The sequence below is a fragment of the Carcharodon carcharias genome, chromosome 16 (genome assembly GCF_017639515.1).
Source record: "Carcharodon carcharias isolate sCarCar2 chromosome 16, sCarCar2.pri, whole genome shotgun sequence".
Classification (NCBI taxonomy): Eukaryota; Metazoa; Chordata; class Chondrichthyes; order Lamniformes; family Lamnidae; genus Carcharodon; species Carcharodon carcharias.
This window is the reverse complement of record NC_054482.1, coordinates 59807582-59943836: the sequence shown is the minus strand read 5'-3', so window position 1 is coordinate 59943836 and position 136255 is coordinate 59807582. Positions and strand designations below refer to the sequence as shown.

The window sequence follows — 136255 nt, the reverse complement described above, 5'->3', positions numbered from 1 at the left end:
ACCCAGATTTGCAGTTCGCAGGGAACAAAGCAGCTGTTCATTAAACATACACTTGCCCACAGACTTTCTATGGGGTTTTTAATACTCTTTGTAATCAGAAATCCAATTCATTGCAGTGCCCTCTACAAGGGATCTGGTGCCTATGTGAACAGGACACGTTTCACCAAGCAGAGTGAAGAATCCTTAGAGGCACAGAGCCAGAATCTGGAAGTATAAGTTAGAATAGTTAGTTCAATGCCAAATCATGTATAGGAATCAAAATAAAGAAAGGGGGAGAAATATGTGATTAAAGGGAGAGAGAGAGAAAAAAAGTTGAATATGTAGCTATTTTAATTTTTTGGAAATATCCAAAAATAATTCAAATCCGAAGGAATGAAACTCTACACATAAAAGTTAATTTTCAGGGCCAGAGAGATTATTTATTAACAATTAAGAGTTTTCATGTCATTGAAAATTTATTTACACTGGAATAAACAAGCCAAAACTTTTCTGGCAGGTTAGTGAGTATCTATCGTATAAGTACCACAATTTCATGCCTTTCAATGTGTTTCAATGGTCAGTTAGCAAGACATCCATGTAATAAGATTCTGGAGGACCGGGGTAACTTGGACAGTAGCCTCCTGATTTTTGTATATGCTGCACATGTACAGTCACTGCAAGTTATTTTATTCATTTGTGGGATGTAGACATCGGTAACAAGGCCAGCATTATTATCCATCCCTAACTGCCCTTGAGAGGGTTGAGGTGAGGGGCCTTCATGAACTGCTACAGTCCATGTGGAGTTGGTACCCGCAAAGTACTATTAAATAGGAAATTTCAGGATTTTGGCCTAGTGACAGTGAAGAAACTTGATATATTTCTAAGTCATGATGGTGTGTGACTTGGAGAGGAAGTTAGGTGGGGATGCTTCCATGTGCCTGATGCCTTTGTAGAAGTTGCAGACTTGGAAGCTGCTGCTGATGAAGCCTTGGGATTGATGCAGTGCATCTTGTAGATGGTACACTCTGCAGCCATGGTGCACCATGGTGGAGGATTTCAATGTTTAAGGTGGTGGATGGGATGCTAGATAAGTGGGTTGCTGTGTCCTGGATGATGTCAAGCTTGTTGGCTTTTGTTGGAGCTGCACTCATCCAGCCAAGTGGGGACTATTCCATTACACTCGTGACAGGTGCCTGTGGAAAGGCTTTGGGGAGTCAGAAGGTGAGTCACTTGGCACATGAAAACCAGTCTCTGATCTGCTCTTGTAGCTAAAGTATTTATGTGGCTAGGCCAGTTAGCTTTCAGTTTAATGCTGACCCTAAAAATGCTGGTGCTGATGGTGAGGGATTTTACAACAGCAATGCCATTAAATATCAAGCGGAAGTAATTAGATTCTTTTTTGGTGGAGGTAGCCATTGCTTCTTAACCAGAATACTAATTGTTAAACTTTATTATTAGAAACTAGCACTTTTCTTTATTAGATTCTTATATTTATAGAAGAGTACAATGTGAAAACTTAGAAATAGGGCACAGTGCAGAAAATATGTCAAGCTAGTGAAACCATGGGGAAATTATATCTAATTTTTTAAAAAGAAAGCTTACTTGCAGCAAAACCTGAGACCTTGAGGCTGTCTGTGGAAATTTCTTTTGCATGTAAAACCACAGGATTGGAGGTGTCTAAGCCCCTCTAGGCGTAAGAGACAGTCAAACAAAAATGGATGTGAAAAATATGCAATGGTGTGATGCTCACATGAAAGATACCTGGTTGGTCAATAATCGCATGCTCAAACATAGGGTTAAAGGTGGTTGGGGTGAGGGAGTGGTTAATTGAAAAAGAGCCAGAACAAAAGATGGTCTCTCTCATGGTGCAGAAAAGTAGAAATGAGAAAACAAAACGAGAGGCAAGGGAGAGGGAGAGACAGAGAGGATTGAAGGCCAAAAGACCAAAAGTTGCAAGAGAAGCCAATGTGCACTCACCATCCGGTCATAATATGGTGAGTATAAAGCTTGTGGTAGACTGTAAATTATAGCCTGAGTTTATTGCTATAATTTACCTTAAAGCTTAATAAACTTGTCCTGACTTTATCTCATTAAAGTAGTCTCATGACTGAATCTTTTGCCAGTCCATTCCCATCAACGATTAGGGTTTCAAAACACCCCCCAAAACCAACATACCAGTGTTTGTATAGTGTTTAGAAGAGCGAAGGGTGACTTGATTGATTAAGATCCTGAACGGTATTGGCAAGGTGGACATGGAAAGGATGTTTTCTCTTGTGGGTGTGTCCAGTTTTAAAATTAGGAATCGCTTTTTTAGATCAGAGATGAGGAGAATTTTTTTTTCTCAGAGGGTTGTGCGACTTTGGAACTCTGCCTTAGCAGGCAGTGGAGGTGGGGTCATTAATATTTTTAAAGAGGGGGTAGGTAGATTCTTGTTAGGCAAAGGAATCAAAAGTTAATGGGATACATAGAAATATGGAATTCGAAACACAAACAAATCGGCCATGATGTTATTGAATGGCGGAGCAGGCTTGAAGGGCCAAATGGCCTACTTCTGCTCCTATTTCATATGTTCGTATATAGCTGTAAGCTGTACAGCTTGGCTAGGGACATGGCTAATTCTGCAGCACAACTCTTCAGAGGACAGCCAGAATGCTGTCAGCGACTATAGCCTTTTCTATATCTAATGCTCATAACTGTCTCTTGATATCATGTGGAATGAATCAAATGGGTTGTAGGCTGGCATCTGTGAGGGTGGGAAGCTCAGGAGGAGGCCAACATGGATCATCCACTTAGCACTTACAGCTGAAGATGGTTGCAAATGCTTCAGTCTCATCTTTTGCACTCACTGCAGATGAAGATGTTCATGGACCCTCCTCCTCCCAGTAGTTGTTTAATTGTTCACCACCATTCACAATTGGATCTGGCAGGACTGCAGAATTTTGGTCTGATCTGTTGATTGTAGGATTGTCTGTTGAGTTTTGCTTCTGCTCCTTAGCATACATGTTTTCCTGTAGCTTCTCCAAGCTGACGTGCATTTTAGATCTACCTAGTGCTGCTGTTGGCATGCTCTCCTACATACCTAATTAAAGCAGAGTTGGCTTCTTGGTTTGGCAATAATGGCAGAGTGAGGGATATGCTACACCATGAGCTTACAGGTTATGTTAGTATACAATTCTGCTGCTGCTGATGGCCCACATTGTCTCATGGATGCCCAGTTTTGAGGTGCTAGATTTGCTCTGAACTTTTCCCATTCAGCATAGTGTAATGCTACACAACACGATAGAGGGTGTCCTCAGTGTGAAGACAGGACCTTGTTTCCAGAAGGACTGTGTGGTATTCTCCACTAACAGGATGCATCTGTGTGAGGTAGATTAGTGAGGATGAGGTTAGGAAGATTTTTCTCTCACATTGCTTTTCTCATCACTTTCCTCAGGCCAGCTATGAATTTCATGACCATTTCAAAGGGCAGATAAGAGCGTACTACTTTGCTGTGGGTCTGCAGTGATGTACAGGTCAGACTGTGTAAGCTCAACAAATGTTTTTTCCTAAAGGACACCAGTGAACCAGTTGGGCTTTAACAACATCTCAGTAGTTTCATTACCAACATTACTGATACTAATGTTTTATTCCAAATTTAGTTAATTAAATTTAATTTGCCAGCTGCCATGGCAGGACCATTCATCCAAATGTTTGGATTACTGGTCCAGTAACATAAGCACTTATGCTCCCTGCTAAGGATGACAGGTCGCTTGATATATCCTTCCTTTAGAACCAGGTTGGACCTTGAAAGATCTGGTGATGTTGCCCTTGACATGGTTAACCAATGGAACAAGCACTTCCATGAAATGCATATTCTAGCCTTGATAAGCATTGATGCATAGAGTCACTTGATGACAATGTACAGGAAATCTCTCCCAAAGAAGACCGGGAGCAAAGGCTGAAGTGCTAACCCAGGACTATCCAGAAGCAATGAATTCATTATCCAGGCTACCTTGACAATAAAAGTAATAAAAATCTACATCTTCTGGTTATATGATACTGAGCTGTGATAAAATCAGGAGTGACATCTCCTATCCTTGCCCAGACTCCAACATCAAGCTTCCTCTTTCAGAAAAAGAGGTATTGTAGTTTTTACTGAATATGATGGAACAGAATAACTCTACATCTTTGTTGCTGGTCTCTGAATTGATCAGGCATTTGAATCAAATTAAGTCTGTCATTCACCATCCACTCAGGTGCTAAAGGAAGCAAACCTGACGTCCTCTATGAGTTGAAATCTAGAAACTAGATTGAATGGGAAGATTGAGTCAAGCAACTGAAAATGTATTCCCAGGTTATTCAAAAAGTTTACAAGACAATCATTCGAATGCTACAATGAGTCATGGAAAGAATATATGTTAAAAAGTTTATTTCTAATTGTTAATAACTGAGGCATCTTCATTACCTGAGCAAATTGAGGAGAAATCATTATTGAGACACAGCTCAAGTGCTGTCCAAAGAGTTAACAGATAGCCCAGTTCTATCAGAGGCAATAAAGCATCTCTAACAAAGGAGAGAATAATAACTTCAGATATGATGGCCAAGTTGAACTGAAAAATGAAAAATCAATGATAATGCTGACCTTTAGTGCCTATTATGGTTCACCTGTGTTCTAACAGATGCTGATACTACCCAGAGCAGATAGGGAATATGAGCAGAGTCAGTTTGAACAGTAAACACACCATCAAGTGAACTGATAATGGAATAGGGGAGGCCTGGAGAGGTGGGAGGTGGTGGTGGTGTTGGGGGGGGGGGGGGGGCGTGTGCCAGGTGGTGGCAGGGAACAGAGTGAGACCAGGATTTGCATTGATGGAAATTTCATTAGTATGGGAATTCAGTGGTGAGTTGGGGTAAATAACGGGTAAAAGCAAAATACTATGGATGCTGGAAATCTGAAATAAAAGCAGAAAATGCTGGAAAAACTTAGCAGGACTGGCAGCATCTGTGGAGAGAGAAAGAATGGGTCCATTAACTCTTTCCGTCCTTTTACTCTTCAGTTGAAACTTACATTTAAATTTAAGAAACAATTGTGAATTGCTGGTTCATAGGTAACGGATGATGATTAGTCACCAGCTGGGTGCTAAGTAATCTACTGTGTATTTGACCTGACTAAATAACTAAAACTGTTTTTAATTGAATATAAAAGGACTTATTAATTAGAACATTGGTTTTAATGATGAGCACACCATACAGTGAGTAGGAAGAAAGTGGGAACAGTATCATTATTCCTAACCATCTCCCTTGGCATTCAATGGCTTTACCATCACTGTCAAAATCCCAGAGATCACCAATAGCAAGAAAACAAAGTGGATCAGTCACATAAATTCTGTAGCTATGAGAGCAGGTCAAAGGTTTGATATTCTGTAGCAACTGGCATATCTCCTGACTTTCTAAAACCTCTCTAATACCTACAAGGCTCAAGTTAGGCATGTGACAGTTTACTTGCCTGGATGCATGTATCTGCAGCAAGATATGAGGGAGGAGTGAGAGTGGAAATTGCAGAGCCACTGGTTACAATATTTCATTCCTCTTTAGACTGAGGGGCAGTCCTGGAGGACTAGGGATTGCAAACGTTACACACCCTTGCTCAAAAAAAAGCCTGATGGTTAGCCCAGCAACTACAGTCCAGTCAGTTTAACTTCAGTGGTGGGGAAACTTCTAGAAACAATAATTCGGGACAAAATTAATAGTCACATGGATAAATGCAGTATAATTAAGGAAAGTAAGCAGGGGAAATCATGTTTAACTAACTTTCTGGGGTTTTTTGAAGAGGTAGCAGAGAAGGTTGATGAGGGCAATGCTGTTGCTGTGGTGCATATGGACTTCCAAAAGGTGTTTCAAAAGACTTGTGAGCAAAGTTATAGCTCATGGAATAAAAGTGACTGTAGCAACAGAGAGTATTGGTTAATGGATGCCCTTTGTGCTGGAGGAAGGCTTGTAGTGGAGTACACCAAAGGTCAGTGTTGGGATCCTTGCTTTTCCTGATATATATTAATTACCTAGACCTTGGTGTACAGGGCACAATTTCAAAGTCTGCGGATGATACAAAACTTGGAAATATTGTGAACTGTGAGGAGGGTAGTGTAGAACTTCAAAGCGACATAGGCAATTTGTGGAATGGGCGGGCATGTGGCAGATGAAATTCAATACAGAGAAGTGATTCATTTCGTGGGAAGAACATGGAGGGACAATATAAAATAAAGGGTACAACTCTAAAGGGGATGCACGTATACCACATGGACTGCAGTGGCTCAAGAAGACAGCTCACCACCACCTTCTCAAGGGCAAATAGAGATGGGAAATAAATGCTGGCCTAGCCAGCGATGCCCACATCCCATGAATGAATATAAAGAAAAAGGAGCAGAGGGATCTGGGTATATATGTGCGTAAACCATTGAAGGTGCCAAGACAGGTTGAGACAGCAGTTAATAAAGCATACAGTATCTTGGGCTTTATTAATAGGGGCATAGAGTACAGGAGCAGTGTTGAACTTATATAAGTCACTAGGTTGGCCTCAGCTAGAGTATTGCATCCGGTCCTGGGTGTCGCACTTTAGGAAGGATGTGAAGGTATTAGAGATCATACAGAAAAGATTCATGAGTTCCAGGATGGGGAACTTCAGTTATGAAGACAGATTGGAGTAGTTAGGACTGTTTTCCTTTGAAGAAAGGTGGAGAGTAAATTTAATAGAAGCATTCAAAATCATGAGGGGTCTAGACAAAGTAGATAGGGAGAAACTGTTCACACTCATGAAAGGATCAAGAATGAGAGGGCACAGATTTAAAGTGATTATAGTGAAAGAAGCAATAATGATATGTGGCCAAACTTTTTTAGGCAGTGCGTGGTTAGGGTTTGGAATGCACTCCCTGAGACTGCGATGGAGGTAGGTTCAACAGAAGCATTCAAAAGGGAATTAGACTGTTATTTGAAAAGGAAGAATGTGCAGGTTTACATGGAAAAGGCAGGGGATTGGTACTAGGTGAGTTGCTCTTTCAGGGTGCTGGTGCAGACATGATGGCCTCCTTCTGTGCCATAACAATTCTGTGATTCTGTGAGAAACTTGAGATCATCCATTTGATTGACATCACACCCACTGGCTTAAATATTTACCAGTGGCATACCATGGATGGAGTGTGAACTATCTACAGAATGCACTGCAACAACTTGCCAAATCTTCAGCAGTACCTCAAACCTGTGATCCCAATCACCTAGGGTGACAAGGATAGTAGGTACTTGGGAACACCGTCCCCTCCAAGTCATACACCATCCTGGCTTGGACATATATTGCCATTCCTTTATTATTGCTTGGTCAAGATCCTAGAATCCCTTGTTTTATTACTTTGGAAAAACTTCATTCATTTAAATTATTCTGTAAATCAAATTTATTTCTTTTCATTTCTGTGCAATTATTAAGTTTAATTATTTTGTTCCAGCTTCAATGTAATTTGGAAATAAAAATGTTATCTATTTTGTTGGATTGAACAGCACTGTGGGATGAACCATATGTAACCTTTGCTGTGAAGTATTGCAGTAAAATGTGAAGCTGATCACCTTCAAACACACATTCTGTTGATCCTTTATGTCTGCAAAATTAAGCCTGAAGACTTTATACATCTGAGGTTACTAGAGGGTTTCGGTGAGGACCAATGATGTTTGCCTAGATTCTTAGTGAGACATCTTGCACTTCTGGTACAGTGCCCTGAACAATATGCTATTGGCATTAAAGTTCCACTGATCTTCACTGGTCATGAATTGGGAATTAGCAAAAATGAAAAGAATTGCTCTATATTCTGGGGCTGATCTTTGTTAACTTAATTAGCAAGTGTGTTATGACCACAATCAATGTTATTTCAGAGCAAGCCAAATCCAAGAGGAAGACTTGTCTTACTGATCATAACTTTTGTTTTGTATTTTGAAAAGAAGGGGGAAACTACTGATCCCAGAAGCACAGAATCACAGTAACGCTTTTAGGATTTTAAAATTAAAAGATTTATTAACAAGAAGGAAAAAAACACATAAGTATAAAATTACACAGTTGAAATAGTCTTACAAAACATTCTGCAAAAAAAAAGCCCACTTGGCCAGAACACACAAGTAAACTACTTGACAACAGCTCGATTATAGATTTTTCACCATAAAAATCCAGTAATATTAACCAAGGCAAAAACTGCTGCTACTTTAATAAAGGCCAGAATCTTCTGTTCAGCATGCGGGGGCAGGCCCTGCACCCCGACGCGTAAAATGACGCACGGTGCCGTCCGACATCACCGCATGTCATTCTGATCTTCCATTCGGCAGGTGTGCACCAGAGTCGGCTGCACACCTGCCAAATTGTCAAAGGCCTATTAAGGCTGTTAATAATTTAATTAAAGTAATTGACAGGACTGCCCATCCGGTTGTAGGCAGGCAAAAAGCCCAGGCGGCCTTTACATTTTTCATGGAACCTCATCCACAGGCGGGATGAGGTTTCATAAAGCGTTTATTAATTAAATAAAATGTCTTATGAAAATTCATAAACATGTCCCAGCTCATGTGATAATGTGACATGATGGGAAATGTCTGAGTAATTTTATTTTTTCCAATGTTTTATTATTAAATTCATCTCCCTGAGGCAGCTCTATGCCTCAGGGAGATTTCTGCACGCATGCGCAAAGGAGTGCAGGCCCCGACTCTCTCTCCTCCGCCCCCCACCCGCACAGGTAGCGCTGAGTGCTTCCAGGTGCGTGTCACACTGGATGGGCCTTAATTGGCCTGCCGAAGTAAAATGGCGGCATACAGCTGATTGCGGGCACCCGCACCCGCCAGTGCCCACTCCCGACCGGCTCACCCAACGGGGAGAAAATTCACCCCAAAGTATATCTCACAACTTCTCACTCTCTTCCACTCTGCTATGGAAATCCAAAGGACGTTCAGAGACGGAAACAAAAAATGCTGGAAAATCTCAGCAGGTCTGACAGCATCTGTGGAGAGAAAGACAGAGTTAACATTTCGAGTCCATATGACTCTTCTTCAGATCCTTTTGCCTTTATTTAAGTTCAGAAACAGACTGCTTTCTGAAAACAAAGACTTTTCTGGCTTGAAACTGAATGGCTGCTTCAAATTCACAATTTTTCTCAGCACAGAGCTGGTCTCAGGACATCTCCCCTTTTTTTTGAAAAATATATTTTATTCATAAAATATCTGGAAGAACATTCCAAACCATTTCAAAAGCACCATCACATAAGTACAATCAGATTCAACTTTTACACATGGATCACAAGGTGCATCAATACAATCAATGAAAATTACAATCATTTCAATATGGTCAATGCAGACAATCAGACAATGGTATTCGAGTTATCAATATACATCATGTTGCACTCTGAGGTGCTTCAATACAATTATAATACAATTAGTATTCAATGCACACATTCATTTTGAGCTGTACAGCCCGAGGGGCTCTCAACAGTTCCCAGCCCCTCGCTGCTCTGTCAGGACATCTCCCTCACACAGCCAACACAACTCAACTAAACATCTTTCTTTAAATTTTTTCCCCTTTCATCCTAGACTCCATTGTCCTAAGCACATCTTTGAACTCAACATTTCTAAAATATAAAAATATTTCATGTCTTCCTGTTGCCTCCACTTTCAGGTCAAATAAAATTTAATAACCTTCCCTTGTTTACTTTTGAAACCTTTATAAACTCCCTTTGAAATTTAGTAGCTGAAAAGTCAAGTCCTTATCTATTATCTCATGCAAATTTTAAAACCCAACCTATTTCCAACTTTATAATAGCCTCTAATTACAAATGCACGCATCTAGCACCTTTATGTTTAATCTCTCAAATCCTACGGACAAGCTGCCTTTACTAACCTTCCCCCTAATTTAATTAATCATGGACACACACACACAGCCTTCTTTACAGAATACCACTATTATCCCAAAAATATTGAAATGATAACATCCATCTTCACAGTTGGCAATACTAATTTCTGGCATGTAATAGTGATCTACCTTATTTTTCCACACCTTGGAATCTTGTGCTTTCCTCTTCAGCTGCTCGTAGGAACCTCTCATTTTCAAGCTCAAATTATCTAACCTGATCATTCTCTTTTTACCTCTTGGCCTACATCACTCTATAATCTTCCATCAACCTCATTCAGCAAGTTCTCTTTAGGAAATGGTCAATCCAACCTTGTTGGCTTTTCTTGATGACATTCACTATCGATATTTCCTCCTCCACCATCTTGAGAACTTCTTCATTGCTTTTCTGTTCTCTCCAATTGCCTTGCTGCATCCTTCTCCAGAACCACGTTTCACAACTTTCTAGTCTTTGGATGTTTGCTTTCCACAAGGTTCATGTTTCAGTCCCGTACCACAAGGCACTCCAAATTATAGTTTTCATATTTCTTTTCTATTTCTCCTCATTCTTATGTTGAGCAATTCTTTATGCTGGGAGAATGAACTTTGCCATTGCTATTCTAGTTTTCATTTCTATACGGCAGTAAACAACTTCTGACAAAATGCTTCCCAGGTACTCAAATTGTAATACCTGTTCCAATTGATCATTTATTTTGAGCTCTGCTTTCCCAACATTATTTCTTCCAATCTTTATAACTTTCATCTTTTTTACATTAATTTTCATTCCATAATCTTTCAGCACCACATTTATTCTATTCATTGGTATCTGTAGATCTTCTGCTGTCCTAGCCACTGGCTTGGTCATCTGCAAATCTCACTTATTTCACCAATTGACCTCCTATTTTGACAGCTTTCTGTACTTCATCTAGTGCTTCTTTTATCATGGTTTACACAGAAATATTAAAAGAGCAATGGTGATAGTGGTCAGCCTTGTATTACCCTATGCCTGATTACCCCAGGTTTAATTTCACCAAATACTGATTGTAGGAGTCTATCCCCTGTATAGAGCTACAATCATTCCTCTATCTCTCCAGGCAACTCTGATTGCCGCCAGCACTTTGAATGGCTTTTACCAGCTCACCCAGTTGAAGGTTTCTTCATAATCCACAAAAAAGTGTACACTTCTTGCTGGTATTCTATGCTTCTTTTGTTTAACATTCTCATTACTGGTATAGCATCTCTCATTCCACAACCCTTCCTAAAACTGAATTATCACAGCCAATATAATGGCTTGCATTGGCTTCCAATTTATTTCCTAGGATCTTTGCCATTCCCTTGAATGCATATGTAATCAAAGTTAAGCTGCAATGCTCTTCACATTTTGTGGTACTTGTGTTCTTCTCCAATTGGACCACTAAGCTCCTCAAAAAGTCTTCCAGCCATTCTCCCTTGGTGTAAACCTTTTTACACAAATTAATTAATTCTCTTGTTGCCTTCTCCCTGAGTCATTTTATCATTTCTGCAGGGATTCCATTATAGGCAAAGGTCCCACACTCAATGTTATGAGCAATGGCCAACAGCACAACTAGCAAGTTTTCAGTGTTGATGGTGGAAGAGCTTGAACCTCAAAGCACAACAGCTGCTTGTAGGTGGAGGGTCCATTGGGAAGAGGGCTGGTGTTTCCTTGAAACACATACTCCAAGGGGAGATGGTGGTATACTGGTAATGTCACTGAATTACTAATCTAGAGACCCAGACTAATGCACCAGGGATATGCCACCAGGTGGAATTTAAGTTCAATTAATAAATCTGGAATATAAAGCTAGTCTCAGTAATGGTGACCATGACAACTATCATTGATTGTTGTAAAAACCCATTTGGTTCACTAATATCCTTTAGGGAAAGAAATCTGCTATCCTTACCTGGTCTGGCCTACATGTGATGCCAGACCCACAGAACTGTGGTTGTCCCTTAACTGCTCTCTAGGGATGGGCAACAAATGCTGGCTTTGCCAGTGACACCACATCCTGTGAAAGAATAAGGGGAAAAAAACATAGGAAGACAATGGGGAAGCACCCCACACATTCTTTTCCCCAGTCATATTGTTCATGTTTCACATAGCGGATATAAGACAGGACATAACTGGAACCAACAAAATGCTTGGTGTCACATCCGGTAGAGGAGGAAGTAAGGCCTCAGAATATACGGAGCAGGAGTGGGCTACTTGGCCCTTCGAGCTTGCTCCACCATTCAATGAGATCATGACTGATCTGATTATAACCTCAACCCCACACTCCTGCCTACACCTGATAACCTTTCACCACCTTGTTACTCATGAATCTATCTAGCTCTGCCTTAAAAGTATTGAAAAACTCTGCTTCCACTGCTTTTTGAGGCAGAGAGTTCCAAAGGCTCTCAACGCTCCAAGAGAAAAAATTTCTTCTCATCTCTGCTTTAAATGAGCAACCACTTATTTTTAAACAGTGACTCCTAGTTCTAGATTCTCCCTTAAGAGGAAATGTCTTCTCCACATCCACTCTGTCAAGACCACTCAGGATCTTAAAGGTTTTGATCAAGTTGTACCTTACTCTTCTAAATTCCAATGGACAAAGCCTGACCTGTCCAACCTTTTCTCACAAGACAACCCATTCCTGGTATTAGTCTAGTAAGCCTTCTCTGAACTGCTCCTAATGCAATTGCATCTTTCCTTAAATAAGGAGACCAATACTGTACACAATACTCCACATGTGGTCTCACCACTGCCCTGTCCAGCTAAAGCATAACCTCCCTACTTTTATATTCAATTGCCGTCACGATAAATGATAATATTCTACTAGCTTTCCCTACTTATTTGCTGTACCTGAATACTAGCCCTTAGTGATTCATGCACTAGGACACCCAGAACCCTGAATCTCAGAGCTCTGCAATCTCTCATCATTTAGATAATATGCTTCTTTTTTATTCTTCCTGTCAAAATGGACAATTTCACATTTGTCAACATTATACTCCATTTTTTATTATTTATTCACAGGATGTGGGTTTTGCTGGCCGGGCCAGCGTTTATTGCCCATCCCCAGTTGCCCTTGAGAAGGCGGTGGTGAGCTGCCTCCTTGAACTGCTACAGTCCCTGTGCTGTTAGGGAGGGAGTTCCAGGATTTTGACCCAGTGACAGTGAAGGAAGGGCGATATATTTTCAAGTCAGTATGATGAGTGACTTGGAGGGGAATGTCCAGGTGGTTAGTGTTCCCATCTATTTGCTGTCCTTGTCCTTCTAGATGGTAGTTATCATGGGTTTGGAAGATGCTGTCTAAGGAGGCTTGGTGAATTCCTGTGGTGCATCTTGTAGATGGTACACACTGTTGCTATTGTGCATCTGTGATGGAGAGAGTGAATGCTTGTGGATGTGGTGCCAATAAAGCAGGCTGCTTTGTCCTGGATGGTGTCAAGCTTCTTGAGTGTTGTGGGAGCTGCACTCATCCAGGCAAGTGGAGCACATTCCATCACACTCCTGACTTGTGCCTTGTAAATGGTGGACAGGCTTTGGAAGTCAGGAGGTGAGTTACTTCCCACAGGATTCCCAGCCTCTGACATGCTCTTGTAGCCACAATACTTATATGGCTAGCCACAATTCATAAAAAGCTGGTCACAATTCTGATATGGCTGGTCAATGGAACCCCCAGGATGTTGATAGTGGGGAATTCAGTGATGGTAATGCCATTGAATGTCAAGGGGCGATGGTTAGATTCTCTCTTGTTGGAGATGGTCAATGCCTGGCACTTGTGTGGTGCAAATGTTACATGCCACTTGTAAGCACAAGCCTGGATATTGTCCAGGTCTTGCTACATTTGGACATAGACTGCTTCAGTATCTGAGAAGTTGTGAATGGTGCTGAACATTGTGCAATCATCAGTCAACATCCCCACTTCTGACCTTATGATGGAAGGAAGGTCATTGATGAAGCAACTGAAGACGGTTGGGCCAAGGACACTACTTTGAGGAACTTCTGCAGTGATGTCCTGGAGTAGGGGTGACTGATCTCCGACAACCACAACCATCTTCCCTTGTGCAAGGTGTGATTCCAACCACGCAGGGCTTTCCTCTGATTCCCATTTTTCTAGGGCTCCTTGATGCCACACTCTGTCAAATGCAGCCTTGATGTCAAGGGCAATAACTCTCACCTCACCTCTTGAGTTCACCTCTTTTGTCCATGTTTGAACCAAAGTTGTAATGAGGTCAGGAGTTGAGTGGCCTTGGCGGAACCCAAACTGAGCTTCAGTGAGCAGGTTATTACTAATAAGTGCCGCTTCATAGCACTGTTGATGACCCCTTCCATCACTTTACTGATGGTCAAGAGTAGACTGATGGGTCAAGTAATTACCTGGTTTGGATTTCTCCTTTTTGTGTACAGGACAAACCTGGGCAATTTTCCACATTGCTGGGTAGATACAGGGTAGGTACAATTGGACAGTTTTAATGAAGATCTGTGATGCTCACCTAGGTTCTCAGTGAGACATGTTGCATTTCTAGTACAAAGTACTGAGTAATATGCTATTGGCATGAGGTCTCCACTGGCTTTGTCAATGGATGGTATGTTGCCTCCCTGGTGCCAGGGTCCGGGATGTCACGGAGCAGCTGCAGGATATTCTGGGGAGGGAAGGTAAGCAGCCAGTGGTCATGGTAGACATTGGTACCAACGACATAGGTAAACTAAAGGATGAGGACCTGCAAGCTCAGTTCAGAGAGTTAGGAGATAAATTATAATACAGCACCTCAATACAGGAGCTGTGCCCCAAGTTCTGGAACACAAGTCTTCAGTACTGTTGCCGGAATATTGTCAAGGCCCATTGCTTTTGCAGTATCCAGTGCCTTCTGCCATTTCTTGATATCACATGGAGTGAATTGAATTGGCTGAAGACTGGCATCTGTAATGCAGGGATGGATCATCCACTCAGCACTTCTGGCTAAAGATTGTTGTGAATGCTTCAGCCTTATCTTTTGCACTGATTTGCTGGGCACCCATCATTGAGGATGGGGATATTTGTGGAGCCTCCTCCTCCAGTGAGTTGTCTAACTGTCCACCACCATTCATGACTGGATGTGGCAGGACTGCAGAGCTTAGAACTGATCCGTTGGTTATGGAATCGCTTAGCCCTGTCAATCGCTTGCTGCTTATGCTGTTTGGCATGCAAGTAGTCCTGTGTTATAGCTTCATCAGATTGACACCTCATTTTTAGGTATGTCTGGTGCTTCTCCTAACATGCCCTCCTGCAGTCTTCATTAAAACAGGGTTGATCCGCTGGCTGGATGATAATGGTAGAGTGGGAGATATACCGTGAGGTTACAGATTGTGGTTGAGTACAATTCTGCTGCTGATGATGACCAAGCTTAATGCCATTCAATTCCATTAAATATGTGATTTATAGTACTACAATAGTCTAACCACCAGCTCAACTGAAGGTTCTAAACTGATCAAAGCTTTGCTCTGGCTGTTTACAGCGTCATGTAAACCCCTTATTAGATTACTTATGAAATAATGGACATCTGGAATATCTTACCAAGATGTAATGAGCATCAATTCCTTACAGAGATTACAGATTACCAAGTTTTATCCCCTACTTTTAGTTAAGAGATACCAGGGGAGGATGGAGAGGTGAGCCTAGAGATGAAAATACTTGATCTGGTTAATAAATAAATTCTAGATGACACAATGTGTAATGTTAGTATTTAGCACTGTGCACAGTGCTATTCATTGAATGAGTCACATGGAGTTAAATAGCAATGTTTGCATCAAATTGGTTAGGTCACAAAGATACGAAGTTTTTAATGCTGACATCAGTCTAAATTAAACAATGAGCTAAGAAGAGAGACTGACCAGGAAAGAAAGAGTTGGTGGGTAAAGCATTGCAGAGAATTGGAAGAACTACAGCAAAAAGGAAGAACAGACACTGTCATGAGAAAATAAATTGACTGGAGGATGGAGCAGTGAGCAAATGCAAAAAGGAATTGATAGTCGAGATGATATGCTGCTTATAGAAACTGAGGAAGTAAAGAATTGATGGAAAGAGTACGTTGAAGACCTGTATGACAAAGGTGGTAGGCCAACAGAACTAGAACCATAGAAGGAGGAAGATATTTCCCAGGATGAGTTAGGACCTGATCTTCTGGATTGTGAAATATTTAGAGGTATTTTTGACATATAACATTGTTGTAGTATAGCTGGTCATCTTAAATCACACATTCTTGTTGATCCTTAAATCTGTAAAACTGAAATTCAAATAATTTATACATTCAAGGTTATTGGACGGTTTTAATGAAGATCTGTGATGCTCACCTAGGTTCTCAGTGAGACATGTTGCATTTCTAGTACAAAGTACTGAGTAATATGCTATTGGCATGAGGTCTCCACTGGCCTTGTCAATAGTTAGGGGCACAGACAGACGCTTCTGTGGCCGCAAACATGAATCATGGATGGTATGTTGCCTCCCTGGTGCCAGGGTCCGGGATGTCACGGAGCGGCTGCAGGATATTCTGGGGAGGGAAGGTAAGCAGCCAGTGGTCTGGTAGACATTGGTACCAACGACATAGGTAAACTAAAGGATGAGGACCTGCAAGCTCAGTTCAGGGAGTTAGGAGATAAATTAAAATACAGCACCTCATATGTAGTAATCTCAGGATTACTCCCAGTTCCACGTGCTAGCGAGAGCAGGAACAAGAGGATGGACCAAATGAACACATGGCTGGACAGATGGTGTAGCCGGGAGGGATTCAAATTCTTGAGGCACTGGGACCGGTTCTGGGGAAGGTCGGACCTGTACAAACCAGACGGGCTGCACCCAGGCAGAGCTGGGACTAGTGTCCTTGTGGGGGCTTTCGCTAGTTCTGTTGGGGAGTATTTAAACTAGTACGGCAGGGGGATGGGATCCCAGAAGTAGGATCACATAGGTCAGATTCAGATCAGAAAAATGGAGGTAGAACAATAGCTAGGGACGTTGTGATAGACATGGAATTACAGGAGAAGCAAAGTTTAAAAAGTGTCCAGCAAGGGAAATTGAGGGGGTTAAACTGTTTATACTTCAATGCAAGAAATATTACAAACAAGGTAGATGAGTTAAGGGCACAGGTAGACACATGGCAGCAGGATGTCATTGCTATAACAGAGACCTGGCTAAAGGAGGGACAAAACTGGCAGCTAAATATCCCTGGTTATAGAGTCTTCAGACACAATCGAGTAGGAGCTAAAAAAGGAGGATGGGTAGCACTAATGGTTAAAGAATCAATTCCAGTTGTGAGAAGGGATGATATACTAAATGGGTCAACAAATGAGGCGTTATGGATTAAGCTGAGAAAAAAAAAGGGGGCAGTCACACTACTAGGAGTATACTACAGACCCCCAAAAAGTGAAAGGGAGATAGAGGAACAAATATGTAGACAAATTTATGCTTGTAAGAACAAGAGAGCAATAATAGTAGGAGACTTCAACTATCCTAATATCAACTGGGATTCAAACAATATAAGGGGCACTGAGGGAGAAAAATTCATGCAGTGTGTCCAGGAAAATATTTTCAACTAATTAGTGACAAACCCAACGAGAGGAGATGCAATTCGAGACCTAGTCTTGGGGAACGAAGAATGGCAAGTGGGTGAAGTAACAGCTGGCAACCGTATCGGGGACAGTGATCACAATTCAGTTAGATTTAGCATTACCATGGAAAAGGACAGAGATAAGGCAGGAGTAAAAGTCTTGAACTGGGGGAAGGCAATTTTTGCAGAAATGAGAAGGGACTTGGCTGAGGTGGACTGGACAGCACTGCTGGAGGATAAAACAGTGGAAAACCAGTGGGAAGCACGAAAAAGTGAGATCCTAATTGCACAAAGTAGACATGTCCCCTACAAAAATAAGAGTGATACTACCAAATCTAGACCTCCCTGGTTGTCGAGGAATACAGCGGAAAGTCAAACAGAAAAAGAAAGCGTACGATAGGCACAAAGAACTAAGCACTGCAGATAGCCTACACGAGTATAGGAAGTGCAGGGATGAAGTAAAAAAGGAAATAAGGAAATCAAAAAGAGGGCATGAAAAAAGATTAGCAAGTAAAGTTAAAGATAACCCAAAGATGTTTTACTAATACATTAATGCTAAAAGGTTGGTTAAGAAAAAGTGGGACCTATCAGAGATGAAGATGGAAACTTGTGTGTAGATGGAGAAGCTGTGGGAAGGGTTTGGAATGAATATTTTGTCTCCGTGTTTACAAAAAAAAGGGAGGATGTAGATATACTAGTCCAGGAGGAACACTGTGAGATATTGGATGGGATAGTCATAGAGAGAGAGGAAGTACTCGAAGGGTTGAAATCCTTGAAAGTTGATGAGTCACCAGGGCTAGATGCATTGTTTCTGAGGCTGCTGAAGGAAGTCAGGGAGGAGATAGCAGATGCTCTGAGGATGATTTTCCAGTCTTCACTAGATACAGGGGAGGTACTGGAGGACTGGAGAAATGCAAACGTAGTTCCATTGTTTAAGAAGGGATCAAAGGAAATGTCAGACAATTATAGGCCAGTTAGTCTTACATTGGTGGTGAGCAAATTAGTAGAATCAATCCTGAGAGATAGGATTAACTGTCATGTGGAAGGGCATGGACTAGTCAGGGATGGTCAGCATGGATTTGTTAAAGGACGGTCTTGCCTCACAAGTTTGACTGAATTCTTTGAGCAAGTGACAAGAAGGGTTGATGTAGATAGTGCAGTGGATGTTGTGTAGATGGATTTTAGCAAGGCATTTGACAAGGTCCCACATGGCAGATTGGTCAGGAAAGTAAAAGCTCATGGGATTCAGGGTAATGTGGCAAACTGGATAAAAGGTTGGCTTTTTAACTGGAAACAAAGGGTAATGGTCGATGGATGCCCTTGCGAATGGAAAGTTGTCTCAAGTGGTGTTCCACAGGGCTCGGTGTTGGGACCCTTGCTGTTTGTGTTATATATTAATGATTTGGACGTGAACGTGGGGGGCACGATTGGGAAATTTACAGATGACACAAAGATTGGCCGAGTAGTGGATAGTGTAGAGGATAGCCATAATCTCCAAAATGATATAGATGGGTTGGTGGGCGGTAAAGTGGCAGATGGATTTTAACATAAAGAAGTGTGAGGTCATACATTTAGGGAGGTCAAACAGTTACAGGGATTACACAATAAATGGGAATATGCTAAGAGGGATAGATGAAGTGAGAAATCTTGGTGTACAAGTACACAGGTCCCTGAAGGCAGCAGTTCAAGTAGACAAGGTTGTAAAGAAAGCATATGGAATGCTCTCCTTCATTGGTAGAGGTATAGAATATAAAAGTAAGGATTGGAATTGTATAAAACACCGGTGAGGCCACAATGAGAGTATTGTGTGCAGTTCTGGTCACCACATTACAGGAAGGATGTAATAGCTCTGGAGAGAGTGCAGCAGAGGTTTACAAGAATGTTGCCAGGGTTAGAAAAGTATATCTACGAGGAGAGATTGGATAGGTTGGGTTTATTTTTCTTAGAACAAAGAAGGCTGAGAGGTGACTTGATTGAGGTGTACAAAATTATGAGAAGGAATAGATAGAGTGGACAGGATAAAATTGTTTCCCTTGGTGGAGAATTCTAGAACCAGTGGACATAGATTCAAGATAAGTGGCAGAAGGTATGGGGGGACATGAGGAAGAACTTTTTTACGCAGAGGGTAGTGGGTGTCTGGAATTTGCTACCTAAGTTGGTGGTAGAGGCAGAAACTCTAAACTCTTTTACAAAGTACCTGGATCTGCACCTTAAGTGCTGTAAGCTGCAGGGCTATGGGCCGGGTGCAGGAAGGTGGGATTAGAAAGGGCGCCTGGGTGTCCTTGGGTTGGCATGGACAAGATGGGCCGAATGGCCTCCTTCTGTGCTGTAACTTTTCTATGGTTCTAAGTGCATGTGGGGGAAAGAGTAAAAAGAAAAGTAATTGCACCAAATTCTGGGACTGTTGTTTGTCAAATTTATTGGCACTTTGCAATCCTAATCCTTGATATATGTTTGCACAGATTACAGATTGCCAGGTTTTATCCTCTATTGTTAGCTAAGAGATACCAGATGAGCCTAGAAATGGCAAGACTAAATCTGGCTAATAAATAAATTCTAGACCACATGATGTGCAATGTCGGTATTTAGCATTGTGCATAGCACTATTCGTTGATTGAGTCATATGGAGAGAAATAGTAATGTTTGCATCAAATTGGCTAGGTGACTAAGGGCAGAATTTTCCATTTTGGAGAACAAATCTGGTGGCAGGTGGGAAAGTCAGTATGATTCCAGCTGAGCAGCCGGGAAGGTGAACACGCGCAATCTTCTGTTTTTTAGCTCATTAATTATACATCAGCAAGGAGCTTGGCGAATCTTGTAGCAGGGCAGGCAGGAAGTCACCCATCCTGTCGTTACCTCTTGGGGTTGAAGGTTCTGGCGTCATTTTTAAAATGGTACTCAGGCAGCATTCACTCAATGAAGACACTATGCTTCCAGAGTCCTTGTGGCCATAGGTCATACTGGAAAATTTGCCAGATATGAGCAACCATATCCCGGGACATATGAGGGCAGGTCTGGCATTGCCTTTCGTTCATAGCAAGAAAGGATCTTGCATCAGAAGATGTCGAATCCACATGGGTGGAGGTAAGAAGTCACAAGTAGGAGAAGACACTGGTGGGAGTAGTCTATAGGCCCCCTGACAGTAGAGCAGAGAATAAATCAGGAGATAATGAAGGCATGTAAAAAAGGCATCACATTAATCATGGGTGACTTTAATCTTCATGTAGATTGGGAAAATCAGATTGGCAGAGGTAGACACAAGCAAGAATTCATAGAGTGTATTCAAAAGTTTCTTAAAGCAACATGTTGTGAATCCAACCAGGGATCAGGCTATTTTGGATCTGGTAATGTATAATGAGGCAGATTTAATAATCTCAGAGTAAAGGATCCCCTAGGAAACAGTGACCACAATATGGTAGAATTTAGCTTTCAGTCTGAGAGTGAGAAACTTGCTAAATTTAAATAAGGTTAATTACAATTGAACAAGGGCAGAGTAGGCTGGAGTGGACTGGGAAAGCAGTTTAGCAGAAAAGACGGTTGATGAACAATGGCAAATGTTTAAGAAAATAGCTCATGACTCTCAACAAAGATATATATCCCAGTGAGGAAGAAGGATTCAAGGAAGGGGATAAATTAACAACTCTTGAATACACTCTATGAATTCTTGCTCGTGTCTACCTCTGCCAATTTAATTTTCCCAATCTACATGAAGATTAAAGTCACCCATGATTAGTGTGCTGCCTTTTTTACATGCCTTCATTTTCTCCTGATTTATTCTCTGTCCTACTGTCAGGGGGCCTATAGACTACTCTCACCAGTGTCTTCTCCCCCTTATTAACCAAGGAAGTTAAAGACACTATCAAAATGAAAGAAAAAACATATAATGTGGCAAAGATTAGTGGTAAGCCAGACGATTGGGAAAGTTTTAAAAACCAATAAAAGTTGACCAAAAAAATAATAGAGGGAGAAAATAAACTTTGAGAGTAAACTAGCAAGTAATATAAAAACAGACAATAAGAGCTTCTTTAAATATATAAAAAGGAAGAGAGAGGCCAAAGTGAACATAGGCTCCTTAGAGAATGAGGCTGGGGAAATAATAATGGGGAATAAATACTTTGCTTCAGTCTTCACGGTAGAAGGTCACTGGTACACCACTGAAGTACATCTTGTGACACTCAGGGTGTGATGTTAATGATAACTGAGGATGTTCAAATCTTTATTTTATAGCAATTTCCTGTGCTGCTGAGGGAGATTCATATCATGGTCTTTCACCCTTTGACAACAAAAAATTGCAACTGTGTTCCTCAGAGACAGCATCGTTTCTGAAATGAGGGTCTCATCATTTCTTGAAGGCTTCAGAGAACATCAGCTTCTTCTCATCTCACGTCACTCAAGGAACAACTCATAGTTTACAAAGGAAGGTAGCTGGCATGAGAAACAGACATGTCTGAGGAATTAAGTTTTCCTATATTTTTGCTGGGAAGCTGAATAAAAATTGTTCAGTAGCTTTCCATTGTGAATTGAGGGGAATATTGTCAAAGGTTACTGGTGCACTGCTGAAGTACATTTTGTGACACTCAGGGTGTGATGTTAATGATAACTAAGGATGTTCATAGCTTTATTTATAACAATTCCCTGTGCTGCTGATGTAAAAAGTACCTGGATTTCTTGTTTGCATTTAGCAGATCACCACAATGAGATCTTACTTTTAGCACTGAATAGCAAAAGCACTTTTGTTCCTTTTACAGCATATTGGATTTAAAAATGGTAAATGGGAATTTTGCCCATTCTGAATTGAAGTCTCATTTTATGATGTAATCTGAACACTTTGCATTTTTTCTATCCATAATCTACCTCCCACTACTGTTCATAAAATGAGCAATTGATTCCCTTTGAATACTTCAACTGACTTAACATATGCCTTAAGTAATTTGAGAACACTAGGGACTATAATTTCCCCTGTAAGCAAAGTTAAATTATTTTTTCCTAAACTGTGATTATTGCAGTCTAGAAAATATATTGTTCTTTTTAAACTTAAAATATACCCCAAAGTGTGCAGATGCAATTCCTTAAATTTTCATGGCTTCTTTAACTTAGTTTTTAATCTAAATAGTTTATACTTTGATTTCCCTCTTGTATTGCTTGATTATTTTCCCAGTGAACATTAATTTAGATTCTGAACCTCCAGTTTTGATGCTTTCTTTGTGACTCTTGTCTACTTCTTCCTTGCAGGAATCAGTCTTGGTACGCTTATTGCTTATAATGATTCTTAATTTTTCTTGTTAGGCTCTAATTCCCAACAGTGACTTGTGCTGTTTCCAGTTTTCATTAGGCTTGCTGTCTTCCGTTTGTTTCTCACAATTTAAGTTTGTTCTTCCAAGTGAGTTAATTTGCCTTTTTTGTTTCACTACAGTCATACAATGCAATTGTCTGATTCCTCACTGGGAACAGACATTATCAAAATGCTTTTCTAACCTGCTCTTCCATAGGTTCAGGGGTATTAGTTTGAAGGAGAATGATTGGTTACTATTCAATTATGGCACAGCCTGATACTGTCCAAATCTAAGATCCATACACATGACTTTCCAGCATGACAGAAGTGAGAACTCTGGTCAATTTATTTCCTCCCCAATGAGCCCAGAGCACCACAGCCATGGAACTGCCCCTCCTACCACCACCAAGCGGTTAGCCCAGGCTGAACTGGCCACCTCTGCAAGATGAGACCTAGCTATAGGATGGGCTGCGCGTTTACCAATAGGAGAACTTGGTCCAATTTCTTGTGTTAGACATGCATCATGTATAAATAACACAAGTATTTTAACTCATCATTTTAAAATAAGGATAAGAAAGTGGTAATCCTACAAAATTTCACCTTTTTTTCTACTGATCATAAATTTTCTGTATTGAATTCTGTACCTACACAGCAACAGAATAAGTACTGCTTATCAAAGCAAAAAGAAAACTAGTAACACACAGGTGAGAAACAAATAATGAAAGCCAAACAGATTGATATATTAAATACTGACTGATTTTATTTTGTTCAGTAAATTTCTTATCGAATACATAAAACAGACATTGTTAGAACTGCCAGACTCTTGCATTACAATAAATGAAAGCATTAAAACAAGAAATATTAAAAGCTGATTATCACAACATGGTCTATGATTTATTTTTTCCCAATACCATTTCTTGTGTAGTTTTGAGAAGAGTGTGATAGTCGATGCCACAGTGCTTTCAACATCTGACAGGTTTAATCTATAGTAAGAACTCGATAGTACAATTAAAACTGATTTGATTGCAATAAATGAAGTTGATCTATTTTCATTTTGAAGCAGTTCGACAAGTTTGTTGACTGAAACTACTGTCAGGTGACAATTTACAGGAAAATAATTTGCTGAGTACTGTGGCGTTTTTAATTCACAACTTTAAACGACAAAGTTAAAACTTTCATAACAAAAAATATGAGCAAGGAAAGTGGCTTATAATTATACACACATGTATATTACACCATTAGCAATGCTTACATGCAATTTCTAAAGATTACTTTAAAGGCAATCTTTTGTCACAAAGGATGAAAGTAGTACAGGATTTAGGATATAATTAGGCGTGATGTTTGCCGATTCACTATCAGCTCATTTTGTGCTACTGTCATATTCATTTCGGCCCCATACCTAATTAAACGCATGGTGTACTCAGTAGCTTCCAGCTGCCAAAGAAAGCATAGGTGTTGGCCTTTATAGTTTAACTGTACCTAAACAATCTTATGCTCTTCTATTAGCAGAGGAGTTGAATTAATACTTTGCTTCAGTCTTCATGGTAGAAGATACTAATAGCATTCCAAAAATACTAAATAATCAAGGGGCAAAAATGGGGGAGGAAATAAATACAATAACTATAACTAGATAAAAAGTACTAGGGAAACTAATGGGGCTAAAGGCTGATAAGTCCCCTGGACCTGTTGGGTTACATCCTAGGATATTAAAGGAAGTAGTTACAGAGATACTGGATGTACTGGTAGTAATCTTCCAAGAATCCTTAAATTCTGGAATCGTCCCAGAGGATTGGAGAATGACCAAAGTAACACCCTTATTCAAAAAGGGAAGGAGTCAAAAAGCTGGTAACTATAGGCCAGTTCGCTTAACATCTGTTACTGGGTGCCGTGCGTGGAAAATATGGTGGGACCCACTTCATGACAGCATGAAGGCAGGTCACGATCTTCTGCTCAGCCCACCGACTGCCAGCTGCATTTCCCGCTATCGGTCGACGGGGAGCTAATTGTAATACATTAGCATATAATTAAAAGGTCATCTCAACAGGCTTTTAGAACCCCACCATATCGTCCATCCACATCAGCGGGAAATGATGCCGATGTGTTTCATAACAGCACTTAGCGGCCTTCACTTTGGAGGAACTGAGGTGAGTGAGTAGCAGTGGTCCCCATAGCTCACCTCTTGTTTACAGGTCTCAGCAGTGCTGGGAGTGGGGGTGAACTGATGAGGTGACTGCTGAGGGGTGGGGGATGTCTGGAGGCAAGTGCTGGTCAGACTCGGAGGCGATGGCTGAGGGGTGGGGAGTGTCTGGGGGCAAGTATTGGCCAGCCCTGCAGGTGACGGCTGAGGGGGGTGGGGGTCAAGTGCTGCCCTGGTGCTGCTTCCTGCGCATAGCTATTCCAGAAGGGGAGCAAGGTAAATGAGGGAAATGAATCCTGTATAAACTGACCATGCCTCAACAACTAAGACAGCACAGTGATATGATTGGGGTCAGGCTCCTAGCCTGCCTGCCCATGCAAGCATCGTGGAGGCACTAAAGGGTCACCAAGCGCTCCATACCATACCGCTCCCCGCACCCCCACCCTGCCACCCCAAAGCTCAGGTACAGACTTGGATTCTGCCACTACTTTATTGGACCGGGGAGCAGTTGGACTATACACGTTGCACAATCTCCTCAACAACACTGGTCATGTATCAGTCACTGCTGGAGGTGCTCACAGCCCCTTGCAATCTTAGCTTCCTGATTTGGTCCACTGACCCCCATGTCGCAGGATAACAGGGCGGCCATGCAGTGCCCTCATCTCTGGTCATCCGAGGGGTGACCAACAATCTCCAGGAAGCATTAAGGGATGGTCACACAGAGCCAGGAAAGGTGCTAAGTACAGCCACGATAACCACGTCTCTCTCTCTCTTTCATGCTGTAGGAGGAACACATCAGGATCATGGATCCTGGTGACATAGCTGTACGCCTGAGGGCCTACAGAAGAAGACGGAGGAGAGAGCAACTGAAGCACCTGGCCACGCAAAGGCAGCAGCAGCAACCTCATGAAGAAGGGGCAGCAGGGGCTCCCACACACACTGCCCAGGAGCGACAGTGAGCCATGGCTGGTTGGCGCCTAGTGACATCCAGGGTCTACAGACACTGCCTGCCCCCTGCAGATGACTGACGTGTTGCCAACGACTGGCATGTCTAGGGACCTGGTGGCTCACATCTGCCACTTACTGCAGGACTTGGTGCCAAGGGAACATGGAGGGCATCTACTGCCTGTGGCTGTGAAAGTGCCAGTGGCTCCTTTCAGGGCTCCACAGGTGACCTCTGTGGGATTTCACAATCCGCCACCCACAAATGCATCCATGAGGTCAGGGATGCCATCTTCTCCATGGCACACAACTTTGTGCATTTCGCCCAGGACCGGGACAGCCAGGATGCAAGGGCCATTGGATTCGCCCTGATCTCGGGATTCTCACAAGTGCAGGGTGTGATTGACTACACTCATGTGGTGCTCAGGTCTCCATCACTACATTCAGTGTACTTCATGAACTGCAAGGGCTTCCACTCACTGACTGTACAGCTGGTATGCGACCACCAGAAACACACCCTGCAGGTATGCGCACAATTTCCAGGGGTGTGCATGATGCCTACATTCTGAGTCGCTCATAGATCCCTGCAGTTTTCTAGGGTCTGCAGAGGGTGCAGGGTTGGCTCCTTGGGGACAAGGGGCTGTAACTAATGACACCCAAGCACCAGCCTCAGACAGAGCGGCACTATAATGAGGTTCATGCAGCAGCTCGCAACCTGGTGGAGCAGGCCATCGGGATGCTGAAGATGTGGTTCCGGTGCCTGGACCGGTCTGGTGGAGCCCTGCAATATAGTCCGTAGAGGGTGACGTGCATCGTCCTCATCTGCTGCACCCTTTACAACCTGGTGCTGCAACGGGGCGAGGAGCTGGCTGAGGAGGAGATGGAAGAGCTGCACATCTCCTCCGATGAGGAGGATGCTGATTGGGATGAGGGTGAGGGGGTCCTCGGTGGTGACGATGAGGGGGATGAGGCTCTCGCACTGGCTAGACGAGGCAGGTGTACTTCAGAAGCCCTCATAGCTGTCAGATTTGTGGAGATTGATGACGACATGCAGTGAGGTGTTCCCATAGATCCTCACATTGCAGTCGTGAACATTTGACTCCAGTCTGGCTTATCTCACGCCAATACCCTCTGAGAGAATGCTCCTGTCATGGAGATGCAGTGGAGGCCCTAATAGTCGCTCGATTGCAGGAAGATGATGACAACATGCACTCCAGAGATCTTCACATGGCCTCTGAGAATGAATGACTCCTGTCTGGCTTGCGCTCCATGATCGGGGCCATCTCAGAGACACAGTCATGAAACTTTAGATGTATCTGATGTTGCATCTGCCTGCAGCAACCCAGCCCTTCGGGAGCTGGTGCACAGCATCACTGTCACATATGCTGGTGTGATGGGGGCCAGCCCCACCTTAAAGGTGCTGAGAGCACATAGAGTATAAGAGAACTCTGTAGCGCCTGCCCACTACATTCTGGCAGCAATGACCAGCACCGCCAAGGTGCAGACATCAGTAATGTTTCCAGGGAGTGTGAGGCTGGACCATCACTGTGGTTTGAAGGCCGCACAGGGAAGAGGCCTTGGACTGAGACACCTGCCTTTTATCTTGTGCAGGAAGGTTTCATATCTGAGTAACAAGAACACTGCTCATCAGAACAAGGAGCCATAGGCAGGGAGGCATTCTTGGGAGTTTATTGACAATAGTGAACACCTGTGCCCAGGCTGTGCAAATAATTCTCCTTAACTTGGTTGACTCCAAAAGAGTTAATTCTTCTTAACTGTCCTAACCTTGCTGCTACATCTTGGTGCTCCCCGGACAGCCACAGCAGAGGTGGGGGCAGCCTGACTGTCACGGCCTGTCTGTGATGACTTTGGTGTGTGTCCTCTGGAGGGCTGAGACTTGGAGGGCCCCGGCCTGCTTTCGGGGTCCTGCTGTGTGGCAGTGGCACCCTCGGCCTGTGAAGCTGGATCTGCGGAGGTCACAGGAAGAGGGGAGTCAGATTGGCCGGTCACTCCCAGAGTCACCTGGGTGGATGGCTCCAGAGCATGCACCTGCTGATCCTCCTCCCTATGGGTGCCCGAGGGCCCCTGGCTGACTCCATGAGCAGAAGGGACAGCTGGAGTGAGATCGAGCTGCCCAGCACCCCTCTCGCGTACACACTGTTGAAGGCCAACTATGGCATCAGCGATGGAGTTAAGCCTGCGCAGCAGTGACGTCCTGGACCAAAGACTTCATGGTGGCTGCCATTCTACTTGTGTTGACCTCAGTGCGTTGCAATGCTGATGCTATCACCTCACCCTGAAGATGGACGGACTGCTCCACTGTGCCTTGCAATCTGAGGAGTGCAGCAGCCATCCCTTCCTGATGTTCCCGAGCTTGCCTTTGCACCTCCAGCAACTCTGCCATGACCAAGTCCAGAGGCTCGTCATCTGACTTGGGCTCAGCAACGTTCTGGCCCCTAGCAGTCCTCCGAGTGCCAGGGACCTGGAAAGTCCCTGGTTCTGCCTGCTGTGGATTAGAAATGCGACGTGCTCACCAAATTGTGGTCCTGAGGCTACTCTAAAGCGAGGTCCCACTGAGGTGTGTGTCTGCGCTGATGGAGAGTGTGGGTGAGCACTATGACGAGATTTCAGGGAGCATGCCTTCAGATTCCTCTTGGGGGGTTTCTTCTGAGCTTGCTTGGAGGCTCTGGGTCATGCACTACATTTGCTGCTTCCCAGATATGCCTGCAAAAGCAAGGGGAGATCATTAGTGCATGGCAGTGCCCTGTGAAAGAGGACACATCGCTCGCGGCATGGTTATCTGATGGATGTTGCATTGCTGGATCCTCACTTGTTACAGCAGTACCGACCTCACCGTCAGCACAGGACCGGTCCCGGTCATCACTGGCCAGCTGGATGGGTCTGTTTTCAAATTCTGTGAAATTCCGGCATCCCCCACCTGTCTGCGACCTCTCCCTCCTGTTGTGAGCCAGTTTTCCTGCATGGATAGAGATGGCGAAGGTGTATCAGGATGCCTGCCGAGTCAGATGATAAGTATGCCTGGCCTCTGCAGGTGGTGAGTGGTCTCACGGATGGGATGAGGACAATGATGATGTGTGTGAAAGAGTGAATGGTGATGTCCCTTGCCCTAGCAGTGAGTGAGGGCCCTGTGGGTGTGTGATGGGTTTGTGAGTGAGAGAGTTAGGAGTGATGAAAAGAGTGACTTACCCTGGCGGAACAGAGATCATTCATCCTTTTGCAGCACTTGGTGGCTGTCCTATTCTGAAGAGCATTGGCACCGACCGCCGCTGCCAATGCCTCCCAAGCCTGGGTGGTGACATTGCTACTCATCCTGCGGCCAGAGCGGTAGTAGAGCATATCCTGGTGGGCCTCCATGGCATCTAGCAGTCGCTCGAGAGACCCATTGTTGAAGCGGGCGGCTGTAGTCTTTTTGCCTTTGTAGGCCATGTCTCCAGGCAGCAGTGGTGAGCTGGTGGCGATGAGCGCTTTGCTGGCGGCTGCCTTTTAAAGATGGCGGTCGGCATGATGAGAGCCCGCTCGTCATGGAAATGGCATGTTTTGTGGGAGTGAATATATAATGAGGCAGGCTCAGGAAGATACGGCGTGAGAACCCGCCGACGGACTCCATTTTACCTGTCCACCTGCACTTAATGCAATTCTGGGAAAATTCAACCCAGAGAGTTGGGATAAGGGGGCATTTTCAGGATGGCAACCTGTAAATAGTGGAGTGCCACAGGGATCAGTGCTGTGGCCTCAATTACTTACAATATATATTAATGACTTAGATGAGGGCAGTGAATGTACTATCGCCAAGTTTGCAGATGTCTTCCCACCTATTTTTGTGTCAAGTGGTGAGGATGACACAAACAGTCTACAGAGGGATATAGACAGGTTAAGTGAGTGGGCAAAAATTTGGCAGATGGAATATAATGTGGGAAAATGTGAGGTTATGTACTTTGGCAGGAAGAATAGAGGAGCTGAATATTATTTAAATGGAGAAAGATTGCAGAAGGCTGAAGCACAGGGGGATTTGGGAGTCCTTATGAATCCTAAAAAGCCAACATACAAGTTAAACAGGAATAAGGAAGATAAATGGAATGTTGGCCTTTATTTCAAAGGAATGGAGTATAAAAATAGGGAAGTCTTGCTAAAGCTATACAAGGCACTAGTTAGACCACACCTAGAATAGTGTGAACAATTTTGGTCCCCTTATCTAAGGAAAGATATACTGATGTCAGAAGCAGTCCAGAGAAAGTTCACCAGGTTGATCCCGGGTATGGGGGGATTTCTCTATGGGGAGAGGTTGAGTAGGTTGGGCCTGTATTTATTGGAGTTTAGAAGAAAGAGAGGCGATCTTGTTGAAACATATAAGATTCTTAGGGGCTTGACAGGGTAGATGCTGAGAGGTTGTTTCCCCTTGTGGGACAGTCAAGGACCAGAGGGCATAATCTCAGAGTAACAGGGTGCCCATTTAAAACCGAGATGAGGAGGAATTTCTTTTCTCAAAGGATAGTCAATCAGTAGAGTTTTTTTATGACAGAGAGCTGTAGAGGCTGGGTTCTTAAGTATATTCGAGTCTGAGATAGACAGATTTTTAATCAGTAAGGGAATCAAGGGTTATGGGGAAAAGGCAGGAAAGTGGAGCTGAAGATTATCAGATCAGCCAGGATTTCATTGAATGGTGGAGCAGACTTGATGGGCCGAATGGCCTACTTCTGCTCCTACGGCTTACCGTCTTATGTCTAGATAAGAGCACTGCTGGTGATTCACCCACAGTCAGGCCAATACTTGCTATTGCAGTGATCCACGTTTGCTGGCCTCTTGACCTGGAAGAGGCCACGCTGCCTCCTGCTGCTCAGGCCCTTGCTCTTCATGACCCTGTGCCAACTGGTGAAAGGCCTTCCTTCTCCTCATCTGGACGGGAGCCATTATTGAGGTAGTGTTGCCTATAATCTGCATCATTGATGCCTCAGTGGGTGTGTGAATGAATTGAAGTGAAGTGAAACATTAAGTGACCATGTCCTTTACCTCCATCTCAATGCAGCAGGCAAGTGCTAATCCCTTTACCTGGCCTCCATCAAGACGTGGCATCCCCACCCCACCCCTTCTAGGTAAAAGGACATCCTGGAGGACCAAAAATGGGTGTTTCTGCTGTTCATACATGAATGTATGTGGTGACATTCCTCTTTGACTAGGATGATGAGAGCCTTATGCAAGAAGCCTCATGTGGATACTTTTCTGCTTGGCTCCACTACCCCTCGAAACTCTATGGAGAGGCCATTGCCTTGGAAGCATAGAAAGACTAACCGCGTGATCCCTTGTCAGCCATGAAGATAAAGGTTTGGAGCTGCGAATTGTTTGCCCTCCACCAGCCGTGTCCTTTGGTGGCATTCCACGTTCCTCCCTCCCTGCCTCTGACTGCAGCCAATGACAAATCGCACAGAATGAACGGCAGCTCCACACCTTGCTAGGATCTTGATGTTATGAGACCTATGAGTTGGGAACAAAGTTGCTGCAATGCAGGCATCAGCATAGAGAGGTGAATGCGAGTGAGCATCTTTGACATCTAATTGCTTCATAATTATTAGGGTGGCCCTTTAGTCTACCACTTGTGCTGACCTCGAACCCACCCAAAAAGACCCTCCTCCCACCTCAAGTGATCTCACTGATTGACTAACAACGTGGTCAAGGCCAGTTTGGAAAAATGGTGTGTATCACCTTTCAAACTCACTCCACGACTTCTACCCACCCCCTGTCACCCACCAGCTTCCCCTATCTCCATAGACCCACCTAATATCACCATCCCTCTCCCTCTGTTACTCTGGACCCTATCATGATCTGCCTCCACATGCCTTTCCTCTTCTCAGAGCCGACACCCATTACTATGCCCACCCTGACCCCACTTCCTCCGGTTATCCAAGCTACCTATCCTGTTCCCCTCCATGGCCCACCTGATGAGACCTTTACCTATCTGACTCTCACCCTGAATCTGCCACCCTACCCCATATCACTCCCCACTCCGACTGTGACTGTTCCCTCCTATCACCAGTACCGAGCTCTCTTCACAGGACCCGATCATCAAAACCACTGACCCTGCCTTCTGAGATACTACTACCCACCATCCCTCTCCCAGGCACTCTTTCCTCTACCCCTACTTTCCCCAGACTCTTTCCCTCCTTTTTCCTTGCCACCCCACCCCACCCCCCCCACCCCACCCCCAACCGACCTGCCTTTCAACCTTCGTCTGCCTCTCTTGTCTAGCCTTGGCGCAGGGTTTGCTAATGGCACTTGAGTGAATTTATGCAAGGTCCCCAAGAAGAGGAAAGCAACATCAAATGATCTCAAAGTCATGCAAGAGTTGAAGCTTACCAGGTACATGCCACTTACATAGTCGTAAAATTGAACATTCTAAATTCTCGCTGGTGGGAAATTAATTTGGAGGGCGAACTTACTTCTGGCAAGGTGGCCTTTTAATGAACATGCTTGAGATGCTAATGAGGCAAATGGGGATCCTGACATTATTTGTTGGGAAGGTCAACACTCTTGAAAGTCAGGAGAACAAAATTCCAACTGTTTATCCCACTGTCAGGAAACAGATTTTTTGACTCGCACCAAATTTTGTGCCCCTGCCCGCCACAATTCCCGATGCTGGGGGGAGCAGAAAATTCCACCGTATGATACAAAGTCATTGATACTTACATTAGAATCTAAACAATGAGCTAAGGAGACCACTGACCAGGTAAGATATTAGTGTTGGTAGGTACTGCAGTGCAAAGAATTGGAAGAACTACAACAAAAAGGAAGAACAATATTCTCATGAGAAAGTAAAGAAGTTGGCTGGAGGATGCAACAGTGAATAATTGAATTGAATGATAGCTTGAAATTAGTCCATGCTGCAGAACTAATCTTCTTGATTGGTCATTAATACTCTTGTAAGTAAATTCTGTTAGTAAAATGGTATATAAGATCATGCTTCTTCCATTCCTAAATTTGAAGGCTCCAAGGAAGCATTAGAAAGTTTTCAAGATGGTTGTTTAACACAGAAAATTAAAAACCATAAAAGATGTTTCAAACCATTCTGAAAAAAGAGAAATTAAGAGGAAAATTCATATGAATAAGAAATGTTAAGAAGTGTTTCCACTTAGGGTGTTATTACTGATCTGCGTGCAAATTGTCCTCAAAATTGCTCTAGTTTCCATAATTGACATTTTTTCTTCAAGTTTCTGGTCAACCTCTTTATATATTACCAAATATAAAATCTGCCACGGATCAGTGCAATTGGCGGTATTTTAGAAAACAGTTTTTTAAAAATACTTCCATTAAAAAGAATTACTTTTATGTTAAAGAGTATAACCTCGTGCAGCTTTATTAATACAACTGAAATGGGGTATTCACAAAAAATAAACATTTTTAATCAGTGTAAGTCAACCATCTGTCAGTAATCCAATTTTAAATAGCTCAAAATGACTAAGCAACTATATAGTCTTTTACTAATTATATTGGTGCACAGCAGTCTGTTTCCAAGGAAATTAAAAAATAATATTCAAAAACTTTTAAAATGTGCCTTAAAAACAGCTTAATTAAGAGTCTTCTTGAAGGCCAGGAAGAGTGCAATAAGCAGAAACTCACCATGGTAATTAATTTGATCTGCTGTGGTCAGTTTTGTGGGCAAGGCCAACTTTTAGAGTGATCTGTTTTTAGAATAGCATTTGAAATTCCTCATTTTTACGAAGAATATTGTAAATCCCGTGGCAAATTACTCTTGCTCTGAGCACATGAGGGAAAAAGGAAAGGCATTCATACTTATAGCTCCCTGGATGGCTCAAGCTATGGAGATTAAAATGAAACAGAAAAAGCAGGCTTATGACAAATGTAAGCTCCGTAATGCAGTAGAGAAACATGCTGAATGCAGAAAGTACAGAGATCTAAAAAGTGGGGTAAGAGTATCAAAAAGAGAGCATGAGACTAGATTAGTGACTAATAAAGTATTTTTAATAAACATATAGATAATTAAGGAAAGGGTGGGGTTGATAAGGAATGTAATGGAGAGCTAGAGGAACTAAATAAATAATTTGCAATTGACTGCACAAGAAAAGAGGATGCTACCAATGTAGCAATGAAGGAGGAGGCAGTATCAATATTTGATAGGATAAAAATATATAAAAAAGAAATATTTGAGAGTGTACCTACACAAGTCATTGAAGACGGCAGGACAGGTTGAGAAGGCTGTTTTGAAAAAATGGAAACATACATGATTCGTGGCTTTGAGCAGAGGGTTAGAGCACAAAGGCAAGAAAATAATGCTAAGCCTTGATAAAATACTCGTTAGGCTCCAGCCGGAGTAGTGTTCAACACTGGGCACCAGAACTTTATGGAGGATGTCAAGGCCTTCATGTGTGGAAGGATAACAAGGTAAAGGAATACACACAATATATAGGATACTGAGAAGTGTAGAGGAGCCGAGGGACCTTGCAGTGCATGTCCATAGATCCCTGAAGACAGCTGGACAGATAGAGAAGCTGGTCTAGAAGGCATTCAAAATAATTGCCTTTATTGGCCGAGGTATAGAATATGGAGCAAAGAGGTTATGCTGGAAACGTATAAAACACCAGCTGGACTACTGCATACAATTTTGCTTACTGCACTATAGGAAAGATGTGATTACGATAGTGTACAGAGGAAATTTATGAAGATGTTGCCTGGACTGGAGAATTTTGGTTATGAGGAAAGATTCGACAGGCTAAGACTGTTTTCTTTGGAACTGAAGAGGCTGAGAGGGGATCTAATTTAAGTGTATAAAAATATCAGGAGCCTAGATAGAGTAGATAAGAAGGCGTTACTCCCTGTGGTTGAGGGGTCCATAACTAGGGGATAGGTTTAGGGGGATTTGAAGGGAGATGTTTTCACCCAGAAGGCAGTGGGGGTCTGGTACTCACTGCCTGAAATGGTCTCATAATATTTGAAAGATAATTGGCTATATGCTTGAAGTACTGTAATCTACAGGGCTACCGACCAAGAGCTGAAAAGTGAGATTAGCTTGATGGCTCCTTGTCAATTGATGCAGACATGATGGGCCGAATGACCTTGTTCCATGCTATAAATCTCTATGATTCTGCAAAAGAGATTTACTATGGTGATACCAGGGACGAGGGACTCCCATTATGTAGAGAGACTGGAAAAGCTGAGATTGTTCCACTTAAGAGGAGATTTGATAGGCATGTTCAAAATGATGATCAGTTTTGATAGAGTAAATAAAGGGAAACAGTTTCTGGTGGGAGAAGGGTCAGTAACCAGAGGACAGAGAAATAATGTGATTGGGGAAGGAACCAGAGGCAAAGTCAGGAAGTTTTTTTTTAAAATGCAAAGTTGCTGTGAACTGGGATACACTACCTGAATGGACGGTTGAAGCAGATCAAATTGTAGCTTTCACAATATATAAACAACTGGCGGGAAAAAAAATCAAAGGGAGAAGGAGCAGGGGTGTGGGATTAATTGGATAGCTCTAACAGAGAGGCGGCACAGTTATGCTGCGATGAATTACTGCCTCCTGTTCTGTATCATGCTATAATGTATAAATTAATAATTATAGGATAGGCAGATCTTTCCTTTGAACATTAATGTAGAAACCTGCCCAAACACAGACCTTGAATTTTAATATGTTGGGCCGGAACTTCATCACAGTGGCAATCAGCATCGGATTGCCACTCCATGCCCTGTTTCTTACTGATTTTTTTTTCCCGGCCTATCACGCCCATCCTCCTGACTCAGGCAGTGCAGTGTGTCCCTGGGGCCTAGTGTTAAATTGTAGGAGAGTCAAAGTGAAGTACATGCCCCCTTTTTTTAATGGCACCAGCTGCCATAAACCATGTAAGTTTAAAGATCCATTGAAATTTAAAGGTCCTTGACAGGCCAGGGAGAAGGTAAGTGTCTAAGGTAAGTGGATAGCATTTGAGGGGGGGGAAATCAAAGGTCAGTGAGGGAAATTGGAAGACAGAGGGCACTGGAGGTCGCTGAGGGCGGGGAGGTGGTGTTTGGACCTTAGGGGCGCTGGGACGATCGGGCCTTGGTTGGGGGGGATTGGTCGAGCCTCGGGCAGGCGGGGAGGGGGTGTCAGTGAGAATTGGGCCCACTGGAAGGGGGGACTAGTCCCGTGTGTGTGGGGTAATCCCGTGGAGGGAGTTGTCAGGCGAGTGGGCGGAGTCCCCTATGGTGTCAGGGTAGTTGGGGGGGTCCTGTGGAGTGGTGGGAGAAAATCCTTGGGGGGGTTGGAGGTGTGGGAGGAGTCCTTGGGGATCGGTGTGGGTCTGTACAATGGTTATCCAGAAGTTAACTTTTTCTGGGTAACTATTGGTGTAACCCAGGTCAGAACCATCTGAAGTTTGAGATTTAAATCGTATTTTTTGATGGTTCCCAATGCATGGCAATTGCCAAGGGGAAGTTTGCACTTCTGGGCAATTGCCGTGAAAACTTTTCCTGGGAATCTCCAAAGGCGACTCCCCAGCGCATCTTTGGGTTACTCCTCCCAATCTGACATATGGGGAGCTCAGAAGCTCCCAATGCTTTCTTTAAAGGGAAATTTACCTTGCAGATTATTTCCCATGAGCAGGGCTGTTCCTAGGGGAGGTTTGGAGCCCGGAGCAAATCGCACTGTGTGGGCCCCCCCGTAACATTTTTATACAGGTGAAATCTGTATACAATGAATGTCAAGAGCAGCTGCAGCTAAATATTGACAGTGTCCAGCTGCAAAATTACAATGTAGTTATATTATACTGCTTTTGTATAATTATAATGAAGTTCATATAATGAAAAACAAACCTCACCGATCACGATCAGTGTCATGCAGCCTACATTCTGAAATCCATCTTCCTAGACTTCCTTGCAGCAAACTCTGCTATCAGAGCGTGGTAATCCCGGTTAGATGCTACTTCCTTCCTTCTCGATGCACAGAATTGACAGTCCACCCAGCCTATCCTGAGACATAGTTGTCCTCAGGTAGTTCTTTATCATTTCTAATCTGGAAAAACTTCCCTCCCCTGAAGCCACAGTGACTGGGATTTTCAGCAAAATCCTATACTCTATTGCTGTATTTTGGAAGGAACTTTCAAGTGTTTTAAGAAACTGAAGTGTTTGAAGTGCAGTGCTTGTTCTTTCAGCTTCATAGTACCCGAAGCTCTGAGAAAACATCTGCACTGTCAATAATGTGAGATTCTTCATCAGCTAATGCGATGCCCAATTCCTTGCACTGCTTTCTCATGTCATCTTATGTCATTTCTGAGTTTTTTCACATCATGCAGACAACCGGCAAACATTTGCATTTGTTCAAATCGTGTGGTCAGTGATACGAATCTGATCCACAATGACCAGAAAGTAATTGTTTCCAAATACTTTCTTGGGTGAATTCTCCAGATCCTCCTCACCTCTCTTTCATTTCATACATTCTCTGAATTTAGGTTTAACGTCTATTTCAGCTGCTATTTCTGTTGCAGTGTTCTTGGCTGAGGTGAATCCAAGTTTTCTGGTATTTCCACAGAAAGTCAATGAGTCCTTTAATGTGTGCGAAAGCCAAGCTGCATTTCCATGGATTGAAGTGTCTTGCTCACAGTGAATGTGATATCTTACCACACAACCATTGCAAACAGAACTTCAAAACTTTGGAGTTCATAGTTGACCAAGGAGTCAGCCTCACTTTTAACTTTTGAATCATTGCCTTCTTTAGCAACTTTAAGCAAGATGTTCCTGATATCACTTGTCCGGAAATGGATTGCTTTTACACTCTCTACTTGACACTACCTCTAGTGTCTAACAACGGCTTTGGAGTTAGAGAGGGAGCATTCACTCTCAATATTTGCCATCTATTAGTTGAAGCCACAAGTAGATTGTAAATTCGCTGTACAACTCCAAAAATTGTCATGGCTTTAGAACTACATTTACCATATCTCCAATACCAGATTTAAGTTGTGGAAGCCGCATAGAGTGAAAAAAGCTCGGCAGTTGAGTTGAAAGATGCACGTCAGTACGCCTCATTTCTGGCCTTTCATATTTTCCCCATTGTTGCATCTCTGCCCCATACATTCAGGCCAAATCCATCCAGCGCATCTTTGAGAGAATCTGACAGCCCTGACCACTTTTGTCTTGAAGAAAGTCAATAAAATTCTCCATCACCTTCACTTCTTCAGAAGTCATGTTAACATAATAAAGCATAAGGGACATCTGCTCTTGGTGACTCAGATCAGGAGTAGTCAAGAATAACTGCAAAGTATTTTAAATGAGGTCCAAGATAATGGTCATGGATTTCTTCATTTTTGACATGTCAGACATGTTCTTGCATCATTGGATCGAATTTAGCTATCATTTCAATTAATCCCAGCAAGTTGCCTTTGTCAAGTTTCATAAAGCCTTGAATTTGATCCATGAAATGCTGAGTTATGCTCAGCTAGATATTGGACAATTCTGTAATACATGTCAATGTTTCTTCTCCTTATTTATTTCTCTTTGCAATGAAGACAGTGGATGAATACGCACAGAGAAACTTGGCTTTATTTCAATCCATTTTGTTATGATTTGAATATGTTCACAGGATAATTCGTGAGATCACAATGTCGTTAAGATGCTTCCAGTCATTGCAGCCTTCCTTTATTAATTTGCGTGCTGTTTTTGAGCCTTACAATTTGCAGCAGAAGCACAAAACTGCATCAGTTTTCTGAGTACACCAGCCAAGTTCTTTCAACCCTTTCTCCATTTAGCATTCTTCATGTGTATAAGTCTTCTGAAAAGTTTTGATTCTCATTATTCTTTGGAAAGACATAGTCACTACCAGTTATATTCACAGGCTCTCTAGCCACTAAAATGTCTATCATCTTGTCAAAAAAAATCTGGCCAATTTGCTGGATCATACCTCTTCAGTGGAAATAGTGTTGGAAGTATTGGCTATTTCATCAGCCTGTGTACATTTTGCACTAATGCCCTCTTCCTCAGCCATGGTACATTCGCTGGAGTCCATAAATACAGGATAAATATGACAGCAACTTTTGGATTCCATGTATGCAGTTAAATGTGGAAATCCAGAGGTTTTTTTTAATCAGAAATTCACTGCTCCTCCAAGGGTGTACTGTTGCAGTCCTTAGGTTAGACTCAGCACTGAAATCACTGTAATGATGTGAACTTTTACACACTAATCATGCACAAAAAATGGCTGTAAACATTGAGGCTAGTGCATTCAGAAGTGATTTTTTAAAATGGTGTAATAAGTAATAATTATTCCTGAACAAACTCAAGTGCAAAAGGTAATTTTAAACGTGTGTAGTCTCATTCCCTCAGAAGAAAACTAATGTTCCTTTTTTTATTTGTTTATGGGATGTAGGAGTTGCTGGCTAGACTAGCATTTGTTGCCCATCCCCAACTGCCCTTGAGAAGGTGGTAATATGCTACCTTCTTAAACACCCGCAGTGTTGTTAGGAAGAGAGTTCCAGGATTTTGATCCAGTGACAGTGAAGGAATAGCGACATAGTTCCAAGTCAGGATGGAGTGTGACTTGGAGGGGAACTTACAGGCGGTGGTGTTCACATGCATCTGCTGGCCTTGTCCCTCTAGATGGTAAAGGTTGCTTGTTCGGAAGATACTGTTGAAGGAGATTTGGTGAGTTGCTGCAGTGCATCTTCTAGATGGTACATATTACTACTTTGCATCAGTAAACTTTAAAAATAAAATTAAAAAATTGTTATGTCTCTGGTTCCCCTAAGTTAGAAATAATCACACTTCAGGTTCAAAATGCTGGAGCTTCCAATATATTTCTTGCTGCTCCTTATGTGGCTGGTGGGCTGATACATTGCTATAGGGCACATGAGTGCAGTGCAGCAGCAAAATGTGGCAGTACCCCAGACGTATATTCTCGTAACAATTAGTTCCTATTTCTTTACGAATAATATAACAATTTTGTTCTGTTTTTCTAATCTCTCTCTCTCCCTTCATCCCTTATACATAGCTTGATTTTTACTTTGCTTCCTGTAAATGATTCAAATGGTGCTTATAGTTCCTGTTTCTCACCTCCTGGTTTAGTCAGTGTGTCTCAGTGAGATTGGTTGAAACACTTCCCTGCGTTTGCAGTTGGCAGATGGCACAGATCCCATCTCACAACTGGATCAGACAAGCTCCTGGAGAACAGCTAAAGCCGTTCCTTCGCCGCTGAGAGGAAATTCCAGGCCATCGTTATTGCTTTTTATGTTTTTAAAATATAGTCTCACCTCACTTTCCATCTCAACACCAACAACCCAGTGTGAATATGTCCTCCATTGGAAGCACTATTAAACATTGTTTGTGTAAAACGCGGGTTTCGTCACCTAATTTGGTTTCCTCTTATCTCAAACGGTGTGGGTTTTTTTGCGTTAATTATTATATAATAGTCAGCATTTCTACACACATTACTTCATCCTACCACAAACCAAGATCCGGCCCGTACAAACGCGTAGCTGCCCTGGTTACCATGGTTACAGCACCACGCGACAATCGGGAATTGAAGAAAGATCGCGATAAAACTGAAAGCCGCGCAAAGTCTCGCGAGATTTGAACGTGGGGGGGGGTGGTTGAGAGAAGAAAAATGGCGGTTTCATCAGAAGTATAGATCGAAGAGTTTTCGAACTGGACAGTGGCGCTGGCGATCGGCGGTGTTCACTCTTTATATCTGCCCGTATTTTTTTTACAGTTGTGCTTGGTATCATTTTTCTTTTTCCAGAGTTAGTTTACCCAGTGCCTCCTGCCTTCCCGCAGGCTCTCCTCGGTGCCGCCCCCACCCCTCCAGGCCGCTGTCTTATTCCTATGTTACCGCAGCCTCCGAGCCCCGCGTTTGACTCCTCTACATGTCGTTGTGTGGCTGTCGCAGCGCAACAGCAGCTGAAAGTGCTCTCGTTAACCTCCGAGTCTGTGCGAGGTCCGCGGCAGCTGTACTGCCGCCGTCCCCTTTACTGTTTCCCTCGTCGTCATGACAGGAGAGAAGGCGGAAAGGATTTCCAACGGCCGCTCGGTGCGTAGGGATCATCGGCTGTTCAAAGAGGAGGCTGAGGCTGAACAGGACGACGAAGCGGCTAGGACTAAAAACCGGGCTAAACTCTTTGCGAACCACAAACTGATCAAGAGCCCGGTTTTCACCACGGAGGCGTCCGCGACCAGAGGCGAGGATTTCCCAGTCCACGAGTGCGTCTTTAAAGGCGATATCCGTAGATTGTCGTCATCGATAAGGACCCACAACATAGCTCAAAAAGATCTCCACGGTGAGTTTGTTGAGCGTTATACAACTTCTGGGAGTATGTTACCCCAAGTAACAATTGCAAATCAAAGTTGAATGCATACGCACTCTTGCTTATTATGAAATGTATGTTTTTTTAACTAATTAAGTTGGGCAATATATTTGATAGTGAAATGTATATGTTTCCAGTTTTTATCATTTATTATGCCCGGTTTTCAACTTTAAATTTTCAGATATAAAAGTGACCAAATATAATATACACCACTGTTGGGGAAAAGTACGGAATCTGTTTAATTACTTGGTTTAGAGATTTGCTCAAACCGACTTTTTGGGGAATTTGGGGTAATAGCTATAGTTTTCAGACTCAGTGAAAATACTTCTTTCAGTCCGGTTTAGTTTTGAATAGATAGATCAATTAATTAATGGTGCGCTGTGGAAGCTAAGCCCGTTTGAGTTAATTAAAGTTTAAAGGAGAGAATTGTTCTAGTTTTGAACACATTTAGCAGTTGTACAGACGATTCGTGCTACTTTTATGTATATTTACAATACAAAGAGCAATTGTAAGGACCTCCTAGTTGACATTGCAGTGCAACCTGAAATATTTGTGATGCTTTGGCTGAGACCCATTGAAACAGATTATGACTCTGGAAAACTTCACTCAGCTAAAATCATAGAATCTTGTTGATGTGGAATGATGCTGTGTCTGTGCTGGCTCTTTGCAAGATCTTTCCAATTAGATCCAATCCACAAATGTTTCAATATGGGCATGCAGATTTTCATTTCAAGTATTTATCTGGTTTTGCTTTTGAAAGCTCTTTTTGATATTGCTCCCACCTTTTCAGGCTGTGCATTCTTGCTGATAACATACTAAATATATTTTTAAAAAAGTCATTGCCCTGTTCCTTTTGCCAATTACCTTAAATGTGTCCCCTGGTTATTGATGCTTGAGCCATTGGAAGCAGTTTATTTACTGTATTAAAACTGTTGATGATTTTGAACACCCCTATTAAATCTCCCCTGTCCCTTTCTGTTTTAAGAACCGCAACCCTGACTTTCCACATATCTGAAGTCTGTCATCCTAGTAAATCTCCTGTACATCCTCTAAGGCCTTGACTTTCTTCTAAAGGGTGGTGTCAGAACGACGCAATGTTACAAAGGCCCGGACTTTCGTCAGCGATGAACAAATAGCATCAGCATTTACACTTGCCCACAGACTTTCCCTGAGCTTGGACTGAAAATTGAGTTTATCAGACAGTCAAAACACAGTTCCTTCTACAGGGGAACTGGCATCTTTTGTAAGGAGGGAAAGCAACAGGGTATTTCCTTAATATAAAAACAGAAAATGTTGGAAATACTCAGTAGGTCATGGCAGCATTCATGGAGAGAAACAATTAATGTTTCAGGTCACAGAGCTAAAACATTGCCTTTGTTTCTCTCCAAAAGTACTGCCGTAACCTGCTGAATCTTTCCAGCATTTTCTGTTTTAATTTCAGATTTCCAACATCTGCAGTATATTGGTTAAGGAAACACCTCAATCAAAAAGCAATCAGATTGAAGAGTTCTTACACTTCTGGGCTGCGTGTTTCAGTAAGTGAGAACAAGTATTTCAATGCCAAATCATGTGCAATAAAGAGAGGAAAAGAAAGATGGGATTGAAGGAGAGAAAAATAAAGGTCAGAAAGACAAAAAACAATTTTTTTACATTTAAATTTTCAACAATATTAAAAATATGAAGGTTTATGTCTCCAAACTTTAAAAAAATAATTTTCAGTGCTATTGATGTTGTTTGGCAGTAACTAAATCCTATGTGTCACTAAAAATTCATTTACACTTGAATGGACAAGCCCATTTTTCTGGTGTGTTTAGTGACATGTAAGTACCCTAACTTCACACCCACCCTTGTATTTCAATCCTGTGTCTCATGGCTAGGTACCTGTATATCAAAGCATATGAAGGAGCAAGGAAACTCTGATAGCAACATTACAATTTCCATATTTAGCAGCATATGTGTGAATGGTGTCCAATTTACTCAATAACCATGATGGCCTCAGTGCTATTTCTACTGTAAAATGTATTGTATTTACATAATTATATGTTGTAAACACAGAAACATGTCTTGGGGCCTAACCATTGATTTATAAAAGTTTAACATAAGTTCCTTGATTTTGTACTCTTGAGTCAATTCCATATGCTTTTAAACAGCCTGCTCAACTTGTTCTACCAGGCTCATACACCCCAAGTCTCTGTTCTGCATTTAAATTTGCACCAGTTATTTTACATTGTCTTTATTCACATTTTGGCAGAAAATATATGTCTCAAAGATTTTAGAATGGTAATCAAGAAAATGGCACTGTGCAAAAAATGTGCTGTGTAGTTAGAGTAAAATTACTGTTTTTTTTAGCAACCTTTTACAGTATTCTTAATCACTTAAATTTTCTTGACACTTTAAGACCTCCTGATTCTGTTTTTGTAACTAGATATAGGAAAATGGTGGAGGATTGGTTGCCCAGATAATAAAGTAGTGAAATATTTATATATGTTAATTTCAGTAAACTTTTATTCCCTCACTTCTTGGCCTCTTCCAAATAAGTAGGTACCCCTGTCTTTGCTGCTCCTTCCACATCTATCAGTCCTCCTGCTTCTGCCTTATCTGTGCCTTCACCCTTCTTGCATCCTTCTTTCTGTCCACTGTTCTCTTTCTTGCCCTCTAATCTCTACTGTACACCAGCCTTTCACTCCTTTCCTTCCACAACCATGTTCTCCCACTTACTTCTCTCTCACATCTGCAAAGGTCGATAGCCCATATTCTTTACATCATATGAGCTGCAAGGTAGAAATATGCCCAGCTGTCTAGTATGGATTTTAAGGTTTCCTTCCTTTTTCCAAAAGGTTTTGAAAAAAAGTGCTTTGAATTCTTAAAACTTTTATTTCAGGCAAGCAATGAAATTTTAGGTGTACTTCCTGAAGAACAGAACCAATCTATGTGTATACAAATAGAGGCAGTAGTAGGAATATCACCTGTTGCCATTCTTTTTTGTGTTAGAATCATAGAAAAGTTACAGCACAGAAGGAGGCCATTCGGCCCATCTCGTCCATGCCAGCCCGAGGACACCCAGGTGCCCTTCCTAATCCCACCTTCCTGCACCCGGCCCATTGCCCTGCAGCTTACAGCACTTTAAGGTGCAGATCCAAGTACTTTTTAAAAGAGTTTAGAGTTTCTGCCTCTACCACCAACTTGGGCAGCAAATTCTAGACACCCACTACCCTCTGCGTAAAAAAAGTTCTTCCTCATGTCACCCCTACACCTTCTGCCACTTATCTTGAATCTATATCCCCTGGTTCTAGAATTCTCCACCAAGGGAAACAACTTTATCCTGTCCACTCTATTCCCCTCATAATTTTGTACACCTTAATCAAGTCACCTCTCAGCCTTCTTTGTTCTAAGGAAAATAACCCCAACCTATCCAATCTCTCCTCGTAGCTACACTTTTCTAACCCTGGCAACATTCTTGTAAACCTCCCCTGCAATCTCTCCAGAACTATTATGTCCTTCCTGTACTGTGGTGACCAGAACTGCACACAATACTCCAGTTGTGGTCTCACCAGTGTTTTATACAATTCCAACATTATATCCTTACTTTTATATTCTATACCTCTACCAGTGAAGGAGAGCATTCCATATGCCTTCTTTACAACCTTGTCTAATTGAACTGCTGCCTTCAGGGACCTGTGTACTTGTATGCTAAGATCTCTCACTTCATCTATCCCTTTTAGCATATTCCCATTTATTGTGTAATCCCTTTAACTGTTTGACCTCCCTAAATGTATGACCTCACACTTCTCTATGTTAAAATCCATCTGCCACTTTACCGCCCACTCCCCCAACCCATCTATATCGTTTTGGAGATTATGGCTATCCTCTACACTATCCACTACTCGGCCAATCTTTGTGTCATCTGCAAATTTCCCAGTCATACCCCCCACATTCACGTCCAAATCGTTAATATATAACACAAACAGCAAGGATTCCAACACCGAGCCCTGTGGCACACTTGAGACAACTTTCCATTCGCAAGGGCATCCATCGACCATTACGCTTTATTTTCTGTTACAAAGCCAACCTTTTATCCAGTTTGCCACATTACTCTGAATCCCATGGGCTTTTATATTCCTGATCAATCTGCCATGCGAGACCTTGTCAAATGCCTTGCTAAAATCCATGTACACAACATCCACTGCGCTACCTTCATCAACCCTTCTTGTTATTTCCTCAAAGAATTCAGTCAAACTTGTGAGGCAAGACCTTCCTTTAACAAATCCATGCTGACCATCCCTGAATAGTCCATGCCTTTCCACATGATAGTTAATCCTATTTCTCAGGATTGATTCTATTAATTTGCTCCCCACCGATGTAAGACTAACTGGCCTATAATTGTTTGACATTTCCTTTGATCCCTTTTTAAACAATGGAACTACGTTTGCATTTCTCCAGTCTTCTGGTACCTTCTCTGTATCTAGTGAGGACTGGAAAATCATCCTCAGAGCATCTGCTATCTCCTCCCTGACTTCTTTCAGCAGCTTTGGAAACCATCCATTTGGCTCTGGTGACTCATGAACCTTCAAGGATTTCAACCCTTCGAGTACTTCCTCTCTCTTTATGACTATCCCATTCAATATCTCGCAGTATTCCACCTGGACTACTATATCTACAACCTGTCTTTCCTTTGTAAACACAGAGACAAAATATTCATTCCAAACCCTTCCCACAGCCTCTGCACAAGTTTCCAACTTCATCTCTGATAGGTCCCACTTTTTCTTAACTAACCTTTTAGCATTAATGTATTGGTAAAACATCTTTGGGTTATCTTTAACTTTACTTGCTAATCATTTTTCATGCCCTTTCTTTGATTTCCTTATTTCCTTTTTTACTTTGTCCCTGCACTTCCTATATTTGTGTAGGCTATCTGCAGTGCTTAGTTCTTTGTGCCTATCATATGCTTTCTTTTTTCTGTATGACCTTCCCCTGTATTCCTCTAAACAACCAGGGAGGTCTAGATTTGGCAGTACCACTCTTATTTTTGTAGGCGACATGTCTACTTTGTACAATTAGGATCTCGCTTTTTAGTTTTCCAGTGTTTTATCCTCCAGCAGTGCTGTCCAGTCCACCTCAGCCAAGTCCCTTCTCATTTCTGCAAAATTTGCCTTACCCCAGTTCAAGACTTTTACTCCTGCCTTATCTCTGTCCTTTTCCATGGTAATGCTAAATTTAACTGAATTGTGATCACTGTCCCCGATATGGTTGCCAACTGTTACTTCACCCACTTCTTCGTTCCCCAAGACTAGTCTAGAATTGCATTTCCTCTCATTGAGTTTGTCACTAATTAGTTGAAAATATTTTCCTGGACACACTGCATGAATTTTTCTCCCTCAGTGCCCCTTATATTGTTTGAATCCCAGTTGATATTAGGATAGTTGAAATCTCCTACTATTATTGTTCTCTTGTTCTTACAAGCATAAATTTGTCTACATATTTGTTCTTCTATCTCCCCTTCACTATTTGGGGGTCTGTAGTATACTCCTAGTAGTGTGACTGCCCCTTTTTTTTATTTCTTATCTCAATCCATAACGCCTCATTTGTTGACCCATTTAGTACATCATCCCTTCTCACAACTGGAATTAATTCTTTAACCATTAGTGCTACCCTCGCTCCTTTTTTATCTCCTATTCTACCGTGTCTGAAGACTCTATAACCAGGGATATTAAGCTGCCAGTTTTGTCCCTCTTTAGCCAGGTCTCTGTTATAGCAATGACATCCTGCTGCCATATGTCTTCCTGTGCCCTTAACTCATCTACTTTGTTTGTAATACTCCTTACATTGAAGTATAAACACTTTAACCCCGTCAATTTCCCTTGCTGGACACTTTTTAAACTTTGCTTCTCCTGTAACTCAATGTCTATCACAACGTCCCTAGCTATTGTTCTACCTCCATTTTTCTGATCCGAATCTGACCTATCTGATCCTACTCCTGGGATCCCATCCCCCTGCCACACTAGTTTAAATACTCCCCAACAGAACTAGCGAAAGCCTCCACAAGGACACCGGTCCCATCTCTACCTGGATGCAGCCTGTCCGGTTTGTACAGGTCCAACCTTCCCTAGAACTGGTCCCAGTGCTTCAAGAAGTTGAATCCCTCCCAGCTACACCATCTTCCAGCCACGTGTTCATTTGGTCTATCCTCTTATTCCTGCTCTCGCTAGCACGTGGAACTCAGAGTAATCCTGAGATTACTACATTTGAGGTCCTGCATTTTAATTTATCTCCTTACTTCCTGTATTGAGCTTGCAGGTCCTCACCCCTTCTGTACCAATGACATAGGTAAACTATGTGTATCCCAACCACTGGCTGTTTGCCTTCCTTCCCCAGAATGTCCTGCAGCTGCTCCGTGACATCCTGGACCCTGACACCAGGAAGTTAACATACCACCATGATTCACGTTTACAGCCACAGAAGCGTCTTGTCTGTGCCCCTAACTGGTGAATCCCCTATTACTATAGCCCTGCCACTTGGTTTCTTCCCACCCCTCTGAGCAGCAGAGCCACCCATGGTGCCGTGAACTTGGCTGTTGCTGCTTTCCCCTGAGAGTCCATCCCTCCAACAGTATCCAAAGTGGTATATCTGTTAGAGAGTGGGATGACCACAGGGGACTCCTGCATTACCTTCCTGAGTTTTTTACTGTTCCTGATGGTCACCCATTCCTTTCTGCCTGTGTAATCGTCACCTGCGGTGTGACCACCTTGCTAAACGTGCTATCTACGACTTGCTCAGCATCGCGGATGCTCTACAATGAGTCCACCAGCAGCTCCAGCTCCGAAATCCGGTTAACTAGAAGGTGCATTTGGACACACCTTCCACACACATGGTCACCAGAGATGCTGGAAGCATTCCTCATTTCCCACATCCTGCAGGAGGAACATATCACTCATCTGAGTTCTCCTGCCATGATGTCCCTCTCGATTAAACTAGTTACTCCCTTAAAAAATGCACTAGCTCTGGGCCTTATTTATGTTAGCTCAGAACCTTGTTTCTTGACTAATTATACTTCTATGCTTTTTTAGCTCCCACCTCAGTATTAAGCAATGAATTACTTTAATATATTGAAAAAAACGCAGGTCTGGTGCACTCCTGAAGGTACTGCCTCTCCCTCTCTCTCTTTCTTTTTTGGTTTGAGGAGGAGGGAAGGATGGAAACACTACAATGTAGTGTTTGGGGCTATTCCGTTCTTTGACAGTGGGTCCTCCCCGATCCCATTCTGAGTTGTGGTGACTGTGCTGAATTCTCCCAGAATGCTTCTGTCACTTCTCACTACTGCCCTCTGATGGTTAGAGGAAAAAAAACTCTTAAACAATGATTGCTTATAGATGATTTTTTTATAGTTGCACAGAACATCACCTGAACCAGTTTTTAAGACTTAATGTTATGTTAGATATAAATTTTAAATATAAATATAGTAAAATTATTTTAACTACATAGCATTTTCCCTGTGCAGCACCGTTTTCTTGATTACATTTCTAAAATACCATAAGACATACAATTTGGTGGAAAATATGAATAGAGACAATGTAAAATAAATCGTGAAATTTTAAAGGGGGTGCAGTATAGAGACCTGGGGTATATGAACCTGGTGGAACAAGTTGAGAAGGCAGTTTTGAAAGTATATGGAATTGACTCGAGTACAAAAGCGAGAAAATAAGTTTGTAACTGTAAAAACAAACTGGAGGTCATTTTTGTTTATGGAAATTTTATATTTATCAAAAACTGTATTAGCCTGCCTGCTCATTAATAGTGGGTTTTGGCCCATGGCATGATTGCACATTGGGAAACTGCATACCTCCAGTCCCTGATTTTCTGTCAATTAATTTTTAACAAGTGGAGAATTTGCACAAGTGCTTGAAGGTAGGAACATAAAAATAAAAACTGCCTGATTATGATGAGAAGTGCTGATAGGGTATATGATATGCAGAAACACAAGACTATGCATCACATTCTCTAACTGCCCCCAGATCTTCACCTTCCTACACAGTGCCCCTATGCCCCAGAATCTTTGGACCTGCCTTTGTTTAAGAGCCTGCCTCATCAGTGTTCCTGAAAACTTGAGCCCACCTTGAAATACATTTAGACCTCATCTCAGTGCTGCTAAGCCCATGTCCCTGATGGGTTTTCTTTATTCATTCATGTGGTGTGGGTGATGCTGACAAGGGCAGTATATATTGCCCATCCCTAATTGTCCTTGACAAAGTGGTGATGAACCGCTGCCTTGAACTGATGTAGTCTGTGTGGGGAGCGTGCTGTTAGGAGGGAGTTCCAGCATTTTGATCTGGCCATAATGAAGAAATTACAATATGTTTCCAAGTCAGGATGGTTTGTGACTTAGAGGTGATAGTGCTTCCATGTGCCAGCTGCCCTTGTTCTTCTAGATGGTAGAGATCGCAGGTTTGGGAGGCACTGTTGGTGAGTTACTGCAATGCATCTTGGAGGTGGTGCACACCATAGCCACGATGTACTGCTAGTGGAGGCAATGAATGTTTAAGGTGGTGGATAGGGTGTTGATCAAACAGGCTGCTATGTCCTGGATGATGACAAGCTTTTTGAGTGTTGTTGCATCCATACAGATAATTGGAGAGTATTCATTACACTCTTGTAGACCTAGATGCTGCAAAGGCTTTGGGGAGTCAGGAGGTGGTTCACAGCAGCAGAATATCCCAGCTTCTGACCTGCTCTAGTAGCTGCAACGTTTGTAGGTGGCCCATTCAATTTTTTTGGTCAATGGTGACCTGCCCAGGATGTTTGATTTGACGTTGGTAATTGAATGTCATGGGGAGATGGTTAGTCACTCTCCATTTGGAGGTAGTCATTACATGGCAGTTGCATGGCATGGATGTTATTTGCCACTTATCAGTTGAAGCTTGAATGTTGTCCATGTCTTGTATGTGAACAAGGACTGCTTTGTTATTTGAAGAGTTAAGGAATGGACCTGAACACTTGAGTACTACTTTGTATAACACTCTAGTTCTTAAACCTCTGGTTCACCTCAATAACTACATGCAATAAATACCAATCTATTTATAAATGGAAATAGCAATTTTATGTTAGCTACCATTATCATTCATATACCTTGTCCTTAATCACAATTTTTACTTTGCTTTCATATTTTTTATTTTCCATTTTCTTGTTTAGTTATTGTATGCATTTTTAAATTGCTCTTGCTTCTCTTATCCATAGAACCCATAGCACACTTTGGCACACTTGCTGTGTTCAAAGTCGGAATGTATTTAACCTGCACCTTATTTCAATAATTCCCACTGCTGGACAAACACTTGATGTTTTCTCAGTCAATAAGACTGGGCTAGATCACCATACATTTCATAAAAATTATCCCATTTTCAGTGCAGCACTTTTATTCCTTTTTTTAAAAATCTATTTTGAATGTGAATCTACATGGGTAATTGTTGCTACTTCTCAAGTCTTGCTTTGCTTCAGGTTCAGGTTAACAAATTAGCCAGAATTAGATTTAATACTGCACTCTCTTTCTTGGATGTGCAACACCCTGATTAAGGAAGCAGACTTGGTTGCAACCTGGAAGCCTGTTCTTGATTTGACCACAGACATTTTTTCTTAGTTTTTCTTATCATGGAATAGTTAAAATCTAATTGTGTTATAACTCTGTTAACACTTTAAATCTTAATTGTTTGGAATCCTAATCCTGAATTTATTTTGAGCTATCTTGCCCATACCTCACCTAAAATACAGCAACCTGTTCCAGTATTAGAATTGATCCCTCTAATTTTTAGGCAGTTTTTGTCTGAGAACTATCAATTTGAAAACACTTTCTATAAAAATTTCATTCTAAATATATAGATTCCTCTTTTTATATTTTTAGTCCTGCTACTATTACTACAGCTTGCATTTATGCATTTATTTTTGGGAAATAAAAGTGTCCCAAGGCACTTTGCCAGAAGTGAAAGTTTAGGAGAGTTGATTGAAGGCTGGGTTAAAAGTAATGCTTTTTCTTCAAAGGAAGAGAGAGGGAGCGGTGAGAAAAATTGCAGAGTGCAGAGACAGTTGAAAATTCCAGCACCACCATTGGAGGAGAAGAAGGGTGGAATATCCCATGGGCCAGAGCTGGAAAACAGAGAGAGTGTAAAACTGGAGGAGGTTAGAGAGAGGGTGAATCAAGGCCATGAATGAATTTGAAGATGAGGATTTTTAAACTATTAGTGGCCTGTGGGGTTGGGAATAATGGATGAACCAAACTTAATGCAATTATTTGTATGCACTGCACTTTGGTTAATTTGAAGTTTATGAAACATGGATGAAGGAAAGGCAGAAAGAGCATTGAAGTAGTTGAGTCTGGAGGTAGCAAAAGCATGGGTAGAACGGCTATTGTTGGAACAGTGTTGTGGAGCTTAAAAATAAGCTACCATGCTGTAGATGTAATGAGTTTTGAGGTCCATCTCCGGTTCAAAGAGGAGCCTCAAGGTTGCACAGTTTTGTTGAACCAGACTGAAAGATCAGGGAGAGAAATGAAATTCATGCTGAGAATTTGGTGACCAGTAGAAACTAGGACTTCAATCTTGCCCATGTTAAACTGAAGAAAGTTGGGATTCATCTAGGACTTTGTTTCCTCATCCAAGCTGTTTTGGTATTGAGAGAGAGAACTGGGCACTGTTGGCGTACATGCAGATCCTGAGCCAATAAATGATGTCACTGAGGAGCAACATGAAGTTGTGAAAAAGCAGTGGGCCAAGAGAGGTGCATAAACTCCTGAGGTGATGGAGGGGAGGGAGCAGATAAGCCATTGCGAGAGATGTTCTGGCAATATTCAGAAATGTAATGGAACCAAGCAGTGTCAACCCCATGGTACTAAGGAGGAGGAAGACATTAGCTCAGGGCTTGGGAGGATGATAAACAAGAAGTTTGAATGCAAAGAGCAAGGGACGGAACAGATTGTGGTTTTTCAATGAGTAGGGATAGAGCCAAGGTATGATATGGTGATTACTTTTTCGTAAAACTGCTGCTGTAGAAATTTGGTCTGTTTAATGGCATGTTGCCATCAGTTAAATTAACAAAAGTGCTGCCTTTTTCCAAAGGAGAATAAACAATAAACTTCAAATTTTAATTCAAAACAAAAGGAAGCTAATCAAATCAAAGTGTTGATGCCATGCACTCCAGTCAATTTTGTGCCCACTGGTTGTGGAAGGGCTTGAGACATCAACTGCTCCCCCTCTATTGAAACTTGGGCTTAGATGGAGCCACGAAGAGAGACAGACAGATGGTGGACCCATTAGTCCCTTCAGTTGCACACTCTGTAAACCGGTTAATGGTACCTTTGCCAGGCTCGAGTTGTCTTGCAAGGAGGTCCTCTGAATTACTTGTCTGCACAAGCTGACCAGAAATCACGAACATGAGACTGAAATGTTTCATGTAAAAGAGACTAAAAATAAATTAGGAATGATTCAGACATAATTGAGTGTTTTGGTTTAGTAAATTTTACTGATGCAAGGAGTATAAATAACACTGTTGATTGAAATTGAATACATCTCAGTTTCTACTTTTTTTTTAGGAAACACACCGTTACACCTCGCTGTGATGCTGGGACACAAAGGTGAGTACTTTTTTCTGACATCTCTAAAAATTGCTTTTAGTACTATATTCTGATTATTCATCTCTGCTAATTCATTGTAGAACATTTATCTGAACACTGGACTTCTACAAACCTAAAATGCTGCTTAATGTATCATTGTCAAATTGATCACTCAAAACATTGCATACCAAGAGAATTTTTAAATCAAAAAATTGTTGTTAGACTAAGATTAATTTTTTACTCCTAACGGAATTAAACTTTTGAGGTGAGTTATACAGAAGTAAAATGGCTGTGTTTTGACTCTTGTGGAATGTGATTCTTTGGTCTGATTTCTCTCCACATTGTATTTAATCAGAAATGAAATTGGATGCTAAGTACAACACTGCCTCACCTAGGGTTTAATCTTGAGTTATGCATAGTATATATACAGTGTACGTTATTACAACTCAGCCAGCTTACATGGGTAATGTTTTTGAGGGCCTTGCTTTCAACTAAAACAGTTCCGCTTGGCAATGCCTAACATGGCTCTCCAAAAGAATCCACAAGGTAATGAGAGAAGTGGTGCCCACATCAACTGTTTACTTAGCCTGTCTCTCTCTTTCTGTGTTTAACCCACTCCCCCATATTCCAGGAGAGGTAGCAGTGACGTCAGTTGGGCCGACGGTCTCAATGCTGCTCAGGGGCCAGGGAAGGAAAGGGAAGAGCTATGTGGTTGGAAAATATCACTTTGACAGCTTCCAGCCCTTGACCTAGACCTTGGTGTAGGAGGATTGCCTTGAGTTGGCATTTGTAATGGTCAGATTGGCAGGGCCTGAGCCTCCCCTCCCCACTCCAGGAAGACTAAGGGTGATGACTCAGGAACGAGACCCAGTTGTTCATGTATTTAAAGTTCACTTTTGAATTTGGTCTTTGAACCCTGTTTCCATATGCACTATTTATTACTCTGCTCTGATCTGTCATATTCTCTGCCCCCCCCCCAACCAAAATTCAAAATAGATTTATATTCTTCCTGCCTTAATTGACAAGGAGAACTGGTGGAAATATGGTAAGTGTAATTTTTCTGATAAATTAAGATTTTTGATGCAATTGCAGAGATGATACTTTGTATTTGAAATTTTTGGGCTTTGATCCCTGAAAAGATGGGGTTGATGTTTACATGAAATATATGGAGAAGATTTTTTTTTTAGGCCAAAATATGGGTTGACTTTTGCACTAGTAAATTTGTAGACATTCTGTCCAGAGACACTGAGGCAAGAAATGTTTTGTTCCTCTAAATTGAGTCTTTTTCTTACTCATTGCAGCTATATAAATAGAACCGTTAGGTAAATAAACCTTTGCAAATAGTGGTCAGTTCTGAATTTTTAGGAGAAGTGGAAGAAAAGTCAATGCTATCTCCTTTGTGTTATCTAGCCATTCTGAGGTAAACAAACATGTGAAAAAGGCTTTCCTATGATAGTATACCTCAAAAAAAGCTTTTAATATTGATTTGCTTGCTTTGAAATTGTTTATTTGTATTCCAAAAGTGGTACTATAGACGATATTGTGAATATCTAGCTCATGTTTTTTTTAGTTTTAGGCATTAAAGTAGAAAATGAGATAAGTGTAACTAAAGCAGCTTGGAGTTTGTTACACTTAAGGTTGGGACCATGTTGCTTTAAGAGGTTAACAGCTAGAAAGATCAGGTCATAAAACAGCAGGTGGGCTTACTTAACTGGAGATGTGATGTCTGCACTGCATTGCAACACTAGTTTGGTTGTTAACTCACATTTGCTTTGTTAATTCTGAATGGTAGAGTATAAGATAGATATTGCAGATTTTATTTTCCTGACTTTGTATAGTAAAGTTTGTCTGTTTAGAATCGTGGAATCTTGTGACTTTATTCTCTTAGACAACGTTTGAAACCCCAGGTTCTACTTTAAACAATATGTTACTGGTTCTGCAACTGGATTGTAACAACTGTTATAGTGCTACATTGAGTACCATAGCTGTATTGCACTTAATGCTATAGCTCAAGCAAAGGCCAAGTTGTTATGCTGAAAATCAAATTGATGTATGCTGAGAGATTATACACACTAAACTTTGTAATCCAGTCCCAATTTTATGAAGTTACAGAACAGAATTCCTAGCTTCTTTCTGTGCTGCATGACTCATTTGGCCCATTTTGCCTCTGCTGGCCCTTTGAAAGAGCTTTCTAATCATACTCATTCCCTGTTCTTCCCCACGGCTTTGAATTCTTTTTTCACTTCAAATTTAACCAGTTCTCTTTTGAATGTTATTATTGAGTCTGTTTCATCACCCTTTCAGATACTATATTCTAAATGATAATTCACTGTGTAATATTTTTTCCTCCTCTCACCTCCAATTACCTTAACTCCATCTTCTGACCAGCAACCCTTCTGCCACTGGAAACAGTTTCTCATTCACTCCATCAAAACACTTCATGATTTTGAACACCTCTATAAAAGCTTTTGTCATAAGGGGAACAATCCCACTTTCTCTAGTCTCTCTATGTAACTGGAATCCCTCCCTCGTACCATTCTATTTAATCTCCTCAGGACGCCCTGTAAGGTCTTGACAGCAACTGGGACATAACCAATGTTTTACAAAAGTTTAGCATAACATCCTTGCTCTAAGCATCTGTTTATAAAGTGAGGGATACGCATGTTTTTTTAAGCAGCCTTCTCAACTTGTCCTCCCACCATCAAAGACTTGTATACGTATACCCTCAGGACTTGCTGTTCCTGCATCCCCTTTGAATATTGTAAAATTTAGTTTATATTGCTTCTTCTCACTCTCATAACTTTAAGCTTGTCTGCATTAAGATTTGATCTACCTTATGTCTGTCCATTTTATCCGTCTGTCTGTTTTCCTGAAGCCTGATATTATTCTCTCTCCTCACAATATTTCCAAGTTTGTGTTATCTGCGACCTTTGAAATTATGACAATTTTGCCCAAGTCCAGCTCTTTAATATATATCAAAAAGAGCAGTGGTCCCAACACAGACCACTGGGTTCACCACTGCATGCTTTCCTCCAGGGTGAAAAACAGCTGCTCAGTACTAGCCACTGCTTTCCATCCTTGAGCCAATTTCGTACCTATTATGTACTACTCAGTCAAACAATTTTTGAAAGTCCGTGTATACAACATCACCTGCGCTTCTGTTATCAGCTCTCCATTATTTCATCAAATTACTCAATCAAGTTAGTCAAACACAATTTGCCTTTAATAAGTCTTTGGCTTTTATTTTATATAACACATTTTTCTAAGTGCCAATTAATTTTGTCCCAGATTAGTATCTGTAAATACTTCCCTACCACTGATGATAGACTAATTAGCCTGCAGTTACTGAGTTTATCCTTTTTTGAATAGGGGTGTAACATTTGCAACCCTCCAGTCTTCTGGCACCACAACTGTAAGATTTTGGCCAAAGCCTATGATTTCCGCCTGTACCACCCTCCGCAACCTAAGATGGATTTGGGTGAGGTGACCGTTCTGCTTTGAGTGCTGCTAATCTTTCAAGTCCCTTTTTATCTGTTTTTATACTAAGTCATACATTCTGCTTTCATTTTAATATAATGCTTTGACAAAGCACTTTGAAAAGTAATAGTTTGTTGTAAGTTGGGAGTTTCTCCATCGTACAGGTCTAAATTTTGGGAGATGCAAAACTGAGGCGCTACAGCCTTTCCCTTGATGGAGGATGTGAATAAAGTATATGTGGGCAATTTACATTATAAATATGAACATAGAAATTTAAAATAGTAAAAGCAGACAGGAAATGTATACAGATGTAAATATTTCTAATGTACTATACAGATACATTATGCACAATGATTCCGTTCATTGCCCTTTGGGCATCACATTTCTGCGTGCAGATTTCTTGCAACTGTGTTTCAATTTTTGCATTTCTAAATGATAGTAGATGTAAATGAAAGTTAAGGAACACATTAAGAATAGCAAATGGCAAAGAAAACTATAATAGTGCAGCTTAGAGAATCAAAAATGGGCAATTGACAGCAGAAAACAAAATAGTGGCAAACAACATTTCTCAATGTAAAAAAAAAAAAATCCCTTTGGCTGCTTCCTTGGTTTCTGTTCAATTATTATATTGTAAACCTGATTTCAAATAGTAAAACTTTACAAGAAAGTGATGAAACTTACTAATGCACTGTTTTTCTCAAACGCCTCTGCTTATTTGATTAACCTGAGATTTTGAGTTTGTATATGTTGTTAGACTCATAATTGCTCACTGAAGAGAATCGAGCTAACAAGCTGCAGGTCGCAGCATGCACATGATTCCAGCATTTTCTCAAAAATTTGAATGATTATCTGCAAAATTGGCCTTTCACAGCATGCTTTTGGACATAAAAACAAAAAAACTGCAGATGCTGGAAATCCAAAACAAAAACAGAATTACCTGGAAAAACTCAGCAGGTCTGGCAGCATCGGCGGAGAAGAAAAGAGTTGACGTTTCGAGTCCTCATGACCCTTCGACAGAACTGTTGAAGGGTCATGAGGACTCGAAACGTCAACTCTTTCCTTCTCCGCCGATGCTGCCAGACCTGCTGAGTTTTTCCAGGTAATTCTGTTTTTGTTATGCTCTTGGACATGCTGTTTGTAAAGCATGTCCTTTGGTGGAAAGTAAGTCGGAATGAACATTTATTCTCCTCTTCCCCCAATGAAGCCATTTTAGGAACAGTGGAAGTAATCTGACTTGTGAAGATCAAGCAATTTATGAACGCTTCAGCTTTGTTTGCGATATTCCCGAGAGATGAGGTTTTACTATAAATATAAGTACTGTGTACAAATTATATAGCAAACATCATGTATGAAAAATTCAGCAATGCCTGATTTAAGTGTTTATATTTAATCTGTTTTAAATAGTTACAGCAGCTACCTTTTTTATTTCTATACCCCTTTTTTTTTATTTCTATACACCTTTTTTCACCACATTTCTATAGTTCTTTAGTTCTGATGAAGAGTTGTTCGGACTCGAAACATTAACTCTGTTCCTCTCCGCAGATGCTGTCAGACCTGCTGAGTTTTTCCAGCTGTTTTTGTTTCAGATTTCCAGCATCTGCAGTATTTTGCTTTTACCTTTTTTTTATTTGTTTATACTGAAAGTGCAAACAGTGAATGTTCTTATTAACAGTTGTAAATCCTAAAAGGAATGTATCGTTACTCAGATACGAACATACGTTCAAACATACGAATTAGGAGTAGGAGTAGGCTACTCGGCCCCTCAAGCCTGCTCTTCCAACCAATAAGACCATGGTTGATCTGAGTGTAACCTGAACCCACATTCCTGCTTACCCGTGATAACCTTTCACTATGGTGAGCAAAGTTCTCAACTTAATTCTTGTAAAATATTTTAAATTCTGACGCAAATGGAATCTCTCATTTTATAGATTTGCGCTTAAAAAAGTCACAGCCTCAACATAAGATGTACATCCTATTGCATGCAGAAGTTTATTTGTTACATACTGCTAAACTTGAGCAACACACCTGTATTGAATAAGAAAAATATACACAATTTTCCAGAAACCAACCAAAGAACATTTTATCATTCATGATGTATTATCCCTTTTTTCAGCAATGTAACCTCTTCCTCCCTGAGTAACGCCATTGAATATCCAAAAATAATTGCATATATGGATTATGCATTCATAGGATGTCAAAACCCTCAGAGGACAAGTTTGTAACACTGATTTGGCTTGAATAATCAAAAAGAACTTAGCTTTCTTGCTCTAATGAATCAATCAATCCACAGTAAACCAATATCACAAAGCCCATTTCAATGAAATTACTCACAAAACACTCATAAAATAGGTAATTTGAAAAAGGCAGAGCCGAAACTTTCCTTGCACGCACGCTTGCCTGGCTGGGCCTTGTGAATTCTGAGCAAAATAGTTTTTCCACAACTTGTCAGCATATTCTTGGTGTGTTAGAGGTACATCATGAGAGTGATGGTTTTCAGCTTGTACCTATTGTAATTACAATATTAGCAATGCATCACAACAATCTTCATGACATCACAATCAAGTTTTTTTTTAAATGCTATAACTCTGACAGACAGCAGGGGAAGGGGGAATCCTAAATGGGAAAAAGTTGGCTATTTTGCATTTGTTAACAATTCAAGCTATTAAATAAAAATTGAATTAATATGTTTTGAGATTTTTTTTAAATTATCTCATCAAAGGGGACTAAAATTTGCACAGGGGAGTAAAGTGTATGAGGCACTTTTCTGAGTTCTGATGTTGTGGTTGAAGCTGGTTAAGCCCAAAGAATATTGAGTGACCGTTGCACAAGATGTTGGTCATTGGGAGTGGGTAAAACCTTGCTAATGCAGTGCTGTGCCAATGTCTATTGCAGCAAGAACTGCAAATCCGTTGTGAGAAGCAAGAGGGAGAAAAATATTTGCCATATGTGAGAAAAGACGGAGTACTTTGGGGACGAGGTGGGGAATTATTAAAAATCCACAGTAGAAATTGCTTAAGAAAATACATGACCATACCTCTCCTAAAATAGTAAATAATTACTACTTTGCGGTATTCACAAGGGAAGGCATGAACATCAAGCCCTATTCTAAAAAATGTCCCAAGGTTTAATTCAAGACTTTGATATAAATGAGATGGAAGTCTTAGACAAACAAACGATTTAAAACATCTAAATCCCCAGGATCAAATGTATTAATCCCAAATAGTCAGGAGAGATTAGTGAGGAGATTTGCATAGCACTATCATAGATTGAGCCGGTGGAAGCTGGAGAAGTGCTAGTATATTGGAAATGAGCATAATATGCTTCTATTTGGAAAAAAGTAGCATAATAGACGCACAAAATGACATTTAACAAGTGTGTTAATCTTTATTTAATCAGTTTGGTTACTTCACATGGAAGAATGAATAAACTGGAGGGTATCTACAACAACCTAGTAAATAATCTCACCAACTTCCTTGATTACATTTGAGGAAGTGACAACCCAAATAATGCCTTGATAATCCCTTGACCTTGTGTAAACAGACTTTCAAAAGGTTTATCAGGTTTATGCCTTTTGCAGGCTATGCAGGATTAACGTACACAAGAAATTTTAAAAATCCATTTACTCTAAATACATTTCTCAAAAATGTAACAATCCAACTCACTATTCCAAACATTTAAATGCAAAATAATATGAAATGTAATTCAAAATAATACGAAATATCCTGGACTTATCAAAACATGATAAAGTTCCACAGAAAAGATTACTAATTAAACTCAGAACAGTACTTTTTTATAGATAAGAAACTGAAGGGTCAAAACAACAGGTGCTAGAATGGGTAAAAGTACTTCGGACTTGCTATTGGGAACACTACAGCTTTTTAAAAATTTACATTAAATACCTGGATTTTGAAACTCAAAGCAAATTGGCCAAACTGATAGCATATGAAATTAGGAAGTAGAACCCAAGGAAGCAATCCAGAAAAGACCAGAATAAGATAAACAAAATGTGTAGGATGAACAATGGCCGATCAAATTTAATGCAGGTCAGTATAAAGTAGTACATACAAGGAAGAATAAAGAACAATTTGTATACTTCATATTTGGTGTTGAAATGGTTGCGAATGAAGTTGGGATCTAGGAGTCTGGAAAGGTTCAATACTGAATTTATCCAGCTAATGCGGAGCAGCAAGCAACAAAGTTGATGATGTGTTTAATGGCACAGCCAAGATAGTAGAAAACAAATCCGAAGTAGTCGTTATCAAACTATACAGCATTCTGGACGGACCTCACTTTGAGCACAATGTCCAAACCTGGATTCTGAAAAACAAATGAGTCATTAAGTAGTGCAGAGGAGAGCATAATGTTGGTCACTCATGTTTGGCTCTGAGGAATGAGGGGGGGAGAAAAGGAGCAACATGGGAATTTTCATTTTGAAAATCAGGGATTTGCGACAATCTTATAGGCTAGTAATGCCAAACATGGCAACTCAATAGAGGCATATGATGCTAAGTGGCTCTCTGCTCTTCACACTGCATTTGAACCAGACCTACAGCCTGGGTTAGCTGGGCAGTCAGTAGGTATTGTGAGGTTGAGTCCTGACTGGTACAGCTGTCTTTTTTCTGGGTTGCTAGTGGCTTCACTTAATTAATTTTATGTGGTAAACCCACTGCCGCTACCCACTGAGTCAGGACTGAACAGGAGCAGCCCTGCGATCTCAGATCCTTCCTTAGGGCAGCAAATTCCACAACCATCACTGTTTTGACACTCCATCTCGAGCAGACTCTTCACTTGGGATCTCTGAATTTGCAACCTGAATCTGAGCTTTAATCAGCAACAACGGAAATAGCTGAATATTGAGACTTTCTGGTGAATGGGTTATTTTTCGAAACTATTTTTGAGTAATATATTTGGAATCATTTTTTTGAAGAGCATTTCATATTATTTTGCTCTTTAAATGTTTGGAACAATAGTGATAGGGATTGAATATATTTCTCAAAAATGTAACATGGTAAATGGATTTCTTTTTTTATTTCTTGTGTATGTCAATCTTGCATAGCTTGCAAGAAAGTCAAATTTGCCTTGGTTCTGAGTTGTCTTGTTGGAACTGGCTATTGATTTTAGATGATAAAAATCTGGATTCCACAGTACACTTAAATAACAGGTTATTTTATAGTATGTCAGAGGAGCAGGGCACTCCTAGGAACTTCAAGATAAGGAAAAGGTGAGTTTGTAAAATAAGACCATGTAAAACAATCTGAACCAAAGTAATTTGGGCTTATGGCCTAGTCAGCCTGCTGGTTAAAATGAAGTCCAGAGTAAAGGAAGTGAAAGCATAAATTTTCACAAAGAATGAATGAACAGAATGTGGGAGTTGGAGGAAAAAAATTGCTTATTTTTCTATGATTTTGTTATAAGTACACAATTATTATGGCTTTATGACTCTGTTGTTGTCTGTCAAAGGAAACAGCTAAAAGATGAGTTTGGTGGCAGCAGCTGTCCAGCTGTTCGGGATTTTGATAGAGACCCATGGAAAAGCAGATGAGTCCATGCTAAATCCACTGATATGCTTTTATTTCTAAATTTAACAATGCCATGGTTTAATTTAGAAATAAAGTATTTATTTTGCCTTGGATGAACCTGTGAACTAGCTTCAGTGCCTTAAATATTGCCCAAGTGGTTAGACTGCTTATCCAACATCCAGTACTGGATGAACAAAGGTTTCCTAAATTAAATATTGGGAAGGCTAAAGTCATTGTCTTCAGTCCCCACTACAAACTCCATTACCTAGTCACCGACTCCATCCTGCCCCATGGCAACTGCCTGAGGCGGAACCAGACTGTTTGTTTGCAACATTGGTATCATATTTGACACCAAGTTGAGTTTACAACCACATACCACAACATGAAGACTGCCTATTCCCATTTTTGTAACATCTCGACTCTGTTGTGCCTCAGCTCATCTGCTGCTGAAACCCTCATCCATGCCTTTGTCACCTCTAGACTTGACTATTCTAATTCATTCCAGGCTGGCTTCACATACTCTGCCCTCTGTAAGCTTATGGCCTGTGTCCTTACCTGCGCCAAGTCTCATTAGGTACCTATGATCCCTGTGCTTGGTGACCCACAATGGCTCCCAGTTAAAAAGCACAATTTTAAATTCTCATCTTTGTCTTCAAATTCTCCATGGCCTCACCTCTCCCAGTCTTGGAAATCTCCTCCAGTCCAACAACCACCAAAAAACTGCATTCCTCTAATTCTGATCTCCTGAGCATTGATTTTAATTGCTCCTCCAAAAGTGGAGGTGCCAAGACTCTAAGCTCTGGAATTCTCTCCCTAAATCTCTCTACCTCTCCAAGGTGCTCCTTAAAACTGACTACTTTGGCCAGGCTTTTGGTCATCTCCCCAAATATCTCCTTGTATAGCTTATTGTCAAATTGTGCTTTTAACACTCCTGTGAAGCACCTTGAAATGACATTAAAGTGTTATATAAATGCAAACTACTTTTTTTCGAAAGCAAAGCTATAATTTTAAGCGGTGGCAGTTACTTTTGTACTCCATCTTAAACTGTGCAGTTTGTAGCCCTGAACCCATGTGTTGCCAATTTTAAGTAAAATACCAAACAGTCAGTTGAATTATGAAAATAATTTCATATTTCTTTAGTTATGAACGGTCAGCCCATATGCTTGATTTGTAAGACAAAGCCAGGTTTAATGAAAGGGCATCACGTTTGAAGACAATAAAGCAACCAATGGTGAGAAATAGAAATGTGCAGGAAAGGTTATGGAATGATAAATTTCTGAATTAGCACCATTGTTTGTAAAATGTAACAATTGATACACATTAGTGTGCCAGTAGTGAGGCTGCAAGGATAAAACCATAAAAACTTACTACACAGAGGGCGGCTATTTTTCCAATTGTGATTGTGCCGACTCTTTGAAAGGGCGGTTGTGCTCAGCTGCACATTCTCACTTTCTGTTTATGATCTTGTAAGTGCCTACAACTCCCCTTTTAAAATTATTTATGGAATCCACCTCCACCACCTTTTTCAAGTACGTGGTGTTTCAGATCCTAACAATTGAGTGGAAAACATTCTCCTCATCTCCCCTCTAAATTTTTTGACAATGGTTTTAAGACTATGATGTTTTGTTATTGACCCACATGCCAGAGGAAATAGTTTACCTCTCACTATTCTGTCAAAACCTTACATTATGTTGAAAATCCCTATTTGGTAACCTTTTGACCTAACTTCTCCAATTTGCACTCACAACTTTAAGTCCCTCATTACTGTTTAGGGGAGAAAGTAGCATGGTGATAATGTCACTGAACTAATAACCCAGAGTCCAAGGCTAATGTTCTGGAAATGTGGGTTCAAATCCTACCATGGTGGTTGGAATTTAAATTAATAAAAAAATTCTGGAATTAAAAGCTAGGCTCAGTAATAGTGATCATGAAACCATTGTTGATTGTCGTAAAAACCCATCTGGCTTACTAATGTCCTTTTAGAGAAGGTTTGGCCTACATGTGGTTGACTCTTAACTGCTCTCTGGGAATGGCCTAGCAAACCAATCAGTTCAAGGGCAATTAGAGTAGGGTGACAATTGCATGCTTTGCCAGCGATACCCACATCCCATAAAAGAGTAAAGAAAAAAAACTCTTAAACTCTTCCTAAGGCATTTACTTTGCTGAAGCGTGGTGCCCAGAATTGTGCGCACTATTCCAGCTGAGGCCTAGCCATTGACTTATGATCCCTGCTTTTCTATTCTAATCCTGTACGCTTTTTAACCAACTTATTGACCATTATCCATCTCAGCCTCCTCCAGAGATCCTCAACATCACAGATGCCAGCCTTCATCTAAATCGATTCACTCCACATGATACCAAGAAATGGCTGAAGGCATTTGATAGCGCAAAGGTTGTATGCCCTGACAATTTTCCGGCAGTGGCACTGAAGACTTATGCTTCAGAACTTTCTGCACCCCTAGCCACACTGGCATCTACCTGGCAGTGTGGAAAATTGCCCAGGTATGCCCTGTACACAAAAAGCAGAACAAATCCAACCCGTCCAATTACTGCCCCAAATGTGGCATCAAAGAGACTAGCAAAACTGGAGCCGATGGGAATCGGTGGGCAGCGGGGAACTCTCCACTGGTTGGAGTCAGACCCAGCACAAAGGAAGATGGTTGTGGTTGTTGGCGGTCAGTCATCTCAGTTCTAGGACATCACTGCAGGAGTTCCTTAGAGTAGTGTCCTAGCCCCAACCTTCAGCTGCTTCCTCTACAACATTCCCTCTGTCATAAGGTCAGAAGTAGGATTGTTTGCTGATGATTGCACAATGTTCAGCACTATTTGCAACTCGTCAGATACTGAATCGGTCAGAATATAAAGAATGGCAGATAATGACTAACTTCTTTCTCCTGATTAAATTTTTAAGAGTATGAGAGGAAGCTAGCTAGAAATGTAACAATGGATAGTAAGAGTTCCTACTGGTATTTAAACAGAAAAAGGGTAGGTAAAGTGAGTGTTGGTCCTCCAGAAAGTGAAAATGGGGAGTTAATAATAGATAATAACATGGTGGATGAAATTAACAAATATTTTGCTTTTGTCTTCACCATAGAGGATGCAAAAAGCATTCCAGTAATAACTGTAAATCGGAGGTGGAGGGGAAAGAGGAACTTGGTGAAATTGCAATCACTAGGGAAGCAGTACTGAGCAAGCTGATGAGTTGCAGGCTGACAAGTCTTCGGGTCCAGATGATATTCATCCTAGGGTCTTAAAAAAGGTGGCTATTGAGATAGTAGATGCGTTGGTGTTAATATTCCAAAATTTGCTAGATTCTGAAAAGGTTCCATCAGACTGCAAAGTAAATATAACTATATAACCTCTCTATTCAAGAAGGGAGGGAGGCAGGAAACATGGAAACTATAGGCCATTTAGCTTGACGTCTGTCACGGGGAAGGTGCTAGAGTCGATCATTAAGGAGGTTAGAGCTGAACACTTAGAAAAATTCTAATTGGGAAGATTCAGCATAGTTTTATGCAAGGGAAATCACGTTTAACCTATTTATTGGAGTACTTTGGAGGAGAAACATGTGCGGTGGAGAGAGGGGAGCCTGTAGACATACTGTACTTGGATTTCCAGCAAGTGTTTGATAAGGTGCCACATCAAAGGTTATTGTGGAAAATAAAAGTTAATGGTGTAGGGATAACATATTAGCCTGGATAGAAAATTGTTTACTGCCAGCCAGCCAGAGTGTATGCATAAGTGGGTCTTTGGCAGGATGTGACGAGTAGAATCCAGCAGGGGGCTTAACTTTTTACAATTTACATCAATGACTTGGATGAGGGGGGGGGCGAAAGCATGGTAGCTAAATTTGCAGACGACACAAAGATAAGTAGGAAAGTGTTGTAAAGAAGACATAAGTTTGCAGATCATTATAGATAAGTTGAGTGAATGGGCAAAAGGCTGGTCAATGGAGTGTAATGTGGGAAGATGTGAAGTTGTTCACTTTGGCAGGAAGAATTAAAAAAAGGGTTACTCAGAGAGCGACTGCAGAATTCCAAGGTGCAGAGGGATATAGGTGTTTATGCACATGAGTCTCAAAAGTTAGCATGCAGGTACAGCCTATAATCAAGAAGGCTAATGGAATGCTATCCTTTATTACAAGAGGAATTGAATATAAAAGTAAGGACGTTATGCTTCAGTTATGCAGGGCATTGGTGAGACAACATTTTGAATACTGTGTGCAGTTTTGGTCTCCTTATTTAAGGATGTAAATGTGTTGGAAGCGGTTCAGAGGAGGTTTACTAGATTGATATTTGGAATGAGCAAGTTGTTTTATGGAGGATAGGCTAGACAGACTAGGCTTGTTTCCACTGCGGTTTAGAAGAATTAGGGGTGACTTGATTGAAGTATATAAGATCTTGAATGGTCTTGACAAAGTTGACATGGAAAGGATGTTTCCTTTTGTGGGTGAGTCCAGAACTAGGGGGCACCGTTTTAAAATTAGAGGTCGCCATTATAGAACAGAGATGAGGAGAATTTTTTTTTTGAGGATTGTGCAACTTTGGAACTCTCTGCTTTAGAAGGCTGTGGAAGCAGGGTCACTGAATATTTTTAAGGCAGAGGTAGAAAGATGCTTGATAGGCTAGGGAATCAAAGGTTATCAGGAGTAGATGGGAATGTGGAACTCAACACAAACAGATCAGCCATGATCCTATTGACTTGGGGAGCAGGCTCAAGAGGCCGAAGGAGCAGAAGTAGGCCATTTTTCACACATTCGTATGAAACAGTCCATCTCCAAATGCAGCAAGACCTGGACAATATCCAGGCTTGGGCTGCAAAGTGACAAATAACATTCACCCTACACAAGTGCCAGGCAATGACCATCTCCAACAAGAGAGAATCAAACCATTGCCCCTTGACATTCAATGGCATGATCATCACTGAATCCCCCATTATCAACATCCTGGAGCAATACCATTGACCAGAAGCTGAACTGGACTAGTATTATAAATACTCCCTTCCTGACTCCCCAAAGCCTGCCCACCATCTGCAAGGTACAAGTCAGGAGTGCGATGGAGTATTCTCCACTTGCCTGGATGAGTGCAGCTCCAATAACATTCAAGAAGCTTGACACCATCCAGGGCAAAGCAGCCTGCTTGATTGGCCCTCCATCCACAAGCATTCACTCTCTCCACTACCAGCACAGTGGTAGCAGTGTGTACCATCTACAAGATGCATTGCAGGAGCTCACCAAGACTCCTTAGACAGCATCTTCCAAACCACGACTGCTAACATCTAGAAGGACAAGGGCAGCAGACACATGGGAACACCACCACTTGGAATTTCTCCTCCAAGCCACTCACCATTCTAACTTGGAAATACATCGCCATTCCCTCATTGTCGCTGGGTCAAAATCCTGGAACTCCCTCCCTATCGGCACTGTGGGTGTACCTACATCACATGGACTGCAGTTCAAAAGTAGCTCACCACCAACTTTTCGAGGGCAATTAGGGATGGGTAATAAATGCTGGCCTAGCCAGCAACGCCCACATCCCATGAATGAAATTAATTTTATAATGTACTGTTTTCCATATTAGTCCTCCCAAAGTACAGCACTTCACATTTCTCCACATTAAACTCCATCTGCTTTGTTTCTACCCATATTCCCAAATCCTGTCTGTCATCCTGAAGCCTATAACTCTTCATCATTATATACTGCTTTGCCAAGTTTTGTATCATCTGCAAACTTTATAAAGCTGCTTCTTACATCTGAGCCTAGATCATTTATAACATTAAAAAGGGCAGTGGAACCAAAGTTGACCCTTGGAGAATACCACTGCAAGTCAGCTCCAAGTAAGCAAAATGTCCACCACTACCACCCTTTGCTCCATGTCACGAAGCCAATTTCCTATCCATATGACCCCTCTCCCCTTAATTCCAAGGGCTTCCAGCTTCTAAACAAGCGTCCTGTATGACACTTGGTCAAATGCTTTCCGAAAGTCTACATATATATCTGCTACATTACCTTGATGAACCATCTCTGTTACCTCAAACAATTCTGTCACCTTCATCGGAGATGATTTGCTTTTAACAAATCCATGGTGGCTCTCCTTGATTAACCTCATTACTTTCTCAATGAAAGTTTATTTTGCGCCTGATCATGGTTTCCAATAACTTCTTAACTACTAATGTTAGGTTGACTGGTCTGTAGTTTCCTAGATTATCCCTTTCCCCATTCTTGAATAATGGTATAACACTAGAAATCTTATAGTGCTCAGTCACTACTACTCCTGTATTCAATGAAGATATAAGAATTGTGACCAGTGCCTCTGCTGATAGACACAAAGGTAGAAATAGCAACCTAGGGTGTATTCCATCTGAACCAGATGACTTACCAACTTCAGCAAAGCTGACTTTTTAGTATTGCTTAATCCATTACTGTTCTATCCAGAGCTTCGACCTCCTCGTTAAGTGTACACTTCACATCATCTGTTTCCTTTGTGAAGACAGATGCAAAGTACTCATTTAATACTTTTAGCCATGTTGTCTGGCTCTCTGTGATGATTTTCTTTTGGGTCCTTAATAGACCTGACTTTTTCCCCAGCAAGCTGCTTACATTGTATATCTTTATATGCATATAAAATATTTTAGGGTTCAGCTTAATGTCACCAGCTAATCTTTTCTTGCTGTCTCTCTTTGCGCCCTCTATCAACTTTTTCAATTCCCTCCTGTATTCTTCATAATTTTCCTGATCGTCAACAGAGCTTTACTCCTGACATTTGAAATAAACTTCTCTTTTCTGATTTTTTTTTTTCAGTTGTCATCTATAGCACATTAGATTTGGATGCTCTACCTTTTTCCCTTCAAAGGAATATAGTTTGCACCTGAACTGTCACTTCCTTGAATGCCCTCCATTGCTGTGTTAGTGCTTTGCCCTTCAATCGAATGTTATTAAATCACTGAAATTAGCTCTTTCCCGGTTGAGCATTTCTACCTTCATTTTCGATAAGGACTACGTGAAATATGTATGTGGAATCCTTCTGTATACTAGTTTCCTAGGTGACTGAGATGCTTGTATTTGCTATATTGTAAGATAGCAAAGTGATTTTGCTCTCTGACTTGGACAAACTTCTCCCACAACTAGGACCCTGGGGAGTGAAGCAATGGTGTTGTAGCTTTGGAGTATCTGTCCATATTGCCTAATTTAGATGTCAATTTCTTGAGTAAGTTATGCTGCAGGATTGTGTCAGGAAGCAGTTTCTCAATGCAGTACAAGTATAGTATGGTATTGTTTTTCTCTTTAGCTGTGAGCTTGATCAGAACATGATTGTACCACACCTTAAATGCTAAAAACAATGTTGTTTCTCAAATTGAAACTATTTTGTTGTGAATGGTGTACTGTAACAAGGTAAATTAGGTCATTGCTACATGACCTGATTAGTACTTTTACATTTTGTTCACTGTAGATGTAGAACATTTCAGTAATGTCAGTAGTTACTGAATTACGTAAATCTGGTTCGTCATTAAAAAAATCTTAACTAACTGAAGTATTTGTTATCCCAGAATGGAGATGGTGCATTGTTTTAGTAGTTACTGTCAATTTTATTTGTGGTTGGCCATTTTTAAAGCTCTTCTGTTGGTAACTGAAACTTCTGTTTTGAATGTGTTCATTTGAAAAATGTCTGCAGAGCTGTTTTGTCTAAAATGGTTTTGATTCATATATGTTAACAAAAATATAAATAGCATCTTCTCTTAATACTTTGTAATTTGTATTAGTACCTTTGATACTTTATGCAGATTAAAGCAGGAATTATTTTGTTTACTTTGTCCGAATTGTGAAATGTGAAACATGATATCATGTTTTGTGTCCCAAGTTCTTCCTTTTTAATCTTAATATTAACTGTCTTTTTTCCCAACTAGACACTTTCCCCTTTCCCCACACCCTAAATCCAAAGAAGATCATTTTTTCTAAATGATCAAATTCTAAGAGAAAAAAAATCCTATCTCTGGAGCTATATACTGTCCAGAAAACAACCCGTCAAGATGCTGATTTTCACAAGAGTCCAAATTGAAGCATTGCTATTTTTCTTATGCCTTGGAAGTTTGAATCATGTGAACTGGTACTGAGTGCATTGATAGGCTGTTGACTGACTTAATTCCTCACAAATATACCATATCTGTTATTAGGCTGTTGGTGATCTGAATTTTATACTTAATGTCAGATCTACATAGCTGTGTTTGCATAGTTTGCTGTAAAGTTCATGATGGTTCATTTGAGTTTTATAAAAAAATAATGGTATTGCAGAAGCTACTTATGATCTTTATTTGGATTATACATCTGCAAAGTGAATGATTGCTTCCAATCCTGTAATACTATTGTTTTAGCAGAATCTTTAGATTATAAGAGGCAGTTTTAATTATTTGTAAGTTTCTCAGAAATTACAAAAGATGTAATAATATTTCCTGGAATCTATGCTGGAAAGTTGTATTAGTCAACTACTAGACTTTGCAGGACCAGGGATTTAATTGATGCCTTGTTTCTCAAGCATGTTTGTCATTTTCTGTTGTAATGATATTTCAGTGTTTGTATAATGAGCCAGCAAGCCTCTTTTGATGAAGTTTATTTCCTCCTAATAATATTGCTTTGAAATGGAGCACCTAACCTTGTTAGATGCTTAGTGTCCACAGCAAGTGCTGACATGTCAGGAATTAGCAGTTAAATTCAAATCTACCTCTGTCCTGGCCCAACAAAACACCTGAGCTCCAACTTGTAAGATTTTGGGTGTTTTTGCACCCCTTAAATGCAGGAACAAGCTTGGCAGCAAAGCTTTGTTGCAAATCTACTTTATTGAGCAACGAACTGGTTGACTCCTCCATGATAGGAAATTATTCAGCAGGAATTAACAGCTGAAATTCACTTGCGAGAGTTCTTGGAGCCCAAAGTGATGTCAGTACTGGTCTTTCCTGTGGCCTGTTTGCTGACCCTCCCACTCATCACCCCTTCCCCCCTCAATGACTCCCGCAGTAAGGGTTTGGGGAAGAAGGCAGCAAGCAATAGGGAGGCAGTAACAGGAGGATCAAGGAGGGAAGTGGCAAGTGGGAGGGTTGGGGAGGCAAACAGTTGGGAGAGAGGTGGCGAGCGGGGGTCAAGTTGAAAGAGTTCTTAAGTTACTTAGAGTTGGTAAGAATTTTAGGCCAGCTAATACCACTGATCTAGTCATTTTGCAGCAGCTGGTTTTGTATAATTATTGAAGGAAGACTGATCCCAAAGACATTGACATATTAAGAACAAAGGGCATTTCTACAGAGTTTTTGGAAAGTTTTGGATTCCTAGCCCAGATCTTCAAATAATAACGCATAGGCACATATGAGGTTCTATCCTGGGACATTTTAAACTCTGCACACTTCAAAATACTACCTTTCCCCAATTCACTTTTGTATACGTTGTGAGAGACACTTCACTTTAAAAACGGTGTACCAGTTTATTAATTCAAATTTCGTAGATTTTTAACTTTAACATCTGTAGGTGGAATAAATGCCCCTATTTCTCCAAAAACTACCTCAACAGTTGTTCTCCTTCCTGGGATTCCAATCTCTCTTCACCACAATGCTCTCTTCCCCAGCCGATGTCCCCTTCTGATGTTGTTTTGCCCTTCAGCATTCACCTAATTTACAGGGACGTGACGCTCTAACTTCACCTTCCAGTTCAGAAGAGCAGCCTCTCCCCAAATTCTCAGACATTTTACTTCTGCTTGGTTATGTTTTTGATGTGAAGAAATTACTGAACTATTGTCTTCTCTAGCCATAGCAGTTTTAAGTAAAGAAAACACTCACTCAAGCTGAAAAATTAAGGTTACCTTTTTGGATATTTTCTATCATTTCAAAAACAAGCCTCCTAGGCTCTTATCTTGAGCTTGGCAAATTGAACCATAAGTTTTGAGCCATCATTACCAATTTAACTTTGCTTCTGAAATACAAGCTACAGTATAAAAACTAGCATGCTTTTCTCATGTATGTTAATGTACTGGTTATGGTAATGTGTTACAGTTCACTCAGTAAGTTGCTGACTGGCACTTTGTAGTCTGGAGTTAAGGATGGAGATGGTAGAAGCTCCAACATTCATTCTTTTCCATCACACAGCTGATCAGGAAACTCTCCACTTAACTCCTGCCATTGCTATGTATTGGAAGGACTTGCAGGTTGATGCTTGACCTGTTAGGCCACCCTATGAGTGCACATAATGATGATCAGGTGGTGATTAAGTCCTGGGATGGTGGTCGAACCTGGCACAGAGGCAGGGATTTTACCCACTGCTAACTCTGGTTGCGGTACTAAGCCTAGAGGTTGAGAGTTCAAATGCCCTCATGGTAAATTTAAAATTGAATTCAGTAAATCTGCTCATTTGTGGGCTAGCATGTTACTGTGTCAGTGGCTGGGGGTGTTTATTAGTCTCCCTATAGGTAACACCTATAGTAACATTTTTAAAAATAAAGCTTTATTTTTGTTTCTGTTTGTAGTCCACATGCACTCATTATCTTGATATTAGTGCTCATAACAAAATTCATTTTGCATGTGGATGGAAAAAAAATCAGGAAACATTGGCCAGGATGCTCACCACCACCTTCTGGAGGGCAGTTAGGGATGGGCAATAAATGTAGTCCTTGTCAGCGATGCCCACACTCTTGTGAAAAAAATAAATTTTAAAAACCTAATTCTGGCCTCTTTATCATCCCTGATTTTAGTCGCCCCACCATTGGTAGCTGTTCCTTCAGTTGCCTAAGTCCTCGCTCCCTCCACCTCTACTTTAATTTTATTCCTTTAAGACATTGCTTTAAACCTATCTCTTTAACCAAGCTTTTGGTTGTTGGACCTAATATCTCCTCCTGTGGCTCAGAGTCATTTTGTTTTATGTTACTCCTGTGAAGTATCTTTAGGTGTTTTATTATTCTAAAAGGTGCTGTATAAACATAAGTTGTTTCTTGGAAGGCAAATTTTTATTTATGCTAGTCAAGCATGCTGTTATGAGTAATGGTGAATCTCTGTGTTTGATATAAATTCTGAAGTATACCTGGGGTTTGGTGGTCCCAGATCAGTTTCGAGGCTGATCTAAAGCTGTATCCTCCTTTTAAAATTTGTGGAATTACCTTATGATACAATTAGTTCCTACCTGCCTGTGACATCACTGAAGTAGCTTGGAAGAGAGATTTGAATTGACCAGAAGTATTTTGCACCTGCTAAAAATGAAACATTAAAGCAGAAAACTTTAGACAAATACAACAGATCGTTGGCATCTGTGCAGAGAACAGAAAATATGTTGTAACCTTTCATCAAAACTGAAATGAAAATAAACAAGCATTTGAATAGATTCAGAACAAAAGGGAGGGGAAAACAGCAATTTTTGCTTTTGATGAAGTAGCAGTGGGATAACTTGTGGCCTGCTTTAAAAGGGAAAATAGGAAGGTTTTGATTGCTCTAATGATCATTGCATCAAATAGTGGGAATAAATTAAGGACATACTGGTAAGTGAAGCCAAAAGCATGTGAATGCCTGAAGCAATGCGCGATAATTATAGTATAAAATTGAAACCAGAGAAGCTGGTAAAAATGGGGCACGGTGGAAAACCTGAAGGAAAGAAAAGCAGGCTAAAACCAAAGATGCAGATTGCTCTGACAATACTGTATTGTGACTGAATTTCCGATTGTCATTCCATCTTCTCTCCCTTTCTCCTCCACACCCCCCACTTCTCACTTCCATGCTTACAGACCCATCCAATATCACTTGGATCCTCTGGGAGAAGTGAGGTTAAGGTTGAAGGCTTAAGGAACTGTTGTTCCAGTCAGTAGACTGAATATTGTCCAGGGGAAAAGTTATTGCAAATGTGAAGTGGCAGTTCAGTATCATGTGTGACAGAAGGGAAGTATTTAGCAAAGTAGTCAGTTCGTCAACACTTGGTCTCTGCAATGGATAGGAAATCCTCTCAGCTTTTTAGCTATTTCCCTTCTGTTTCCTTCAAAGCAAATTGAAATTCATCCCATCAATGCTTACTTTCGCCTGCATTTTTTTTTTTGCCTCTCCCTCTCCTTTTGTTCTGACTCTATTTAAATGACTACTCAATTTTTACTTTTCCAATTCTGATGACTGGTTACATCCAAAATCTTAACTTGTCTTTTCTTTCCACAGATGCTGGCTGATTTCACTTACAGTTTGTTTCCAGCCTTTCTATTTTTCTCAGAAGGACTTATCTCTGAGGTAGACGTTTATTTTTTTTTTAATTTATATCTTGGATGAGCCCCATTATGACCAAAACGCACAATCTACACTGATGCTTCAGTGTTGTAAAACCCTTTGGGTCCTCCTGAGAATTTGATGTACTATGTGAGTGTACTTTTTATCTTCTCTGCTGTCCCTGCCCAGACTTTTTTCACTTTTTATGAAGTGGTGGTGACAGGTAACCGAGCAGATTATTCACTTGTCTTCTCTCATAAAGAATAGTGGGAGACAAGTAACAAAAATCTTTTTAAAGCAGGAACACCATACTTTAAAATAGCCATGCTAAAGCACCAATTTTAAAGCACTAAAGTACTGCATATGTTTTACAGCTTATACAGTGCTCATAACTAGGGATAATTATGCTGTCTGCCTCCCTCTTTGGTCTTTGACATATCTGCTGCACATATTTCCCTGGATAAATGTGAGCATGCATCTACTTGCTATCATTTCCAAGTGTTGTTGAGCTTGAGGTTGTCAACAAAATGTTACTGAGTATCACTGATTTGCAACTATGTCCATATATATGTGTGAAGTCGGATATATATAGTTTAGTTTGAGGGTAGTGTGAACTATCCCATTTGAAATAATTATTGATAAATTAAAAAAAAAGTAACTGGCTTGAATTTGGTTCATTTCCTTACTAAAAATTTCACATACTGAAAAATTTTATTCAAAAAAAATTGCACTTGTCTTTCAATTAGCAAATTGATTTTCTTTTGCATTATTTATTTTGATGGAAACTAACTTGTTGGAAAGACCAAAAGAACATTTTAATAATAAGCAATTTATCTAAAATAGTATAATTTCCCTTTAGCATGCACTACTGAAGACTTGAGCTTAAACTTTCATATAAATGTGGGTATAATTTGTTTTAAAAGCAGTTCAGAGTTTTAGCACAGAAGAAATTTTTCAGCACTATCTGACTTGCACTTAATTTGGACCCTTCTTGGATGCTGATTTTACATAATCCTATTTTCTTGCTTTGATGTACTTTTACTGCCTTCTCCACATGAATTTTAAGTATCCAGCATGATCTTGAATGTATTGATCACTGATAGTGGCAAAACATTTTCCCATTCTTTGGGAAATGTTTTTTCTAATGCATACCTTTTATTTATCAAGAGCTCATCTTTAGATACCCACCCATACAAATAATCTACCTGTTTATATTGTTTCTTTTATTATTTTGAACACCTCTAACAAATAGTCATCAATCCTCTCAGTTCAAGAGAATACAGCCTTGTTGTTCTGTCTCTTTTCTGTTGTCTGTACATGCAATTTTTTTGTATAAATAAACATACCTTCTGAACTAAGGTAATTTTTAAATTGGGAGTAGGCCTTTCAGCCCCTCAAGCCTGTTCTACTATTCAATTGGATTATGGCCAGCCCTATTTATTTGCCTTTGATCCATATTCTTTGCTACCCTTACCTAATAAAAAAAACTGTTAATCTCTGTCTTGGAAATGTCAATTAACCTAACATCCACGGCCTTTTGGGGAAATAATTCTGCATTTCCACTCCCCCCTTGTGTTTTAAAAAGTGCTGTTTGGTTTTGCTTCTGAATAGCCTTGCTGTAATTTTAAAATTGTGTCCCTTGTTCTAGATTCCCCCACGAGAGAAATTGACTTCTGTGTATCTACTCTATTGATTCCATTTATCATTTCAAACACTTTGATCACCCCTCAACCTTCCAAATCAAAGTTTATGCAACCTGTCCTCATGTTTTAACCCTTTCAAGTAAAAATACACTGTATTGCTCTTCATGGGCGGGCGGGCCCGACCGACTCGGTGGCGGGCGAGCAGTCGATCGCCGCTGCCGAAGTGGGCCCCGCTGCCATTTTAAGTGGGGGGGTGCCAATTAAGGCCCGCCCAGCTTGTCGCCTGACGGGAAGCGCTATGCGCTTCCTGAGCGGGGGGTGGGGGTGGGGCTGGATTCCCCAACTGCCAGAGTGCGCTCTTTCGCGCATGCAAAGTGCTACCTCAGGGAGATCACTGAAACCCTGTGAAACTCTAAAAATAGAAAAATTTAAAAATCATTACCACGTCCCCCTCGTGAAAATGTCACACGAGATGGGACATGTTAGTGAAGAACGCAAACACTTTATTAAAAGTTTTTAAAGCCGATATCAAACCTCATCCCACTACTGGATGAGGTTTGTAAAAAAAACTCACTTACCCTTTGGGCCCGTGCGCCAACCTGAAGTTCACACAGGCCCCTCAAAGTCCTGGTTAATCAGAGACAAGGCCTTTAATTAATGGTGGGCACGTGTCCTGCTGCATAGCGTGCCTGCTGACCGAAATATCACGATGCCACACGCTGACGTCAGGACCCTCGCGCGACATTTTAAGTGCTGGTGTGCGGACTCTGCCACCCGCACGCCAGCCAGAAGATTCTGCCCTGTGTATATCCTTCCTGAGGTGCGGTGCCCAAAACAGAATGCAGTACTTGTTATGACCACAGCCAGTGTCAATTACTGTGCAAACCAAATCCCAGAGAGAAACTTTGGGCCATAACTTTTTTTGTATTCTGAAACAGAAGATGACGTACCAATTGCAGCAGTAAGATGTCCAGTAACACTTTTTTGGGATTTTAAAAATTAAAAGTTAGAAGTTTTATTAACAAAAATAAAAGAAAACATAAGCGCACAAGATTACAATTACATAATTAGAACATAAGAACAAAACATAACTTAAGAAATAGGAGCAGGAATGGGTATTCAGCCCCTCAAATCTGTCCTGCCATTCAATAAGATCATGGCTGATCTGTTCCAGGCCTCAATTCTTCTTTCGTGTCAGCTCCACATAGCCCTCAACTCCAGTATTTCAAAAACCTATCTACCTCCTCTTTAAATACTTTCTGTGATCTAGCCCTCCACAACTCTCAGGGGTAGAGAATTCTAGACATTCGCTACCCTCAGAGAGAAGAAATTCATTCGCATCTCAGTATTAAGTGAATGTCCCCTTATTCTGTAACTATGTTCCCTAGTTTGAGATTCCCCCACTAGTGGAAGCACCTTCTCAACACCTACCCTGTCAAGCCCCCTCAAAATCTTGTACATTTCAATAAGATCACCCGTCATTCTTCTAAACTGTAATAAATAAAGGCCTAACCTATTGAGCTGTTCTTGATAAGGAATCTGCCTAGTGAATCTCTTTTGACCTGTCTCCAATGCCAGCATATCCTTTCTTAAATATGGGGACCAAAACTGTGCACAGTACTCCAGATGCAGCCTCACCAACACCCTTTACAGTTATAACAAGACTTCCATATTTTTAAACTCTAACCCCCTAGCAATACCCCCTTTTGCCTTTTTAATTGCTTGCTGCACCTGCATGCTAACTTTGTGTTTCATGCACAAGAACACCCAGATCCCTCTGCTGCACTTTGTTTTTGGAGTCTCTCTCCATTTAAATAATAGTCTGCCTCTTGATTCTTCCTACCAAAGTGCATGACCTTACACTTTTCTACATTAAACTCTAACTGCCAAGTTTCACCCATTCACTCAACCTGTCTCTATCCCCTTGCAGATTCATTATGTCCTCATCACAACATGCCCTCCCACCTATTTTTTTAACATCAGCGAATTTGGATACATTGCACTCTGCCCCCTCCTCTAAGTCATTAATATAGATAGTAAATAATTGAGGCTGAGGATTGATCCTTGTGGCACTCCACTAGTTACATCTTTCCAACCTGAAAAAACCCATTTAATCCTGCCTCTCTGTCTTCTCTGTGTTAACCAATCCTCAATCCATGCTAATACATTACCCCCCCAATACTGTGAGCTCCTATCTTGTGCAATTACCTTTTATGTGGCACCTTATCGAATGCCTTCTGGAAATCCAAATACACTACATCTACCGGTTCCCCTTTATCAACTCTGCTTTTTATATCCCCAAAGAACTCTAGTAAATTTGTCAAACGTAATTTCTCTTTCATAAAACCATATTGACTCTCTTTGATTGTGTTAAGCTTTTCTAAATGTCCTGCTATTTCTCCCTTAATAATGAACTTTAGCATTTTCCCAATGACAGATGTTAGGCTGACTAGCCTATAGTTTCCTGCTTTTTGTCTCCCTCCCTTCTGGAACAGAGGTGTCACATTAGCGGTTTTCCAATCCGCTGGGACCCTTCCGGAATCCAATGAGTTCTGGAATATTTCAACCAATGCTTCCACGATCTCTGCAGCCAGTTCCTTCAAAGATTAATCTTACAAAATATTCCCCCAAAAACATTGTACTTGGTCAAACCCACAAGTAAGCACCTTGCAGGCAACACTCCTTTTATAGATGTTAACTATAAAAGAAATCCAGTAAATATTACATAAGATAAACTGCTGTAGCCTCAATAAAGGTGTACCACATGACCTTTACCCTTTTGCACTCTGCGGTGGAATTCCCTTCAGAATAAAATTATTGCTGCAGCCCAAGACTTTTCTGGCTTGACTGGATGGGTGATTCAAACTGCAACCTCCTCCAGCCCAGTGCTCCATCCATCTCTAGCTCTCTCTGCAGCTCAGCAGCTATCCACAGCGACTCTAATATACCTTCTTTCCCTTTTCATCTTAGTTCCATTGTTCTCACACACCTCTTTGAAACTCAAACCCTTCCAAAAATAAGACCTTCATGTTTCCATCTTGTCTTTGCTTTTGGTTCAGTACAATATCTTATCTCCACTACTTGTTTACCAATGGACTCCTGCAAGATGTAAACATTTTCTTTGCACTTCTGACTGTACTACAGGAGAAGAAGCTAGTTATTTGGTGAGTATCTGGTAAGTGACTAAGGTTTATTATATTCCTAAGGTTCGAAATAGTCTAGCAACTGGTGGTAAGGTTAATAAAACAAAAATAAAATATATAATTAAATAGTTAATTAGAACACGTTAAGGATGTCAGGACAGGTGATGTGTCACAGCTGTAGCATGTGGCTGCTCCTAGATGCCAGTTTGATCCAGGGCTAACACGTTTGCAGTAAGTGTTTGAAGTTTGAGCAGCTTCAGCTCAGAGTTTGAGCTGGAGGCTGAACTACAGACACTGCGACACATCAGGCAGGGGGAATGTTTCCTGGATTCTTTATACCAGTAGGCAGTCACACCTTTTAAGACAGGGTCTTCTAACTTGGTCAGGGACAGGAGGGTGTGATTGCGAGTGAGGCAGGTAAGGGGACCCAGAGGGCAGGAGCGCAGGAGTGCGAGCCTCTGCAATTGTCCAACAGATTTGAGGTTTTTTCAGCTTTTTTGGATGAGAGTGGGGGCTGCAGGGTGGATGAACTAACTGGCCATGGCACTATGGTACAGGACGCCATTCAAGTGGGGGAAGCAAAATGGAATGTAATGATAGGGGATAGTATGGTCAGGGGGATTGACACCGTTCTCTGCAGCAAAGAATAGGGATCCAGACTGCTGTGTTGCCTACCCGGTGCCAGGGTTGAGGACATATGCTCAGGGCTGGAGAGGAACTTGCAGTGGGAGGGGGAGGACCCAGTCGTCGTGGTCCATGTAGGTACCAATGACATAGGCAGCACAAAGGAGGAGGTTCTGCAGTGTCAGTATGAGGACCTAGACACCAAATTAAGAAGCAGAACCTCAAAGATCATAATCTCTGGATTATTACCTGGGCCACGTGCAGATTGGCATAGGACAAATCAGATTAAGGAGTTGAATGTGTGGCTCAAAGAGCGGGAGAAGTGGGTTCTGGTTTATGGGGCACTGGCACCAGTACTGGGGAAAGTGGGATCTGCACCGTTGGAACAGTCTATACCTGCATCATGCTGGGACCGGTGTTCTTGCTAGCTGCAAACTAGGGAAGTAGAGAGGGTTTTAAATTGAATAGTGGGGGCAGGGAACCAAATTTGGGAAGATGTGGTAAATCACAGATCAGAGACAAGACAAAAGAAAAAGGTGGTATTACGGGAAATGAAAAACAGACACTGACAGGAAGGGATAGAGAGTACAAATCTAACAGTAAATCAGCAGATGAAACTAGGGGTTATATAAAAAAGAATAAAAGGATAAGACTAAAAGCTCTGTATCTGAATACACGTAGCATTCAAAACAAAGCGGATGAACTTAGAGCGCACATAGAAATAAATAATTACGATTTGGCATCCATTACGGAGACATGGCTGCAGGAGGACATGGATTTGGACCTGAATATTGAAGGGTACAGGATGTTTAGGAAGGATGGGAATTGAGGAAAAGGTAGAGAGGTGGCTCTCTTTTCTCATGATGGTATGAGTGCAACCGAGAAGGATGACCTAAGTTCAGGAAACCAGGATGGGAAAACGGTTTGGGTAGAGATGAGAAATGGTAGAGGCAAGAAGTTAATGGTGGGAGTCATGTACAGGCCCTCTAACAGTAACCGTATGGTAGGGTGGAGCATAAAGGAAGAAACAATCGGAGCTTGTCAGAAAGGCCGGCAATAATCATGGGAGATTTTCACAGAATCTCAGTGCAGAAGAGGCTCTTTGGCCCATTGAGTCTGCACTGACACGTGAGAAACACCTGACCTACTTACCTAGTCCCATTTACCAGCACTTGGCCCATAGCCTTGATCGTGCTAATTTACATATCGACTGGAAAAGTCAGGTGGGCAAAGATACCCTACAGGAGGAGCACATTGAATGTTTTTTGGATAATTTCTTAGAACATCATGCCCTGGAGCCAACCAGAGAGCAGGCTATACTAGACCTGGTATTGTGCAATGAGATGGGAGTAATTAATGATCTCGGTGAAAGCGCCCTTTGGTAGCAGCATCCATAATATAATTGAATTTTGCATTCAGTTTGAGGGAGAGAGGCATGGGTCTGAGACTATGTTTTTAAACTTAAATAAGGGCATTTATGAGGGCATGAAAGCTGAGCTGGCTAAAGTGAATTGGCAAATTAGGTTAAGTGATAAGTCAATAGAGATGCAGTGGCTAATATTTAAGGGGATATTTCAGAATGCACACAATAGATACATTCCAACGAGTAAGAAGAAGTCCAAGGGACAGACACAACATCCGTGGTTAACTAAAGAGAAAGCATATAATTGTGCAAAGATAGATGGAAGGCCAGAAGATGGAACAGCAAAGAAAGACTAAAAGACTCATAAGGAGGGGAAAATTAGAGTATGAGAGAAAGCTAGCCAGAAATATAAAAACAGATAGTAAGGGAATATATAAATAATTTTTTTTTTAAAAAAAACAAGAGCTAACAAAGTGAGCATTGGTCCTACAGAAAGTGAGTCTGGAGAATTGATGATGCCAAACAAGTAGATAGCAGATTCATTGAACAGGTATTTTGCATTAGTTTTCACTATAGAGGATACAAGTAACATCCCAGAAGCTGCTATAAACCAGGAAATGGAAGTGGGGAAGTAAGTCAGGAAAATTACAGTCACCAGAGTAGTAAGTGGTACTGACAAGAGGCCAGGTCCTGATGGACTTCATCCTAGGTTCTTAAAAGAAGTGTCTAGTGAGATAGTTGATTCTTGATTTTAATTTTCCAAAAACTCCCCAGTTTCGGGGAAGGTCCCATTAGTTTGGAAGATAGCAAATGCAGCTTATTCGTTATTCAAATAGGGAGGGAGCCAAGCGGGAAACTACGGGCCAGTTAGCTTAACATCTGCTGTAGGAAAAATGTTAAAAGTTATTATTAAAGAAGTTATAGCAGGGCACTTGAATAAGCTGAAGGTCATCAGCCAGAGTCAGCATGGTTTTGTGAAAGGGAAATCATGTTTAACCAACTTATTGGAATTCTTTGAGGAAGTAACGTGCTGTGGATAAAGGGGAACCAGTGGACGTACTGTACTTAGATTTCCAGAAGGCTTTTGATAAAGTGTCACATTAAAGGTTATTGTGGAAAATAAAAGCTCATGGTATAGGGCATGACGTATTGGCATGGATAGAAGATTGACTAGCTAACAGTAGGCATAAATGGGTCTTCTTCAGATTGGCAAGATGTAATGAGTGGCGTGCCACGGGGATCAGTGCTGGTTACAATTTATATAAATGACTTGGGTAAAGGGATCAAAGGGATGGTTGCCAAATTTGCTGATGACATAAAGATAGGTAGAAAAGTAAGTTGTGAAGAGGACATAAGGAGCTACAAACAGATATAGATGGGTTAAGTGAGTGGGCAGTGATCTAGCAGATGGAATATAATATGGAAAAATGTGAAATTGCCCATCTTGGCAGGAAGAATAAAAGAGAAGCATTTTATCTAAATGGTGAGAAATTGCAGAGCTCTGAGATGCAGAGGGATCTGGGTATCCTAGTGCATGAATCACAAAAGGCTATTATGCAGGCCTGGCAAGTTCTTAGAAAAGCTAATAGAATGTTATCATTTATTGTAAGGGGAATGGAAATCAAGTAGGGAGGTTAAACTTCAGTTGTACAAGGCACTAGTGAGACCACATATAAGATCCTGAAGGGTCTTGACAGGATGGATGTGGAGAGGATGTTTCCTCTTGTGGAAGAACCTAGAACTAGGAGTCATTGTTTAAAAATAAGGGATAACCCATTTAAAACAGATGAGGTGAATTTTTTTCCACTCGGAGGGTCATGAGTCTTTGGAATTCTGCTTCCACCACCTTTTTCAGGAAGAGAGTCTTGGAATATTTTTAAGGCAGAGGTGGATAGATCCTTGGTAAGCAAGGGGGTGATAGGCTATTGGGGGTAGGTGGGATGCAGATTTCAGGTTACAATCAGGTCAGGCATGATCGTATTAAATGACAGAGCAGGCTCGAGGGGCTGAATGGCTCCTTTTTCGTATGTATGTGTTTACAGAATAGCACACTACTCCCCCAAAATATTAAAAAATAACATCCATTCTAGCAATACTCAGCCTTGGTCTGAATCAATCATATGTACAACTGAAGCATAACTTTCCCCCATTTGTATTCCAAAAATAAAGGCCAACATTCTACTAGCCTCCTTATACCTGCGGCAAGTTTTTGGTGATGTGTGCTTGGGCACCCAAATCTTTGTTGCTCTACATTTTGTGGATTTTTGCCGATAAGAAAATATTCTGACTTGTCTGTCTTGGCTCCAAAGTGGATGACCTTATACTTGTCCATATTAAATTCCATCAACTACAGTTTTATTCACTCCCTTATTCTGTCTACCTCCTTTTTTAAATTCCTGCTGCTGCTTACAGGACTTGTTCCTCCTAACTTAGCATTTTATGCCAGTTTTGTTTTATATGGAAAGTTTCTGTGACCCGTTCACCCTACCCAGTATTTGTCAGAGTGTAATATTTTTTTGATGCCAGATTTATATGAAGAATAAAGGTTAATCTTCCTCTGTATTTTAGCTGAAAATCAGTGTATAGCCCAGCAATAGAAGCCAGATATACCTGTTCATTTCCTGGATTGTACTGTGCTAAGTTGACTGACCTGACAATATAAGTACTACAGTTGGTTTTGATCTTTGTAGGCAAGAGAGAGGTTTAGCAGCCAGTGATCCTGTTTCTGATGGTTATCCAGTTGCCTCTGCTGAAGTGTTCTTATGTGAATATCTGTTAAGAATGAAATCCAGGCTTGGTGCCAGAAGTTAAATAACCTATATGAACTCACTGGGATGATGCATGAAGGATGGTCAGTTGGGTGAGGTAAGGAGGCCAATCAGCATTTAATGATCTGTACCTCAAGAGTTGATGCTTCAGGAAAAGAAACAAATGTATCATTCATGTGGATAGTCTTGTTTTTTAATCAACTTCCATATATTGTATGTTCATGTGCTGTTACCTTCATGAGCTGTTGCCAATGGTCCAGCTTCAAGACACAATGAAACTAGAATAGATTTTTAACACATTTCAAACTAATTCTTTTGAATATTTATTTCAAGATTTTAAAGGAGGGAATTAAATTGCATTTCCCCAAAAAGTACCATCTTGAAGTTAGGACAGACAAACTAATGCCCTTGACCTGGGTCTTTTGGTAGCCAGAATATCCAGAATTCCTCTGCCCCAAATTTTGGTTACACATTTTTGCTTCAGTAAAACCTATGTATGCTTCGCCAGAATCCTAACAATTAATGAGAAATTACATATTTTTCATCCAAATCCCAGGAATATTCAGAACATCTCTAAGACCCCTTGCATCGCTTCAAGATGGCAGTTGCTAGGCCTTAAACTGCCATGGTTATTTTGGGTAACATTTGTGTCTGTTAATCAGCCCCCAGAGAGCACTATATGCACACTGGACAGTACCAAGTTAGGTTAACAGGTTTTTGTCTCCAGCTGGTGTTATCCCATCTAATGATCCATGGATCCAAAATATTTTTACCACCCACTCAGTTTGCAAAACACTTTTGTTGAGTAGGTGTAGTTGGGGTCCAGAGTATTAGAAAAGTTTCTTGGATCAAGGAAAGCAAGAACTAAAGAGTTGCAGGAACACCTGAGAATTGTAGATAGGAGGTGCTAGCAGGATATAGGTCTTTTTTTAAATCAGATTGTGGGTCTTGGAAATGCCATCCTTGTGGTACACTAATAAACAAGGCCTAAAAATTTCAGTTTTGTTTGGAGCAGGACATTTAATATGCATCTTTCCTTTTGTCACTTTCAGTATTGCTTTTTCTTTGGTTCCTTCTGTAATAATCTTGTAAAAAAAATGGTGATTGTTTTACACACAAGCTGACATCCTCTATAAATTTCACACAGCCCCCTCTGTTCTCCACCCACCTCAATGGGTCTTCAAAAGTAATAATAACCAGTTGGATTTCTTTGGTCATCTATTTTATACCAAATTCTGAAACTGATCTTACCAACAGAAATAGTTCAAGGTTGCATTTTGATAGCATTGAGAGGGCTATTTTACCATTGACCATGCAGAATGGATGTTGTTACTGATTTGTTTTTATATATTTTTTATTTATGCTTTCTCTTACACCACGCACCATCCAATTTTGAATCTTACACTATATGTATGTTGACTTAAAATTGTGGAGGACACTAGCAAAGTAGACAGTGTCATGGTCTTCATTTTGGTCAAAGTAAAGCAGACAAAAATAACTTTAAATAACTGAAGGAATGAGCAGAAGACCTGTGTGCAATTTGTCATTGGTCAAGCTTCTCGGAATTTTTTTATATAGAATTGCAAGGTACCTACAGTACAAAACCAGGCCCTGAGACCCAACTGATCTATGCCTGAATTTATACTCCACTTGAGCTTCCTCCATGTGTCAATGTTGCTTATGAAATTGGAGTTACTGCTTAGAACTGACCCTCCCAAAATCTCTCCTCACTATATTGGGGTTACTGGAAAACCACTTGGCATTATATTCCAAGGTCAAAACCTTCAGTGCAAATTACTTCACTTTTTAATAGCATACAACAGCTCAAGTTTAATGTACAATAGAATTGCTGATTTTTGTGTTTTTAATATATGTTTCTCCAGTATGTCACCATCATTAAGTTTTTCAAAATCTGCATTGTAAATGTATGAAATGGAAGAACCAGGAAAATTTTTAGAAATTTGAAAATTAGTTATCTTTTGCTTAAATGATGTCACAAACTGAATTCTGAAAAATTGTGAATTCTCTAAATTTGCTGTGTTACCAGCCTCTGTGTGTATAATAGTTTTTGGTTTTTGATTTAGCTGCTATTAAATATGAAACATCAATTGTATAATTGTGTTTTTAAACTTTACCATTTAGTAAGTTCAGTTTAAACTTTTGCTATAAATGTATTTACTAGCTGCATGATTATGAAGTGTATATGTGTAATGCAAACTTTGTGGTGCTAAATTTGCAATAGAACCATAGAAACGTTATGGTGCAGAAAGAGGCCATTCTGCCCACTGTGTTTGCACTAGCCAAAAAAGAGAAGAAAGGAGCTAGCCATTCATTTTTAACCCTACTTTCCAGTACCTGGTCCATAGCCTTGCAGGTTGTAGCACTTCAGGTGCAGTTCCAGATACCTTTTTTTAAATGAGTTGAGCATTTCCACTTCAACCACCAATTTAGGCAGCAAATTCCAGAAGCTCACCACCCTCTGGGCGAAAAAGTTTTCCCTTACGTCCTCTCTAATCTTTCTACCAATCACCTTAATTCCATGCCCCCTGGTAACTGATCCCTCAGCTAAGGGAAGCGATTCTTTCCTGTCTACCCTATCTAGGCCCCTCATAATTTTGTACACCTCAATTAGGTCACCCCTTGGCCTCCTCTGTTCTAAGGAAAACAACCCTAGCCTATCCAATCTCGCCTCCATAGCTACAGTTTTCAAGCCCTGGCAACATTATTGCAAATCTCCTCTGCAGTCTCTCCAGAGCAACTATGTCCTTCTGTAAGGGGATGATCAGAACTGTACACAAAGTTCCAGCTGTGGCCTAACCAGTGTTTTATACAATTCCATTGTTGCATCCCTGCTTTTGTGTTCAGTACCTCGCCAAATAAAGGAAAGCATTCCATATGCTTTCTTTACCACCTTATCCACCTGTCCTGCCACCTTCAAGGACCTGTGGGCATGCACTCCAACGTTCCTCACTTTCTCAGCCTCCCTCACTAATTTCCCATTTATTGAGTGTTCCCTTGTTTGCTCTCCCCAATGTATTACCTCCACACTTTCCTGGATTGAATTCCATTAGCCACTTATTCACCCACTCAACCAAACCATTGATATCATTCTGGAGTCAACAGCTGTCATTATCAACTATTCGGCCAATTTTTGTGTTATCTGCAAATTTCCCAATTATGCCTCCCACGTTTAAGTCTGAATCATTAATATATATAACAAATAGCAATGGCCAGAACACTGAGCCTACACCACTGGAAACCTTTCTGCATTTGCAGAAACATCCATCAACCATTGCCCTTTATTTCCTGTCACTGAGCCAATTTTGGATCCAACCTGCCGCCACCTCTTGTATCCCAATGTTGTAAGTGTCTGTTATGCAGGATGGGCTGGTTTCAACTTCAAAGTATCTGTCTGCAGTTGGTTGATGCATAGCTCAAATTGACCATTTGTCACTTAGTTGATGCAAAGATATTTTGACATCTTGGAAGATTCCCTCATTTAAATACAATCTGATTTTGAACACACTGAACTATTCTCTAACTCTCAGGTCTGTGGGGTTAGAAAAATCTGCCTATGTAAGTCTGAAGTCAAATTGGGCCATTGATGGAATTTTTTTAAAAATGTAAGCACCAGCAACCAAACACCAACCAGCAAAGTGATTTCTTTTTTTCAAAGTTATGCAGCCAACTAATTTTGCCAGCTCAGTTTCTTCTGCACCATCACAAGAAGGGGATTTAAAAGATTTAAAAGATTATCACAAGAAGGGGAATAGCCAAGTGGTTATGGTACTGGGTTTGTAACCCCAAGATCAAGAGTTCAAATCTCACAATGGCAAACTATGAAACAATGTAACTTCATCTGAAACAGATGGAAACAGGTTTACTCAAAAGAGTATCAAGAGTTCAAATCTCACAATGGCAAACTATGAAACAATGTAAATTCATCTGAAACAGATGGAAATGGGTTTGTACTCGAAAGAGTATTTAAAAGATTATCACAAGAAGGGGCTTTGTGGGTTTGAGGGATTAAGTTTTAAGTAGTCGACAATTACACAGTTTGCTTTTCACATGAGGACTTGCTCAGCAATAATCTAGTGGGTTGTGCACTTTCTGGCAGTTGCTTAATTGTTTCACTTCCAATCCAGATTGTGCTCATTTGCCACTTGGCATTTCTATTAGGCGGTCGCTCTGATCACTCTTAGCTCTCAAGGACTCAAGCATATAACCTGGGCTAATTCTTAGTGCAATATTGAGTAAGTGTTGCATTGTTGAAGCTTTCAGATGAGATTTTAGACCAAGGTTCTGTCTTCTGTTCAGGTTTATGCAAATATGACATTATTGAAAATGTGGCATTACTGAAAGTGCAGAGAAGTTCTGTGTCCTAGCCAATACTTGGTTTTAAACTAACACTACTGAAACAGATTAACTGATTATGCATCTCATTTTTATTTGTGAGGTTATGTTTTGTGCAGATTTCAACTACATAACCAGAGTGATTGCATAGCAACAGTATTTCATCGATTGTAAAGCTGTTTGGGATGTCTGAAAACTTGGAAGTCACTTAAAAGTGCAAGTTTTATTTTTGGTTGTTTTGGATATACTACAATTGATATCAAGCTAGTCTGCTTTTTTAAAAATAAAGTATAGGCTTTCTTTACAGACATTCCAAATAAGCTCTTTCAAAAATTAAAATTTTAAAACCTTTGGATAGTTGAGTAATTTATATGTAACTTTTTTATAAGATACTTGTTTAAGGGCGTTTCATATGAAGAAGAAAACATATAACCAAGTTCTTCTAGATTGTGGCTTTAGAGAATGGTTTGCTGGTGAAATTATATCTAATAAAGCTGGTCCACGACGATGACGAGAGTATTTTTTTTGATGAACTGCCCAGTGATTTGGTTAGTGATATGTTCCAGTACCTGATTGTAGTCTTATTCTCCACTTGCATGAATAGATATTAGATCTTGCTTGAAATTCCCTGCATTTTGTGTGGTGAAAGGAGTGATTGATTAAAAGTCATGGAGGGTAATACAGAGTTATTTTTTAAAAAAATTGCAGTTGTACCAAGATGAAAAGCAAAATGTTAGTGTCCTTTTTACTTGTGTTATGGTTTGCATGATTGTCATTTTTAACCATTTGCTTCTCAGATCTCGTACTTCAAAGTATACAGAGAAAAAAAACAGAAGGTTGTAATTTTGTGCTGGAGCTGGAAATCATGCCTAGCTAAACAGCAATTTAAGTTGGTTGACCTTGCCCTGTTTGCTCTGCCAATAGACTGTACCTTTAGAAGGAAGTGGCACATTTAAACATGGCTCAACTTTACTAGTAGAATAGCGCAATGTATGATTTTAAATGGTGTGAAGTTCAGTTTTTTATTAAGTTTATCCTTAGACTTAAATGCCATGGGAGCTCTTTTGGAATGTTAACAAAAATGCAAAGAAATTCAGTCATCTTTTCTACATTTTCGTATTTTGTTTTGCACTTAGGCCTGCATTTTATTTTTATTCCTTCTAGCTTTCTTCCTTCCTGCATCTTCAAGGAATATAGTGGGGGGAGGAATACCATTCCAACTTGCCCACAGAGATGTTCTTTGTGTGGGTGCAAAAAAGTCAGTGCTGCCCAAGTACTCAACTAAGAAAGCATCTCTGCCTAGTCCAATCATACAGGCATGTGAATTCTGATTGATTTCCTGATCCAGGTGTAATGAAGTCAATTGTGACATGTACATTTCGGCAGCACATGTATTAAAATTGGAACGATACAGAGAAGATTAGCATGGCCCCTGCGCAAGGATGACACGCAAATTCGTGAAGCGTTAAAAGCTTGGCCTGAATAGCCAAGTGGTTATGGTACTGGGCTTGTAACCTCAAGATCAAGAGTTCCAATCTCACAATGGCAAACTATGAAACAATGTAACTTCATCTGAAACAGATGGAAATGGGTTTGTACTCGAAAGAGTTACATTTGTTTCCATCCCAGCTGAGAGTTAACTTGGAGATTTGAATCTGAGTCTTTCCTCATCTTTATGGCAGTTTTGCACTGTCTTTACCAACTAAACTTTCAATTGAAGTTCCCAACTTGAGTGCTAATTCTCATTTCCCTTTAAATCCTGCATTTTTATAGTTTGCACCATAGACACTCTCACTGATACTTCATAACTGCTTAGTAATGATGAAACATATATTACTCATTTGAACAAGCTGAGATGAGTAAAATCCATTTGCTGGTGATTCATTTTGTATTAACTCAATGTAACAAGACTGCTGTTAAATTTTTGCCATTGAAACGAAGTTGGAGCTGGTTATCCAAACTTAATTGTGTATTATAGTTATTTGACTCAACGTACTTCATTTATGCATTTTTTCATTGCAGAGTGTGCCCATTTACTTCTAGCTCACAATGCTTTAGTAAAGGTGAAAAATGCTCAGGGATGGAGCCCGCTGGCAGAAGCCATCAGCTATGGAGACCGACAAATGAGTAAGGCAATCTACTTACGTTTCAGTTAAAATTTGAAATAAACCAAGTTGCATTATTATATATCTTGTCCACACTTCTTCAGTCAAAACTTTGCTCCCAGTTTAATTTTATAACAGCTTTGGTGTAGTCTGTGTCTACAGAAAGAGAGTCATCTTTTGGAGAGCATCTATCGATATACAATCCCCATCGCGTATAGTGGATGTGTTGACGTCAACTTAATTTGCCCGCTATATGCGTTAGCCAGTGTAATTGTGCATTTACAAGTCCATTCTCCGAGTAAAGCCACTGATATTTAGTGCACTGAGTAAATTTGTCTCCCACTGAGGGAATCTTCATCCTTCATTTCTCATTGCCCTACCCTTGAAAAATGGGTTTGTGTCAAAAAGTTGTAGTCGCCTAAAGAGGATTGAGTTTAGCTCCTGGACGAACCAGAGTAGTTCTGTCAGATTCTATATTCAATATGAAGAAGCCATTATACCAGTTTATTTGATTAGCAAGTTGGCACTTTAGGTGCAAGTTTGTGTTGAATCGAAGGAATATTCAGTCCAACTATTCTTTGGGGAAGTTTGTAGTCACTTTAAAATGGCTACTGCACAGCTTACAAGAAAATGCTGGAGTCAAAGTTGCCTGCAATTCACAAGCAATTAGTTAAGGGATTTTGACCTGGTGCACCTAGGACGCAACAATTGAATCAGTTTCACTATCTAAGTAGCAACTGCAAACCATCAGTGACTGAAGGTGGTTTTGTTTTGGATTTCCAGCATCTGCAGTTTTTTGTTTTTATCACTGAAGGTGGTTGGGTTGCTTAAAGGAATTGAACTTTGGAGAAGTACAAATAACCGCTTTAACTGGCCAGTTGGCCCTTAATGTAGTTTAAATGGCACCTTTGTAATTAGTGCCTGGAGAATGATAAATAATGATTGTTGATGGTTGTTTGAGATAAACATGGATGGTGTAAATCAGACAGCCTGTGGCACAGAATTTTTTTAATTCATTCACGGGATGTGGGCTTTGCTGCTGGGCCAGCATTTATTGCCCATCCCCTAGTTGCCTTTGAGAAGATGGTCGTGAGCTGCCACCTTGAACTGCTGCGGTCCATGCGGTGTAGGAATGTGACTCTCTGTCCAGCCTACCAAACATTGTGGAGATACAACAGACTTGGCCTTGAAAGATGCTGTAAAGCTGCTTGTCCAATCACGAGCTGGTTTCTCTCTGCATTTACTTGGTGAGAGTGAGTGAGAACAAGCCTGGTGTAAATGCTGGGTACTATATCAATTCTCTATATCTGCAATGTTACAAAATTATAGCAGAGGGAACTGAAGCAGAAACCTTCTGAAAAGTTTAATTTTGAGTAATCAAGATTTTTTGTGTTGTGTTTAGTCACAGCTTTGTTGCGAAAACTTAAGCAGCAATCGAGAGAAAATGTAGAAGAAAAGCGACCTCGATTATTAAAAGCTCTGAAGGAGGTATGCTTGAAATTTTGTGCTTTTTTTAAGCCAAGGCTAATTTGAATTTGCTAGGTCAAAATATTTTTGCAGTGTTATTCTTGTTAAATATATGTCTAATTGTAATAATTGAACTGAGGGATCAGTTAACTTTGATTATTGTGATACTTTGTAAATAACATTACTTGAAATGTGGTAAAATCTTTGAGATTAAATGGAGACTTAAACATTGGTTTGGGCATTTGTGTTTCTGATTCCATACTGAGCTCCAGAGCTTGGTACTGCTGTCTTGGGGAAGAGTAAGCAGAAGTAACTTTCCCACGAAGAAGAAGGGAGTGAAGATGAAGGGGGTCATCCTAGCCTACTCTTGCATATCCCAGTCGTTCATTTGGGATCGTGATTTGTAGTAGATGGCGTATGATGCAGTGAGACCATAGAAGGGAAAAAAATAAATGGCTTGTAGCAAAAGTTGCGTAACAAACGTTTACCTTTTTTGTTTTTTCTCTTGTGCGTAGTTCTTTGTCAGCTTCTGTCTTTCAACATCATTTATTGTGTAAACTTCATTGCCATGAGGACTGGAACTGTTGGAAAATTTAAATCCTAAAGCTGTTCTTGATTTTAATTTTTTTTTTTAGCTGTTTAAAGGATGTCTATAAACTGTATAGTGATGTTGACTTTGTTTTATTAATTAAGTTGTGAATCACCACACATGATCCACTTATTAAAAAATGACACTTATGTAACAAGATTTATTCTAGTTTCCCCTCCTTCCTAATGCCAAAGAATCTAGCCAATACACCACCTGCACACAACTGTATAACTGTTACCAGAAATTTAGTAACACCAAACCCATCAATCGACAATGCAATGTTCTTTATCTCATGAACTAAACCAATTAAAGAATAAATTTAAACTTAAAATGCAGCTCCAAATTGTCTGCAGCTGCCTGGGGGAATGAAGGATGGAAGCATTGAAAATATATAATCTTTGACATTTCTTTCTAGTAAATTGAAATGCCCTCTATTGTGTGAATCCTGTGTTTAGTAGTACTTAGTACATCAACCAGATTTTAATAATTGGTGAGAATGGTTAAAGAATATAATTAGTATATCGTGAAGTATGGATTTAAACTAAATCAGTGCAACTTTGCACATAAATTTTGAAAATGCTGTTATGATCCTGTTAGGGACTGTTAATGTTTAAAGAAGAAATCCAAATCCAACAATTAACTGACAGAAATACGTAACAAGATTTCACTTTTTTTTAAAACAGAAACAGAATTTATTGTCTATGTAAAGAGAAAGTGAACAAAGCATGCACTATTAGCTTAACACTATTGCTTATAATGCCATAAACTTAGTTCTACTTTTTAACTCCCCCTTACCCCAAGAGTTCCCTTATCTTAGAAAATCATACAGGGTCATTCACTTTTCCTGAGACCAACCCAAAAGATATGCCCTCCAGAATTTACTTTAATTCTCCTTAGTATTCCAGCTATTCCCAAAGATATATATTTTTCATGGGGATCCTTCCACTAGCTTTTGACAAAGCGATCCTCCAGTTTTCTTTAAAAACCTCACGGCTATGGATTCTTCAGCCGCTTATCCTGACTTTGGATATGCATAGACAGTTCTTTTTTCCCACAGCTTCTGTATATCTCTTTCCAAGCTAACTAGTCAAGCAGACTGCTTTCTGCCACAAGGCTCTCTGAGAACCACTGTAGATCTTTCCACTAGCTGCAAGCTAGGGAATACCTACCAACTCCTTTTCCCTTGTAAAACTCAAACTGAACTGCCTGTCGGCAAGCAAACACACACACACACACCCATGCTCCACCCTGAATCACTATCTGCCTGGCAATGTGGCATGCTTTAGGATAGTTCAAACAGAAATACGAGCAAATTATTTACTTTCAACTCGGCTCTTTGATTCTGTAACCCAGACGAATCGTTTAATTTGCAAATGGTGTTTTACATCTCTTCCTCCAGACTCCCTGGCTCCATTACAAACTTGGAGATGGATCATTCATTGTTCAAGTTTTTTTCCCTATCAACTCTGACCTTGCAAGACAAACATAGGTTAGCTTTTAAGCGTAATAAACCCAGACTTGTTTGATAAAAACAAAAAAACTGCGGATGCTGGAAATCCAAAACAAAAACAAAAACAGAATTACCTGGAAAAACTCAGCAGGTCTGGCAGCATCGGCGGAGAAGAAAAGAGTTGACATTTCAAGTCCTCATGACCCTTCAACAGAACTGTTCTGTCGAAGGGTCATGAGGACTCGAAACGTCAACTCTTTTCTTCTCCGCCGATGCTGCCAGACCTGCTGAGTTTTTCCAGGTAATTCAGACTTGTTTGAGTTGCATTTACATCAGAGTTGATTAATCAGATGCCCTACTTTCTACAGTTAAAACTTTAATTTCCAAACTAAAACTATATTCTAAAACATGAATTATGAACTTGATATTCACAGCATTGAATCTTACTGAATACATCCATGGCAAACTAAATATTTATTACTTGAGTAGTCTTGGAGACTTTTTGTGAGCCTTTTATGAACTATTAATATGAAATAGCAAAAACAAATCGGTAGAAAACTGGTACTATAAGACCAACCATAGTAATTATCCAAATACATTAAATTTTATAATTTTGAACATATTCCCAAAGAAGGTACATTCTAGGCATCTGGAAATGGTAAAATTTTAAGGAAAATCTGAAATAATAGGATAGAATCTTTATTGAAGAAGACACATTGCTATGCCTGATGCCATAGAATATTTTCTTTTTCCAGTCCTATGATTTGGTTGAGGTTAATCCTAATTGGTTACCTCCATTGAACATCAGTTAATAGTTTCGTGAATGGACATTTAATAATCTGATGGTCAATCCTATTCAAAAGCCTTTAAATTTGCACACTTAGCATTAGCCTTGCAGTGTTATATTGCTATTTACATGCTAGTAGACCATCTTTATTGGAAAAAGTCCATGTTTTATAAGCATAGACTACATTCAGGCTTGAGCATGTAATGGCAAATTACATTGTGTCATATAAGTGCAATTCCCTTCTCCAAAATGTGAATGTTTAACCATCTCCCATTGGCATTCAATGGCATTACCGTCACTGAACCCCCACCAACTTCCTGGGACTTACCTTCTCTTGTAGCCACAGTATTTTTACAGCTGGTCCAGTTAAGTTTCTGGTCAATGGTACGAGGCTGGGAATTCTGCAGCGAGTAACGCACTACCTGACTCCCCAAAGTCTTTCCACTATCAACAAGGTACAGGCCATGAGTGTGTTAAAGTAGTCTCCATTTGCATGGATACCAACTCCAACAACACACAAGGAGCTCAGAACCATCCCAAAGCAAAGCTGACTGCTTGATCAGCACCCCATCCCCACCTTAAACATTTATTCCCTCCACCACCAGCGCACAGTGGCAGAAGTTTGTACCATATACCAGATGCACTGCAGAAACTGCCAAGGCACCTTCAACAGCAACTTCCAAACTTGCAATCTTTACCACCTAGACAGAAAAGGGCAATTAATGCATGGGAACACCACCACCTGCAATTTCCCCTCCAAGCCTCATACCATTCTGACTTAAAACTATATTGCCATTCCTTCACCATTGCTGGGTCCAAATCCTGGAATTCCCTTCCTAACAACAGCATTGAGAGTGTATCTACACCAAATGGAGTGCAGCGGTTCAAGAAGGTGGCTCACCACTTGCTTCTCGATGCTCACATCCCAAGAAGAAACAATTAAAAATAAAGTAAGGTTTAACCAAACACTTTTAACAAGTATGTAATTTTCACCCTTCATCATTAACCAGAGAATCCATTTTAAGCACCTATGCAAATTATTATTTAAAAAGTATTGTTTACTTTACGATATGAAATTGTCAAATTTAGTCTGTAGAACATAATGTTCCTCTGAAAATCAGATTAAAATCTAATGTTGCAATAGAGGAGGAGGTGTTCTTGAAATGTGACTTTGGCAGTAACTGGTGTTATGATTCCTGTAGAGACTGATGACTTGAATTCCCAGTGACCAACTTGGAATCGTGTGCAATTCCTTTAAGTTTTAAGACTTTTACTGTGCCAAATAAGTTAACATCGAAACTTCACTTAGTAGACAACTAATACAACAGGTATTCCTTATTTGTTTCTTGACAGGACAGATAAACCTACACCACATTTATACGCTATACCCCACACTCCGCAGAATTGTAGTCTTTAGAGGAGCCTGTCCTGATTTACTCTCAACTTCCAACAGGCTCAGTTTCTCCCAGTTTCACTTGAGTCGTAACGTTTAGTGCCTGCCAAAAGCAGCTTGCCTCAGCCTTCTGAGAATCCCTGAACTGACTTCCAGCAGCAAGGCCCATTCCAGTAATTCCTCCTCCTGGACATGTCAGGGTAAATCTTCCAGTATCCTCGAATTTCTGCAGGCTCTGTCTTTCCAACCACAGATGAGCTCCCATCAGCATTCTGCTTGGTAGCTAACAGAGAAAAGCCTGTTCCCCTGCTGACCATGACCACTACTGTTTTCCTGTCTTCACTCAGCAGTATCTTTCACTCTGTCTAGGATCTCTGAATCAATAAATCTGAGAGTCTGTAAATCTACACTAAATCAAGCCCGCAGCTTCCCTTTTGTGTTCATGTTAAAACTGGAACTTGGGTTTCATTTGGACTCTATCCCCATGGCAACCAGGTCACATTGGCTTATCACCGGGCAGAACAAGTCGGAGGGTGCATGCTCCGTTTTACTTTTGAAAGAGGAACTTTAAAACTTAACCATCTAATAAAACCTTGGCAGTCGTAACACTGGCCTGAGGTGACTTGAAGCCAAAGTGTGTGTGTTCCATTTCTGAACACTGACAACCCTCACCTTGAGCACAAAAATGTATTAAAGCAAGCAAACTACTTGTTCAGGAATTGAGATCAAATGCCTTAATTTAATATTAAATTGAAAATAACAGTTAAAAAGTCAAAAATCGTGAGAATGTAACCTAATATCACAGAACAGTTCAATACAAAAGTTTCTTTGGGAGAAGTGAATATTGTAATGTTACAAAATCTGGAATTCAATTCAGAGAATTGAGGGATAATGCAGTTGGGGAGGGCAAACAAAACAAAACTTGATAAATGGGAGGATATTGAGAGGGGTTGAGGAAGTGCATTTCCTCAGGTCCCTGAAGGTGGCAGGGCAGGTAGGTAAGGTGGTAAAGAAAGCATATGGAATGCTTTCCTTTATTGGATAAGGTATTGAATACAAAAACAGGGATGTAATGCTGGAACTGTATAAAACACAGGTTAGGCCACAGCTGGCAATTTTGTGTACAGTTCTGGTCACCACATTACAGGAAGGACATAGTTGCTGTGGAGAGAGTACAGAGGAGATTTACAAAAATTTTGCCAGGTCTTGAAAGTTGCAACTATGAAGAAATTTTTGGATAGGCTAGGGTTGTTTTCCTTAGAACAGAAGCCTAATGTAGATGGGAAAGACCTGGGGCAGAATTTTCTGCCTGTCGGGCAGGCAGTGCAGGAGTGGACCCAATCGGCGCCCCCGATCGGGTCTGCGCCACGTTTTTACGTGGATGGCCAATTAAGACCCGCCCAGCATGACGCGCACCCGGGAGTGCTGTGTGGTCCCTGTGCACGGGGGGTGTTGCCTGAGTTGGGAGCGCGCTCTTTCACTCATGCACAAAAAAAAGCAGAAATCTCCCTGAGGCACAGAGGTGCCTCGGAGATAAGCTTTAAGGTTAAGCAGTTTAATAAAGTGGTGAAAATATTTTCATGACATGTCCCCTCATGTGAAACTGTCACATGAGCTAGGACATGTACATACATTTTCACAAAAATTTTTATTAAAATTAAAAATCTTTCATGAAACCTCATCCTGCCCGTGGATGAGGTTCCATGAAAAATGTGAAGGCCGCCTGGGCTCTTCACCCGCCCGCCAACCTTAAGGTTGGATGGGCAGCCTAGGTAATTGCTTAAGTGGCTTTTTAAATGGCCTTAATAGGCGTTTGACAGTCCGGCGGGCACGCAGCAGAGTCGGCTGTGCACCCGCCAGTCTGAAAATCTAAATGATGCGCGGTGACATCGGGATGCCCACCCGATGTCACCCTGTGTCATTTTATGCCTCAGTGAGCTGAAGATTCTGCCCCTGTTTCCCCAGCTGAGGGGTCAGTTACAGGGGGCATAGATTTAAGGTGATTCGTTAACGGATTAGAGGGGACATGGTGATGAACATTTTCACCCAAAGGGTGGTGGGCGTCTGGAATTCGCTGTCTAAATTGGTGGTTGGGGCTGAAACGCTCAACTCATTTAAAAGACACCTGGATTGGCACCTGAAGTGCTATAACCTGCAAGGCTACAGACCAGGTGCTGGAATGTAGATTAAAATGAGTGGCTTAAGTGAGTTTAATAGTATTAATGTTGGCCAATTGTAAATGAGGCTTTGCCGAGTTTTGAAGAGTCATGTTTAAACATGTGTGTTGAATGGAAAAACATTTCATGTGTAATCATTTACTGCTCCTCGTGCTCAGAGTCTAGTGAACAGTTGCCTTTCTGCTACCTAACATTTTACTGGATCATTTAAAGTTGTGGTTCCTATTTTCTTTAAGCTGACCCTATCAAAATACTCTTGCAGCCTGTTAAGGACAAATGTGCTTCCTTTTCTGTTTTCCATCCTGCTACTTAATATTCCTTTTATGCAGCTCCTTATCCACATCCAGCTTTATCTATAATCCTTGTCACTTTAAGCTTAACGAGCAGCTATTCATGTGGAATGTTTTAGAAAGTCAGTCTCCAATTCTTTTTCAACTTCTCTTTTCTTTTCCATCTCTCATTCTCCTGTTTCACATCCTACCATTTGCCTCTGCAACATTTTATCATGTTTGTACAATAAAGCAAGTGGGCCACCACAACAGCTCTAAAGGCAAAAAATGAAGGATAGAATCCTAATACTCAGACAAATATGTGGCTGTGCTGAAATTTAGTGTGATTGATATTGGCTGTATGCAGTTGGCAAGAACCATTGTAGCTACTATAGTTTCATTAAACAATACAGTACAGAAGGAAGCTATTCCATCACATTATTAGGCAGTGTGTTCCAAATCAATCTTGGCAACAAAAGCAACTTGTATTTATATAGCACCTTAACGTAATGTGAAGTCCCAAGGCACTTAACAGGAGAATTATAAAACAAATTATGACACTGAACCGCATAAAGAGATTATTAGGTCAGTTAACCAAAAGCTTGGTCGAAAAGGTAGGTTTTAAGAAGTGTCTTAAAGGAGGAAAGCATAGAAGGGTGGAAGGAAGGTGTAGGGAGCAAATTTCAGACCTTGGGGTCGGTGGTACTGCCTTAAGTTGCACAAATGATGGAGCAATTTATTATTAGGAATAATCAGAATTAGAGGAGCGCAGGTATCTGAGGATTGTGGGGTTGAAGGAGATTACAGAGGTAAGGGGGGGCAAAGCCATGGAGTGATTTGAAAACAAGGATGAGAATTTTAAAAACACATTGCTTCACCAGGAGCCAGTGTAGGTCAGCAAGCACACAGATGAAGGAGGATGGTACTTCGGCAAGTGTTTCAGCTGTCCTCAGGTTTACAGATGGTAGAATGTGGGGACCAACCAGGAGTGCATTGGAATTGTCGAGTCAAGAGGTATTGAAGGCACTTGATGCTTAAAGTTTCTCTTCCGTCACTCTAGTCCTTCTGCCAATGCCCTTTAAATCTGGTTTTGACCATTCAGCCATTGGAAATGGCGTTTCTTTTATTTACTCTATTTAACCCTTCATGATTTTAAACAACGTTATCAAATTTCCACTTGTTTCTGTTCTCGGGAGAAGCTCAATCTATCCATGTTACTGAAAACCCTGATCCTTGGAACCACTCTAGTAAATTCTGTTTAACCCCCCGAGTTTTTCACATTCTTAAAATTTGGTGCCCAGAATTCACTTCCTACCCTGTTTGCCTCTGCAACATTTTGTCATGTTTGTACAATGGAGCAAGCGGGCTGCCATGGCACTTCAGCTGTGGCAGACAAGTGTTTTATGTAGGTTTAGATAACTTCATGGCTTTTCTACTCTCTGCCCCTATTTAAAAAATCTAGGATGCTTTGTTAACCTGTTAACCTTCAAAGATTTGTGCACAAACATTCCACAGATATCTTCTTGCAACTTCCTCAAAAATGTACCATTTAACTAATGTTGCCTTCTGAACAAAAGGTATTATCTCAAGTTTTCTTCTGTCACTCGTCAGCCCATTCCACCGGTCAATCTATATCCTTTTGAAATTTCCCCACTGTTTAGTACACTTAGTTGCATCACTCATGCTAAACATGGTTGATTCTGGTTCTTCTAGCCCTTTCCCAAGCTGCGTGTGAACATTACAAATTGCAATAATTTGAAGGTCATTGATTTAAAATATTTAATGTTATAGCTCAATTCTCAGGCAAGTAAATTGAAATAAAAGGTTATCTGTTGCCATTGTGAATTTTAGTACTCAGAAATGAATGATTAATTAAACTGGAATTAGTCTGTTACTTAGGGGTTTATATCTTTGTTTTATTTTTTAGCTAGGGGATTTTTATTTAGAGCTTCACTGGGATTTCCAAAGCTGGGGTAAGTGTTGATTGTCATATTCTTTTGACTTTTTTCCATGCAATTGTTATATAACTTTTAAGTATGAAATTTAAGTGTGTATGGTAACCAAGCTAGATTCATCATTGTTTTTTTTCCCTTCTCTATTACAGTGCCTTTACTTTCCAGAATCCTGCCTTCAGATGCTTGTAAAATTTACAAACAAGGTATAAATATCAGGTAAGTTAATTTCATATTCTAATTTCTTAAAAAACAAGGTGCTTAAATTGATCACTGCTAGAGAGCATATTCATACTTTTGGATACAAAATTATTCATGAGTTTTTTTTCATTCTTGGGATTTGGGTGTTGCGTACTGGGGCTATGAGCTGACAAATCCCCAGGTCCAGATGGACTTTGCCCCGAGGTCTTGAAAGAAGTGACTAGTGAGATAGTTGATGCACTGGTTTTAATTTTCCAAAATTCCCTAGATTTGAGAAAGGTTCCATTAGATTGGAAAATAGCAAATACAACTCCTTTATTCAAAAAGGGAAGGAGACAGAGCAGGAAACTATATGCCAGTTAGCTTAACATCTGTCATAGGGAAAATGTTAGAAGCTATTATTCAAGATGTCATAGCAGGGCACTTGGAAACATTCAAGGTGATCAGGCAGCATCAACATAGTTTTGTAAAAGGGAAATCATGTTTAACCAATTTATTGGAGTTCTTTGAGGACTTACATGTGTTGTTGCTAAAGTAGAACTGGTGGATGTACGTTACTTAGATTTCCAGAAGACATTTGATAAAGTGCCACATCAAAGGTTATAGCAGAAAATAAAAGCTCATGGTGTAGGGGGTAACATATTGGCATGGATAGAAGATAACAGCTAACAGGAAGTAGAGAGTTGGCATAAATGGGTCTTTTTTTGGCTGGCAGGGTGGTGTGCCACAAGGCCTCAACTTTTTAAATAAATGACTTGGATGAAGGGACCAAAGGAATGGTTGGTAAATTTGCTGACCACACAAAGATAGGTAGGAAAGTAAATTGTTAAGAGGACATAGGGAGTCTACAAAGTGGCATAGATATGTTAAGTGAGTGCGCAAAGATCCAGCAAATGGAGTATAATGTAGGAAAATGTGAAATTGTTCATTTTGGCAGGAAGAATTTTAAAAAAAAGCTTATTATATAAATGGTGAGAGATTGCAGAGCTCTGAGATTTAGAGGGATCTGGGTGTCCTAGTGCATGAATCACAAAAGGTTAGTATGCAGGTACAGCAAGTAATTAGGAAAGCTAATAGAATGTTATCATTCATTTTGAGGGAATTGATTACAAAAGTAGGGAGGTTATGCTTCAGTTGTACAGGGCATTGGTGAGATCGCATTTAGATCATTGTGTATGTAACTGGTCTCCTTATTTAAAGAAAGATGTAAATGCATTAAAAGCAGTCCAGAGAAGGTTTACTAGACTAATACCAGGAATGGGCAGGTTATCCTTTGAAGAAAGGCTGGATAGGTTAGGCTTGTATCCACTGGAATTTGAGTAAGAGACTACTTAATTTAAAGCTTGAAGACCCTGAGGAGTCTTGACAGGGTGGATGTGGAGAGGATGTTTCCTCTTGTGGGAGAATCTAGAACTAGAGGTGACTGTTTAAAAATAAGGGGTCACTCACTTAAGACACAGGAGAAATTTTTACTGAGGGTTCAGAGTCTTTGGAAAACTCTTCCTCAAAAGGTAGTGGAAGCAGAGATTTTGAATATTTCTAAGGCAGAGCTAGGTAGATTCTTGATTAACAAGGTGGTGAAAGGTTAACGGGGGTAGGCAGGAATGTGGGCTTGAGGTTACATTTAGATCAGCCATGATCTTATTGAATGGTGGAATGGGCTCGAGGGGCTGAGTGGCCCACTCATCCTAATTCGTATGTTTGTATGCATTTGTTTCCCTTGAAGATTGTAGACCACTGCCTTGAAACATTGCATTAAATCAGCTTGACACAACTGAGTGGTTTGTGAGGTGACTTCAGACAGCAGTTGAGAGTCAACCAATTTGTGTGAAATCAGTTTTTATTTCCAGCTTTTTGTTTTCTAAACTGAATTCTCAGTCAGCCATAATAGAGTTTGACCACATTCTCTGAATTGCTAATACAGTAACATGATCGCTATGGTTTCATGAGTGTGTTGCCATTGAACTGTCTGACTCAATTTCCTATGTTTTCTAATCTTTTCGAGTTTAGTTCATCAAATGGTGTCTGCTATTGTTTGGATTTAGTTTATAAATCCTATTAGCCTTACTTCACCCAAATACGCTCCACTCGGAGTGCTCATCATCAAGGATCTTGCATGGAATCATTAATAAGCCAGCTTGTGTATAAACTAATTGGAGTTTCAAGTTTTCACACAGGCCTAAGACACTTAAACGTAGCTCTGGACTAATATCACCCACTTGTATGCAATCCATTACAAGTTGAAGCAATTTAAAGATAGCATTAGGCAGTCCATGAAACAAATACTGTGCAGATTATATTCCATTGATGAAGTGGCTTTCTAGCATAGTTCAACAAAATCACCAAATTATTATAAGTAAATTTTGTTAACATAAGATTTTTGTTGAATTTTCTTATTCATTAACTATTCAAAGAAATATTTTTCTTTGTTTTCCAGTGAAACATCTTTTCCTTAAGAGATCACTTAATGCAGGAAATTCTGGAAGCTTATAAGTAGTAAAATTTAACATGAGCTAAAAACTCTTGTGTACCTAATGTGTTTTCAGGCTTGACACAACTCTAATAGACTTTACAGATATGAAGTGTCAACGTGGAGATTTGAGCTTCATTTTCAATGGTGACGCAATACCCTCTGAATCTTTCATAGTATTAGACAACGAGCAGAAAGTTTACCAGCGAATACATCATGAAGTAAGTTTTGTGCTGTATGAAAGGCAGTTAGCTATAAACAGTTAATATCATGTATAGTAAAGTGGATGAGTAAATGAAAGTTGCATCATTAATACCAAAATATTTATCTCTTTTAAATAGCTTTATTGGATATGTATTGATTTATGTTTATTAAGATATGTATGCAAATGTATTCATACATGTTATTTACTAAAATGGTAGCAAGACGCTGAAATTCACAATAACAGTTTTGACACATGCGCTGCAGCGATCCCATGTTGTGATTAGGCTTTTTTAAGCTTTAGCTTGTGCATTTATCTTCCCGAGTACACACAGGTACAAGCTTACAAAGCTTGTACAATTGAGCTCTCCTTGTACTTTGAATACTTATTCAGCTGTAAGTAAAAAAACGAACTAGGATTGTATAATATTTCAGTTGCTGTTCAAAATGCTTTAGTTTTATTTGAGCTGTGCAGTTGTTTATACATATTGTGTATTATACTATTGAGAGTAGGTTAATTAAGCCGCCCTGACACTGTCACCATGACCATCTTGTGTTTTCATGAGTGTATGTTGTCATAAGTAACTTGGGTGTTTGTGGCCGAGTCGCAAAATGACATTTTTTATTACTGATTATTACTGACTTCATTCCTGACATTCCCGATCTTGCCACATTCCCAGAGGATTGAATTAACAATTGGAAAGAAGTATAAAAACATGAGCATATGGTATTGTCAGAGTAAAAATCTTAAATTAATCGGAATCTAGAACTGCAAATTCTCCACTAATTATATTTATATATAAATAAATAATTAGAGGTGCAAATTTGCAGGGAAATTATGGAGAAGTGCAAAAAGCTCTGGGGTAGTGACAGTGAGGAACTTCAATTATCTTAATATAGACTAGGATAGTAATAGTGTAAAGGGATGAAGGGTAAAAAGTTTATGAAGCACATGCAGGAGAATTTTCTTGATTGGTATTTTCGGGCCCTCCATGGAAGGTGGCTTTGCTAGATCTGATTCTGGGAAATAAGGTGGATAAAGCGTCAGTAGGAAACATCATGGGAAATTGATCATAATATTATAATAATATTTAGATTGGCTATGGAAAAGGACAAGGAGCAATCTAGCATTAAAAAAAAACTTAATTAGAGGAGGGCCAATTTCAATGGGGTGAGAGTGAATCTTCCCCAGAAAAATGGAATCAAAGATTGGCAGAACAATGGGTTACCTTTTAAAGAGGAGGAGTTTAGGTACAGTCAAGGAATGTTCCCACATGGGGGTTTAGGTAGGGAAACCAAAGCCAGAGCACTCTTGTATGATGGATGACAAAAGAAATAGAAGGTATGATAAAATAGAAAAGCAGGGCATATGACTGATGTCAGGTTGATTAAACAAGTCAGAAGCAGGTGAATATTGAAGTTCAGAGGAGAAATGAAAAAAGAGAATGAACAACAAAGAGAAAGAGTATGAAAAGAGACTGACAGCTAACATGAAAGGGAATCCAAAAGTCCTCTATTGGCATATGAATAGTATAAGTGTAGTAAGAGGAAGGATGGAGCTGATCAGGGACCAAAACAGAGACTTGCACATGGAGGCAGAGGGCGTGGCTGAGGTATGAAAATGAGTACTTAGCATCTGTCCTTACCATAGAAGATGCTGCCAAAATCATAGTAAACTAGGAGATAGTTGAGATACTGGATGTGCTAAAAATTGAAAAGAGGTGATATTAGAAAGGCTGGCTGTACTTAAAACTGTTAAGCTACCAGGACCATATGGGATGCGTCTAAGGATGTTGAGGGAAGTAATGATGGAAATTGTGGAGGTGCTAGCCATAGATGCAGCAGGTGGTGCTAGAGGACTGGAGAATTGCAAATGTTTTACACTCTTGTTTAAAATAATGGTGCAAGGATAATCCCATCAACTACAGGCTTGTCAGTTTAATTTTGTCCCAGATTACCATTTCTAAAAGCATTCTCACTATTAAGATTAACAGTCACAAGTGTGGTTTAATTAAGGAAAGACTGCAAGTATTCATTAAAGAAAAATTGTGTTCAACCAACTTGGAGTTTTTTCTTATGGCAGCTGAGAAGGTTGATGAGGATACTGTGACTGATGTGTGTATGAACTTCCAAAAGGCTTTGATGAAGTGCCACAAATAAATTTGCCAGCAAAGTTAAAGCCCATGAAATAAAAGGGTAAGTGTATCCATGGATACAAAGTCTGCTGACTGATAGAAAACAGAGTAGTGGTGAATGGTTGTTTTTCTGACTGGAGCAAGGTATACAGTGGGATTTCCTGGAGGTCATTACTAGGATCTGTATTCATGAGCTAGACTTGGGTATACAGGGCAATATTTAAAAATTTGCAGATGTCAGAAGTTGGAAGTATTATGACCAATGAGGAGGACAGTGATAGACTTAAAGACAGACTGGTGGAATGGACAGCCAGGCTGATGGAATGGGCAGCAAGTGGCAGATGAAATTTAATGCAGAGAACTGTGAAGTTAATAGACTTTGATAAGAAGAACAAGGAGAGGCAATATAAAATAAAGGGTAGAATTCTGAATAGGCTACAGAGAGGAACAGAAAGATCTGGGGATATGTGTACAAATCATTCAAGGTGGCAAGACAGGTTGAGAAAGTGGTTAAAAAGGCATATGAGATCCTGGGCTTTATAAATAGAGTACAAAAGCAAGGAAAAATGAACCTTACTGAAACACTGGTTCAGCCTCAATTGGAGTTTTGTGTCTAACTCTGAGCAGTACTTTAGGATGCATCTGAAGGCTTTAGAGATGTTGCAGAAAAGATTTACAAGAATGGTTCTAGGGACAAAGGACATCAGTTACAAGGATAGATTGGAGAAGCTGGGGTTGTTCTCCTTACAGAATGGAAGGCTGAGAGAAGATTTGATAGAGATGCTCAAAATCCTGAGACATCTAGAACAGAGTAGATCGAGAGAGGATTTCCCATTGCTGAAAAAATCAAGAACTGCAGGATGCTAAGGTAAATAGCAAAAGAACCAAAGGTGACATTAGGAAAAACTTTTATGCAGCTGGTGGTTAAGATCTGGAATGCACGGCGTGGAGGAGGGAGATTCAATTGTGGCTTTCAAAAGGGAATTACGTAGGATTAAAAAGGATACATGGCACTGAAACGGAATTTTTTGCCCAATCAGTCCATGTTGATGTTTATGCTCCACTCGAATCTCCTCACTTCTTTTCCCATCTATATCCGATCTTCTGGGACAGCACTTCCCACCTTTCTTCCATTCTGAATACCTACCCTTCACTCCCACTTTCTGCTTTCTGCCTTGAACCAGCTAACAATCCATTCTTCCACTTGTCTCCTAACTCCTCATTCTCTAACCTTATTCATCAGTCTATTATGGGGCACCTTATTCATGGCCTTCTGAAAATCTAGATCAATTAACATCTTCTTTTGAAATCCACACTGACTATTCATTATTATACTTTCTAGATGTGTTCTTCTGTTCTCTCCTTTACTCTCCTTTAGTAATGATTCCACCTTTAGTAATGATTCCATTTTTAAGCATGAAGTGAGAACAGTTTTAGGGCGAAGGGGAAAGGTGGGAGAGTTGAACTAGGAGAGTTGCTCTTGCAGAGAGCCACCACGACATGACAGGCTGAATGGCCTCTTTTTGTGCTATAACAATTCTATGGAGATAACCCCCGTCGTCGTCGAGGGGGTTATGCGGGGGCGGGTGGGGGCAGGCACGGACCCAATTGGCGCCCCCAATCGAGTCCGCCCTGCCATTTTTATGTGGGCAGGCCAGTTAAGGCCTGCCCAGCATGACGTATGCCCTGAAGCGCTGAGCACTCCCTGTGTGGGCAGGGGGACGGTTCCCTGAGTCAGCAGAAATCTCGGAAGCACAGCTGCCTCAGGGAGATTAGTTTAAGTTCCAAAAATTTTAATAAAGATTTTAAGACGTCCCCTCATTTGACACTGTCACATGAGCTGCGACATGTCAATGAACTTAAAACCCTTCATGAAACCTCATCCCACCTATGAAGCTCAGTTCATTAGTTTAATTGATAATTAAATGGCCTTAATTGGCCTTTGACAGCTTGGTGGGTGCGCAGCCGAGTCAGCTGTGCACCTGCCAAACTGAAAATCTAAATGATGTGTGGCGACATCGGGACGCATGCCTGACGTCGCTGCATGTCATTTTATGTGTGGGCTTGCGGGGCCTGCCCCCGCATGCCAACGGGAAAATTCTGTCCTGTGATTCTCTTCGAATTATATAGTGTGTCATTGCCAATCTGCCCACCTTCACTTAAAACCTCCTGCATTTCTGTTATCTGCAAGTATTTGGATACATAACAATTCTGCTTTTGCTGGTTTATATACCGATTTAATTTCTTTCAGGAATCAGAGATGGAAACTGAAGAGGAGGTAGATATTTTGATGAGCAGTGACATTTACTCAGCAACATTATCTACAAAATCCATTACCTTCACACGTGCACAGACAGGCTGGCTTTTCCGGGAGGACAAAACGGTATGATTGCTTTTATTTGAGAGTGTAAGCTTTCATTAAGATATGTGGTCTGTAATGTATAAACTAAGCTTCCCAAAATGTTTGTGTGAGGAGTGCAGTACACTGACAGGATCCTCTACATAAATACCAATAATTCAAGCAGTGGGCACACACATGCCATGCATTTCTTCACTGAGAGGCACGACGACTCTGTGCTGTTCACACACTCACTGGTACAAAATATTATTGCACATTTAGTGAATGCCTAGGAGTATGATGCTTGGTTTGGGGAGATTCAAGAAGAATGAAGGAAAAAAAAAACACAAATTAATTGTGATTTTTTTTTTTATACTTGGTTATAATTGGTACTGTAGAATGTAGCTGTTCCTCTTTCCTCTTCTACTATGTAAATCCAGGCAAATGTGCTCCAGAGAAAGAACAAACTTGCATTTATATAGTGCCTTTTATGACCGCTGGACTGTCAGTACAGTTCTTTTTGACATTTAACCACTGTAGGACTGTATAGTGATAACTCTACTATCAAAAGCCCTTTACTGCATTAGATTATATTTCAAGTTCTTGTGCTTTTAGCTGGAGTAGAGTGAATATGAAGCTGAAATGAAGGTGCACTTTTTATTTTGGCTATTAACAGGGGCAAGAACTTGATAGTAGTTTCGTGGGTGTCATAGAAATCTAAGGTGTGGAATGAGAAAAGTTATTTGACTAATCATAACCATTCCTTTCATTAACTATGCACAGTTTGTCCTGTCCTACTCTACCCAAATCTAGACTTCAAGCTAAAGCTAGTCTCCAAAGGTGTGCACCACCTCTTTCTTCCTTTGATTCTACTTGAATGTTATGTAATGCAATTGATAAATTTATGGCCATTGCCTAACCTTGAAAATAACAAATCTTTATAGGAACGAGTTGGGAACTTCTTGGCAGATTTTTACTCTGTAAATGGCCTTGTTCTGGAATCAAGAAAGCGTCGTGAGCACCTCAGTGAAGAGGATATACTAAGAAATAAGGCTATAATGGAAAGTCTGAGCAAAGGAGGAAATTTGATGGAACAAAATTTTGAGGTAAATCTATGCTATATCTCTGTTTTAATGAGAGTTAGATGAGGTTAAATTTGAGAATAAATTAGGTTTCAGGTTACAAGCTACTTTATTATTGTTAAAATTAGTTTGATTTTGTTATATTAGGCAAGAAATTACTGTTTTGATAGTAGTGGCTGTCTGCTTAACTCTGTCTTCTGTGGTAATGAATGGAGGGCTGTTTGGAGAGACCAAGCACGAAATATCTCTTTTGTTGAAATACTACACATTCTCCAATATTTCACAGAATTTGGGAAACTTTGAGCTTACAAGCTTAACTTTCAAACTGAGGACATGTACCTAATACAGGGTATCCTGTGCGCATACAGGAATCCTGATCCTTTGAGGCAGACAAAGCATGTGCTTATGTCTGTTATCCTATAGCTTGTTTTTCCTGGAACAGGTTGCTAGCCTGAAGCCAGAAGCTTTAAGTTGAAGGGTGCACTGCACGTCAAGCATGGCAGATCAGGAGTCTCTCTCACTCTTATTGCTTGCCGTAGGTTTGTTGGAAAGGTTTGCAGGTTGATAATCAACCTGTTTGGATGTGTTATGAATACACTTTCCGTAGTCATCAAGTCCTGGAGTGGGACTCGAACTTGAAGCTTCTGGCTCAGAGGCAGAGATGCTACCCACTATTGCACAAGATCTCCTGGAATAGTCTTCATATAATAAAAATGAATATCCTTCCTTGCTTTACCTACCTGTACCAGATGCTCCCTATTGGGATCCTACCCATCAATTCCAAAACCTGGACAGTCGCATTTTGAAGGTCTTCAAAATGAGAGTATGGTGGAAACAGGCTCAATTGAGGCATTCAATGCCATCTGAAAAGAATAAGTGTGCAGGGTGACAGGGAGGAGGCAGGGTAATGGCACTAGGTAAATTGCTCCTACAGAGATCAGCTCAGACACAGCAGGCTGGTTGTGTCCTGTGCAGTAATAATTCTGATTCTGCGAAGTACAGTTGGTGTCCTTATTTAAAATTCATCAGAAAGATTATAGCTTCCAATTATCTCACCTAATTATTACCTGTTAAGTTGATGATCAAATGAGTTGATCAGATGCTGATCTATATTAAATTAAAAATTACATCAAATGATGGATGGAGCTTTGGAATTTAATTCTCAGATCCACATTTCATAACACAAGTCAGTGTTCCTGATGTTGTTCCCTACTTGATGAACCTACTGCTGTAAAATGGCAGGTTGTCTGACTCACCATGAAAACACCATGGAGGAATCCCTTCTGAAGTATTAAATATTCCTGTCAGCTTTTTCCATTATATACTCTTCTGTCCACAATTGTAATAGTTGTCTATGCACGCTTGTCATAATGTAGTTACACCCACTTAGAGGGAGAGAAGTTGGAAAACATTGCTAATTAGAGCATCCCTTTACACAAATATGGTCTGCTTAAGCCAAACTGATTCCTTTGCTGTCACCCAGTGGCCTCATGCAGAAACTGTAGGCAGATTCAGAATTTAGAAGTCGAGAGCACACATTACCACAACAGGTGTTTTATCATTTTAAGCCTCAAGTAAAAGTGCTAAGGATACTGCAAATAAACACTTTAAAAATGCTATGTAGATCAACATGTTCCATTTCAAAATCTATTTTAAAAGTAAAACCTGTAAATTTAGAAATAAATTTTGAAAATAGCTTTAATTTTGAAGTTATTTTTGCAACTATCAACAAACTTAAATCAAGAAGTCTGGATTATATTAAAGCAATCAAATTACAACAGTGTTTACACATCCTTAGATGATGGTGTGAGAAGAGGAAAAGATTGATGTTTTTAAATCATTGGCACAGATTCTGTTTTGTATGCTCTAATCTATACGGCCTCTTAGGTTTTTAGCAAATTTATGGTACCTATTAAATTAAAATTTTGAGACATCTGAATTGTATGGCTGCACTCCAGTTTGCTATCTTGCCTATTTTCTTTATTGTCTGCTTCAGAGCTAACACTGATCACTTCATGTAAGTGATGTGGAATTATGAACATGTTATTTTTGGAGTGGCGATGTCAAAAGATGGATCTTTTATCAAATGGTTTTTAATGTTCAAAGTTTGATATTTTTGAGTAAGATTAGTATATAGCATTCTTACATTAATTGTTCAGCTGATAAGAAAATAAATATGCTAGTGTACATAAAGCAGCCGTAATCTGCATTTCAATTAATCCTTTTGGAAAGTAGTTAACTTTGGAAGGATTTTATTACTTTCAAGTTTTGTAAGAACGAGCTGAAAAATTGTCATTCTAATAGTTGTACTATAAATCAAATGCTAAGTGAGCATCATTTACTTTCACTGTAATGACCATAAACAAGTTTATAAAGTTAAGAGCATTTTGGTTAGCTGGGATTAATTACTTGACTCTGTCTAACTTGTTCATGGAGTCTTTCCTACTGAATGGCTTTATGTAGACATACAGCAGATTCAAAGAATCAGTTTCTCATTGGCTACTCTTAAAGTAGCTCAATGTGTGATTATTATAGTCAGTTTGTAAAGTGCAATAACGCTCCTAAGGTGTCTGAAACTGTCTCAAGATATTAAGTTCAACATTTCTTCTCATTCACTTAATTAGTATCCAAGTTGTGAATTGCAACCAAGAATTATATGTAGTAAGTGCAGAATTATTTTTAAACTTAGTGGTGTCTCATAAAACTAAACCTTAAATGGTCTGTTTCTGAACTCAAAATAGTTTATTGGAGGTATATTCTCTAGGATTGCCATTCAACGCCAGGTCATCAACTATAGTTATAGACCAATCAGCAAGATTAATTACAACTCTTGTGGCTAATTTTAACTGGTATTGTAAGATAGTCATATAGTGAACCTCTTGCGTAGCAGTTATCTTACATGGCTCGAAGCAAAGTCATTTGATCTGAATTGAGAATATGGAAAGGGGTTGGTGTTTTTTCCTAGCTGGCATGTTTAATTTCCTCCATCAGAGTCCTTTTATTTTTCTGTTTTATATTATTTATTTATTCTTGTAATGAGGGTAATGTTGGAAAGACCATATTTATTGTGCCCATTGCTCATATTGTACTCTTAATTGTCCATAGAAGGTGGTGGTGAGCCTTCATGAACTGTTGTAGTACCTGTGATGATGCTTGTCACTTTAGCTGCAGGCAACACTCATCAGGGAAGATGGGTACACTTCAGGGCTTTTCTTGCTTATGGGCTCGATCTTCAGTATGGTTTGAAAACTATGTAGGAGTAATTGTTCATTAAGCCATTGTAAGTAATTGTATATGTTAAGATATGTGCTTCTGTAAAGTCTAGTAATCTATTCAACAAGCCAAATGCATTATAAACTTGTTTAAACTGGTATTCTAAGGCAGTCATGCGGTGAAACTCATGAGTGGCAGTTATCTTAAATGGCTCCAAGCAAAGTCACATGATGTGAATTGAGATGATTGCATAATGTTCAGCATTTGTGACTCCATAGATGCTGAAACAGTCCATGTCCAAATGCAGCAAGACCTGGACAATATCCAGGCTTGGACTGACAAGTAAGTAACATTCGGACAACATAAGTGCTAGGCAATGACCATCTCCAACAGGAGAGAATCTAACCATCGCTCCTTGACATTCAATGGCATTATCATCAATGAAGCCCCCACTATCAACATCTTGGGAATTGCCATTGACCAGAAACTGAACTGTACTAGCTATGTAAATACTGGGGTTACAAGAGCAAATCAGAGGCCAGGAATCCTGTAGCGAATAACTTGCCTGCTGACTCCCCAAACCTGTCTACCATCTACAAGGCACAGGTCAGGAGTGTGATGGAATACTCTCCACTTGTCTAGATAAGTGCGGCACTAGCAATAGAAGCTTGAAACCATCCAAGGCTAAGCCGCCCACTTGATTGGCACCCCCTCCACAACCAACGCACGGTAGCAGCAGTGTGTAGTAGCTACAAGGTGCACTTCAGAAACTCACCAAGGGTCCTTTTGACAGCACTTTCCAATCCCACAATTGCTACCATCTAGAAGGGCAAGGGCAGCAGATACATGGGAACACCACCTGGAAGTTCCCCTCCAAGCCACTCACCGTCCTGACTTGGAAATATATCACTTTGCTGTCGCTGGGTCAAAATTCTGGAACTCCCTCCTTAACAGCACTGTGGGTATACCTACACATGGACTGCAGCTGTTCAAGAAGGCAGCTCACCACCACCTTCTGAAGGGCAGTCAAGGATGGGCAATAAATGCTAGCCTAGCTAGCGATACCCACATCCTATGAATTAATTAAAAAAAACACAGTATTTGGTGTTTTGGAAGCTGTTAGGCACTTGGGAGGAAATGTTTCCTCTGTGCGCTAAGTGTAGAGAAATTGTACACTTATGAAGGGCAGAGAATAGATTAACTCTTCGTTGGCCCTGGAGAGTAAGAGTTAAAGGGGTGGTTATCCATTTCATCATCTCTCCATCCCACTATGTTTTGGGATTCTTTGGTACCCCCTCTGGACTATATGGATCTGCGTTTGGAATAGGAGACACCCCAGTGTAACAATTCAAATGAGTTGGGAGAGGGCATTTTTGACTTCCCACTTTACTTTCCTTTATTGGTTTTCTGGACTTGCCAAGTGAACCAGCATTCAAAAGAGCCAGGCATTGGGATTTATGCTGGGACCCAGACAAAGTGAATCTTTCCTTTTTGGAAATAGGTTAAAATGTCCATTATTTGGGAAATATAGGCATATAAAATTGCCATGAGGAAAGTCTTTTTAACGTTTTAAACTTTGTAGATGAACACTTTTTTTCCCTTTTTTAATAGCCGGTTCGTAGACAGTCACTCAGCCCCCCCCTTGCTAACACAATCACTTGGGAGGAATACATCTCCGCAGAGTCTGGAAAGTAAGTACTGCAGAATTAATAGCAAACATTATAATGTAATCTGTTTTTAATAGAGGAAAATCCTTTAAATTGTTCTTTGACCTTTTCACATTAAGCATTCATCTTGAGTTTCTGGACAGTATTTCTTGTTCGATACATACTGTACAATAGTTATGGCATGTATTTGTGTGCTGTGAATTACAGTAAGTTTAATAGATTTGGCAGATCTGAGGGTTCATGTCAACAAATCTCTCGGGACTATCTAATGGTATAGGCAAAAATAAAAAGCAAAAACATTTTTCTGAGAATGTTGATGACAACAAATGTACTGCAACATATCACTCAATTAGTAACTGGTGTAGGGGGTATGATAGTTTTACCAGTGTACCTTCCGAGTGAACAATTAAAGGAATACATGCATTTACCAGTGTGAAGATCTGGCTGGACTACATCCAAGCACTATTGGCACTGATATGCAGCCAAAACCACCACCTGCTTCAAGATCATCCTGGAAAGTGTGAATCACCCCCAGATTCTTATCTGTACTGTCAACCAATGTTCTCTTTACAAGAACACAAAATCACAGCAGGGGTAGAACATATGGCCTATCAAGCCTGTTCTGTCAATCATTATGATCATGTCTGATCTTGGACTTCACCTCCACTTTCCTGCCTGCTCCCCTTATCCCTTGATTCCCTAAGAGACCAAAAATCTGTCCCAGCCTGAAATTATTCAACAATTGAACATCCATAACCCGCTGGGATAGCAAATTCCAAAGATTCACCACCCTTTGAGTGAAGTAATTTCTCCTCATCTCCGTCCTAAATAATCAGCCCTTCATGCTGAGACTGTGCCCTCTGTTTTCAATTCTCTGACCAGTGGAACCAATCTCTTAACATCTACCCTGTCAAGCCCCTTCAGAATTTTATAGGTTTCAAAGAGATCACCTCTCATTCTTCTGAACTCTAGATAATATAGATCCAATTTACTCAGTCTGTCATCACAGGACAACCCCCTGATCCCAGGGACCAATTTAGTGAACTTTCACTGTATCGCCTCCAGTACAGGTATATCCTTTCTTAAATGTGGAGACCAAAATTACACACACTATTCCAAATGTGATCTCTCCAAAACCCTGTACAATTTTAGCAGGACTACTTTATTCCTTCACTCCGATCCTTTTTTAATAAAGTGAAAGCAAAATACTCCGGGTGCTGAAAATCTGAAATAAATACTAAAAATGCTGGAAAACCTCAGCAGGTTTGGCAGAATCTGTGGAGAGAGAAACCAAGTTAACATTTCGAGTCTGTATGTCTCCTTCAGAGCATGAATCCTTGCGGCACTCCATTGTTCACTGCCTGCGAATTTGAAAAAAGTCTGGTTCATGCCCACTCTCTGCTTTCTATACATTAACCAGTCCTCTGTCTATACTAATATATTACCCCCAACTCCATGAGCCCTTATCTTGCCTATTAGCCTTTTTTGTGGCACCTTATTGAATACCTTTTGGAAAACCAGGGTATACTACATACACAAGTTCCCCTTTATCTACCCTACTATTTACATCCACGAAAAGCTCTAAATTTGTCAAACAGAATTTTCCTAAAGTAAAACCATGCTGACTTGTTCTAATCATACCATACTTTTCTAAGTGCATTGTTAAGATTTCCTTTAATAATAGATTCCAGCATTTTCCCAACAACTGATGTTAGGCTAATTGGCCTGTAGTTCACTGCTTACTCTCCCTCCTTTCTTGAAAAGTGGCATAATATTTGCCAACTTCCAATCTCATTGAACCATTCTTGAACCTAAGGAATTTTGGAAAATCATAGCTAACACACATACACTAGCTCTGCAGCTATCTCTTTTAGAACCTCAGGGCGTAGAACATGAGGACCTGGGGATTTGTCGGATTTTCTCCAATACCTTTACTCTGTTGATCTTAATTTCCTCACTCTCCTTAATCCCTAGATTACTGTCTATTTCTGGTATGAAGTTTGTCTCTTCTACTGTGAATATTTTTACAATTACACAATGTTTGTTCAGTACCTCTGCCATTTCTTCATTCACCATGATAATTTCCTGTCTCTGCTTCAAAGAGACCAATGTTTACTTTAGCTACTTTTTTCCCTTTTTTACAAACTTATAAAAGCTCTTAATCTGCTTTTATATTTCTGGCTAGTTTACTCTCATTCTGTCTTTTCTCTTTTTATCAGTTCTTTGATGGCCTTTTGCTGGTTTCTAAACACTCCCAATCCTCCAACTTAATACTGTTTCTTGCAATATTGTAAGCCTCTTTAATCTGATAGGACCCTTAACTTCCTGAGTGAGCCACAGATGGGTCTGTCTTGCTGAGTTTGTTTTTCAATGGAATGTATTTTTGTTGAACATTTTGAACTGTTTCTTTAAATGTTCCCCACAGTTCATTTACCTCCATATCTTTTAGTCTATTTACACAATTAACCTTATGTCAGTTCTCCCATCATACATATGGAATTGGCTTTGTTTAAGATTAAGATTTGTGTTTGTGATTGGAGTATGTCACTTTTAAGCTTAACGTGAAATTCAGTGATATTATGATCAGTATTTCCCAGTGGATCCTTTGCCATGACATTATTGATTAACCCTGATTCAATTTTCAGTAATAAACCTAAGATAGCTTTATCCCGAGTCGGTTTCACAACGTACTGCTTCAAGAAACTGTCACAAAAACATTCTACAAACTTAACAATTTGATTGTCCCAGTCAATATGAAGATTAAAGACCCCCACAATTATTACATTTCCTTTTTCACAAGCTCCAGGAATTTCTTGCTCTATCCAACGGTGTAACAACTGTCGGGAGACCCAACATCAGTAGTAGGGAAAATGCTAGAATCTATTATAAAGGTCTTTGAAAACAAGACACTTAGAAAATATCATCGGGATTACAGAATCAGAGTGCAGAAGAGGCCCTTCGGCCCATGGAGTCTGCACCGACATGTGAGAAACACCTGACCTACCTACCTAATCCCATTTACCAGCACTTGACCCATAGCCTTGTGTTATGACGTGCCAAGTACTCATCCAGGTACTTTTTAAAGGATATGAGGCAACCCGCCTCCACCACCCTCCCAGGCAGTGCATTCCAGACCATCAACACCCTCTGGGTAAAAAAGTTTTTCCTCACATTCCCCCTAAACCTCCTGCCCCTCACCACAAACTTATGTCCCCTTGTGACTGACCCTTCCACTAAGGGGAACAGCTGCTCCCTATCCACCCTGTCCATGCCCCTCATAATCTTGTACACCTCGATCAGGTCACCCCTCAGTCTTCTCTGCTCCAACGAAAACAACCCAAGTCTACCCAACCTCTCTTCATAACTTAAATGTTTCATGCCAGGCAGCATCCTGGCGAATCTCCTCTGCATCCCCTCCAGTGCAATCACATCCTTCCTATAATGTGACGACCAGAACTCCAGCTGTGGTCTCACCATGGTTCTATACAACATGATCTCCCTACTTTTGTAATCTATGCCTCGATTGATAAAGGCAAGTGTCCCATATGCCTTTTTCACCACCCCACTAACATGCCCCTCCACCTTCAGAGATCTATGGGCACACACGCCAAGGTCCCTTTGTTCCTCAGAACGTCCTAGTGTCATGCCGTTTATTGAATACCTCCTTGTCAAATTACTCCTTCCAGAGTGCATCACCTCACACTTTTCAGGGTTAAATTTCATCTGCCACTTATCTGCCCATTTGACCATCCCGTCTATATCTTCCTGTAGCCCAAGACACTCGACCTCACTGTTAACCACCCAGCCAATCTTTGTGTCATCCGCAAACTTACTAATCCTATCCCCCACACAGTTATCTATGTTGTTTATATAAATGACGAATAATAGGGGACCCAGCACAGATCCCTGTGGTACACCACTGGACACTGTCTTCCAGTCACTAAAGCATCCTTCTGTCATCACCCTCAGTCTCCTATATCTAAGCCAATTTTAAATCCACCTTATCAAATTACCCTGTATCCCATTTGCATTTGCCTTCTTTATAAGTCTCCCATGTGGGACCTTGTCAAAGGCTTTGCTGAAATTCACATAAACTACATCAACTGCACTACCCTCGTCTACACACCTGGTCAGCTCCTCAAAAAATTCATTCAATTTTGTTAGGCATGACCTCCCTCTGACAAAGCCATGCTGACTATCCCTGATCAAACCTTGCCTCTCCAAGTGGAAATAGATACTCTCCTTCAGAAATTTCTCCAATAGTTTCCCTACCACTGACATGAGACTCACTGGCCTGTAGTTCCGTGGCTTCTCTCTACAATCCTTCTTAAATAGCGGAACCACATGAGCTGTTCTCCAGTCCTCTGGCACCTCCCCCGTGGCCAGAGAGGAATTAAAAATTTGGGTCAGAGCCCCTGTGATCTCCTCCCTTCCCTTCCTCAGCAGTCTGGGACACAAATCATTTGGACCTAGAGATTTGTCCATTTTTAAGCCTGTCAACACCTCCAATACTTTGTCACTCCCTATATCAATTTGCTCAAGAACCTCGCAGTCTCTCTCCCCAAGTTCGATACCTTCATCCTCATTCTCTTGGGTGAAGTATTCGTTCAACACTCTACCGATGTCCTCTGGCTCCACCCATAGATTGCCCCCCTGGTCCCTAATGGGCCCCACTCTTTCCCTAGTTATCCTCTTCCTATTGATATACTTATGGAATATCCTGGGATTTTCCCTACTGTTACAGCCGGAGCTTTCTCAAATCCCCTTTTCGCTCTCCTAATTGCTTTCTTAAGCTCCACCCTGCACTTTCTGTACTCTACTAATGCCTCTGCTGATTTGCTTTCCTTGTACCTGCTAAAAGCTTCTTTTCCTTCTCATCATATCCTGAATTTCTCTGGTCATCCATGGTTCTCTGGGCTTGTTACTGCTTCCTATCACCCTAGAGGGAACACGTTGAGCCTGTACCCTCCCCATTTCCTTTTTGAATGCCACCCCCCACTGTTCCTCTGTAGATTTCCCCACAAGTAGCTGTTCCCAGTCTACCTTGGCCAGATCCTGCCTTATTTTACTAAAATCCACTCTCCCCCAATCCAAAACAATTTTTTGCAACTTGTCTATTTCTTTGTCCATAACAAGGTTAAACTGTACCATGTTGTGGTCGTTATCACTAAAATGCGCCCCCCACCACCACCACCTCAGCCGCCTGTTCGGCTTCATTCCCCAGAATTAGGTCCCTTGTTAGACCCTCTACATATTGACCAAAAAAGTTCTCCTGTATACATTTCAAGAAATCCACTCCATCCAAGCCCTTAACACTATGTCTGTCTCAATTAATGTTGGGAAAGTTGAAATCACCTAATATAATTACCCTATTGTTATTGTTTTCACACACCTCTGTAAATTGTGCACATATTTGCTCAATCTCCCGCTGACTATCTGGGGGTCTCTAATAAACGCCTAACAATGTGGCTGCTCCTATTTTTTCCTAAACTCTGCCTACAAAGCTTCATTCAATGTCCCCTCCAAGATATCATCTCTCCTTACTGCAGTAACCGACTCCTTAATTAATAATGCAATGCCTCCTCCTCTTTTCCCCCCTCCCCGTCTCACCTGAATATTCTATATCCCGGAAAGTTGAGCTGCCAAACCTGCCCCTCCCTCAACCACGTCTTAGTGATGGCTACTATATCACAATTCCACATGTCAGTTCTCACCCCTGTTTTACCTATAATACTCCTGGCATTAAAGTAGAGGCCATCCAGCCTTGCCTTACTCCCCTGAAACTTAATGCAGCCGTACTCCCTCTGACTTGATTGTTTTACTGTATTATGATGTATCCCTATTCTGCTAACATTCTGTGTCCACTCCCCCTGCCAAATTAGTTTAAACTCCTCCCAACAGCACTAGCAAACCTGCCCGCAAGGATGTTAGTCCTGCTCTGGTTCAGATGTAGACTCGCTTGTACAGGTCCCACCTTCCCCAAAAACAGTCCCAGTAATCCATGATGAATCTGAAACCCTCCTTCCTGCACCAACTCTTAAGCCATGTATTCGTCTGCGCAATTCTTCTATTTCTGAGCTCACTAGCATGTAGCACTGGGAGTAATCCAGAGATTACAATCTGAAAGATCTTGCCTTTTAGTCTACTGCCTAACTCCCTGAATTCTTGATGCAAGACCTTATCCCTCTTTCTACCTATGTCATTGGTACCAACATGTACCATGACCTCTGCCTTATCACCCTCTCTCTTCAGGATGCCCTGCAGCTGTTCAGTGACATCCCGGACCCTGACACCAGGGAGGCAACACACCATCCTGGAGTCGCTGATGGCCACAGTAGCGCCTACCTGTTCCCCTGGCCAAAGAATCTTCTATTCCTATTGCTCTTCCTCTCTTCCTTCCCTCCCGTACAGACAGGCTGCTTGTGGTGCCAGAAGCTTGGCTCTGTCTGCACTCCCTGGAGGAACCAGTGCCCTCATCAGCCTCCAAAATGGAATACCGATATGCGAGCAGGACCCCAGGGGATTCCTAAACTACCTGCTTGTTTCTCTTGGACTGCCTGGTGGTCACCCATTCCCTTCCTTTCCTCAAGTCCCTTCAGCTGCAGTGTGACCATCTCTCTAAACGTGCTATTCATGATGCTCTCAGACTCGTGGATGCTCCACAGTGTCCACAGCCGCTGTTCCAGCCCTGAAACCTGAGCTTCCAGGAGCTACAGCTGGACTCACTTCCTGCACACATGCTGGTTCCCGGCTTCCCACATGGAGCACGAGGAGCACACCACGGCTTTGAGCTCTCCTGCCATGACTTATCCCATTAAATTAAACCTTTTAAACCAATTACTTGCAGGCCCTTCTTTCCTGATCCGCGTTACAACAGAATATACAAACTATAAATCACAGAAAGACCTTAAACTATGAGCGATGAAAGTAGTAAATACTTAGCTGACCTTACCCACTACTTACCAGTCATTCCTTTCCCTTGTAGCCTCTACTGCTGCAGCAGGGCAAGACCACTCTCCTGAAGATTTAAGAAGTTGGATAGCAAAGAAAAAATGCTAAGAGCACCTCTTCCCCAATTCCCATTGTGCACCAAATTGCCAATACCCACGCTTACTCAAGATGAGATCTCTTCCCTGCTCGTGTGCAAGCACACTGTAGTGTGTTTCTAAATAGTCCCTTTATTAAATAGAGCTGAGGTGAGCTGAGATTACTCTCACTAGTTAAGCTTCAAATGGTAATCAACACCTATTCGGGCCCTAATCAGGCTTCAGGCGATTGTCAGAGTCAACATGGAATTATGAAAGGGAAATCATGTTTGACAAACGTCCTGGAGTTCTTTGAGGATGTAACTAGCAGAATAGATGAGGGAGAACCATTTGGATTTTCAAACAGCTTTTGATAAAGTCCCACATCAGAGGTTATTGTGGAAAATTAAAGCACATGGGGTTTGGGATATTATGGATTGAGAATTGGTTAGCAGGCAGAAAGCAGTAGGAATAAATGCATCTTTTTCAGAGTGGCAGGCAGTGACTAGTGGGATACCACAGGGATCAGTGCTTGGGCCCCAGCTATTCAATGATTTGGATGAGGGAACAAAATGTAATATTTCTAAGTTTGCTGGCGACATGAAACTTGGTGGGAATGTGAGCATTGAGGAAGGTGTTAAGAGGCTTCAAGGTGATTTAGACAAGTTGAGTGAGTGGGCAAATACATGGCAAATGCAGTATAACGTGCATAAGTGTGAAGTTATCCACTTTGGTAGAAAAAACAGAATGGCAGAGTATTATTTAAATGGTGATAAATTGGGAAATGTTGATGTACAAAGGGACCTGGGTGTCCTTGTACACCAATCACTGAAAGCAAGCAGGTGCAGCAAGCAGTTAGGAAGGCAGATGATATTTTGGCCTTCATTGTGAAAGGACTTGAGAACAGGAGCAAGGATGTCTTACAGGACAGCTGTACAGGGCCTTGGTGAGACCACACGTGGAGTATTATTGCAGTTTTGTTCTTCTTAACTAAGAAGGGATATACTTGCCATAGAGGGAATGCAGCAAAGGTTCACCAGACTGATTCCTGGGATGGCAGGATTGTATGAGGAGAGATTTGGCCGACTAGGCCTGTTTTTACTAGAGTTTAGAAGAATGAGAGAAGATCTCATTGAAACACATAAAATTCTGACACGGATGGACAGACTGCATGCAGGGATGATATTTCCTCTGGCTGGCAGGGGGTGGGGGGTGGTCTAAAACAAGGTGTCACAATCTCCGGATACAGGGTAGACTGAGATGAGGAGAAATTTCTTCTCTTAGAGGGTGGTGAACCTGTGGAATTCTCTACTACATAAGTCTGTGGAGGCCAAGTCACTCAATATATTTAAGAAGAATATAGATTTCTGGACTCTAAAGGTGTCAAAGGTTATGGGGAGAGTGTGGGAGTACAGCGTTGAGATAGAGGATCAGCTCTGATCATATTGAATGATGGAGCAGGCTCGAAGGGCTGAATGACCTGCACCTGCTCCTATTTGCTATTTTTACATGCTTCTACTCCCACCAGTTTTTTCTGACACTTGCTATTCCTAGTTTCCATCCTTCCTGATTCTATTTCATGATTTTCTGAGCCAAGATGATTTCTCACTAATATACTTGTATCATCCTTTACTATCAGGGCCACCTTTCTCCTTTGCCATTCTATCTATCTTTCTGAAACATCGTGTACTCTGGAATATTTATTTCCCAACTTTGATCATCTTGTAATCATGTTTTTAATGGCAATTAGATCTAAATCATTTACCTCTGTGCCACTAGTTCATCTGTCTTATTGCAGATGCTTCAGTCAGATAAAGAACCTTTAATTTCTATTTTCTTCAATTACCTTGTTTGCTGATACAATTGGCCAGCCATACCCAGTGAGATTCAAGCAGAGCCCATCCCAGCAGAATAGCTCACTCTTCGCTGAGTATTGATGCCAATGCCCCATGAATCGAAACCCCTTCATCCCACACCTTTCTTTGAACCATGTGTTTAATTCTCTAATCTGCTTGACCCCACATCAATTGGCATGTGTCTCAGGTAACAATGTGTGAAGATATTCTCTGTTTTAATTTGGACTCTAACTCAACAATGTCTCTCAGTAGAACATCGTTCCTGGTGCTGCCTATGTCGTTGGTTCCCATGTGTACCACGACAACTGGATCCTCCCCCTCCCACTCCAAGTTCCTTTCTAGCCATGAGGAGACATTGTTAACCCTGGTACTGGGCAGGCAACTCAACCTTCTAAGATCCCTGTCCCAGCTGCAAAGAACAGTATTATCCCCCTGACTATACTGTCTCCTATCACTACCAAATGCTTCTTTGCTTCCCCCACTTGAATGGCATCCTTCAGCATGGTACCATGGCCAGTCCACTCATCCACCTTGCAGTCCTTCTCCTCATCCACACAGATAGCAAGCACTTCTTATCTGTTGGACACTGTCCGAGGCTGAGGTTCCTCCGTCACTGTGTGCTGATTCCCCATCCTGTCTGACTCACAGTTACACCCCCACTGTCCCTGACCATTCACCAACTGTAAAATTCTGCCTAACATAAGGGTGTGATTGCCTCTTGGAACAGTGTTTACAGGCAACCCCCACCCCCACCCCACATGCCCCGCAATATCCACAACTCTGACTCCAGCTCCGCAACTCTGAGCCAAAGTTCTGCAAGCTGTAGACACTTACTGCAGATATGGTTGTCTGGGATTGCGGTGCATTCCACAGATTCCCACATGCTGTAGCCATGGCACACCATCATTCCTGCCATTTCTGTCCAACCTTATGTATTTAATTAGTCAATTAGTTAATAATTACACAACTAAAATAATAGAAAGTTGCATCCTCCCATCTCGGAGTCAAAGGAAGAAAACTCACCAAAGGAGCACATCTTTGACCCTCTGCACTGAATTCCCACATGAACCCAGATTCCCAACTACACACACTGTCTACCTCGCACTCTGGTGTCGTCTCCTCTCTGTGCATCCCTTTACTCTGTACTTTAATTTCCCTTACTGTACATAGTCTGTTTGTTGCACAGTGCACTGCCTTTAAGATTGTCACACAGCTACACATATGTACATATCTTAATGGGAACACTGGTTGTGTGCAGTCTTTTTGTTGCCTACACAGTACATTCTGCATGCCACAGAACTCGAGGGAACATTGTTGCCAGCCATCTGCTGTCACCTCCATCCTGCCCTCCCAACAAGTGCAAATACCTCATGGGCTTCTTTGTCAGTAAGGTTGAGGCCATTCACTCAGTTGCCTCTGTTATACCACCAACCCTAACCTTGAATCCATGTCCTTCCCTAATATTTCTCCCCTTTACCCTTGAGCTCGCTGTAAGCTCATCTTGTCTATGAGACATACCTGCTGTTTTCTTGACCAGATTCCAGTAAACTGCTGACCACCGAACTTCCCTTTCCTGTCCAGATGCTAGCTGAAATTGTAAACGGTTTCTTTTCCTTGCGTACTGTCCCCTCCCTTTCAAAACGGCTGCCATAAACCCACTTCTCAAAACAACCCACACTTGGCTTCTCTGCCCTTCCAAAATGCTGTCCCATAAGCTTCTGCCTTTCCGCTCCAAAGTCCTTCAATATGTAGTTGCCAATTTTCTTGCAAATCCATGTTTGAATTTCTTCAGCCAGGTTTTTGCTCCCGTCATAGCACTGAAATGGCCCCAGTCAAAGTCACAGATGACGTCCTTTTTGACTGTGCTGTATTATCACTCCTTGCTTTTCATCACCTCTCTGCATCCCTTTGGTATCATCAACCACACCACCATCCTCCAATGGCTGTCCTCCATTGTCCAGGTGGGACAACACTCACTTTGGTTCAGTCTTGCCTATCCAAACATAATTCACAATGGATTCTCTTCCCATCCCTGCACAGTTACTCCTGAAGTCCACCAATGAAGTATGCTTAGCCCCTCTTCCGAATCTATATGTGGCCTCCTTGGCAGCAACAACTGAAGACATGGGGGCCAGGGTCCACATAGGAGGTACAAGATGAAAAAAAAAATCAAGGTCCATCTAGTTCACTTTCTGCCGTCCTGGTAATCACATGATATGGCAACAGTGGAATTACTGACTAATCATGGCACTCAATCTCTACCAACTAATCGACAACAACCCAGTCATCAGCTGAGGCAAACCTTAAATGGTGGAAAACTTCAGGAACCAAAGATCCAGATCCAGTTCTCCCAAAGCTTCTGAAGAAATCGTATTCAAATTGAAATATCAATTCTGTTTCTCTCTCCTCAGATGCTGCCAGACCTGTGGAGTATTTCCAGCACGTTCTGATTTATTAAACATAATTTGGTCATGTCTTAAATTCCTCATATACTGTGTCCCGAAGTTTATTTTATGAAAGAAATCTAACTTGCATTTGTTTGAATCAGCACCATCTACTTCTGCTTTAGTGCGAGAGTGTAAACTTATGAAACAGGCTCCCTTGTGATCATGACATTTTTGCAGATTAGGTTTGCACTTCTGTTCAAAATGCAGGCTTGTGTCCTTCAGTTCTACATTTCTAAACTAGGTGAATCTGCTGCTTATGCTCAACATTAATTCATTCCATTAGAATCCTAAAAACACAATCATGTCACCTCATCTCTTTTCCATTGAGAACATGCCCAATTTGAGTAATTGCTTGATATAATTCAATCTGCTCATCTCCTCTGGCATTCTGATTGCCTTCTTCTGTATCCTCTCAAAAGCTGCAACTTTTTTTGGACTGTGGTGACTGGAACTGTACGCTAAGTGTGATCATATGTATGCTATTGACATTCAATTTTAACTGACCACTAGCTCACTCAACCCTTCCACTGCCTTATGTACAACATTCAGCCCACTGAGAGGCAATTTCCTGCAATTGAGCATTGAGAAGACCCAGGCTGTTGTATTTAGTCAAGTCACAGATTCCATTTCTTTGCTATTGATTTTGTCCCCTTCACCAGTTATGTCAGCTTGAATTGAAATGCAATCTCGGCACCCTCTTTGAAGTAAGCCAAACACCATCCTCGCACGGACAGATAATGTCATTTCATCATTGTCGTTAAATCAAAATCTTGGAATTTCCTATGTTGCACCATCGTGGAAGACCCATCAATGCAAGTACTGTTGTGATTTAAGGGAAAGTATTACCACCTTCTCGGGGCAGCTATAGATAGGGAAAAAAAAAGGGAATTGGCTAAATACATGAAGGAGAAAAAATTGCAGGGAAAAAGCAGGGGAATGGGATTAACTGGATTAATCTTCAAAAGAGTCGGTGTAGACTCGATGGGCCGAATCCTGTGCTGCACGATTTTATAATCGTGAATTGACTTTCTGACCACATCCTCTCCCAACATAGACCAATCACTCACATATTTACCCTGCCTTATCACATACGCTGCCAAAAACCCTTGCCCATACTGCAGGAACCTCCAGACTTGATCCAATGCCCTCCTGCTGATATCCTATCCTCTCCCTTCCATAAACCTGCAACTCCTCCAAAACTTTGATGCCAGTATACTATTCTACGTTAGCCCTGTATTTGCTGATCTTCTTTAGCTCCAGGTCCCCAATCCTTCCAATTTAAAATTCTCATCCTTTTATGGCCTTGCATTTCCCCATCTCTGAAACCCTTATGCTTCTATACTTTTTTTATTTCTTCCCCCATACGCCCCCACAATTTTTTTTGCCACTTCTGAAGATGCTAGGGGCACAGTTCTACATATGTTGTCAGCTCTTCGGTATCTCATTCAGTCTCCTCCTTTTGTGATCCCAGACTATGGACTTGAGCTTTACGGTAAATCTTGGTGCTACCTTCATCAGGCATCCACTCTAATCTATCTAATCTTTTTAGCCACTTTCCTATCTTATGAACACTGGTACCCCAAATATTGCCTTGATGGAGAGCTAACTCAGCACTAAATAAGTATTGAACCAGGGATAGTCTAGTGCCCTGTGATTTAGTACTATACCAGCAGGTACATTTACCCAATAGGAGATCAGCAGAGTGGTGGCTGTTTTTTGCTTTAAAATAATATTGATTCCAGCCATGCATTAGCTCGAATAAATTGCCTTGCTCAAACTAATTGTCCTGTCTCAAAGAAGAGAACTTTACATATGCATGGGTATACCATCCCAGATCCACCAGAAGACAGTTTTAATAGAACAATCAGATTCCAATTTTACAGTGCTCAGAGAGCTGCCTATCATAAAATAATGAATTGAATTTTTGAGGCAAAATTCCCCTTCTTGAAACTGAGTTTGGCCGCAAGTGTACTCACTTGTGGCATTTAAATCCACTCGAAGCTTTATAAAGTGTCAACAAAATCCAAAGGATCCAGAACTTTTAAACTTGATTTGATAGTATGCTGGGATTATACTTCCTTGTCATAGCTAAGTGACATGAGACTATCTGCTTCATGAGATCTCGCCAGAGTCTGGTCTGGCCCTTGCTCTAGAGTTGCACTGTAACTTTAAAATTACTGCTTCATGAAAAATGCTTTGCAGTAATGTTAAAGTGGCAATACAAATGCATCCTAATTCTCTAATGCCTTTTTTTGAGGCAATATCTGTTAGTTTCTAAAGCAACTGGAAGGGAGGTAATTAACTGTTTTCAGATTAATAATCAGTGTTGTGGGATTGGAAAAATATTTGTGATTTATGTTGGCTATTGCTTAGTGAACAAGCCACCACACTTGGCTCCTAGCTGTTGATATTAAATTTCATATATAATGGGAGAGAAGCCTTGATTTCTTGTGGTTATCTTGGTTATTATACAAGCTAACCATTCGTATAACAAATCTTAGATTTTCTCTTCTACACTGCTATTATCTTATCAATAACTGTTCACTAATATAACTTTAATTTGCGTCTAGGGCTCCTCATCTAGGAAGAGAACTGGTCTGCAAAGAGAGCAAAAAAACATTCAAAGCCACAATAGCCATGAGCCAGGAGTTTCCTCTGGGCATTGACTCGTAAGTAGTCATGTGTGGATGTATTCATCATCATTTCCTTGCAGATATGATGCTTATGCAGAGCACAACAAATCCTTGAGTATTCGAGAACTTAAACTTTTGTACAGAAAACTTAACAGTGAAAGCAGTGAAAGTCCGATTAGTATTTTACATAAACACAACTGATTTAACAAGTTTTTGTTTTGCTTGCTAACTTTCCCCATGATTTCAAACTGATATTTGGTTGGAACATTATCTTTAGATTACACACTCAGTAAGCTGATTTTCCTTTCACTGGACATTAATGTAAAATATCTAACATTCCCTTCCCCAATCAGGAGATATTTTTGAAACAAAAAACTTCAAAAATTCAATCATTGCCAGAGTGTCACTTGTAATGGTTTCTCTTCCTGCTCCCACATTGTATTAACTCTCTCCAAATGTCATTCAACTATCATACCTTTGTTCCCTGATCTGCATTGGCTCCCCGCCAAGCAAAATTTTGAGTTTAAAATTGTCGTCCTTGCTTTCAAATCCGTCCATGGTTTCTCCTCCTCTTTCACTCACCTCACTACAGCACCCCCCACTCCCATCGCTGCTAATTTTCTTCAGCCCCACAAGATATCTGTGCTCACCTAATTCTGACCTCTTGAGCATCCCCAATTTAATCGCTCCTCCATTGGTGTTCACACCTTCAGTTGATTAGGCCCTAAGTTGAAATTCCCTTCCGACACCTCTTGGCCTCTGACCCTCACTTTCCTCTTTTAAGAAGCTCCCTAAAACGTGCTACTTTGACCATGTTTTTGGTTATCTGAACTAATATCTCTTTGTGGCTCGGTGTCATATTTTGTTTTATTATGGTCCTTGGGGTGTTTTATTACGTTAATGGATGCTATATAAATATACGTTGTATTGGACAAGAATGAAACATTTAACCAGTGTATATGTAAATGAGTGGGTTCTCATCCTTTTTTAAATTGCAGGTGTCACCACAATAATATAAAAAATTTGTGTAACAGTCAAAGATCAATTAGAATGTATTTGGTATATGTTTTTCCTAATTTTGTTGTGGTAACCTTATTCTGGTTCCATAATTTTTCTTTTCCTATTGATTTCTTACTGATAGGTTACTGAATGTTTTAGAGGTCATAGCACCCTTCAAGCACTTTAATAAACTCAGAGAATTTGTTCAGATGAAGCTTCCACCAGGATTTCCTGTTAAATTAGGTAAGTAGTAAGATAATGGTAAAGTGATATGTTGGGCCATGAGCTTAAATTGTAGTGGAATAGAATTCTGCTGATGACCCACAGCGACATATGAATACCCAGCTTTGAGATGCCAGATCTGTTTAGCACTGTCGTAGTGCCACACAACAGTGTGAAGACAGGAATGTGTCCACAAAGACTGCATAGTAGAAAGACTCTCTCATAATGTCACAGTTTTTGAGATTTTATGTTAGATGTTAGCCCTGAAATTTCTTGACTTTCTGCCACTGAGATGCTGCAAACTCATCAAAAGTATAGTGGAAACCCTGCTTACATAGGGCAGAAAATGTGAGGAAATTCAAGACCATATTCTCTGATTATATTTCACCAATCACTCATAAGCACCCTTCTCCATATTGTAAAATAACTAAAATTATAGCATTGCTCAGGAATTTTAGCAGAGAACTCTTATTCTGTACACTAGCCATTGAAATATAACGTGTGTAAGGTGAACTGAATAGACCATATGTTGATCAAGTGAGATGCAGTGAGGTGAGATGAGGCTCTAGGAGGATAAAATTTAGCATAGAGCTGTTGGGCTAACTGGCCTGTTTCTATGCTATAAAATTCTATGTAACTATGTATCAACTCAGCAGTACTTATTCAAAGCTTGAAGTGGATAGCTAGCTTGTTTATGTACAAAAGTTTGACACAGTGAGAAGCCACATTCTGTTATACGCCTGGAGTTATGAAAGTGATAAAGATGCAACTTTTTCTCTTTTATATGTGAACTTGATGGTAGAAGATTAAAAACAAAAATAAAAATAACTGGAAAAACTCAGCAGGTCTGGCAGCATCTGCGGAGAGGAACACAGTTAACGTTTCGAGTCCGTATGACTCTTCAACAGAACTAAGTAAAAATAGAAGAGAGGTGAAATATAAGCTGGTTTGGGGGGGGAGGGGGACAAGTAGAGCTGGATAGAGGGCCAGTGATAGGTGGAGATAGCCAAAGGATGTCATAGACAAAAAGACAAAGGTGTTGAAGGTGGTGGTATTATCTAAGGAATATGCTAATTAAGAGTAGAAAGCAGGACAAGCAAGATACAGGTGGTCCTGGTGGGGGTGGGGAGAAGGAATCGAAATAGGCTAAAAGGTAGAGATAAAACAATGGATGGAAATACATTTAAAAATAATGGAAATAGGTGGGAAAAGAAAAATCTATATAAATTATTTGGAAAAAAAGGGGGCTATCAAAAAGGGGATGGGGATGGAGGAGAGAGTTCATGATCTAAAATTGTTGAATTCAGTATTCAGTCCGGAAGGCTGTAAAATGCCTAGTTGGAAGATGAGGTGCTGCTCCTCCAGTTTTCGTTGAGCTTCACTAGAGCAATGCAGCAGGCCAAGGACAGACATGTGGGCATGAGAGCAGGGTGGAATGTTGAAATGGCAAGCGACAGGGAAGTCTGGGTAATGCTTGTGGACAGACCGAAGGTGTTCTGCAAAGTGGTCACCCAGTCTATGTTTGGTCACTCCCCTGGTCCACTCCTCCATCACCCTCTACACCTCAACCCCCTCCCACGGCACCTTCCCATGCAACTGCAGAAGGTGCAATACCTGCCCCTTTACTTGCCCTCTCCTCACTGTCCAAGGGCCCAAACACTCCTTTCAAGTGAAGCAGCATTTCACTTGCATTTCCCTCAATTTAGTCTACTGCATTCACTGCTCCCAATATGGTTTCCTCTACATTGGAGAGACCAAACGCAGACTGGGTGACCGCTTTGCGGAACACCTTCGGTCTGTCCGCAAGCATGACCCAGACCTTCCTGTCGCTTGCCATTTCAACACTCCACCCTGCTCTCATGCCCACATGTCTGTCCTTGGCCTGCCTGCATTGTTCCAGTGAAGCTCAACACAAACTGGAGGAACAGCACCTCATCTTCTGACTAGGCACTTTACAGCCTTCCTGACGGAATATTGAGTTCAACAATTTTAGATCATGAACTCTCTCCTCCATCCCCACCCTCTTTCCGATCCCCCTTTTTTCCAATAATTTATATAGATTTTTCTTTTCCCACCTATTTCCATTATTTTTAAATGTATTTCCATCCATTGTTTTATCTCTGCTTTTTAGCCTATTTCGATCCCTTCCCCCCACCCCACCCCCACTAGGGCTACCTTTATTATCACATTCCTTAGATAATATCACCAGCTTCAACACTTCTTTGTCCTTTTGTCTATGACAACTTTTGGTTATTTCCACCTATCACTGGCCCTCTATCTAGCTCTACCTGTCCCACCCCCCTCTTAAACCAGCTTATATTTCGCCTCTTTTCTATTTTTCCTTAGTTCTGTTGAAGAGTCATAAGGACTCGAAGTTAACTGTGTTCCTCTCTGCAGATGCTGTCAGACCTGCTGAGTTTTTCCAGGTATTTTTGTTTTTGTTTTGGATTTCCAGCATCCTCAGTTTTTTGCTTTTATCGCTACTTAAGAATTGGTTAAATAGATGGGTGAAGGATAAGTGAATACAGTTATAAAGGAACATAATGGGCACATAGGATCAGGATTACTGGTCGTTCATCGTCTGTATATCCCAGGAATAATGAAAATTAAGGATGTTCTGATTGTATGGTGCTAATGTGGATTCATGTGTCTTCAGTCAGCCACTCCCTAATCTCATTCCTACTGTTAAAATATGTAGACATCTAAGATTATACTGGACAATGGCATTTGGTACTACAGAACTTGAGTATTGCTGAAAGAGACTTTATTTTTGTCGAAGCTTTTCATTTTGCACTCAGGACAATTCGCAAGAACATGTCAATATCTGGGGAAAGAACAAATGTATACTGTATGAGAAGAGTGTGCTGGTTGGTTGACAAGTGGAGTCTGGTAGAGGTGTTGCCACGGAGAATGCCCCAGTTGATGGTGACTGACAGTTAACTGCCAAGCATTGTTTGAAATTTAAACCAGGCAGCTTGATTCTGGTCACTATATTCCCTAGGGAATGAACCAACGAATGGCTGTCACAGAATTGATTTGTATACAAAATAGTTGTATGAAAATAATTTGGTTGCCTTTTAAAACATTTAAAACTTGTCAAACATTTTGCTAGAAATTAGAAACTTAAAATAATCTATCTGGAGCATTTTACTGCAATTAACTCCTTAATCATGTATGATCAACCTGCACTAATCTGCTTGTGCCTCCTATTTAGATATACCTGTGTTTCCAACCATCACTGCCACTGTGACATTTCAGGAATTCCGATATGACGGGTTTAACGACTCTATCTTCAATATTCCAAATGACTATAGCGAAGACCCGAGCAGGTTCCCTGAACTTTGATTTGGCTGCCTGGTTATTATGGGACTAAGAAGAGAATGTTAGGTGCTGTGTGTTCTTTTTTTCTCCATCTAAGAGTTTGACTTGGTTCTTCCTTTGATGATATGAAGATATCATTTGGAGAAACTCTGGAACATTCCTAAATGGAAGAATGGAAAGTCTTACAGAAATAGACTATACAGCTTTTTTCTTTGATTTGGAAAAATCCCTTTATTAAATTCCTGACCATCAATTCAAGATGTTCTATTTGCAAAATAATCCATTTAAGTAAGAACTTCAACTTTTTCATGAAAATGTACATACATATATCAATGATTAAATAATTTGGTTGCTAGAAAATTAGAAGGAAGGCATTTTGCTGTAATTCACCTTCAAGTAATTGGCTAAATGAAAAGAAAATATTAGTGTGCAATCCAATTCATTACTAAAAAGCCAAATTGCCTGTTATTTTTTTCTAGAATTGGTATGCTGTTACTATTTTGATATTTATTTGTACCTCCTATTTTTGGGTACTCATTCACAGTGTCTTAATATTTTTAAAACACTATTTTATTAGTGCTACATTTAGTTTTACAAGTGTTGGGAAAAGGAGAAGCTAGGTTCTGAAAGAGTAACCTACAAAGTGCAGGATGCAACATTTAATTTTGCTGATTGTACGATGGTTATTCAGAAAGGTAAAGGTTAATGTTCTGCAATTTCAAGTTAAGTTAAATCTTATGTTTTAATTAGCATTACATGATTCTAAAAGGGAAATGTAGTTTTTTTGAACGTAATTGAAAAATTACTGTATAAACATGATTGTGCATACACAATTATCAGCAAGGTTTCAAAGTGGTGATACTCATATGGGATATTAGAAATATTCCATTGCTTCAACTGGAATTGCATGGAACTTCCAGTAAGACCTTGAGGTCTGTTTGGCTGTAGTGTAGTACTGCATTGTTTAGCCATGCCTGATGATGATTTACCCTCCTATGTGGTGAGAAGACAAGTGACCAAAAGTGGCCAGTCAGTTCCCGTTGAATACGATGATGATTCCTAACCTTCTCCATGTGGGAAAGACCTGTTCTTTTGTCAAATAAACAGCTCAGCTGCAGCTGATGCAAACAATGTCACACTCAAAATTCACAATCTACACAGTTTTAAAGTATTTTTTTGTACAAAAAAGTTTTAAGAAAACTAATATAATATTCCCAAAAGTTTTTGGAATATGTTCATAAAGCACTAGCTTTTTGGTGAACAAAATTGTTCCAATTTAAAGAATGCACTGTATATAACCACAAATAAGTTTTCTTTTTCTTTTGAAAAAAACCCTACTCCTTTTTAACTTTAATGCTTGTATAACCATGTTTAAAGTCAAAGTAGGACTATCCAAGTGAGAACTGTCTGAAGGCTACCTCACTCCTGGAACAGAGTAATGTAACTCTCATATAGCCCGAGTTACATGACATTTCTTGTAATTGATTAACTCGTCCTGCTCATGACTGCTGACCTTAAGGTTTGCAAATTCTTTCAAATCTTAGACCCTACCAGTTAAGTGCGAAGAGTTTTAATCTCTAAAGATTATATAAAATTAACATTTCAGATTATTGGAATCTTTCCTCTGAACTAATGAAAATGGAAGCATGAAGCGATGAATAGGGATGTCATGATATGGAAGTGTTAAATTGGATAATTAGAGTTTTAAAAAGAAAATGTATCTTGTAAATGTATCAATATCTTGTGGTATTGGTATGATGAAAAATTAGCGTTAAATTGTTTACCAAATGTGCTTTGTATAAATAAATATAGTTCAAAACCCAGCGCATTTGTGCTTGCTTTCTTTACATTGTTTTTAGGAATTTTATAAAGACTGAGAAATTAGCATAAAATTAGTAACCATTGTTACTATTAAAGACTTCAAATTATTCAGTTGTTTCATTTTGATTGTGATTTTCACTTAAGTCAAATTGTATTTTCCTATTTGTATCTACCATTAAAAAATAATATAATTAGATTTGCTTGTGGCTATGTTTTACTTGTTGGAGTGGTTTGACCTTGTTTGTATACATAATTGGTCATCCCACTGATATATTGGTCTCAGCCTTATTACTGTGGAGAGTCAGAGTAGATGACATCTCCTCTAGTGAATCTGACAGTATAAAAGCACCACTTGACTAATCACATGCACCAAATTTTAAACACCTCAAAGTCTCAGTTTATACTCCTTAAAATGGATCATCCACTTGTTTTATCAGGCTTAGATGCAATATGTGACATGGAGCATAAAGAAAATAACTTGAAAATAAACAAGTAAATAATTGCACTAAAAGCACATACATATGAATTAGGAGCAGGAGTAGGCTATTTAGCCCCTTGAGTCTGTTCTTTCATTCAATAAGACATGGCTGATCTGATTGTGGCCTCAGCTCCACATTCTGTCTACCATGATGACCTTTGACTCCATTATTCGTCAATAAGAACAGAAAGAGAAGTCTTTTGCCTAGACTTGTGATAACTTGTTTTATTTAAAATTCTGCAGTTACAAAATGTATATTTGACTCTGATTTCCCTGTTTCAAGTTCCTATTAGCTAAATTTTTTGGGGGGTAGTGGAACCAGGGGATGAAAAGGTATATTGGAGATAATGAATGATTAAAAGCATGGGAATGTCACTTGCACATACTTTTAAATTGGGACTTGATGAGGACCAATGACCAAGTAAAATTGTGTTGTTGCAATATTTTGCTGGCTTTAGTTACTACCATGGCTATGATGAGATCCAATAGATTGTCCTAATTTTTTTTTTCGTTTTTGATCTTGCAATCCATTGTAATATTATGATGGCCATAGCATTTGATTCCAAGTTATTCCTGGCATTAACTTACTTGCATATACCAAGTATTGATTTGGCGATTTTAAAGACACCTCTGCGGTCCATTCAACCTTTTGGGTTAATTAGTGAGTTCTGTAAAATGAGCTGAGATAATTCTGATACATTTTATAATTCCACAAACTCAAAAGGATGGGGAAATGTATTCCCCTATGTCAATAAAATAGCAAAAAAATGTTTACAAACCTCAATAGAACACCCTTCCAGGTTATTTGAGTATTGTAATATTGTCTGGTTTTATAAATTCTTTTTAATGTAGAATCTAAGGCCAGGTTTAACTGTGTTTTGTGTGCTGTATTACTCTCTCTAATTTATGTCCAAGGTGGAAACTTAACTGCAATTCTAAGAAAACAACATTCTACATCTCGGGGTAAAATTTCCAGGTTTCATTGTTGGAATAAGGTATTCACAAACTGGGTTTTTCCAGTCAGTTGTGGTATTGAAAACATTTTACGACTTAACTGCAAACATTTTCTAAGAGTTTCTGAACATCAAAACTGAACCAGTAACATACAGAATTTTTAATATATTCTTGGAATTAATGATCTGGTTATACGTTAACATTTTGGTGTTTTGATCTGCCTTTGCTAGAAATTATTATTGTATTTATGGTGAATAACCAGTGCCATGCCTGTCCACTAGAAATGTTCATGTTTAGTGTTTTTGTATGTAGCTTTAATTTGAATTACATTATTTTGTATGTAGCTTTAATTTGAATTACATTTATGGCTATTATAGAACTAGTAATTTAAAAGGAAGTCTATTACACCAGCCAGCCTATTCCTAATAGGCCACCGTATCAGATCATGTATCTATACCCCTTTTTGATCTCCAGAAATGGGTCTAATTGACTCATTTCCTTACTTTCATTCCACAGACCTATCCTACTTCTGACGTCCCAATTTTTAAATTGTTTGTGGTATTAAACCCTTTACCATATTTCGTTGGATCAACTCTCTCAATCTTTCATACTGTTCATATCCCGTTCATAATTCATGTTTTAAAATATAACTTAGCTTTAGAAAATTAGTATTAAAGTAAGATAAATCCTGATTTAGAAACTGGTAATAATCCTGAAGTGAATGCAATTCAAACAAGCTGATAATTAATTACAGTTAAAAGCTATCCTAAGGTTAGAGGGAGAGGTGTAAACACTTGCATAAATGATCTATTTCTGGACCCCTTGGTAGAGTCAGTGTCTATTGTTATCTAAATAATATCAAAAGAAGCTAAAAGCTCGCAAATTCTGGAAAAGAGGATCATGAAACTTAACTAGAGAAATTATTAATATGGTTTCCCAGAATCATGGAAGATTTTGGAATTAAAAAGTAGAAAAGTCAATAAACTTTAAATATTTTGTAAGATAAGGAAATTCTTGAGGGTGGAGAGACCGGGTAAGAAAGAACTAGAACTGAGTTTACAGCATAAGTAATAAGCTAAAGTCTTAAGCTAGTGGTGTTTACTTAATTTTTGTACAGTAAAGTTTTTTTTACTTTAAAAATGTTCTTGTGGTATAATTTTCAGTTAATTGCAGAATGTTCAGATTTCTTTAAACTTTAACGGTTCCTAACACGATTGTAACAAAAGAACATTTTT

General features: G+C 40.4%; 1 protein-coding gene and 1 non-coding gene across 2 annotated transcripts; both read left to right on the top strand.

Moving 5' to 3' along the window:
* The first annotated feature begins 40353 nt into the window (after positions 1–40353).
* ankrd13c (ankyrin repeat domain 13C) lies at positions 40354–133782 on the top strand. Its single transcript, XM_041208574.1, has 13 exons — positions 40354–41054; positions 52651–52692; positions 89791–89895; positions 91276–91361; positions 99933–99978; positions 100110–100176; positions 102705–102849; positions 107216–107347; positions 108247–108408; positions 113209–113288; positions 127163–127261; positions 128367–128467; positions 131661–133782. Exons 1-13 carry the CDS (start codon positions 40766–40768, stop codon positions 131789–131791), a joined length of 1485 nt encoding a protein of 494 aa, XP_041064508.1. The 5' UTR covers positions 40354–40765; the 3' UTR covers positions 131792–133782.
* LOC121289489 lies at positions 89141–89245 on the top strand. Its single transcript, XR_005945585.1, has one exon. It is a non-coding gene; the product is annotated as a U6 spliceosomal RNA (small nuclear RNA).
* Positions 133783–136255: the final 2473 nt, after the last annotated feature.

Bases quoted from the DNA above. Each gene is read 5' to 3' on its own strand.
- ankrd13c (XM_041208574.1), top strand. From the start codon at position 40,766: ATGACAGGAGAGAAGGCGGAAAGGATTTCCAACGGCCGCTCGGTGCGT. The intron at 41,055-52,650 runs GTGAGTTTGTTG...CTTTTTTTTTAG, and splicing joins AGCTCAAAAAGATCTCCACG to GAAACACACCGTTACACCTC. The intron at 100,177-102,704 runs GTAAGTTAATTT...ATGTGTTTTCAG, and splicing joins AAACAAGGTATAAATATCAG to GCTTGACACAACTCTAATAG.